The 128,616-nt window shown below is 37.4% G+C and overlaps 2 protein-coding genes and 1 long non-coding RNA gene across 7 annotated transcripts in view; 1 reads left to right on the top strand and 2 right to left on the bottom strand.

Moving 5' to 3' along the window:
• Positions 1–25,663: 25,663 nt before the first annotated feature.
• On the bottom strand, positions 25,664–43,880 carry LOC121367944. Of its 2 annotated transcripts, XR_005957456.1 has the most exons (4): positions 43,726–43,740; positions 32,299–32,317; positions 27,563–27,695; positions 25,664–25,845 (listed from the first exon to the last, which is right to left on the bottom strand). It is a non-coding gene; the product is annotated as an uncharacterized LOC121367944 (long non-coding RNA). The 2 variants fall into 2 exon arrangements; XR_005957455.1 differs by lacking the exon at positions 32,299–32,317 and having other exon boundaries at positions 43,726–43,880.
• On the top strand, positions 43,573–82,823 carry LOC121367942 (histidine ammonia-lyase-like). Of its 3 annotated transcripts, none has more exons than XM_041492408.1 (22): positions 43,573–43,608; positions 61,907–61,973; positions 63,167–63,197; positions 63,410–63,484; positions 64,169–64,241; positions 64,950–65,016; positions 65,678–65,715; positions 66,726–66,851; positions 67,536–67,675; positions 68,403–68,450; positions 68,778–68,829; positions 70,695–70,790; positions 71,263–71,358; positions 72,719–72,777; positions 73,722–73,802; positions 75,324–75,389; positions 76,418–76,496; positions 77,594–77,680; positions 79,384–79,518; positions 80,136–80,244; positions 81,991–82,060; positions 82,500–82,823. In XM_041492408.1, coding segments are annotated over exons 1-22 (1,758 nt in total). In that variant the 5' UTR covers positions 43,573–43,607; the 3' UTR covers positions 82,662–82,823. The 3 variants fall into 3 exon arrangements, with proteins under 3 accessions (XP_041348342.1, XP_041348344.1, XP_041348343.1); XM_041492410.1 differs by lacking the exon at positions 43,573–43,608 and adding an exon at positions 57,117–57,348; XM_041492409.1 differs by lacking the exon at positions 43,573–43,608 and adding an exon at positions 60,547–60,813.
• Positions 82,824–96,202: 13,379 nt separating this feature from the next.
• Positions 96,203–128,616, bottom strand: part of LOC121367941 (leucine-rich repeat serine/threonine-protein kinase 2-like) — a 126,920-nt gene continuing 94,506 nt past the window's right edge. Inside the window, exons 54-68 of one of the 2 annotated variants that reach the window (XM_041492406.1) lie at positions 127,802–127,867; positions 127,024–127,194; positions 125,940–126,038; positions 124,791–124,916; positions 119,904–120,011; positions 117,944–118,048; positions 116,930–117,031; positions 115,031–115,180; positions 113,250–113,422; positions 109,849–109,924; positions 108,380–108,549; positions 104,154–104,297; positions 102,730–102,905; positions 101,328–101,396; positions 96,203–98,579 (exon numbers count right to left, since the gene is read on the bottom strand). In XM_041492406.1, coding sequence (XP_041348340.1) covers positions 98,449–98,579; positions 101,328–101,396; positions 102,730–102,905; positions 104,154–104,297; positions 108,380–108,549; positions 109,849–109,924; positions 113,250–113,422; positions 115,031–115,180; positions 116,930–117,031; positions 117,944–118,048; positions 119,904–120,011; positions 124,791–124,916; positions 125,940–126,038; positions 127,024–127,194; positions 127,802–127,867 — 1,866 coding nt within the window. In that variant the 3' untranslated portion in view covers positions 96,203–98,448. Of the gene's footprint in view, positions 98,580–101,327; positions 101,397–102,729; positions 102,906–104,153; positions 104,298–106,768; positions 107,431–108,379; positions 108,550–109,848; positions 109,925–113,249; positions 113,423–115,030; positions 115,181–116,929; positions 117,032–117,943; positions 118,049–119,903; positions 120,012–124,790; positions 124,917–125,939; positions 126,039–127,023; positions 127,195–127,801; positions 127,868–128,616 lie in introns of those variants that run through there. The other variant, XM_041492407.1, reaches the window with a different exon arrangement.

Genomic DNA, 128,616 nt, shown 5'->3' with positions numbered 1-128,616 from the left:
CAATCATGGTTCTATCTTGCTTAAGTTTTAAAATATTAATTAAAAAGTGTTATTATATGGCGGCCATGTATAAATTTGATATGGCGGACATTTGACCTACTTTTAGATACACCAGTAAATTTACAGATCCTTAAAACATGGGTATAGGCTTTGGAATCATGGTTCTATCTGACTTAGAATGCAAATTTTCAATATGAATGAGGCTGATGGCGGCCATTTTAAATTCAAAATGGCGGCTACCAGAGTGAGATAATTTTTTGAGTCCGGTTTTTAAATTGATCCCACCATGTCATAGAACACCTGTGCCAAGTTTCATACTTTCCTGAAAAAGTGAATGATTCACTCAAATTTTGGGCCTTAGCCGCTGGACTTGGGCCTAGTTTCAGTCCTCGGGCAGTTGTAACGGCCCTACACTGACTATATTGGTCATCTGCTTTGCCTAGGTCCAGTATTGCCGCCGTAGGGTCATTATAACTGTCCTCCAACCTTGTTGGCCAATTTAAAAAAAAAAAAACCTCCAAAGTATTCAGTAATATTATAAATTATATTACCGCGCGACATTCCTTCACGAAATTTGTATTTGGACTGAACGAAAAAACATTTGCTTTAGACTATGACTCAGTTTGATTACACTTCAGTGCACCTGGTGTTAGCAGACGACACTATCAAAATGCAAAACAAAAGTTATCAGTAAAAAAAGAAGCTAATATTTCACTTGTAAAGAAATCAATACAGCACATTCTGGAGAATAAAAAAATAAGAAGACTTGAATCACTTGACACTTGTTGCTTGGTTACTAAATATACAGCTCACGACACGACTGTAAAATGACATGAATAAAACTTAAACTATTTGTTTGGACACTTGAACACATACACATAATTATTTTGTTTGGTTTGAAATAAATTATCGACGCTACCATTGTGTAAGATATTGTTTCAAATGCCCTAAAGCTAATTCATAATTGTTAAGACATAACAATGTCATCATCACGGTGAAAATAGAAGTTGATTGATGGTTTGATATACCAGTCGATTAGCAGCAAGGGATCATTTATATGCATCATCCCACAGACAGGATAGCACATAACACGGCCTTTGATATATCAGTCGTGGTGCACTGGCTGGAGCGAGAAATAGCCGAATGGCCTCACCGATGGGGATCGATCCCAGACAGGCGTCCCGCACCTGTGTCTTGGAAACTCAAGTTAAAATGATTGAATGGAAATAAAATTTGTGGCAAACAAATGTGTGTATTTCTCCTGATGTTAGTCTATAATTATTTGCTATATACAATAATAATTATTTGCCATGTCCGATAACGACTTCCATATACGCCAATATGGTGTCATAAGCACCATCAAAACTACAATTCATTCTTTATATGATTTTGGATATGGTGAATTAAAACTAAAAATCATATTTCAAAGAAGATTGATTACTCATTCTTTAGCAACCACAGTGAAGATTAGTAGATGTCTTTAAAAACCATGGACCTCGGTGACGGATACAAAGTTTACAAACCGTCGGGTTATTTCCTTCCTTATCCTCGTCCATGAAGTGGCGAAAGCGGGTCTCCTCTCTCAATATCTTAGTGGTCCTTAACCATATGTCCGACGCCATATAACGGTAATTAAAATGTGTTGAGTGCGTTTTTATAGGTTTGTGTGTGCTGACTTCAGAACTGTCAGATTATTGCATCCTTGACAACCAAAGTGGCGTCCCTAGCAACAGTAAAAGTATTGCAGATATATTTAATTACAAGGGTTCTATATATATATATATATATATATATATTATATATATATATATATATATACTCTTCAAAAGAAGAAACGCAAAACCACATTGTCGTAACATTTGGAGAATTGATTTAATTATTGAATGGTGAGTCCGATAATTACCAAATGTTGCAGGATTGTTCACAATTCACTCTAGTCCATTGTGAGTAAGTGATAGGACACACCACCAAGGTCAAGGTCATCTGGAGTCAATACCGGGTGTGGCCTCCGCGTGTGTTGACAACTGCCTGGCACCGCCTGCCCATTGAAGCAACCAGAGTACGGATGACGTCCCGGGGGATGGTGGCCCACTCGGCCTGCAAGGCTGCTGCCAGCTCGGGCAGGGTCTGGGGCTGTGGTTGTCGCTGTCGGAGGCGTTGGTCCAACTCGTCCCATAGATGCTCAAAAATCCGGTGATATCGATGGCCAAGGAAGGACATTAATGTTGTTGTTCTGTAGGAAAGTCGTTGTGAGACGTGCTGTGTGAGGCCTGGCGTTGTCATGTTGGAACACTGCGTTGGCGTTGGCCATAACTGGAACATGTGTGGCCGGAGGATCTGGTCAATGTAGCCCTGTGCATTCAGGTTGCCCTGCACGTGGACCAGGTCAGTTCTGCCAGTGTGTGAGATGGCTGCCCACACCATGACACTACCCCCGCCGAATCTGTCCACTTCCTGCACGCAGTTTGCCGCATAACGTTCACCACGACGCCTATACACGCGACATCTTCCATCATGACGTCGGAGCAGAAATCGGGACTCGTCACTGAACCACACCTGTTCCATCGCAGTTGAGGCCATTGTCGATGAATCTGGCACCACTGCAGTCGGAGTCGACGGTGTTGTGGTGTTAAGATGACACCTCGAACTGGACGTCTGGCACGAATTCCTACCTCACGTAGGCGGTTCCGTACGGTCTGGTCGGATATCCTGCGCAAACCTGGTATTGCTGCGGCTGTGGAGGTGGCAGTAGTCAATCGTTCCCGAAGGTGGCGTATGTAGCGGTCCTGCCCGGGGGTAGTGACCCGTGGTCGACCGGATCTAGGGAGGTCACGTGTTGATCCATGTTGCTGGTAACGGTCCCACAGTCTGGAGATGGTGCTTGGGGACACATGGAATGCCCTGGCAACGGGCCGTTCTGGATTCGCCTGCGTCTAGTCGGCCGATGGCATTGTTTCTCTGCGGTTCACTGAGACGTGGCATGTCCTGGATTGTCAACTGTCGGCCAGATACAGAGGCCAGGCAAGCGAACACCCTGCACTTTTATACTGTCGGTGTTCATGTTGCACGTGCAGACAACGCACGTGCAGTGGTGACATGGTTTGCACGTGGCTGCGTTTTTGCGAATATTCACATTTTGGAACTTTATTGTACAGTAGCTGCGTTTTATCGAATGTATCCGTGGGAATGTGTTTGGGACATGCAATGACCTTATATTCACAAAGCTGAACCGGTAGAAACATAAAATCGGAGTTATAACCCATTTGTACCCTTTTGCGTTTTTCTTTTTTTGAAGAGTAATATATATATATATATATATATATATATATATATATATATATATATATATATATATATATATATATATATATAATTAATTATTATATAACATAAATTGTTAATAGTACACTGTAGCTGTCAATATATATGTTTGTAAACCACCTCAGTGTATCACCGTTTGGTGATCTGAGAGAAATAAAGTTATATATATAAAGTAGATGATTCTATTATCCACTAGAATGCTATTATCTATTAAACTACTCCGAATTATGCTGCCTACCTTGATGAGATATTCTCCCTTTCCAAGTTTCACCAACTTCTCCGTTGTCAGGCTGTTGCCATCCAACCACATGTACTGAAAGTTGCAACAAAATACAAATAGAGAGACAGTTTAATCTGGTTAGTATCAACAATGTGTTTGTTCATTTATTTTATTAATAATATGTGTTTGTTTGTTTGTTAGTGTGCTTGCTATCTGCATAGCTTAAGCCTGAATTAACTTTATGAGACAGTTTTGTTTGGTTAGTAGCACAGAATGTTTTGGTCATGTTATTTCGGTTGTAAGATCGTGAAGCAATTAACTGTTCATGAGTGGTATGTGATTGTCCTGTCTGCTTAGCCAACCTGAAAGGTAAACATGTAAACAAGTAATTGTCTTTCTGAGTAGCAGGATTTTGGTCAGCGGGTAGTCGCTTCGGTTGTAAGATCGTGAAGCAATTGGTATATAAAATGTTGTGGTATGTGATGTCCTGTCTGTTGAAAGGTGCATGTAAAAGATATATTGTTGCTAATGGAAAATTGTAGCGGGGTTTCTCTGATGAATATGCGTCCGAATTATTACATTTCTTGGACATTCAATAGACGATGATTAATTAATCAATGTTCTTTAGTGGTGTTGTTAAAAACAAGAACTTGTGTGTGTATTTGTGTTTTACGTGAGTAAAATGTAAGTATGCTGAAAGGCAGTATTGCTTTTGAAGAATATCACGTAAACTTGTTAACCGCATGGTTCGGCTACAAAAATTGGAGACTGTATAATTACAAAATCTGACTATTCGTTTGCATTTTCACATTATCCAAATTAATCAGTAAAGACTATGTATTTAACGAGACCTCAATTCATTTATAAAACTGTGGCTCTTTGATGTTTAATATTGTGTGGTGTTTTTATTTAGAACTTTGTTTCTTACTTGAAACAGTACTAAAGGTGTTTTTGTCTAGAACTTTGTTTCTCACTTGAAACAGTACTAAAGGTGTTTTTGTCTAGAACTTTGTTTCTCACTTGAAACAGTACTAAAGGTGTTTCTGTCTAGAACTTTGTTTCTTACTTGAAACAGTACTAAAGGTATTTCTGTCTAGAACTTTGTTTCTCGCTTCAAATAGTATTAAAGGTGTTTCTGTCTAGAATTGTTTTCTTGATTCAAATAGTACTAAAGGTGTTTTTGTCTAGAACTTTGTTTCTCGCTTGAAATAGTATTAAAGGTGTTTTTGTCTAGAATTGTTTTCTTGATTCAAATAGTATTAAAGGTGTTTTTGTCTAAATCTTTGTTTCTCGCTTCAAATAGTACTAAAGGTGTTTTGTCTCGAACTTTGTTTGTCGCTTGAAATAGTATTAAAGGTGTTTTTGTCTAGAATTGTTTTCTTGATTCAAATAGTACTAAAGGTGTTTCTGTCTAGAACTTTGTTTATCGCTTGAAATAGTATTAAAGGTGTTTTTGTCTAGAATTGTTTTCTTGATTCAAATAGTACTAAAGGTGTTTCTGTCTAGAACTTTGTTTCTCGCTTGAAATAGTATTAAAGGTGTTTTTGTCTAGAATTGTTTTCTTGATTCAAACAGTACTAAAGGTGTTTTTGTCTAGAACTTTGTTTCTTGTTTGAATTAGTACTAAAGATATTTCTGAGCGTATAATCGCCTACGAATTTGACTTGCATTTACAAGCCAAACTGTTCAAATCATCTGTAGATGAGTTTACATCAAAACACTATGTACGGTAATGCAGGTCGTGTTTCCCTAAATAAAAAAGGAAGGACGTAGCCCAGTGGTAAGGTGCTCGGTCTATAATCAAAACTTGATCGGATGGTGCTAATCGATTAAAACCGAAGATCGATGGCGAAATTCCAACTAATACACAATAGTACTAAAACCAGGTCGCATCCGAGACGTTTCGCTCTTAATCCCGCTCACCCGAAGTCGATTCGCCCTCGATCTTGGCTCGTTTCTTTTTAAAACCGGGTCGGTACGTCCTAACGCCGGGTCGTTTCGTTCTAACGCCGCTGGGTCGTTTCGTTCTAAAGCTGGGTCGTTTCGTTCTCATTGTATTTCAGGTGAAATGGTATATCACCTTATCTTCCACAATAGTTTCGTATAAAGTTTCTAAAGACGTCAGACGACTCAAGTAGACACAAATGAATATTGTAAACAGGAAACTGTAAGTTTCAGATAAAGGTAACATACTGGGTCGAATTAGCAAAGACGGGTTTTTTTTATCAGTGTAAAGTATTTTAACATTAAGAACAAGCCTGTTTTGGGCCAAGTTCTGACCAATGCTAGCTCCTCTATCCAAGACGGAAAAGACAGTTCTATGACTTCAGAACATCAGGCGAGCTTTCAACTAGATCCCTGCTTTCATGCTATTATGTACACATCTGCTCACTTATCTATATTTTTTATCTATGTTTTCTTAAATCCTTTTTTCTTTAAAAAACACAACAAAAAAACACAAGATAATCTTGGCCAAATTTGCAAACGTCGGGGGGGGGGGGGGGGGGGGGGGGTCGTACTTGCATGTAACTACACATTTACAATGTTTAAACATCTGCGTTTAAGAAAAACAGTCTTCCTATGGCTATTAGAAGTATCAATGCTAGAGGCCTAGGGCTTTAGCAGGACTCGCGCTGTCGTTCGCCAAAGTCGCCAATTGCGAAAAAAAAAAAAAAAAAAAAAAAAAATTGGTTTGGCGAAAAAATTTGCGAAAGATTTTTTTCCCCCACCTGATTTTTAGAACCAAACATTTCTTCAACCAGTTTTGTTCTGTTCATCCGCCTCATGGTGTAAATAAGCACTAGTTGCATGTCTGTGAGCCAGTCTACTATTCAGTAGTGTACTGCCATCTGCTTGTCGTAAAGTTAGAAAACGCGATTAAATAAAATTAAATACTCTTTAAGTCATGTTGCATTGTTGATACTAAATGTTTGGTTACTAGCGACAACAAGTTTTAAATTTTATTAGTCGTGTTTTGTCGTACCGGTTACGTTGTAAATCTGGGACACGTGGTTGAGTTAATTTCCACGAAGTGGGTACGTTGGTGAGGAAGACAGTCACATTATTTCTCACTTATATGCAATCATTATTAGTTTAACCTTTCTACGTTTACAGATTATATTTCGAACATATTAAATGGCGAAATTATAATTTATATCTCCTATATCTACTGATATAATATAAACGCCAACATGATACATCCCTCCGCCCCTTGCACAGAAATACAAATCTCTCAAAACCGGCGTGAAACTGAATGAGCTTTTTTCCACTTGTGAAACAGTCGCGAGCCAGTGTTTTGATAGCAATAACATATAAAGACGTTTCCTTTGTCTTTATTTTGGGTGACTGGCAATACTCTTGAGTTGGACACCAAAACAATTATGAACAGTATTCAGTAAACTGAGTACTAAATCATACAGGTAAGGTTTTATATATATATATATATATATATATATATATATGCCCCCGTTTTATGCCGCCCTGCCGTGTTTGTCCTGTCTAAGTGAGATATCTTCCACGTGCAATTGCGCATAGACAAGACACCACAATTTTTGATATAGCAGTCATGGAGAACCGGTTGGGATGGGAAATAAACCCAATGGATCCACAGGTGAGCGAGTTATTATTACAAACCTTGGCGTTTTACAACAAGCATTCATGAAGTTTTTCTAATCTTCTTAAAATTTGAACATATCACGTCTGTATAAGTATTCCAGAAGATTTTTCGTTGTAATTAGACGGCAGTGGTGTTGTTAAACAAAACAAACTTTGTTTCGTATAATTCGAAGACGTGCATGTGTTTCTGGACATTTTGTCATTTCTCTCTTAAACTGAGGAAATATAGGACCTTCATCTTTGCCAAAGACATTGTTTTGATCGTTATGCTTTTTCACTACAGTAACTATGACAGATCCCAAATACTACTTTAAACAACTAAATGATTTCAAATAAAGTATCAACGTTTCAATCTAGAGAAAAGATTTTTATTCAATGGACAATTACGTTTTACGTACAACTTGTTTATCAGTAAACTTTATCGAAGCAGGTTTTCTTCCGAGGTCGGTGTACGTGTAAAACTAATTTATACTACTATTTTGACCATTTCATGACTTCATCGGGAAATTATATTGAAATTTGTCAAATTGAATTATAATTTGTAAAGTTATAACAATGTACCAAGTTATCCATATTGACTTTCGAGGGCTGCTGTGTTATTAATTAGGTAAATTCCATATTAGCTTGTAATGCTACATTTACATGATATAATACATGCATATAACATATGAACTGCATTATTTGTGTGTGTATGCATGTGTGTGTGAGTGTGTGTGTGTGTGTGTGTGTGTGTGTGTGTGTGTGTGTGTGTGTGTGTCATTATTTTAGATTTATTGTTAATAATATTGATTTATTTATATATTTATTTTATTTATTTATTTATTTATTGGTTTGCTGGATTGAGGTCATTGGGGTGTAACAGTGACTTTACAGAGTGATAAAAATACAGCATAAAATGCATGTACATCCTAACTGCAATATTAAAATATATGGGATAAATAAATCCTTCGTTCTAGGTATTAAACTTGTAAACTTAGTTGGATGTTTTCCCTTCCCCTCCAATCTTTAGAGTTTACCGTAAAAACAATTCATGTTCTCTGTTTATTTTGATGGTACGAAGAAAAATATATTTCTACAAAATAAGAATACTAAAATAGAACGTGTATGAAAATACTGTCTGCAGTAATTCTAATAAAAGGTTGTGACTGTCTTGGTATAGATATTGGCTGTGGAATAGGCCTAGTACAGCGTGCTATTATTATTTTAAAATAAGGGGTTTTGTGGTTTTATTTTTGTTTCTTTTTAAAATGTAATTTTTTTTTTTTTTTTTTTTTTTTTGGTGTGTGTGTGTGTTGGGGGGGGGGGGGGTCGCTATACTATTTATTTAATCTCGAATATAGCTGCGCTAACCTGTTTTCATCTAAGATATCGTAAACTAATGTGAACAGGACTCACCCCTCAAATTCAAAAGGGAAGAAATATGGATAACAGCCTATCGAAACTCATGATTGATAACTTTAAATACATTTATCAGTTTACAAAATGTACTTGACTCGACAAATATCATTCCTCTTTTCTGCTGTAGTGATAAATTGGTTAAAAACATAAAATAATTAAGCTTTACACGCTTAAACTGAACCCGGAAGAGAAAACTTCGGCAAAGAATTATACGGTAACACGTAACTTTGCGTTTAATTAAATAGTGCTTCTATCCGGAAAGTCTTAAAGTACCTGTCCTAAATATTTATTTTAAATCATTAAAGGGACATTCCTGAGTTTGCTGCAATTTTAAAGATGTTATCGACTAACAGATACTTTATAACAACTGTAATTACATATTAATTTTTTTTTTCTCCATAAAATGTTACTGGTTTTGTATATTAAAACGTGTTTCTGATCGTTCTAATATTTGTACTAGGTTAAATTTCATTTTATTTCCTAAAATATATTTTTTTTCGTACGTACGAAATTATTGGAAGACAAAATCCAGTTTCGGCTTCTTACAAATATTAAGACGACCAGAAACACATTGAATATACATACACTGATATTCTAAATAAGAAAATATGTTTAATATGTAAGTTTAATCGTAGAAATATTTCATTAGTCGGAAACATCTTACAATGCAGCAAACTCAGTAATGTCCCTTTAAGTGTGCCAAAGTCATATTTTGTGATTTGTAATAGTCATTATATTGAAGAACAACACCGAATGTTTGATTGCCTAGCTGTGCTATCCTAGAATGCATTTTATTTCGCCGGGTCCTCATTGCGCATAGACAAGACACCACGATTTTTGATATAGCAGTCGTGGAGAACCGGTTGGGATGGGAAATAAAGCCAATGGATCCACAAGTGAGCGTGCTATTATTACACACCTTGGCGTTTTACAATAAGCATTCATGAAGTCAAATAATCAAATGAATACTGGGTTTTTTCTAATCTTATTAAAATTCGAACATTTTTCGTTTATTAAAATTCGAACATTTTTCGTTTTAATTATTGGTATAATTAGACTCCAGTGGTGTCGTTAAACAAAACAAACTGTTTTTGTATAATTAGAAGACGTACCTGTTTTTCTGGACTTTTTGCCATCTCTCTCTTAAACTGAGCAATTATAGGACTTTATTCTCTGCCAAAGATTGCAATTAATGAAGAAATGTTTTAATATGTCTACTATTTATTCCTAGCCTGCTAACCAATTAATTCCGTTTACGTATTTGAACCTTACACGGCAGAGCTTACTTAAAACCAAGTGATTACAGAATGAGGAAACAGAAAGCAATTTTGATAGCCTTGACACACGCTGGCTGTTTTTGTGCCCTTATTTGGATACAAGGTTAGGACCATACCAAGCTTAAACATGCTAGGGGGAGATATAAAAGAATCAAGCACTGTAAATCTCCGTTCATCCGTTAACACTACCCACCTCAGGTACACATATATATCGCGGGGGGGGGGGGGGGGGGGGACGTAGCCCAGTGGTAGAGCGTCAGCTTGAAGTGCGGTCGGTCTAGGATCAATCCCCGTCGGTGGACCCACTGGGCTATTTCTCGTTCCAGATAGTGCTCCACAACTGGTGTAACAGATGCTGTGGTATGTACTATCCTGTATGTGGGATGGTGCATATAAAAGATCCTTTGCTGCTAATCGAAAAGATTAGCCCACGAAGTGGAGACAGCGGGTTTCTTCTCTCAATATCTGTGTGGTCCTTAACCATATGTCTGACGTCATATAACCGTAAATAATATCTGTTGAGTGCGTCGTTAAATAAAACATTTCCTTTATATATGTCACGGGTTACGAATATCTACTTCCCGGTACTAATTCATTGCACCAATACAATCATCATGTTTGTCTGTGTGTGTAGTTAAAGGGTAACGACGAGCCGACACTGTATCACAGTACACATATTAATACTACGAATTCATGTGGCTGATTGCACGATGGGTATTAATGATAAATACAATAATAATATAAATAACATAATTAGTCCATGAATTCAGACCCCAAATTTGACCAATTTGTACCATTCGAAGGCACCAAACGTAACTATGTTTGTTTTGTCAACATTCAACAGGAATTCCAATTAAACCATTCCCAACCATTGCTACATCATTTTAATCCAAGACGATGACCACTGTAGCAGCTAGAACAAAAAAATCACAATTTATCGCATTTTTCACCTACCAGTAGTTCACAATGCCAACCTTGTTTTTATTATTTCCAGTTTCTGTCTCTATATAACTGATGGACCTAATTGATGTATACTTTATCACTGCATATTGTCGATCAAGATCATTTATGTCGCAAACTGAAACGATTTTTTATAATCATTTGCTTCAAAAACAAAAGCTTTGCCATGGACCCCAGGCTAATCAAATTATTTAAACAGACACTTTTTATTTTAAAAAATGTCTTTTTCAATTTGTCTTTTAATATATTTTGAAGGGCTTTAATACAAATCTAGATTTTGGGGGATTTCCTTTACCTGCAATTCCAAATGTTACCTTTAGGACTGTGTTCACTGTTCGACAATTTTCTAGACTTCAGTAACACTTGTAACAAATGTCTCTAACGTGTCTAGCTGAACATAATAAAAATGACTACTGTCTGAATCAATATATTTTATTTTATATAAAAACGACTTGGCTGTTAATATTCCATGTACAATTCTATACTAAACCCACAAGAAGGATGAGTATTTTAAAACTATGAATGGTAAGTTATAATATTGTTTCTACTTCTGTTAACAAAACATGTAACCCAATTTAGTGTAGTTTATTTGTGAAGTAGGACTGCAGTATTTTTATTAATAATTTATATTTCTTTTGGATCTTTAAAAAACATTCTTAAATTTCAAGGGGAAATTGGATTATTATAAGTAAAAATATTTTATAAGTTTTTATGTTGCGTATAAATGTTTTGATAGCTTTTATTAAAGCGATATACTCGACAACAAAACATTAACATTACATTTGATCTAAAACATGTTAAAGTTCATAACCTGTCCATTTTCATCAAGTCTTGTATAAACCATAATACGTTTTCAATATAATGTTTATATAATATACGTTTGTGATCTTTAATTATATAACTATTAAACTAATTATATTCGTGCTCATAATTTCGTCATTATTTGTTCAATATTGTTTTGTTGAATATTTATCCAACTATGTAATACATTTTTTCCAATTAAGGTTCTTTTTGGGTTTGTTTTTGTGGAGGGTTGTTGTTGTTTTTGTTTTTGTGGGGGGGGGTGGTTGAGGGGAGGAGGGGGTTGGTATCAATAACATAGTCTCCATATTTCAACCTATCTTCGGTCTTTAATCTTGTTACTTCCTGGTTTAAATTTCGAATTTGAAGAAACGTTTTTTTTTAACCATGTCGCTTTTAATATGCAATAACTTGTCATGCCGTTATCTACGTTAGGGTCACCTTTCATAAAGTTTACCTTCGATATTTTACCATCTATATGGTCGAAATACATAATCTGAAGCTGTGAAAGTGTACACAAAACCCCTCTCAATAAGTGGCCTATTATGGAATCGCCCACTAGTTTACCAAATGCTAATTCAACTCTGCATGGATAATGGTTTTGTCATTCAGATTTGGACACGAAATGGCGCGTAACATGTTAGAACACGATCATTTGTCTGGTATAGAGAGATTTGTGTTGTAGCCATACCACGTATATCATTAACTGATACAATGTGTTTTATCTTTACAATAAATATAGTTAAAGTTTGTTTTGGCTTATCTTGACAGCGATGATAGACGGCTTTGTAGAAGCCTTCGTGTCGGTTCGAATTAACAGATTAAAATTAGGTTAATTATTTACGTTACAGGATAGTAACTGTTGTTCGTCTACAATGCTTACCAACAACAGCATTTTCTTTCGTTAAATTTATTCTCAACGTGTCGTTAAATAAACTAAAACAAGAAGAAGAAGTGTCAGGTGTTTAGCTAAAAAAATGGGGGACTCCCACTCTGTTAGAGATAGATCTAAACCTGCCCAAGAAGGGGTTCATTGGAAATTTAAACGGTTGTGTTGACATACCCCCAGGATTGTTCAAACAATGGTAACACCGGCTGCACATGAATGATGAGCATATTATGTCCCACAAGCGCAGTTTAACAATAAGATATTTTTTTATTAGCACTATCCCACAGACAAGTTAGTACATATCATGGCTTTTATTACACCAGGGACTGGGATCGATTCTAAAGTTTCTTTTGTTTAATAACACGACTACAGCACATTCATGTATTAATCATCGGCTATGGGATGTCAAACAGTTGGTAATTTTGATATATAGCCTTAGGAAACCCGTTTAATTTGTCCATTATTAGCAAGGGATATTATATATGCATCATCCCATAAACAGAATATCACATGCAATGACCTTTGATATACTGGTTTATTTCCATTTAAATGCTGAAAATCATCTGTTTCCAAAAATGTTTTTAAGAACAAATTGAAATAGGGTTAAGCGTCAGAAATTGCTTTAGTCAGTGATACATTATGTTGGTAAATAGTTTCTAAATGTGTATCATAAAACGTTTTGAAAGCCTTCAAGAGTATTTACATGTTATAACCCTGAAGAAACAACTGCTGTGCCAAAATGATATGGTGTGTTTGAAATCGGCATATAATGAGCACACAGCCAACTCAGAGATGCTCACTGGCCAACACCGAAAAACACAGAAGAAATTTTTTATGGAGACCAGGAATCCCTCCTTGTCACTGTGAGATTCATCCTGGCAACAAACTTCTCTCTGTGGTATCATTACAAGAAGGAACAAAAAGAAGAAGATGAGCACACAGATACCAAAATCTGCATTGGAAACCGTTTTTGGAAAGCTGAAGTTATTCACTTTGTTATACAGGTACGTTATGAAGCCAGTGTACAGAATCATAGTATGTCTTTCAGAATCATAGTATGTTACCAAATATGCAATCCTAAAACAGTCAGCTTCCTTGTTGACCAAACTTTCATCAAATTTTGTATTTGTTTGATTTTAGAAACAAAATTGCATGTTACTATTTCTTCCAAATTCATTTGTAAAATTAATACCAAGTAACGCAATTTTATTACATTGGTTTGCACCCCATTATAATTTTCAATGTGTATGATGGTAGATTTCTTTACTCTTTTTTTTTATACAAATCAGGGTTTTTGCAAGAGGATAAAATGGGTATGCCACCATACCCATTTTTTCAGATTTATTTCTTTTAAAGTTGACATTTTAACACAGTTCATGACTCTTATCACTCTTATCATTACTGTATAATTTTCTTAACCCTAACCCTAAATCTGACCCATTTTTTTTTTCGTTCTTCATACTTTTAGAGCTTTTGTTCCTTCATTTGTTAGCTTATTAAAATTGTAATTGAAAAATGTCTGCACCATGTTAGTATTTCGTTGTTTACTTGCTACAGAATATAACTTTTGGTAAAAACATTTGCTTTCTGTTTGAATATCTTTTTGGTCTGTTATTACTGTGCCGTTGTTTAATTCTATCCATGTTACGGAAATATTTTGCCTGGCTCGAATGCAATGCCCTTTGTGTTTTTCTCTTCTCAAATCTAATATTTCCTGCTTTTTTCTTCTAATACTTAAAGTTTGTGTTATATTATTATCGTCTAGATCTTTAATATCTTCACATAGTTTAGTTTCTAACTCATTTTCAAAAAGCATTATACGTCGAATAGGATATTGCTTTACCCTTTATTTCCATCAATAGTGTTTAAAAAAAATAGTTTTCCATTTATTACAAGCTGTATTTCGTCTTTTGGAAGAAGCTTGATATTTTTTTAATTATAAACTCAAACTGCATTTTGAAGAGTTACATTATTTAAAATATCCTTAATAATATTTATATGGTCTTTGTCCGTCAACAGTGAATTATTAAAATTCAATAGGCCTTTGTATTTAACTTTAAAAAACAATATTACACCCGAATGGTCCGACCCATAGCTGTTAACGCAATATAATAATTTATTCGCCGTAAACATACAGTTCATAGGCACACACATACATTATTCATAAAATAAATATATATCACATAATTATACATACATATAATACATTATCCATAGTTTATGACATAATTATACATACACATAATACATTATCCATAATCCACCATATAGTTATATATCACATAATAATACATTGCATTACATTGTGGAGAGTGATACGTAGATCTATTATAAATATAAATTATCTTTTTCTCTGAGTTGTTGCTGCTAATAAATATTTACATAATCTTGTTAACTGCTTTACGTTATTAATGGACAGTAATTTTATTAATTTAAATAAAAGATGGTCGGGTATAATAATATGGTTTAATATATCTACATTTTCAACATACAGCATTAAATTATTTGAAATAAGAAAAAATATATAATCTAGAAAGTTTTACTGGGTTCAGTTTCTTTAATGCGTATCTTCTTAGTACAGGGTCTTTCAAATCAAGAGCTTCCTTGTGATCTAACAGTTTTTCTCGTGCTTTAGGATGGTTATTATGTAGAGAGTTTTGTGTGTGTAGATCTTGATTAAGTACTAAATTAAAGTCACCGCATATTATGTATTGATTATTTTGAAACTGTTCTATATCTTGAAACATATTTTAAACGAAACTCGGATTATCTTTGTTTGGTCTGTATATATTTATTAGTGTTATTCATTCTTTGTTTATCGTAATATCCAATATAATAAAATTTCCTGGATTAACAGTTTTCATTTTGTATTAAAATGTATTCTTACACACCCATTGTAAACAATCTTGAAATTCAATATGGCCGCCATTTTAATACATTTATCTTATATCTCAACTCCATGTTAATGGAGAAGCACAATTTTGTTGTCTAGCTGTATATTTCAGTGGTCAATGAATCTAATTCTTTAGATTTATAGTCATCCAATTATGGCAAACATCTTAAACTTCAAAATGGCAGCCATATGGAAATTCAAAATGGCCCACAATGTAATCATTTGGCAAATACCTTTTTTCCTAGTCTACATACAAATGCAACTTTTGTGTTCATTAGTACATGTTTAGGTCAAATAATGATAATAATGCAATACTAATGACAAACTAATGAAATAAAGGAACACACCATCTGTAAATTATAATGCATAATGGCATATTAGGCATCTATTTCATCTGTAATAGTATGCATATTGCAGCAGTCCTCATCAGTTTCACGCTTGTAACGCTCTGTACATTGAAGGTTATGTCGCTTACACTAAATTACAGTACATCTATCTGAACACTTACTGACACTACAGTTGCATCTGATCAGTTTTACCACAGCTTCTGGTGCAGCTTGCACCTCCAACAGCAGTCACAACATTGACTCATAAATATATCAACCTCCTTGACCCAACCAAGTTTACATGGATCAAGAATATCCAGATGTAGCATGAAATCTTGATCTCAGAAATGTGCTTCGAGATGTGCTCCCATACCCCAGAGGTAGGTGACAGTGTTTCCATACTTTGGTTTGGTGATGATCTCTTGAACTTCTTTCATATCAGAGTAGCTGCATCATTTGTAGAAATGACCCTTGTGCTTGGTTCCATGCATTAAAATCTTCACATTTTTACTGACATCTTTGTATGGTTCATCACCGATTCCAACCTGACTGGTGTTATTTATCTGTGGAGCTTTCTTGAATACATTGAATTCTCTTCACTGATGTCCACCATCACCAATTGTCGTGTCATGTCATATTCATGCTGTATCTGGCAATCCGAGTCTATCTCTGGATACAGTTCATTATACAATGTTTGCAGGTTAATTGGTTGTCATTTACATATAATTATTCGTGTAACCTCATGGTGATAAAAACCCAACAGGCTGTGTCTTTGATGTAGAAATCCACCTCAGTTCCTGGCCCGATTACTTCGTATGAGGAACCATGAGCATGTCTGCTTCTGTTTGTGCGCTGACACCTGTGGTAGGATGGTATTTTAGTTCATACTTTGTTGTGTTTGTGACTGTAACTAGCGTTTTACATCAGTAAATAACTTTATATGCCAGATGTATTATCAGATGATCATTTGTATATCTAATTGATGTCATAGCTAGGAGTAGGCTTTCGGATGTGTCACATCATGGCCTGCAATAGGTTTCGATGTCGTAGCGCTCAGATAGCTTCGAAAATCTGTTGGTGGAAATATCTAATGTCATCTTTCATAAATATTATTGTGTTAAAAAATAAATCTTACACCCATGTAACCATCTAATAGTGAACCAAAGCATGCAGGAAATGCTTCTGATCACTGACAACAGATATGGCAGATTAGAAGTGAAATTCTGCACCAGACACAGACAGCTCTTATCCTGAGAAGATCACACACACTGATCCCACTAATTATCGGTACAGAAGTAAGTCACAACCAGATTGTGACGGTACATGCTCTTAATTTTGTTTTCGCCTGTGGCGATATTAATTGTTCTAGAGGACCGTGTACAGTTCCAAATGCACTTAGCCAGATGGGCAACTTGTTACGTAATACTTCTGCGCGACGGTCCTCGAGCTGTACGCCTAATACACACCCAGAGCAGGTGTGGAGGCCATGTGGCTAGTAGTTACGTAATATCTCCGGTAGTGCTGTTTATGGCCAGGGGATTGCTCGCGGAATGGCGACAGCCAGTCTGACGATCAGAGAAAATATACCGACTCTGGTCGTGGTGGAAACTCACATGATAAGATTCGGTGCCGCGATGTTCCCCCAAGCGATATTCGATTTATAATAAATAGCTAGTGTTTTAGAGGTATCAGGAGAAGCAAAAAGGAAGGCTCCAGAGGATCGCTGTCCGTCCACTGAACGATCTATATTAGTTCAGACGGGACTTTGGTAAATATATATTTTCTGCTCTGTGTATAACCTTGATGTGATTGATGTGACTTTAAATATTTTAATACTGTATTATACCAATATTATTTAGACGGTGCTGCCGGTCATCTGACGCAGTATTCTGTAGGCTCACCGTTCTGATATATATATATAAAGCTTAGCCAGTCATCCTAGAGGACCTAGGTAAACTGTAGGTTATTGTCTTTATTGTGATAGGTACCAGTATTAATTCTGTGTTACAAGGTTACTGAATGAGTAGTTAGGGTTAATTAAAAATTAACCAGTTAGGAATAGAGCTGTAATTCCTTTATTAATTAAGTTCCCCTGGAAGCGTTTCTCAATTATCAAACGTGTGGGTGTTGTGTCACGGTGAAGTGATTAGCATATTGTGTAAACTAGACACCTAGAGATTAACTAATTAAGTGATCAGTTCTGGGTTGTTATTATTGTTGTTATTAATTAACTACTGCGGCAGTACATTGGTCTGCGTAGGTTAATACAGATTCCAAAGTGTATTGTGTTTTTGTTGTGTTTTCTAGTGAACTAAACGTGCTATAATAAATATACTTTATATAAGATCGTATCTCTGATCATACCTAGACGAGCCATACTCGGGTAAATACCGCCCGTTACAGAGAGATCTAATAGATATACAGTTAGGAGAGATATTTGGACAATCGTGTTTTATTCAGTTACGGGTATTATAGAATCCCCGTGACACAGATCAACATGCAACTAACTGATGATGAACTGAGTTTAGAAAGAACCTCAACATTACCAGGGTTGCATGTAGTAGCTGGATGTGACACAAATGTTATTGAATGTATTCGGGAAAGCTCCACTGGCTATATCTGAAGCTCTTAGCCAGCTTGGAATTACTGATGAACCATACAAAAGCTCAAGGGTCATTTGTACAACTGATGCAGCTATTCTGAGAGGAAAGACGTTCAAGACACCATTAATAACAGCATGCCCAGCATATATCCAAGCAAATATCCTAGCTTAGGATTCCATGCTACAGCCAGAGATCTAGACCCATGGTTGGATCAGGGAGGAGGATATATTTGTAAATGTGGTTGAAGGTGCAAGCTGCACCAGAGGTGGTGATAGAGTTGATCAGATGCAACTGTGGTGTCAGTAAGTGTTCAGGTAGATGAACCTGTTAGGAATACAACCTGCAATGTACAGAACTCTACAAGTGGTGATGGTTGCTGCAATACACGTGCCATTACAGACGAAGTAGATGCCTAATCAGGGGTCACAATGGAATATAATTATTTTTAGTCAATTTTCAGACATATGTATGTAGGATATTTCTTTAGAAATTATTAAAAAGTGGCTAATTTAAACATTCTATAAGCCCGATGCTAAATGTTGTAGCCACTTTGTATTTAAAAAAAATTAGCAATTGGCTAATTTTACATCAATAGGGTAAGCCCGGCTAATGTGCCATTGTGAATTACAGTTTACAATTGGTATGTTCCTCTATTTTATTAGTTTAAAATCTCGATAATGAAAGTCATTAGTAATGCAATATTTTAATTATTTGACATAAAATGTATGTGGACTAGGAGGAAAAGTATTTGTCAAATGATAAAATTGGTAGCTATTTTTAAAATTTTCATATGGCTGCCATTTTGAATTTTAATGTGGTTCCATGACTGGAGGATGGTTATTAAAATGTCACCCTTTATTTCATTGATCCTAGAAATGTACAGACAAAAATAATTGTGCTTCTGCCTTAACCGGAAGCTAAGATATATGAAAAATGCATTAAAATGGTGGCCATTTTGAATTTCATCATGGTTGCCACGATTGGATGACTATAAAAATGTTGTCAATAAATACATGACTACATAAATGTACATATAGACAAAAAATATTGTGTTTCTATGTTATCCGAGAGTTGAGATATATGGAAAAATATATTAAAATGGTGGCCATTTTGAATTTCAAGATGGATCCTTAGGTCAGACAACAATATATATTTAATTGGCGGCCATTTTGAATTTCATGATGGCTGTCATGCCCAAATGACAAAATAAAAGCGTTATTCGGGAGCATACAAATTCAAAAATATCGAGCGAGACTATTTATGCAATAAGCGAACTTGTTGGTCTATTTCAACATTGAAAAAAAACAGGGGTAAAAGTGCAGTAATAAACTCTAGATTGTATCCTAGTATAAACAGATTTTACGGCTATACCATCACGGGGTTTTTTTTTCGTCTTGAAACGAATTTTATATAACATTTTATTCGTGAGAATTACATCAGTCATGTGCCTGTTAAAAGAAGTTTGCCTTCGTACTAATTTTATTCATGTTATTCGGGAACGTAGAATTGCCAGTGCTAAAAGGGAAAACAGAAGGAAAGAAAAAATAATAATGAAAGAAAGGATGAAAGAAAGAAAGGATGAAAGAAAGAAAGAAAGAAAGGATGAAAGAAAGAAAGAAGAAAGAAATAAAGATACAGAAAGAAAAGTTTTTATTTAACGGCTCACTCAGCATATTTTTTATTGCGTACTTGAATGCGGTTTTTCGGCGGGACGTAGCCCAGTGTTAAAGCGCTCGCTCGAAGCGCGGTCGGTCTAGGATCGATCCCCGTCGGTAGGCTCGTTGGGCTATTTCTTGTTCCAGCCAGTGCACCATGACTGGTATATCAAAGGCCGTGGTATGTGCCATCCTGTCTATGGGGTGGTGCATATAAAAGATCCCTAGCTACAAATGAAAACATGTAGCGGGTTTTCTCTCTAAGACTGTCAAAATTACCAAATGTTTGGAATCCAATAGCCAATGATCAATAAATCAATGAAAGTTAGTGGTGTCGTTAAACAAAACAAACTTTAAAACAAACTTTTGATTGCGATTATGTGGCGTGGTACAAATGGTTAAGGACCACACAGATAAAGAGAGAGGAAACCCGCTTCCGGCATGCCATGGTCTACACTTTTCGTGTAGCAGTAAGGGATTTTTTTAATATGCACTATGCCATAGACAGGTTAATACATATCATGGTTTTTATTACACCAGTTGTGGAACTTGGAGGCGTTTTACATATTTATATACCACAAGGTTTCAAGCATGCCCATCACGAGCTTAGTCTCTGACAACGCCAGTGGGGGGAGGGGGTAAGTTTGAATTGGGCGGAATTTGGAATAAATTTTTTAGAAATTAGTCAGAGACCTAAAGCCAAAATGGGACAGCTGATCCATTCTAATCATGTCTGGCAAAAAGGTTTTAGTCCAAAAAGGTTTTAGTCCAAAAAGGTTTTAAGATGATTTGAGCAGTTTAGACGGGCTATCAAAAGTAAAGTGCTTCGGACTATTTGTAAAAAAAATTAAACATAAAATTTTGAACTACGCCTTAAATTTTTAAGTCCGACTAAGCAGTTACCTGGAGGCGAAAGTTCTAGGAGGTTGGCCTACGGTGAGCTGATGAGCGGAGATCCGGCAAAGTCGGGGATGAAGTGCTTCCATCTCTGGTCGGCGAGGATGGTGATGACACTCCGGTAATCGTTGCCGAAAAGGGCCTTGACGATCATGTGGATGGTGTGGCTATCCATCTCTCTAACCAGGACCGCTTGTCTGTAGACATCTTCTCGGCGCTAAGTAAGTACCAGCCCCGTCCTGCCGGCTGCAGACTTGATGGTGTGTAGCTCGTAAGCACTACCATCTGGCAGCTGTTTCAGCTCAGGTTCACCAATTTCGCCCATAAAAGTCGCAGGATCCCCCTGTATGAATTTCAGGAAGCCGGACCTGATTTTTCCGATCTGTACTTTCCAGACGGCTTCCGAGTATGGTGGGAACGATGCTGGTGAAGGTGGAGTCCTTGTCTTGTCGGGCTGGTCGCTCAGCCGACCGACGGCCTTCCGCTTCGCAACGGCTCCTGCCCGGACCGCCGTCTTCCGAACTGGCAAGACTGGTGACAGTGCCCAGTTACGTGTAGGCGGTGGTGTAGAGGGAGATGGAGATCCGTGTGCGGGCGTCTCGCACATCGGCGCATTGAGATCGTCCCTCGGAGTTGACGGCGGGTTGAGCCGCCAGTTTTGGTTCCCCTCCCCCTGTGCCGCCGCTGGCGCACTTTTCTTCTTCCTCCATCTCTTCCTCTACGTCTTCTTGTCAAGGGTCGAGACGTAGCCCAGTAGTAAAGCGCTCGTTTGATGCGCGGTCGGTCTGGGATCAATCCCCATCGGTGGTTCCATTGGGCTATTTCTCGTTCCAGCCAGTGCACCACGACTGGTATACCAAAAGCCGTGGTACGTGCTATCCTGTCTGTGGGATGGTGCATATGAAAGATCCCTTGCTGTCACTCGAAAAGAGTAGCCATGAAGTGGCAACAGCAGGTTTACTTTTTCAATATCTGTGGTCCTTAACCATATGTCCGACGCCATATAACCGTAAATAAAATGTGTTGAGCGCGTTGTCAAATAAAACATTTCCTTCTTTCCTTCTTCTCGATCGCCGTACACCAAAGTCATAGTTGCCCGTGACCCGGTGTAAGCGACGCGGTACTCGAGTCCGTTCCCATAGCGTTCAATAAGTAAGTCCTCCCAGGTGTGTGAGTGTATGTATGTGTGTGTGGGGGGGGGGGGAGGGGGGGGGGGGGGGGGGGGGGGGGGGGGGGGAGGTAGTGCCAGAGAAACTGACGACACGTGAGTCAAGCTAAGAGTGCCAGTTGTAGAGCACTGGCCCGAACGAAAAATAGTTCAAATGGGATCGATTCTAAAGTTTGTTTTGTTTAACCACACCACTAGAGCACATTGATTTATTAATCATCGGCTGTTGGGTGTCAAACATTTGGTAATTTTTTGACATAGTCTTTAAGAGAAAACACGCTACATCTTCCCATTACTAGCAAGGGATCTTTAAATGCATCATCCCACAGAGTAGCACATACCACGGCTTTTGACAGTTTACATGTATTACGTACAAAACTGTCTAGACTTATAGGCTGCATTTGAACCAAATACATTACCTGGAAGCACAAATGTAGTTTCTCTGATGTTATCAAGTATCTCCAGCTAAAAGGACTAACTTCTACATTGGTGTCAACTTTATATGATGATGCTCCTTTCGTTTCCACTGTTAAGAGGTGGGCAGAAGAGTTCAAAAGGAGAAGAGAACCTTGCAGATGATCCAAGACCAGGCCTGGTGCTTATAAAACTGTTAGTCTAGACTCGAGACTCTAATAGTCTGAGACACTCGTCATGACAACGCCATACAAATTGTATGCGTGTAACGTCATTAGAGATTGGGTCTAGACTCTGAAAGTTTTATAAGCACGGACTCTGGATTATCTTCAACTGCCACAACTAAGAACCATGTTGATAAAATACAAGGATGATCATGACTTTTTAGACCACCAAGAGGAAGCCTTCTATACCAGCGCGATCCAGGCACTCTGGCATCGTTGGCAGCAGTGTTTGGACCTCGAAGAGAATTATGTTGAAAAATAATTATCAACCAACTCCATCAACGCAGTCAATAATATATATAAAAAAATGTAAAAGAACTGCAATGGGCAATGGGGAAACCGCAAAGAAACATGAAAAGGTTTCATCGCATTTGATGACACATGCCCTTTTAGTCTGTGATATAAAGGGCTGCAAAAGCAACAGTTATCAAAATTATGTCTGAAGCATTTAAACCTATTAAACTTGAGGACTTAGATGCTGATATGGATATGTCACCAGGAAGGCTACATTCAGATATCACATATGTTGTTAAGTGAAAAAACCCGAAACTTTAGATCACTTCCACAAATAAAATGATGATGCAATATCTAAGTTAGGGGCCATTCACAATTATCAACATTATCATAAGTGTACAAAGAGTACACTTTTTCATGACCCCCCCCCCCCCCCCCCCCCCCCCCCCCCCCCCCCCCCCCCCCCCCCCCCCCCCCCCCCCCCCCCCCCCCCCCCTGTACATGTACAAAATAAAATGTTGATTTTTTTTGTCCATCTTTTATTGGCAGTTATATTAGAATGTCACTAGCCACTGGAGTGGGCCTATCATAATCTAGAAGCCATGTTCAAGTGATTTTCTTGGGTCTTCCTTTCTTTTGCTTGTGATTGTCCTGGTTTTGATGTTTCAGGAGCTGGTATCTTGTGGGATACTTCTCATTACAAATCGGGCACTTGTGGATCTTTTCATGAGCTTCGATTGCCTTCTCTGTCCTGTCTATCATGTTCAATGCCCGAACTCCGCCATGAATTATTTTGATGTGTCTATCTAACGACAATTAGGGGGAAAATAGATTTCTCGGAAAGTTATAAATCGACATTTATTTGTATTTCTAAAAAGCGTACAGCGGCTGTTAACACCCCCCCCCCCCCCCCCCCAGCGTACGGTTTGTACGCTTATGTTAATGTTGACAATTGTGAATGACCCCTTAGCAAGAGGTCGTTATAAATGGACCACACATATTTAGTTATATGGGAGTCGTAGATCTATGTATGGTTAAGGACCACACATATTTAGTTATATGCGAGTTGTATATTCATGTATGGTTAAGGACCACATATATTTAGTTACATGGGAGTTGTATATTTATGTATGGTTAAGGACCAAACATATTTAGTTAAATGTGAGTTGTATATTTATGTATGGTTAAAGACCACACATATTTAGTTACATGGGGGTTGTATATTTATGTATGGTTAAGGACCACACATATTTAGTTACATGAGAGTTGTATATTTATGTATGGTTAAGGACCACACATATTTAAATGTGAGTTGTATATTTATGTATGGTTAAGGACAACACATTTAGTTAAATGGGAGTTGTATATTTATGTATGGTTAAAGACCACACATATTTAGTTAACATGTTAGTTGTATATTTATGTATGGTTAAGAACCACACATATTTAGTTAAATGGGAGTTGTATATTTATGTATGGTTAAGGACCACACATATTTAGTTACATGGGAGTTGTATATTTATGTATGGTTAAGGACAACACATATTTAGTTAAATGGGAGTTATATATTTATGTATGGTTAAAGACCACACATATTTAGTAACATGTTAGTTGTATATTTATGTATGGTTAAGGACCACACATATTTAGTTAAATGTGAGTTGTATATTTATGTATGGTTAAGGACCACACATATTTAGTTACATGGGAGTTGTATATTTATGTATGGTTAAGGACAACACATATTTAGTAACATGGGTTTCCTTTCTCATTAAATGTGTTGTCCTTAACCATACATAAATGTATGGTTAAGGACAACACATATTTAATGAGAAAGGAAACCTGCTGCTGCCACTTCATGGGTTACCATTTTTTATTAGCTAGTTTATATGCATCATCCCACAGACAGATACGTACCATGGCCTTTCTCACATTAGTTGTTGATCACCAACTTATTTACTATATTGCAAATTATGACGCCATTATAGGTAGCAAAATGTAGAAATGTTTTATTTAACGACACACTCAACACATTTAATTTCCGATTATATGGCGTCAGACATATGGTTAAGGACCACACAGATATTGAAAGAGGAAACCCGCTGTCGCCACTTCATAGGCTACTCTTTTCGATTAACAGCAAGAGTTCTTTTATATGCACCATCCCATAGACAGGATAGCACATACCATGGCCTTTCATGTACCAGTCATGGTGCACTGGCTGGAACGAGAAATAGCCCAATGGGCCCAGCAACGGAGATCGATCTCAGACCGACCATGCATCGAGCGAGCTCTTAGATGTAAATGCACCAATCAGATTTTGGTACCCATGCTTATAATACATTACAAATTCACCACTTTTTGGGTTTTTTTTAGTAGTTTGCAAGTAAAAAAAAAAAGATTTTGCTCTGAAGCTCAAGCAAGGGACTGATTATCATCATTTCATATGTGATTCACACACAACAGAATTCATAAGCGTACAAGACAGGGGGCAAAAATGATAGAGATATTCCGTCAAAATGTGCTAACCCGAGACCTTTTAATCATGTATTTTCATCATTCTACCCTCAAAATTAGTTTCAATCCATGTAAAAATGTGCAATGATTCATTTGCAACTCTATATAGCTGTTTAGTAGTGATGCTAATATGACTAAATGCTGTTATTCAGATTCGGGCATTTTCGTTTAATTTGGGCATCATACAAAAATTGGAAGCCTGTATGTCTATGACATAATTTCACTTCAAGGATAACTACATAACAATAAAGTATTTAAGGATATCATTTATTCCATCATACACATTAATCTATGACAGATAATGTTCACAACAAATATACAAAAACACGAGGACTTGGTCTGTATGTATGTGTACAAAGCAATCTTGAAGACCGATCATCTTGAAGGACATGACTACAGAGCACAAAGTTTCTTCTGAAATGCAGTCAGCTATCTGAAGAAAATAGAAACAAAACATTTCATTAAATATAGCAGAGCTTCTAGATTATGCTCACCTCACTCCCGTGGCTAGTGATATTCAATGTTGGGATAATAAATAATTACTATTACCATGCCAGACGGCTAGTGGAAAAAAGTTATCAAATGCTGCATTTAAGTCTATTTTGTAAATATGAATATCCTGCCCTCACTCTGCAACCCAATCTTAGTGTTTTTAAGCTCTATCTCCCTCTTTAGGTGACATATCTGATTAGGTCTGGTGCTTATAATTTTTTTAGTCTAGACTTGACTCTAATAATATTAGAGTCCGAGATGTGAACGTCACGGCAACGCCATACAAATTGTATGCGCGTGATGTCATTACAGATCGAGTCTGGACTCTTAAAAGTTTTATAAGCACGAGGCCTGGTCTATGGTCTAGTAACTTATAATTTGTAAAAAAAAATGGACCTAAACACAAAAACTTAAATGTTTGAGCTAAATTTACATCACACCATAGTCGTCACCATTGATCAAGTAATACCTATAACTTGCCTAAGTTTGACTCTGTCAAGGCAAGACAAATATAGAACGTTATGAAAGAAGGGTGGAATGTTTTATTTAACACATTTTACATAAGGTAATATTGTGTCTCATATATGGTTAAACTCCACAGAGATAATGAGAGATGAAACCTGCTGTCACCATGCAATAGGCTTTCCAATTAGCAAGGGATCTTTTTTATGCAGCAATCCAACAAACAGGGGGCGGGACATAGCCCAGTGGTAAAGCGCTCGCTTGACGTGCAGTCGGTCTGGGGTCGATCCCCGTCAGTGGGCCCACTGGGCTATTTCTCGCTCCATCCAGTGCACCACGACTGGTACATCAAAGGCCGTGGTATGTGCTATCCTGTCTGTGGGACGGTGCATATAAAAGATCCCTTGCTGCGAATTGAAAAGAGTAGCCCATGAAGTGGTGACAGCGGCTTTCCTCTCTCAATATATGTGTGGTCCTTAACCATATGTCTGATGACATATAATCGTAAATAAAATGTGTTGAGTGCATCGTTAAATAAAACATTTCCTTCCAACAGACAGGATAGTATATATCATGGCCTTTGTTACACCATTTGTGAAGCACTGGCTGGAATGAGAAATAGCTCAATGGGCCCACCGACTGGGATCGTTCCTAGACCAACCGTGAATTATTAGGCGAGCACTTTATCCTGTCCCAGAACATTATGAAAGCAAAAAGTTCAAGTCTGACTTTTAATCATACATGTATTTCTTCAATGGATGTTGTTATTTAATTGAAAAGTATATGTATACAACAATAAACTGACTGTCCTAATTACCACTGGCCTCGGTGGCGTCGTGGTTAGGCCATCGGTCTACAGGCAGGTAGGTACTGGGTTCGAATCCCAGTCGAGGCATGGGATTTTTAATCCAGATACCGACTCCAAACCCTGAGTGGGTAGGTGTAAACCACTTGCACTGACCAGTGATCCATAACTGGTTCAACAAAGGCCATGGTTTGTGCTATCCTGCCTGTGGGAAGCGCAAATAAAAGATCCCTTGCTGCTAATCAGAAAGAGTAGCCCATGTAGTGGCGACAGCGCGTTTCCTCTCAAAAGCTGTGTGGTCCGTAACCATATGTCTGATGCCATATAACCGTAAATAAAATGTGTTGAGTGCGTCGTTAAATAAAACATTTCTTTCTTTTGTCCTAATTACCTGTAAATCTAAGCACAAAGATATACCGGCTATGGGCTATGGACTTGGAACGTCTATTGAGGCATCAAAAGCAGCCATTTCCCTTGCAACATAAACAGCTCCTGCAAACAAGCTAATGCTTTTTACAAGCTGCCTGAAAAATATAATAATATAAAATTAATACAAAAACCAAGTTATTGTAAAAACAATGCTTTTTATAAGCACTTTAAAGGAACGTATCAATATTTGGCTTGTTGTATATGTACTTCACAGATTGTTAGTAATAAAACAGTTGATAATTCTGACACATAACATACGACAGCCGTTGATATATTAGGTAGTCCTGGTGTACTGGTGTGACACGATCTGAACACATCAGGCCCTTATAAGGGCCCCTATGGGCAACCTAGGGAGACATCTCAACTAGGTCCCAGTAACAAGCTACTCTTGGCAAACTAAGTTCCAAAAACCATATATAGCTCCCGCTTTCCAATTCGGCGAATCAGTCAAAATGCGCCAAATTTCCTTCATTCAAATTGCGCACTCCCCCCCCCCCCCCCCCCCCCCCCCGGCATTAATCCTATGGGCCATTCCAAATTCCATAGTATTTACCAGTACCAACCCCTGCCTGTGCAGGCGGTCCCTTCTACCACCCATCCCAACCCTTTCCTGTCCTGTCCTGGACAGAGGAGCCGGCTGAGGCCGGCACCTGTGCCCATGAGAGGTGTGCGCTAAAAAGCTTGCTCTGAATGTCCACGTTAATCCCTATGACCTGACCCGACTGGAGTGACAGGCCTGTGTGATGAATGCGTGAAGGGAATATGTCATGTCTTAGTGACAACCGTTAAGACGATGAGGCAGTTGGAGTTAGTCCACCAGCTTGTTCTACAACATGCTGCCAAAGTATAGCTATTGATTTAATCATTAAAATGATAACAAGCAAAACATGTGCATATAACTTTTGTCTTGTTCGCACCCTACCTCAAGTTGTGAAATTTATATGAACATTATTTCCGGGGAACAGCGTGGTCAAAGTAGTAGATCATGAAGGAAAACGCAAAACAAAATACAGTTGTAACAATTATTATAATATTATATAGGGGTGTAATGAATACACATAGTGACGAATACGATACATATCACGAATATGAGGTGACGAATACGAATATGTATTCACGTCCATCAATACAAAAGTGAGAAGGTTTTGAAGAAAGGAAGAACAGTATTTATCATATTATGTGTGATACATAGCATATTCGCCACCATGTGTATTCGTTAGACAGGTGGCTAGTCAATTTGTACCATGGTCAGTTCGTAACTAATTTGGTCATTTCATAACCTGGTCATATCGTACCCTGGTTATTTCGTACCATTGCAAAAAGTCATTTTGTACCCAAGTCATTTCGTATTATTGCAAAAAGTCATTTTGTACCCTAGTCATTTCGTATCTTGGTCATTTTGCACCATAAAAAAAAATGTGTAATAATAGATGTGATATCACCCCCCACCACCCCCAACCCTGTAGTGTCTTTTACAAAATAACATCACATTTCAAACCTCCATAAGATGCCGACAACACCTGCAAATGACTTTTTTCTTCTTCTTTTTTTGACTTTATAAACCATTCACTTAGTAATTGTGTGAATTAACAAATGTGAAATCTATGTCCTTGGTTTTTGTATGTGAATACTTGCAAACTAACTGTTTTAAAACAAGAAAGAAACAAGTCCAAAAAAAAGTTAAATCACAATTTCCAAAATGTATCTCTGTTAGTTTGTGAAGACTGCCAATAAGAATCATTATACTTAATTTCAGAACTATCCAATCAAATCTTTAGTAGAAGACAGACTTTAAAATGTTCAATGTTAAATTTCTATTTTTTAAAATGTTAAAATTTAATAAAATATCACAAATTCAAAATTTCCTAAATACTGTACTGTATTGACCCACGACAATCGCTACCCCCAACCCCATATTTGGAGATGATTACAACCTCCTTTTTTTTTTTACTTTGTCTCCAGTATTTAAAACCATAAATGATTATGGGGTCATTTCAAATTTCCAACACATCGCACTGTACGAACAAAGTTTGTGGGAGGGAACCGAAGTGGCATGTAATATCAATACTGTTTGGATCGTGATAATAATTGGTTAATTTTATAAAAAGCCATGTCTAAACATACTTATTTCAAAGGAATATTCGCCACTGTAACAACACTGGCTGACAATAAGAATAATTGTAAGCCACTATGCTGTAGAATCGCAGAGGTTATTTTAATTATGGGAATCAGTCAACCGACTTTCGATTACAAAACCAGGGCATAAAATTTGAATTTTTCAGACAACCAATGTGTCGTTCGTGTGATTTAGTGTTTACACAAACGATTTTCTTCGGTAGTTCAGATACAAATGAAAAGGCTAATGGGCAACAATATTCAAACGATAATCTAAGATATAATTTAACAAAACATTATTAAAGGGACATTCCTGAGTTTTCTGCATTCAAAGATGTTTCCGACTAAATAAAATATTTCTACAATTAAACTTACATATTAAATATATTTTCTTGTTTATAATATCAGTGTTTGTGTATTCAATGTGTTTCTGGTCGTCTTAATATTTGTAAGATGCCGAAACTGGATTTTCTCTTCAAATAATTTCGTACATACGAAAAAAAAAACAATTTAGGAAATAAAATGAAATTTAACCTAGTACAAATACATTGTATTAGTTAAAATATTAGAACGATCAGAAACAAGTTTAATATACAGCCACTAATATTTTACTCAGAAAAATATATTTGATAATTACAATTGTTAAAAAGTCTCCGTTAGTCGATAACATCTTTAAAATTGCAGCAAACTCAGGAATGTCCCTTTAACATCAGTTTGGATTCATTGGAAACTAAAAATTCTATGAAATGCTATTTATAGTAACGAGAACACGATTTTCCCGCGACGGTGGGATGAGATCCCGCGCACCGCAGTTCATGTTAGTAATACATGGTACATGCACTTATGACAGACAAAATGGGTTTAAAACTAAATCAATCCGTAGCTGCACAGATACCTTTACGTGAGCTAGATGAGGCTTTGTATTGGCATGCTTTGACAGTCACAAAGTTAATATTAGCGGTCATTTTGTTTTACACTAGGTACAGTCGCTAGAATGACATAGCGTTTGCTTTTTATAGACCTGCATCAGTCTTACTACAAGTGTTAAAACTCCACGGAGAATCCATAATCGGCCGACTTAATCCGATTGGCTTGGAATAGCGGTAAGAGAGATTTTCAAGATAGCCGTCTATAATTTTTTTAACATATTTTGTTTTCATCAGTGTCATTAAATTGCATCGGTATATAATATAATATCCTTAGAAACTACCCATAAAGGTTCTGTGACGTGCTTCAAACACCAAATATCGTGACATCAGGACTGACAATTTCTGCAAACTTTCGTAAATTGTAAATATGTCGATGGTGTGCTAATGCAGGTAGCATTTTATAACGAAAGTAGACAGTGGTCATGAAGGAAATAGCTGGACAGGTTGAACGATGAAGACAAAGCTGGTTAGAACATTACCATCAAGCACATATTATGATGTACATCTAGGTCAGGGATTTCCCACTGCATGCAGTTTTCCAAAACGTTGATGATATTAGCCAACACGCGTTTGTTTGGATTTCTGATAGATGAGTGATTACAGCTTTTGCAATAATGATCCATTTATGTTGATATTCAACTGGTTTTGCATAAGTTACAGACGAATGACAAAATCGTTCATGCCAAATCTTATGCACTGCAATTTATTTTTCTTCCACCCGCTAAACGAAATTTGAAATAATTAAGTCATAGGAAATCCCGAATGTTTTTATGAGTGTAGTCTTTTACATTTAAAACATGTTTAAGATAAGATATTGTTTTAAAAAAATAAAGAAAAAGTAGGATATATGTTTATTTTGTTGGGGGGGGGGGGGGGGGGGGGGGGGGGAGACGCTTGCTGTGTCTAAAACACAGGACAGTCCCTTTAATTTCCTAACAGCATATGATTTTGTGCACGTAGCGAAATGATCAACGGGAACGTGCAACTATGTTACTAAACTTTTTCGAGACTTCTAAACATAGCACTGATTTTGTGATACCAAGTTTTACTGTGGTACCGACTTTGTATCGACTGTGATGCCAATTTCAAACAGATACATTGTATCTTTCTCACACCGGCAAGGTAGGCTTATTTTCTTCCCAAAACAGTGATAATTTTTAAAACATTTTTTGATGAACGATCCATCGTTTATGTTGATATTGGTTTTGCATAACCGACAGACGAACGACAAAATTGTACGTGCCAAATTTTATGCCCTGCAAAACTTGTTTTTATTTCAGAGTGTATTATAAGATGTAAGCAGTTTGAAACTTTAAATTTATAAGAATGACGATACGAATCAACTGGCTAAACAGTAAATAACTAGTACTAGTTACTAGTTACATGTATAGGTCAATATTATGTTACGTTTTATTGAAATTATTGCTTCAGTTCAGATAAATCATACATTAAGGAAAGATAATTAATTGTGTGTGCAATTTACGAATCAACTGGCTAAACAGTAAATAACTAGTACTAAATTCCATAGAATGGGGAAAGAAGCATTCTCTGTGGGACAGACTACAGTGCTGTCCGGTGTATCGGCGCACCTAAGCATTCAAGGACCATTTTCTATGTGAACACTGTGAAATACTTAATAAAATGTGACACTCACCGATGAAGCAGTGCATAATCTGAAATACACTACAAATTGTTTTATGTCTGTAGTAAGTAAACATTTTAAAATGGTGCATAAATATAGTCACCCCATTGTATTCGAAACGATTTGCATGTTCGGTGATTCGGCACAGTAGATGTGGATCGTTGACCCCTCTATTTATAGACCGCCCATAACCTCACTTTGTAGCCCATAAACGCTACACTATTGTCCCAGGATTATTTTATTACTTTTTTGTTTTGTCTTGTTAAAAATATTACTAGTCTATGAAAATGAACGATCACACATGACCCATCTCATGATCAGTTTCCGAATTGTTTTCTTGAGTGGCACAGTACAGCAGATGCATACATGTTCATTTTCATGCATGGCTAAGATGCCTACATGGATTTTTTTTCTTGGGTTGATTGTGCATCTTAGTTAAGGTGTAAAACTTTAGTTTTGTTTGCATTTGTCTGTGTTTTCCTTTTCAGTTTAAATAAAAATAACCGAAACAAATAATTATACCATTTACTATAATTTAAAAAATGAGGAAAAGGTTTTTTCAGACTGGTTTTAACATTGTTAATAGCAATAAGGCTGACCTACTTCGCATTTTAATACACGAAAACAGGTGAATGCTTTATTTTGAAATTATGATATATTTATTGATAATTCTAAAAAAAAAATTATAATTGCACCCGTAACAATAAATATGTTGATACTTGATTACTCATTGAAAAAGGAATTGCACTTTAATTTGTTAAAAACGCCGACAACATGACAACTTCCTAAGCATACTTAAGCAAAATACCAAGTGCGCCGAATCACCGGACGCGCCGATACACCTGACACAGTTGTATATATATTTTTATTTATTTTTTGCAGGCGGTATTGCTTTTCGCCTGCTGTTTAAAAAACGGAAAGTGTACCGCCCGTTCCCCCCATTAGTTATCGATCTAAAGAGGGATTTTTTGATGGGGTATATATAGAAAAGTGGGGCACGGGGCCCTAACCCTAACTCTATCCCTAACCCTAAACTATTATAAATGATGGGGGGAACGGGTGGAGCTCTTGCCATCACATGAACGGAACTGCGTAAAGTTTCTGTCCGCATTTTGACAGATCGTGTAGTCGACTTATCCAATCTTCATTTAGTTCCGCACTTCATCATTACCAGAAAACAATGACTCAATTATCAATAGGCGTGTAGTTATTAAAGTAATCATTATTTGATACCTCTAAATGTGCCGTTATAATGTGCATATAATATTTAAAAATATACTCGCCATCTGAAGGGATCCGACCATAAACTTTTGCCAAAACTAACGGCTATCGAAACAACACTTGCCATGCTTTATTTGTTTGGGAATAGATTCCTCCAAAAAATAATGGAGCTCCTTAGCATTTTTCTTCAAAGAGTAGAGCACTACTAAGGCAGGGCTAGCCCGAGTATTCTGTCTTTTCAGAGCTAGATGGACGTTTGGAAAGTTGTAATCGCTCTCTCATTCAATCGCTCTCTCAGCGATTATAACTGTCCAAATGTCCGTCTGGCTCTCAAAAGGCAGAGTAGCCTACTCGGGCTGAGCAAGGGATGACAAATAGTGACGCAACACACTCTCCGCCGTCAAAGATTCAACTGTGAAAACACGGAATGGCTGTCTACCACCGAATCCGGGTTGTTTCGCCCTAAAACCACTTCGAACACTGCGTTGTTTCGCCCTTAGTGCTATTCACCCAGGGTTGGTTCGCCCTAAATCGCTCTAGTGGTGTCGTTACACAAAACAAACTTTTTGTGTGATTGTCGGGCACTTGTCGTTTTGAGACGGCCCCTGGAAGACGGAATGGCTGAGTGGGCGATCATGTGACGCAACGTCACGATATAGGTCGGCGAACTTAGAATTCTGCTGTCCGGAGTTTGCCGAAGCTTAGCTGAATGTGGGTGTTGTCGGGTTTCTTTCTGTAGTGTGTGTATTAGTGATTAATATCTGAATTTTCTTTAATCAAGTAACTCGAAAATGGTCGATGTAAATGTATTTGACGTCAAACATAGGATTGTTGTGGTATTAGAGCGGAAATCTTTGACAACTTTTTGGTTGTCGGCAATTGCCCAAAAAAATGCATAGCTTGGTCTGACTGTAATGAGAGCGTATTTATGTCCAAATGTCCGTCTAGCTCTCTTACAGTCAGAGTATTTGGGCTAATAAAATGTATTCACAGAAATTTTTTAAAATTGTTCTCGAAATTATATCCACAACTACACAAAGAATCGGTGCTAAGGCCAACTCGATATAAGTCTGCTTTTAAATAACTACACCCATGTCTTAACTTGGTATGCAATACATTTTCTCTTCTATTGCCAAATGAATAATTATGGTGTAACGCATGAGGCATCGGGGTTTTTTCTTTTTTTTAAATGAAATTATGTTTTGACAATTTCGAATTTCAGCTCATAAGTCATTTCGATTTCACAGCATGTAAGGGACTTTGTTCAACCGTTTGTAGGATACTGTGTATCATAAAATCAGGAGCCATACCTTTCATTATTTTAAACATTGTGCACAGCTTTTTGAATTTACGCCTGGAAGTAAGTGTTGCTAATCCAGTTTTGTAGTACAAAGACTTTATGAATGAAAATTTAGGCAAACTCGTGATTAATCTAGCGGCTTCTAATTGTACTTTTCAATAATATCTTCCTCGACTAAAGTACACCCATCCCATACTTCCGATGCATATTCTAATACCGGGCCGATAAAAGTTACATATATTTTCAATAAAGTTTGTCGATCTAATAAATATTTGTATTTCCTTAGTACAAAAATATTTACCGAAGTCGATTACAAATATTATTGATATATAATTAAATTTTCTTTGCGTCTATACACTTTACGGCAATCTGATTGGTCCAGAGGTGCTTTTCTTTTCGTTCATATCTCATAAGAGTGCAATTCTCAAATCGCATAGAGGAAATGCAAGAATCCCATAACAGATCTATAGAAAACTTACAACTTGACAATATCCAAATAAAAAAGGTCAATGAAACGCTAGAAAGAAAACTTGAACAACTTGAAAAGAAAAACAGAGCCCTATCTGCCAGTTTACAAGTACATGCAGTAAATGTGGAGTTAATCCAAACTTCACAGAAATCAACAGTGGAGACTTTGATAGAAATTAAAGAGGGACAGTTTGAGGACAGATCAAATGTACCACGGACGTCGGCCGTTAAAGAAAACTGTTCCATGTCATGCATAAAAGAAACAAACAACCCCATAAACAACACAGATGAGCAATCAAGTACAGAAAATGACAACGAAGAAGAACAATTTATTCAGGTGAAAAAGAAACAGCAAAATGTAAAGACCATTCACAACACCAAACTTAAAACGGAAGGTAAATATGAGAACATTAGGCACCCAGCCCCCCCCCCCCCCCCCCCCCCCCCCCCCCCAACACGCAATACATACATCAGTGATGAAGTAACATCACTTTTCCTAGGTAACTCGATTCTGCGTTTTATCGGTCAACACATTCCAAACCGTACGTCAAAGGTGTTGTTTTACCCAGGACATGGAGTGACCAAACTCATGGAACGAGTCAAGAACTTGCCTCAAAAAACAACTGTGAAGAAAGTCATTGTTCACATTGAAGCAAATGACTGCCATACCCCTCCAGATTACGCTTTTGAAGTAAGAAAGTGAATACAAACAGTTGTTTAATGAATGTAAAAGTAAATTTCCAAATGCAGCCATTTACTTTTCACTCATCTTGCCTTCTTTAACTCGAGGCCAGCTCCACAAAAACATCAACAACGCAAATGATAAGATAAAAAAAATAGCTTCCTCATTAAATGTGGAAGTAATTGACCATTCAACTCTGTTTGTTACAGTGAATTGTGCCCCCAAAAAGAACATGTATCACGACAAAGTCCACCCCAGTAAATATAAATCTCGTATTCTTGCCAATTCATTCCTGGAGTCTGTGGGTCTTACAATTAAACACAACAAAGACAGATCAAGTCGTGATACTGACATCCATCCACAGGTGCATGCCAGGGAGCACAGGTACACCCACCAAGATTTCCCACCATTGCCAAACAGAAGCAACAGGCATCCCCACAGAAAAACCGATCATGCCGAGAGAAACCAGCATCATCACAACGAAAATACTATGGTGCATTCCAGTGAACGGATGAATGGTCAACGGATGACAAACACTTATAACGCCAACATTTTCTCAACTCCAAATGACAGGATAAGCAATCAACAGGCATTAAACAACTATCCATTCTCAACTCACAGTAAGAGACAGCAATGTTCCTTGGGGTTTCCCAGAGAGCGCTGCCAGCAGGATACCATTCACTGATCATCAGAATGCTCAATATATACTGCAGCATCTGAATAATCTGTTCCGATATTCATGTACATAAATGTGTGCAAAACGTGAAGTGTATGTGAGAGAGGTGAAGTAGGGGGGTTATATAGCCAATGGATCAGCATTCCGGAAGGTTGAATTTGATTAATGTTAACATCAAATTCACAATTTAATATTTCATTTTGGAATATACAAGGTATATTCGACTTAAAACGTGATGTTTTAAAAACTTTCATGTTATTGGCCTCTCTGAGACATGGTTAGGAAACAAGAGAGACTTCAATTTTACAGGATATTTTTCAATTTCCAATCCACGTAATCAGTTTGTGCAAGCATCCCGTAGTGGGTTGGCTTATTTAATGTAAAACTGGTTTAAAGCCTTTTGTTTCTTTTGTAACATGTAGTGAATTTACATTATGGATTAGAATTAGTAAAACGTTTTTATCGGTTGACAAAGATATATTTGTCTGCACTACTTATGTATCACCTGAAAATTCACCATATTGGAAAAATTTAACAACAGATCCCTTTACTGTCAAAAGTAATGAAGTTTTAAAATATTCGCAGCATGGATCGATAATAATTGGAGGGGACTTTAACGCTAGAACTGCTACCGAGTGTGGGTGTGTGAATAGTGATGGAGTTAATTTTCTTAAAAACATATATGTACCGTCAGATATTTTTACTACCATAGAGACAAAAAGAAATAACCGAGATAATATAACGAACAAATTTGGACAATTCCTCATATCACTAGCAATTGCATCAAAATTAATTATTTTAAATGGTAGAACAGTTGGAGATCACTTGGGACAGTTTACATGCCACACGTACAATGGTCAGAGTGTTATAGATTATGTTCTTACATCTGAAGAACTCTACAGCCATATTTTAATATTAAACCACTTTCATGGACATCAGATCACTGTCAGCTCTCCCTAAAACTTAATATATCAGTTAGAAACAAAAAGTCACAGGAAAATCAAAAAACATTCAGCCATAAATTCACGAAACGTAAACAAAGAAAATGGCACAATAATAATAGCATGCTACATGTATACTCAGCAGTAATGTCAGATGAAAACAAAGAGGCACTCAATAGGTTAATTTTGACACCACCACCAACGTCGGATGTAGACGCAAGCTGCTATGTCAACGTGTTTGAATCTATAGTAAATGCCATAAATATATATGCTACCAAAAATCAGAATCTAAATAGATCTCTGAAGAAAAATCTTTGGTTTGACATAGAATGCAAAAATGCCAAATTGGCTATGGAATCTAATTTCAAGACATTTAATGCTAATAACACACAAGAAACAAAGCAAAATGCATTTCTGTCCAAAAAGAAATATAAGCGATTAACCCGTCATAAAAAAAGGTCTCATAAAAGTGATCTTGTTTCAAAACTTAGAAGTATACCTAAGAATGACACAAAAGCTTTATTGCATACAGTTAACAGTATCAAGGATAAAAAAAAAAAACGAAATGTTCCCTGATCCTCATGAATTAGTAGACCACTTTGAAAAGATCTACCAAGATCCAACAGTTATCTGTTCTTCTAATGAGATCGATTATACTAATCTGCAGGATAACCAAGTGATTAATTCACCAATATCAGAATTGGAAATTATAGCATGTATTGAAGATATTAAGCTGGAAAAGGCACAGGGTGTAGACAATGTCAGTAATGAGCTTATCAAATGTTTCTTTCCATTAATACTAAACCATGTTGTCAAACTTTTCAATGATATATTGTCAATAGGCTATTTTCCTCCACAGTGGGCCCATTCAATAATTGTCCCTTTGCACAAAAAAGGTGACAAAACAGACCCAAGTAACTATCGTGGAATCGCTCTAAGTAGTTGTATTGGTAAATTGTTTTGCAAAATAATAGATAAACGAATTGTAGACTACCTACAACAAACCAACAAAATTGATATCTGTCAAGCTGGGTTCAGGCAAGGATTTAGAACAGATCACATATTTACACTAAAAACCCTGATTGATAAATATAAATGTAAAAAGAAAAAGGTCTGTGCATGTTTTGTAGATCTCAAACGAGCATTCGATTCTGTGGATAGAAGCAAATTATTTAATAAAATTGCTCTTATCGCTCATTCGCAGATAAATGAACATTTGCAAATAATTTAGTCCTGTGGACCATGTTTGGGCATATTATTTAAAATCTGGGGGGTTTTGTGGTTTTTTGGTCAGTGGTACTATGTCTGAACTGAAGAGAAAGCATCTGGGTGGTTCTGGCTAGGTTTTGTTGACTCTCTATGGGCCTAAGATGTGTGAATACCGCTCAAGTGTTATGTCCATCTTTAACGTGCACAACTATCTGAAAGCACAGAGTATAATTCACTATGAATATATCTTGATTTACCTGTCTGTCTAACAGTGTTTTAAACAAAGTTTCTTTTTTCAACTTCATTGACTTACTGTTTGCAGGGTTTTGTTGTTTTTTTTCTCCAAAATTCATCTGTCCCCAAACCTATCATCAGATACGTTAAATAATGTTATCAGCTCTATATACTGTCCGAAAAACAGTGTACATAAAACATATATATTACAGCTGGTACATACATAGACCATGTGTTGGATGTCTCCGTCATGGCAGTGTGCAGTGTCAATATTCAAAGTAAGATCTAAGGTTACGATACTCATAGTTAAGGGTACGTTTTGATGGCGGTATTAAGATATCAATACACATATGGACAAAACACGTCACCGTTTATGAAAATAGGAGACTATTGGATTACTGTGTATGTAATTTTCACATTTGTCGTCAAATACGTATTCATCAGATACGTTAACCACTTCCAGTACATATGGAATATTGGCACCAAAATTAAAACTTACCACACATGACCAATACAGATGCGAGCTATTCCCGTTTGGAGCACATTTAGAGTTTTTAAAATGTAATTCAAGTAAGAAAATCCGAAAATATCTATCCCTTTTTATTCTGACATTTTGTCTGACTTGCTCACAGTGTATTTTAATGTGTATTACTTCAATGGTTGCCATGAAATAGAATGACATAATCTGTGCACAGAAACAACTCGACAATTTTAAAACAACGGACTATTTGTTTAGTTAACGTATTTGATGACAACTTAACGTATTTGATGTACATTTGCTATTGTGTGGAGAAGTAATAAAACATTTTCTGGCAATTAAAATACCTTTTATTTTACATTCAACCAACATGACGTCGAAAGATATTGAATCATGACCCTAGCTACAGCATAAATTATAATATGACATTTAACGTATCTGACATACTATTTAACGTATCTGACGGGAAATCAGCGAATAATGTAATTTGATTTCACATTAGCCATATATTGTTTGCACTGATAGTAGCAAAGTGTCGACTTTTAGAAAATGGTTGTATTTGATCATTTCCGATGACAACCAACACAACGCAACTGCTGTTGACAGTTTTGAAAAGTTGCTACCTGAATTGAAGGCTACATTTCCTGGCATGCAGTATCTGCACTATTGGACTGATAGTCCATCTTCCCACTATCGGAATCAGCACATTCTCTACACCGTTTACACCACAAAGAGATATTTGATATGGAAGCTCGCTGGGATTATTTTGAAGCGAAAATGGGAAAAGCCCGTGCGATGGACTCGGGGGGGGGGGGGGGGGGGGGTGCAAACGACAAGCATCTGATGCAGTGAAACCAGGTAAACTAAGCATCCAAGAAGCTCACGATTTTTGCGAATGGCTAATAAATCCATCAACTATCGGTTTTATTCCTCCAATAACATTAATGAAACATCACAGCAGCAATCGGCTTCCATTGCAAAGATCATACCAGGCACGATGAAAATTCATGCAATTTTTGCCAAAGACGGTGATCTATTAGAAGAACCTATGCGTGGACTGGCGGCACCATCAAATTACCTCAAGGAAAAAGGCACAGATAGAGACACTGTTCACAACCAGACATGCCCCAAGGCCTGCCTTGATATCTACCATCAATGGATACCTTGAAAATGACTGGTTTATTGGGAAAGTTCTAGAAGTTGATGACACCGAATGCGATGCAAAGGTAACATTTCTGGAGAAGACACACGGCAAAGGCAAGTGTCCAACATATAAGTGGCCATTTCGTCCTGATGAAATTTGCATAACATTTGAAGATATACTTTTTTCAATAGATAAACCGCGCCCAATTGGTAAAACCATGCGCCTATACACAATATCTGACACTAACATCAGCAAAATCGAATGTGCATTCAAATAAAACTTGTCATAAACTTTGACATGATTTTGGCCAAGCAGCAGAGCTGTACGAGTATGTCAGCTGGTAGATGCATCAAACACGTTAAAACATAAAACGTGACACCTTGATTGAAATCCACTAAAGAAAACTTTTTTTAAAAAAGCCTTTGCTTATAAAACCAAGTCTGTAAAGTTCTGAGGCCTGGTGCAACCAATGATAAACACTTGTGTTGTTGTTGTGTTTTTACATCAGATACGTTAATATTTTACTCTTCAACATATATGAATATTTCTGATGCTACTGGTATAGAAACACAATATACTACGAATGTAGTACATTCGATTTTCATTAAGGTATATGAATATATAAAAACATTGTGTAGTACCGATGATAATGTTGTTACTGATTATGAACTTTGGCTATTATTGTTTTGACAGTTTCGTATTATTTACCGTGCACGTTTTGAGAGGAACCAGATGTTGACAAATTGTTTACCTGTGTTGGAATACCACTCAAATAATAGTATATTAGGTTTAATATATTTTTAATAAAAAAAGTTTGAACACCATAAAGTTTTATACGTTTTACTTGATCTTCAAGACAATTTTCACGTTTAACGTATATGACAATCAAAATATAGACTGATGTTATTCTTATCAGCGTATTTGGAATATAAACGCATATCTGGGTCAGCCCATGAATGATTAATGAAGCCAAGATATGTTTCTGTTTGATTTAACACATAAGGGCTTGATCCATAAGGTTCATTTTATACTCAACTCGTATGGGAGATTGCTCACTTATCTAAGAATGTGCGTCATGGGGGTTACAGGTAATGTTTTAAAAATAATCGAATCTTTATATGTTAATGTTACTTATAGTGTTCAGACTGATAAATGCATATCACAACCATTCCAATCAAACATTGGTGTTCGCCAGGGCTGTATTTTATCTCCAACACTATTTACTATGTTCATTAATGACTTCCAAGAATATTTATGTAACATTGGAGGTAAAGTATCACTAGACACAATGCGCTTAAGCCATCTACTTTTTGCAGATGATCTTCTACTTTTATCAGAAACCCCACATGGTCTACAACAGCTCCTTGATCAACTAGATATATATTGTAATGACAACAATCTTACTATTAATTTAAATAAAACAATTTTTTTTATTTTTGGTGGCCAAAATACAACAAATAAGCTTACTTGGCATCTCTCGGGCAATAAAGTCCCAGTTGTAACAAAGTATACATATTTAGGGGTTGACTTTACTCAAAATGGAAATTTTAAAGAATGTTCCCGATCACTTTGAAACAAAGGACTAGGTTGTTTTTACAAGATGCAGAACGAATTATCAAATGTTAACCTACCAGTAGACATTTCATGCCAGTTATTTAATTCTCTTGTTGAGCCTGTCCTTTTACATGCCAGTGAGGTTTGGGGTGCCCAGTTCATATCATTAAAATATTTGGAAACTTTCCTGCCAGAGAGAGTGCTTTTAAAATTCTGCAAATCAACACTACATGTTAATAGTCGTACCCATAATTGGGCCTCTAGAGCTGAGCTAGGTTTTTACCCATTCCTGTTGTCTGTGGTAAAAAGAATGTTACATTTTTACTCCCATATGCAAACTACGGACAACATTATTTTACAACATGGTTTCTCTGAATGCACAAGCCTTGAAAAGAAAAATATTGGTTGGCTTCACAAATTATATTATTACATTGGTGAGTTGAATCAAAAACGAAGCACTGTCAATTATCCCATTCATCTTATAAATATAATTAAAACTAAGTATCACAATATTTTTAAAGAAAACCTTATAGCTCCAGCCAAAAGAGATGGATCCAGTAATAAGATGCGAACGTACAAATTATATAAACACAATATTCAACTAGAGCCATATTTATTACACTGTATACATCCAGAACACCGTAAAGCTTTTACTAAATTACGTCTCAGTGACCATAAATTAAAAATAGAGACTGGGCGCCATACAAAACCCTTCACTCCAGTGGAAGAACGTTTATGTGACCACTGCAATGTAATTGCAGATGAATACCATCATATCACAATATGTAAGAAATATAATAGTCAACGTGTCAAATTATATGCATATCTAACTTTCCATAATTACCTATTTACAAGTATGAGTATGCAAGAAAAATTTATATATATTATGCAAAACCAAAATCCAGCTTGTGCTGGTGCGGTATGCAAATTTGTTCACGATTATACATGTATTGCCCATAATTAGTCCTTATTTAGTCATTTTGTTTGTTTCTTGTTTATGCATATGGTTTGCATCCAGTTCCGTATGTGGAATGTTTATATGCAATAAAGTTTTTATCTTTTATCTTTATCTTTATCTCAATGAACCCAAAAACAATTAAGCCACGCCTACTAACCCCCCCCCCCCCCCCCCCCCCCCCCCCCACCCGACTCGTACTACTTTAGTGCAACAAGACGGATTCACTTCCGGAACACCTATAGTTCCTTATATCTATGTCGATATAATTCATTTTAAGTCATTATCACCACAAATTTCGTTTTGAAAAAAATGTACAAAATAAAAAGAAACATTTGTCTCTTAGTTATGAATAAAATTTTTTTTTTTAAATTACAATCTTTGTTTTATTTTGAACGCGTATAAATAAGGACTGTTTGACGATTGCACTTTGAAAAACTAGACGTTCGAAACGATTGAAGTAAGTTTTGGGGTTTTTCTCAACATTTCATTCACAATTATATACTTCGTGTAGGGGAAACATGTACTGAATTTGCATGACTTTTTTTTATAATAATTGATGCTACAAATGACTTACCTTAATCCTTCAAACAGGGTACGGTTGATGTTCCAGTTGCGGATCACTCATTTAACGGAAGTGATTTATGACGTTTTCGTTATATATGCCGCTAGATGGGGCAAATGAATGCATTTTCAGGGAGGGGCCATCTCAAACACGATAAAAGCATACTTATGTTTTAATTTATTAATTTTACTATTACTAATTGTACTATTATTGTCATTAATATTTTTTACAGTTATGTTTGGGTTGTTTGCATTTCCCCTCAATAAAATAATGTATTTCATGCACACTGACGTAATATATCACTCTTAAAGTTACATGTACAGGTCAATATTATGTCACGTTTTATTGAAATTATTGCTTCAGTTCAGATAAATCATACATTAAGGAAAGATAATTAATTGTGTGTGCAATTTTCGAATCAACTGGCTAAACAGTAAATAACTAGTACTAAATTCCATAGAATGGGGAAAGAAGCATTCTCTGTGGGACAGACTACAGTGCTGTCCGGTGTATCGGCGCACCTAAGCATTCAAGGACCATACTTAAGCAAAATACCAAGTGCGCCGAATCACCGGACGCGCCGATACACCGGACACGGTGTATAGGTAGGGGTGTTGCAACCCCCCCCCCCCCCCCCCCCCCATTTTAAAAAGAAACCAAACGAAATTATTTGTACATGTATTTACTTGAAAAGCAATACTTTATGAATAATTAAGTAAAGTGAAGAAATTTTGAACATATAAATGATATTGTCAATAAATTTAGATCAACATGTCATTAATTTGGGTGCATTCCAGTGAAAACGTAACCGAAATGAAACGTACCAACCAAAACATACCCTAATTTTGGAAGAAATGTATGCTTGTTCATTTAAGAATTGACCGCAATTATTGTTTGGTTCATGCAAGTATGAACCGAAAAAACGATTTGCACACTGAATTGTCCTATTCGTGTTTAGTTTATATTTTATGAAAGTGATCGAAGAGAACGTGTCTAACATTTATGCTGTTGGTGGAACCGTTTAATTTTCGCCAACAGCTGTAGAACATTGCTTACAAGTAAGTTACAGAAGTGAAGTTTCCTACATGATTTCTTTGGCCACCGACCGAGTTTCATACTGATTAGCGAAGAGGTTGGGGAAGAGGTTGCGTATATATCTACATGTCTACTCTGCTATAACATTTTCCATTAATTTATTGTATACATTTTTTGTAGCTTTCACGTGTGTTTTCTTCAAAATATCTAAATATGATTGCCAGAATAATCTGGCTTGTTGTACAAAAGTAGTGCGAGTCAGTGGGGGATGGGGGGGGGGGGGGGAGTAGGCGTGGTTTAAATTTTTTCGGTTCATCGAGATATGAACGAAAGAATCAATCAGGTTGCTGTAAAGTGTATAGATGCAAAGAAAATTTAATTATATATTTTTAACTAATATTATATTAAGCATCATGTGACAGTTCTGCACTAGTAAGGTGGGGTAAAATGCCAAGGCGGGGTAAAAGGCCCACCCCCTCGGTCTCCTATAGATACGTCCTCGTTCACTGATTCTATTGTTGGCCACCGAGAACGGCGACATCTGCTGAAAGATTCTGGAACTAACAGGTTCGCCATTGAAATCTAATTGGCATGTGAGAGGAGAACTTTTCGGTTTTCGGGGCATTTCATGTAAGCATGAGCCATTTTCTTCGACGCGTCAATTGGTGTAGAGTGAGGGGGCCATCACTGTTAGTATTTGTTAAGATTCTATGGCTGTTTACTTTCGAAATGTGCTGATATTCATTCATATGACTGTGTTTCTAATTTCTCGAGCTGCTGACATTTTTGGTCAACATGGCGATCGGGGCAAAAGGCCCATGCTGGTTGTGGGTCAGAACGCCCACAGTGGGCTTTTTGCCCCGTCACTAGGAAAAGGGTTGAATTGGTTGATCATGAGCCTATTGTTTTCATTTCAAATGTTGAAATCATTAGATGATCGCTGCTGAAGCTAATTTTTTGGATATGACTGACGAGTTATTTCGTTTGATTTCAGGCAACTACCACTGTGCTCTGCGCCATGAACGCCGCAGGCACATATGTGCCACCTATGTTTATTTTCGCACGTAAACGCATGGCAGACACCCTGATGACCGGGGCGCCACCTGGAACACTCGGCAGGTGTACTCCCAACGGATGGACTGATTCTAAGCATTTCATTGACTGGCTAAAACATTTCAATGCCCACGTGAAACCATCTGTTGCGGCAAAAACACAATTCTTGATGGGCATCATAGCCATAAAACTCTTGCTGCCATCGACTTTGCCAGAGATCATGGTATAGTCCTCCTAATTTTGCCTCCTCACTGCACCGATAAGATGCAACCCGTAGACGTCTCATTCTTTAAGCCCCTAAAAGTGGCTTATAACCGTGCCGCCGACAATTGGATGTTGTCGAACGCTGGCAAGAGAATCTCTCAATATGACGTGGCGTGCATATTTTCGGATCCCTACAACAGAATCACCACTGGAAAAAGCAGCAAATGGATTCCGCGCTACCGGTTTATGACCCTTCAACAATAACATATTTTCAGGTTGAGGACTTTGTAACCGCGGAACTCACTGACTGAACCGCAACCTGCTCCAGAAAATACGGTCAGTGAGACCTTCGCTCCACCAGACGTCGCTACCAATCAGTCCGCTCCACCAGACGTCGCTGCTAACCAGTCCGCTCCACCAGACGTCGCTACCAACCAGTCCGCTCCACCAGATGTCGCTGCTACCCAGTCTGCTCCACCAGACATCGGTGCTAACCAGTCCGCTCCACCAGACGTCAACAACAATGTTCCAGTGCCTTCCACTTCCAATCAAAGTTCACTATCCAGTCCCAAGCAGATCTTGGCATCACTGTACGCCAAACCAAAATCCATTCAAAAGCGTGCTCGCAAACGGAAAGCTAATAAAGCTGAGATATTGACGGCTTCACCCTATAAAGAGAAACTCCTAGCATCCGTCAAGCGTCCAAAACAAGTCACGAAAAAGACTCCTAAAACGAAGAAACCTAAAGACACCCGAAATGTAAACCCCTTGCCAGATGCTCATGCCGACTCTTCTGACGATGAAAACTGGCCAGACCTAGTTTGCGGAGAGCCGTTCTCCAATAGCTGCCCCGCTGAACAGTAGGTGCAATGTCTAGTGTGCCGCAAATGGTTGCATGCAGATTGCCAAAAAAGCGATGCTCAATAGATTTGTCAGATTTGTCAGTCAGACGACGACTTTTGAATTCAAATGAACCATCGAAAAGTAACGATGGCTAGCCTCCTACAGGAACTATAATCGATCGTTTTATTATGGTTTTGGTGAAGAACGTTCATTTTATATGAAAGTATAAGGTTTTAAGTTCAGTAAATAAATAATTGACTTGTATAGTGGATTCTCGTTTGGGAGGGTCAAAACGCCCACCCCATGGGCCTTATACCCCAGGCACGGGTCAAAACGCCCAGTTGGCTCAGTTTCAAAAATAGGCCAATTGCTCACTAATGGTTTTAACGATATCCCTCATCTCCCGTGTGAAATTACCTTGTATTAATGTCATCCGAATCCATGTGTTACCTGGAGGATTGCACCTTTCAATTCCCGAGTGGGGTAATTTTCCCGTAAGGGGGGGGGGGGGGGGGGCATTTTACCCCACCTTACCCTATGTATCAGGTCTTACCTCCGTTTTTATGAAAGTGAACGTTGTAATGAATTAAATATCACTTAGTACACAGTATATATAATTTTTTTATTTTATATGTGTGTGTATGTATGTATGTATGTAATTAAATTTTCTTTGCATCTATACACTTTACGGCAGTCTGATTGGTCCAGAGGTGCTTACTTTTTTTCGTTCATATCTCGATGAAATTAATCCACGTCTACTATCCCCACCCCCACCCACTGACTCGCACTACTTTTGTGCAACAAGCCGGATTATTCTGGCAATCATATTTAGATATTTTGAAGAAAACACACGTGAAAGCTACAAAAAAAAAAATGTATACGATAAATTAATGGAAAATGCTATAGCAGAGTAGACATATGGATCTATACACATTGATTAAGAAAAAAAAACACAACCAAAAAAAACCTCTTCGCTAACCATAACATGAGACTCGGTCGTTGGCCAAAGAAATCATGTAGGAAACTTTACGCTTGTAACTTACTTGTAAGCCATATTCAACAGCTGTTGGCGAAAATTAAACGGTTCCACCAACAGCATAAATGTTAGACACGTTCCCTTCATTCACTTTCATAAAATATAAACTAAACACGAATAGGACAATTCCTTCCAATATAACTAAATGATCCGTAAAAATGCACAGCAGCTGGAGGAAATGACGTCATTTACAAAACAAATCACCTGATTCAAATAATAGTGAATGAACGTTCGCATTCTTACGGGACATAAGTATCAATGAAGTTTACACAAACAATACTACAGGCATATTTAAAGCTAAACAAAATAAATTCAGTTATGTATTGTTAAAGTATGCATATAAATTTAATTATAAGGTTTTACCGCAATTATGTTTTGGTTCATGCAAGTATGAACCGAAAAAACGATGTGCACACTTTTGATTGACCCTCTACGCGGGATCATACAGTGTGCAAATCGTTTTTTCGGTTCATACTTGCATGAACCAAAAAATAATTGTGGTCAATTCTTAAATGAACATATGAAAATCATAGACCTGTATTGTTCTGGTATATGGTTCTAATTTTTAACAATGGCGCTTTCTTTTGTTTATTTGTTTGTTGTTTTTTAATTTTTTCTGTATCAAATTGTACGTTGCGACTATCATAATAAGCAGTTTTTCAAATAATAAAACTTTGTGATGTTGCAGTGTTTGCATCTTGATTGTCATTACTGGAGTAATCGCAGTCAGTAGCCGCATTAATGGAGACAACAAACGCAAGCACCACACCGCAATCAAACTTTCAAACTTTATTTCGAATCACTCAGGCCGTCAAACGACAGCATATGAGGACATATTTTACAATAGTTATTTACAGTGACAAGATGACAACAGGAGTTCTTCATAGAATATATACAGACATAATTCAAAATAGCTATACACACATTTTAAAAAGAAGACACGTGGTGACAGAACATTTAAATAAAGCAGATAAAAATGTTTATAAGTCAGTACTTTTAAAAGTATAAAATGATATTGAAGATGTTTATCTATGCTTTACTAAATTTACTTGTAATTTCAGAGATTAATTTTGACAATTTACGGAGAGTGCTTATTCTATTACAATTAAACAGTTCTTTGAATTTAAGAGTGCTAGTTTTTTATATAATAATATGGCTTTATAAACCTTTTGCGTGTATTCATGAAATAATTACATTTAAATAAGTAGTGATATTCATCTCCAATATTATTTTCTTCACACAATGTACATAATCTATTTTCGACTGGGATGCTATTCCAGCGTCCTGTTTCTGTGGGTAAATAATGATTACATGTTCTGAATTTCGGAAGGTTGGTCCGCAATTTTTCGGGTAATTTAATAAAGTATTTTTCCAAATTTAAAGTTTGTTTAAAAATAGAATATGTTTTGCCTTTGGATGTAGACTCGATGTTGTTATGCCATGTTTGTAGGTACTGGTCTAGTTGCCTTCGTTTAACATGCTCAATTAGTATTTTTACGGATGGGAAATGTTTCGACATATAAATATCAGTCATGCCTAGGTTATTTAACAGGTGTATTAAATTTTCTAGCCAATTATAACTGTGCCCGTTTGCAATAGAGTCTTTTATCATATAATTAAGAATTAAATTAGTGATTTTTGTAGATTTACCTTTAACTATACGTGCCCAGAATCCTATAATTCTTTGATCTATAACTAGTTTTAGTGGCGTTCTACCAAGTTCCCCATATAACATAAAAATAGGCGTACCCTTTTTTACTGGCAATAATCGTCTAAGAAAATTGATATGAATATGTTCTATTATGTCCACATTTTCGTATCCCCAGATTTCACAGCCATACATAAGTATTGGGAGGACCATTGAATCAAATAATTTAAGCTTGCAATCAATTGGCAAATTGTTATCCTTGGCTTTATATAAAACAAAATATATTGCTTTAGTTGCACGCTGAATTAAACATTGTTTTGTTATTTTAAATCGGACGCACGCGAACCGCATCAGCATTAATGGAAACATAGCTTTAGACTGTCAAAATTATCAAAATGTTTGACATCCAATAGCCGTTGATTAATAAATCAATGTGCTACCGTGGTGTCGTTAAACAAAACAAAATTTTGTTTGACCGTAGACGTATTACCGGAACGAGAAATAGTTCAAGGGACCCACTGACGGGGATTGGTCCTATAGCGACCGCGCATCAGGCGATCTCTTTATCACTGGTCTACGTCCCGCCCTCTAAGGTCAAGATCAAGTGTTTTGAATAACTTGCATATTCAGAATAAGCTGTTATAGCGCACGCCTGTCTTAGGCGCAGATTATGACCACTACAAGCTCCTCCGTCCAAGACAGGACATTTTGTTATATGTCTGTCATTTCATTGTTCATTTCAACTTATTTTCAGGCTTATATCCATTTAAAGTCCAAGCACGCCGTCCTTTGTCAAACACGCCTGAGCTATCTGCGCTGTCTGTCCAGGACAGTGGGTTAGTTAGAGAGAAGTCTTACAACTACCCACTGAGTCGTTAAAACTGTCGTTAAAACCGGGCTGCGAACCCAGTACCTACCACCCTTATGTCCGATGGCTTAACCTTTACACCACTGAGACCGGTAATACGTCTTTCAGATATACACTTATATATTTCCTGAAGAGACAGAGACACCGGCCTCGGTGGCGTCGTGGTTAGGTCATCGGTCTACAGGCTGGTAGGTACTGGGTTTGGATCCCAGTCGAGCAAGGGATCTTTTATTTGCGCTTCCCACAGGCAGGATAGCACAAACCATGGCCTTTGTTGAACCAGTTATGGATCACTGGTCGGTGCAAGTGGTTTACACCTACCCATTGAGCCTTGCGGAGCACTCACTCAGGGTTTGGAGTCGGTATCTGGATTAAAAATCCCATGCCTCGACTGGGACCCGAACCCAATACCTACCAGCCTGTAGACCGATGGCCTAACCACTACGCCACCGAGGCCGGTCACCAAGAAGATAAAGTGATATTAAATCCTCTGTGATCGACGTCTCGCATATTTTAGCATGTTCGCTGTGACCGTTCAACAACCTGGTCATAGCTCACAGCACTGAGAGTTCAAGCACCCCTTCCCCTCGGTTTAATAACGCACACCAGGGGCGTAGCGTAATCTTGGGGGGGGGGGGGGGGGGGGGGGGGGGGGTGTCGAATATGAACCAAGTGGACCTTTTTTCTATTTTGTTTTTGCACCACCAGAAACTCCACATGTATAAACCTGTATGTTTTTTAGTTCTGAAAGCGGAATATTTGCTTCGGGATGATCGGATTCAATGGTTTTGGTCTCACACCACCATTAATTTGTAGGTCGGGGCTTGTGGCCCATTTGTAAAGCGCTCGTCAGATGCGCGACCAATCTATCTCGTCCCAGTTAGTGCTTAACAAATGATGTAAAAAGGCCTTGGTATGTACTATCAGCCTGTGGTATGGTGCATAAAAAAAAAACATCCCTTGCTACTAATCCAAAACCACGGAGTAGCGGTAGGGGTTTCTTCTCATTATTTGTATTGTTCTTAACCATATGTTCGACACCATATTACCATATAAAAATATGTAGAACGTCATTAAATTAAATCTGGTGGGGTCGAATAAGAACCTAGCAGACCCCCCCCCCCCCCCCCCCCCCCCCATTCTCGCCGGTCTATGCCCCTGCATTTCTATCATTCTTTCAAATGGAGTGGGATCTAGATCAGTTAGCAGATGGATCCATTATTTGATTGAGGGTTTTTCCCGTGAAAAACCAGTGCTCCACAACCGGTATGTCAAAGGCCGTGGTATGTGCTGTCCTGTCTGTGGAAAAGTTCATATATAAAATATCGCTTGCTGCTAACTGACTTCCTCTAAGACTACATGTCAGAATTATCAAGCGTTTGACATCCAATAGCTGATGGTTAATAATAAATGTGCTTTAGTGGTGTTATTAAACAAGACACATTTTAAACTTTTCTTTCCATTAATTTATGTTACATTTATCACATACTAGTCCGAGTGTTCTGCCATTATGTTATTGTTTTTTAAAGAACAAATGGATTAGGTATAAGTTATACAATTTACTCTTCTCCATTAACAGAAGAACAGTTAATTATAATCAATATCTACCGTCAGAAATTTCTGCCAAAACAAGCAAACATTTCCCGCTCAAATACAAGAATAACCCTATTTTTGGCATTAAACATTTTTACATCGATCATGTCCGAGTTAGCTAATAACAAATATATCACACATTATATGTAATCGCTAATACACACACTACAGGAAGAAACCCGATAGCACCCGAACATTTTGTTGAAAGGGACTATTTAGGGCCGTCAGAAACAGATATGCAAAAATAAATGTTGTAATAAGTGTGGGTTAAACAAAACATTAACAAACACCCATCCCCCCCCAAACAAAAACAACAACAACAAAAACAACAAAAACACCCAAAACAAAACAAAAACCACACCACACACACCCAGAAACGTACAAGAAAGACCTAGCAATGAATTTGGTTAATTCCGCAAAAATAAAATGCTAATATATATTTCAACTTGTTTGCTTATTATTACCTTCATTTCTTCGTCTTCTTCTTCCTCCATCTCTCTCTCTCTCTCTCTCTCTCTCTCTCTCTCTCTCTCTCTCTCTCTCTCTCTCTCTCTCTCTCTCTCTCTCTCTCTCTCTCTCTCTCTCTCTCTCTCTCTCTCATACACACGCACACATATAAAAAACAAAAACAACAAACTAAAAAAGATACAACATATCTTTTATTATGGTTCTGCAGTAAGTATACACAATAACAGATAACAGACTATTTATTAAAAGCTGATTCCATGCTTTTACGACGTATTAATGAAGGGGAGACAATGAAAAGTTCAAACCGATTACGCCGGGTCGTTTCTTTTCTGAATAAAGCAACCACCGCCCTTCGAATCGGCGTCGCCAGAGTCATGTACACAACAACGCGCAAAAAGCTGTTCGAATTCATCATCGTGGCTCCGGCAAATGACAAATACCGGCCAGTTGAAACATTCTTGAGAATCAGGGAGTACAGCATGTACGGATATGTGCTTACGACGAACATAATCAGGATGATGATGAGTATCTTGGAAAAGTTTACTTGCTGTTTGAAATACGGCAGAAGCTTACTCTGTCCGAAAGCGGTACCGATGACTCGTCGCTTCTTTCGTATTTCTCTCACGATCTGTGCACAGCAGACCAGCATGATGAGGAAATGCAGCAGATGGACGCTGGAGTAGATGTAGATGGAGTAAGGTCCACAGTGCACAAGACACAGCTCGAGCGAAAATCTGTCCGAAGCGAACGTGTAGCATCTGGGGAAGATGAAGCCCAGTCCAGCATTGAGCATGGCGAGACACCAGAACCCAGCTACGTAGAACCCGACCTTCTTCCTGGTCATCACCGATGTGTAGATGTCTGGCTTGGTGACGGCAACCCACCGGTCGAGTGTTACGAGAGTCAGGGAGTAGATGGACATGTACGAAGCCGTCATCGAGATGAAGGCTATCTGCGCCATCACGCTGTCCGAGTACGGGTAGAAGTTGAGGAAGCTGGAAGGAGCGGTGGAGACCAAGACCACGAGGCCAACCAACAGATCCGTGACGGTCATGTTCAGGACGATGAAACCAGCACACGACTGTAGAGTCCTCGTCTTCATCACGGCAGAAATGACAAGACAGTTGCCCATAACGATAGAGAGTCCAAGCAAAGTGTTTATTACTCCAAAGACTATGTTTTCAGTACCCGCAATGTTTTGCACAGATATGCTGTTGTTATTCGTAACGTTGGCTTCCTCTTCTTCGTTTAGATGAAACATAATGGTACTGTTGTTGGCCATGCTTGTATTCATTTAATATTTTCCTTTTGCGGGGTTTTGTGTGTGTGTGTGTGGGGGGGGGGGGGGTGTTTTTGTGTTTTTGAGGTGTGTGTTATTTTCTTCTGTTTATGGATTTGGAATGAAATTCGATAACAGTGATCAAGGTTTCCCACAGTAATAATTATATAATTACAAAGTGACCTTGTATCCGACGAAAGAAAATTCCTCCAGAAAAATTCACCGATGGAATTCACGAGGCTTGATTAGTCAGAAAACATTGTTTTTTGTTTTTTTGTTTTTTTTTAATCAGTACACTGGTAAATAGATCCAAGTTAATATCAATATTGATGAACATGTGATAATCCAAACGTTTAAAGCCACAAATTCATTTAGTTATCCATAAAAAAGAACACGTCAGCTTTTACAAGATCTCCTGGTATCTGTGGACTTCAGAGTCAAGTGAAATCACACATACGTCTAAATATTGTTGTTGTTGTTGTTTTATCAGCATATTCCAACAAGACGCGTACGGATATCACACACGAATTCACGCACAGAATCACTGGAGGGGAAAACCCTACACGAAATATGACATACGATAAGCACTACGATGAATCCACGATCGTCATTAAACAAGACTGTCTAGAAATATGGTTATAACTCCATCCAAAAACACTTTCACGTGTACATTTTCAAATACATTTACTGTTAACATGCCATAACTGACAAAGCATGGAATCAAATGTAGTGTTTGTATCGCTAGTCTCGTGTTTTTGAGAAACAATGATAACAGACGCTACCATGTTGATAACACATTAGCACGTGCCAATTATTATATTGTTATTGTTTAGGCAACACACAACATGCACCTGGTACTGCAAGCAATTAGAAAGGGACGACTGACGGAAATGATTTCTAACTCATTACTATACCCAGTGGTCATATTGCGCGCGACACAGGTGGTAATATTAAAATGTACGCGCGTGACACAAGTGGTAATATTAAAATTAACGCGCGTAACACAAGTGGTAATATTAAAATTATCGCGCATGATACAAGTGGTAATATTAAAATGAACGGCATTATACATGTGGCAATATTAAACTGAAAGCGCATGATACATCTATTAACCAGAACAGATTTTGGAAAATGATATCTGATAATTTGATATTTAAGAGTACAATTTAATCTTCTGTTAATATTATTTTAAATGAGTAGAATAAACCTGTCACGTGCGTATTGGGAGAGGAGGGGTGGAGTGGTTAGGATGATAAGATAAGAAACATATAAAGGATGGTGTTGGAGACCCATGGCTTAATCGACAGCTTTATTGTATTTCCATGTTGTGCCATTGCAGAACACAGTAGCACAAGGAACGCGTTTTAAATTATAATTTGGAGCTATTTGAGTGATTTGGAATCGATCGCCATAGGTCGGCCCATTGGGCTATTTTTCGTTTCAGCCAGTGCACCACGACTGGTATATCAAAGGCCGTGGTATGAGCTATTCTGTCTATGTGACGGTGCATATTAAAGATTTCTTGCTACTAATGGGGGAAAAAAGCTGGTTTCCTCTCTAAAACGATATGTAAAAATTACCAAATGTTTGACATCTGCTAGCCGATGATTAATATATCAATGTGCTCTAGTGGTGTTGTTAAACAAATCAAACTTTAACTTTTAACATTAATGACACATCATGACTCCTCAACAGTGAATTAACATAAATTAACAAGACTCCAATCTGTTAGCAGCTTGATCACTAACAATTGTTGGGTTAATTAGCGAGTTCGCTGGCAGCCACGACACCACTAGAACACATGGCTTAATTAATAATCGACTATTGGAGGTCAACAATTGATAACTGTGATACCTGCTATGAGTAAGCAATGACGTGATTCGGGTTATAAGATATTCCGAATGTAATTTCACTACGGCCGAACATATTAGGTTCTGACTAGCTGTTCTGTTCGAACATTAGGTTTTGGGGGGTTTTTTTATTAGGGTCAGGGTCATGGGGACTGGGTTAGGGTAATATATACCTTCAAAATAAAAGTGTATTTAAACTATGTAAGCATGAGGGGTAGAGTAGGGAAGAAAACACATCCACACATGGTGAATCGTGTCGGCTTGTGACAGGGTAGCGAAAGACATTGCAGCCGCAACCCGGTGGTAATGCGCTCGCTTGATGTGCGGTCGGTCTAGGAGCAATCCCCGTCGGTGGGACCATTGGGCTGTTTCTCGTTCTAGCCAGAGTACCACAACTGATATTTTAAATGCCGTGTTATGTTCTATCCCGTCTGTGAGATGGTGGATATAAAAGATCACTTGCTGCTTTTGGAAAAAAAATGCAGAGGATTTCCTTTCAGACAACGAATAAAACATTACCAACTGTTTAACATCTAATGGTCGATGATTAATAACTCAAAATGTTTTAGTGGTGTAGTTAAACAAAACAAACTTTTAACTTTTAACTTTCTATTATATACCCACCCCCTGAATTTTTTTTTTTTAAAAAATACAATACTGAGTAGTTGGTTGGGTTTTTTGTTGTTGTTGTTGTTGTTGTTGTTGTGGGTTGTTTTTTGGGGTTGTTTTTTTTTTTGGGGGGGGGGGGGTTAATGGACCGTGACACAAAAGAACGTTAGAAAGAAAGAAAGGAACGAAGGAAGAAAGACGTGTTTTAAATCGCACTGAACACATTTCAATTACGGTTATATGGCGTCGGGCATATGGTTAAGGACCACGAACAGACTAGTACAAACCACGGTTTTTGTTACACCAGTTGTTGAACATTAGTTGGAATGAGAAAAAGCCCTAATGGACCCACCGACGGGATCGATCCTAGACCAAAGGCGTATCAGGCGAACGCTTTACCACAAGGCTATAAGAAAGAAGTAAATGCATTAATTTATTAATGCCAATGACATATGCTATCATTTGTCATTAATATCATAATCACATTAATTTCAGTATTCACAACACACGGTCTCCTACCACGCTTATGATCAATTCATAACAGCGCTTGAACCAATGCTTAAAAGGACTCAGAAATCATGAGAATGAAATTTCTATCAAAAAATACTATTGCTCATGTTTTATAATGATAAAGAATCCTTTAATACCAATACCTAATGCCTAACAAACAAAATAAACCGCCATTTGTAAAAATTACATTTTTATCTCTACGACACCTTTATGAACTTTAGATATGTTGATAACACTTATCAAAGCGATAAACAATCATTTGTACAGGAGAGCATTGTTGTGGTGTATTTAAAGATTTGACAGCTGGTACTGTTCCGATTCCTTATCTCAGATGAACACCCCTCATGCGCATTTAAACAATATAGCTATAGTCATCGCGCTATAGCCGTACTACGCCATTCATCAAAATGAAACTCTCCGTTAGAATTCGCGGGGACTGGTTCGCTGTGCCTTGCAAAGGGGCTGAAAAGATAGCCTGGCTGGGAGACGAAACCCTACGGCGTTACTACAAATCGAGGAGCAACGTCGGCCATGCCGAGGAAAAAGTGTACGAAGTGAGAAAAGCGAAAGGCAGTGCCATTCTTGACATCGACGACAGCATCAAAGATGTGCTCGACGACAATGATTTTGCAACTGTTGGTAAGACTACCACAGCATTAAACACTTTAATTCAGGGTTCAAGCTGTCTTTCGTCAAATCGTCAAATGTGAATTTACCAAATCGCCAAATGCGAATTTACCAAATCGCCAAATGCGAATTTACCAAATCGCCAAATGCAAAAGCAAATATTACTTCCCATTCGCCAAAATATAACCCTTTGTTTTTTTCGAAAATTGTCTGCGCTTTGTAGATCCAGTCATTTTATACTTGAATTTGGTTACTGATTTCATCACCAGTTTCGCCAAATCCTAATCCAGATTAAATCCCGAATAATGGAGGTTAGTAGAGTCTTAAAGTCACATGCCTGAGTTTACTGCAATTTTTAAGATGTTATCGACTAACAGAGACATTTTAACGATTGTAATTACATATCAAATATATTTTTCTGCATAAAATATTAGTGGCTGTATTTTAAACGTGTTTATGATCGTTCTATTATTTGTATTAGGTTAAATTTCATTTTATTTCTTAAAATATATTTTTTTGAAAACAAAATCCAGTTTGGCCTTCTTACAAATATTAAGATGATCAGAAACACGTTGAATATACAGACACTGATATTCTAAACAAGAAAATATATTTAATATTTAAGTTTAATCGTAGAAATATTTTATTGGTCGGAAACATCTTACAATCAGCAAACTCAGGAATGTCCCTTATAATTGTCCTTCATGAGTGTTAAACGAAAGCATTAGTCAGATCAAACCGCAGTTTTTACATAGTTTATTTTACTAAAATATGAATGATATTTTGTTTTATGAAAAGGACAGTGAAAGTTTGTTAAAGTTAGTATTTGTTTAACGAGACCACTAGAGCACATTGATTTATTAATCATCGGTTATTGGATATCAAACATTTGGTATTTTTGACATATAGTCTTAGAGAGGAAACCCGCTACATGTTTCCATTAGTAGCAAGAGATAATTTTATATGTACCATCCCACATACAGGATAGCACATACCACGGCCTTTGGTACACCAGTCGTGGTGCACTGGCTGAAACGAGAAATGGGCCTACCGACGGGGATCGATCCTACAATGACCGCGCATCAGCCGAGCGCTTTACCACTGGGTGAAAAGGACAGTGGAGGCATATTTGTGTAACGACACCTTAGCACATTTTAAACTACGACTATTTAGTTCTAAATAAGGGAGATATGAAACCAATTCCGCCGCACAGTCCTACCGAAAAAGCAGCAAGGGTTCTTTTATATGTATTCGCTCATTTCATTTACGCGTTTACCTTAGGTTGACACCCATCAGCCAATATAGTTTTTCGTGTTGGGGTGTCGTTAAAAATTAATTCATTCGTTCATTGATTTACTCTCATGGGCAGTGTAATACATACCACGGCCTTGTGGTGGAACTGGTTGAGACCGTTGGGTGGCTCCAGAGAGGGTCACAGGGGCCTGTGCCCCCACCACCCGTTTAAAGTTCCCTTTTAATGACTTAAAACGATTTTTGTTATCATACACAAAAATACAACATACACGATATACAACATACACAATATACAACATACACAATATATAACATACAAAATATACAACATGCACAACATACACAATATACAACATACACAATATACACATACACAATATACAACATACACAATATACACATACACAATATACAACATACACAATATACACAATATACAACATACACAATATACAACATACACAATATACACATACACAATATACAACATACACAATATACACATACACAATATACACATACACAATATACAACATACAATAAACAATAAAACAGCATTTTTTCAGCATTACTATTATTATCGTAGTATATTAAAGATACATTATATAAACTGGTTGCTTTAATAGGGAGACAAGTGCAGGCAACACAAGTGCATAATGATTTTAAAACACCAAGTTATGTTTTCAAACGCATTTTACTCGAAATTATTTTCCAACTTGAAGAAAATTATCTTTCAGTTATCTTTATTACCAGTGTGTTCATTTGTCCACATATATATATATATATATATATATATATATATATATATATATATATATGATATATATGATATGACATACATAATTCTATAAGGAAACATTCAGTGAAATATCCATTGCGTTATTTTTGGCTCTTTGTATTTTATAAGGAATAAAAACATGCCACAAATTATTTTAAAATCTACATAAGTAAAGTTTGTTTTGCTTAACTACATCACTAGAAGGCCATCTCATATAAAGGTCTCGTTGGTATTTTTGGTCCCGCCCAGGACAATGTATACTGAAAATAATTTCAAAGCTAAATCAATGATTCAAACTTGTGTAATTTAATAATTATTCCTAGGCCCAGTTTGGTATATAGAGAATAATACACGAGTGGCCGTTAGATACCATTTATCTTTCAACAAGTTGCTTTAAAATGTATCTAACGAGCGAAGACGAGTTTGATACGTTTTTAAACAACGAGTTGCATATCGTTAAAAACCAGGTTTTAAGCAAATTTTAACATCTTTTTCGACTAAAAGTTATTTACAGCTCTTGCACTTACGCGTCACAGACAAATGATTGTCAAGTTTGTTTGTTGTTGGGGTTTGTTTGGGGTTTTTTTTTTTGGGGGGGGTTTAATATTTATTTTCCTCAGTCCATTCTGACAATGTCAAGGTTGGGGAGTCTTGAATTCATGGCCTTACATCAAAGTAATATAATTTATATACATGTACATATATCTAATGTGTGGTATAATAATGTTATATAGTCATATATAACAATTTGATACATAAATGCATTTGTAATGTTTCTGTATAAATTAAAGATTGGTAAAAAACAAAACAAATTGCTATGACGCATATAATGGAAAGGACTGGGAAATATAGGAGAAGAAGAAAGAAGATATAATGGTTAAAACACATAATAATAAATTGATAAATAAATAAGCAAACAAACGAACAAAACAAAACAAAACAAATAAATAAATAAACAAATAAAATAAATAAATAAATACATGGGAGGGGGGTGTAAATCTATACTAGCGCGAAACGAAAAAGACCTGGAATTCGAAACAAGCTATTGTTAGGAAATACGTTTCAGTCAAAGAGATTAAGCCATGGTGTCCATTGTTGATTAAAAATTTCGTAATTGCAATTCTTATATAAAATAAATCTTTGTTTTTCAAACTTGTTTCGCAAAATGTTTTTAACTCCATTGATATTTAATATTTTTTCTGTACTTTCATACAGTAGATATAATATTTAATGTTGATAATCAACCAATTTACAAAGTTACTATTTTCGTTATTGATCATACCAAACATAACAATATCTTGACTAAAAATAATGTCAATTCCTGTTTCAGTCAATATCCATTCTCGTATTGATTCCCAAATGTGGTTAACCTTGTTACAGTCAAAGAAAAGATGTTGTAACGTTTCACATGAAGCTTTGCAGAAGTCGCAAGCATTAGAATCCACGTAATGTATCATATACAAAAATGTATTAGTAGTTAAGATTCTGTGTACTATTCTATACTAAAACCATGATAATGTTGTGTCTTTTACACATCGAAAAGGAATAACATAATACTTTTCCCATTTCGTTGTATCATACATGTATCCTTCATTTGCATATTTCAATTGTGCTTTTGGAATGACAGTTTGTGAATTTAACATATCATACATATGTTTACAACCGCTTTTGTCTTTTAATAAATGTTTTATCTTAAACGGGAAAACAGGATTTTTAAGACTTGTGAAAGTGTCATCGTTTATGTTTTCTAATTTGTTTATAAATGATTTAACAGCATTTGTTATTTACGCATATTCCAAGAAATTTGTATTTATATGATATTTTGTTATAAACTGTTCGTATCTTAAAACATCACCTTGTTCGTTTAATAAATCATTAATAAATGTGATACCATTATTGATATAATGTTTGTATATAAATGGTTTGTTACCTATACATATTTTGCTGTTATTCCAGATATTAATACTTAATATATCATCCACACTTTGTGGGTTTTGAACTTTTTGTATATCTATTCAGCTGGACAGTGTTTCTCTCCAAAACCTATTGCGAATATGTTCTATTTTGCGCGTTAGGAAATAATCACCTTGTTTAATCATGTCTGTTAATATGTTTGTAATTGACTTAAACAAAGTGATCCACTTTGAGTTATTTAAAAACATTCTTCGAATCCATGTACATTTCAATGCTGTTATAAAATTATTTATGTTTATTATGATTGTCAGGTTAACTATACGTCACAGTGTAATCGATTTCGATCGTGCTATTTTTTCACTGGATGTATGGCATTAGTGACCTGGTCATCTAGGAGCAGCCAGTCGTCTGTCTTGAAATTGTTAACACATGTACATGTACATGTGTAAACAGGTATGTGTTATCAAAACTAACGAATGGTGTTCTCACCAACGGGTGTGTAAGAAATACATAGCTTTTGGTCTTTAAAATCTTCAGACATTATAAAATTACCTGCAAATAACAGTGTGTTCTGGACATAATAAAATAGTTAATTTATCATTGAATATTAATTTTGTTTTTCAGTGCTGGATAGTGACATGTCAAGTCCCGTCACCGGACCAGCAGAAATTGTATACTTTGAAGAAAAAATGTATCCTTTGGAACACTTAGCTTAGTTGTCAGATATCAAATATGCAATACAAGACACGTTAAATAACAACAACCTGTCTATAAAGAACAGTGCCAAATATACAAATGAATGTATTGTGCCTCTTATTTGTTTAACATTAGCGGTCACTTCGTCTCAAAGCCAGATGCCTTGGGTTGTAAACAGGTTTAATTTGTATCTACTGGGAATATTGCACCAGAGATTTCTATAGGTACATTTAAAACATTCCTTTTATTATCGGGTCGGGAAGTAGCCCAGTGGTAAAGCGCTTGCTTGATGCGCGGTCGGTTTGGGATCGATCCCCGTCGGTGGGCCCATTGGGCTATTTCTCGTTCCAGTGCACCATGACTGGTATATCAAAGGCCGTGATATGTGCTATCTTGTCTGTGGGATGGTGCATATAAAAGATCCCTTGCTACTAATGGAAAAATGTAGCGGGTTTCCTCTCTAAGACTATATCATATAGTCAAATATGTCAAATTTATCAAATGTTTGACATCCAATAGCCGATTAATAAATCAATGAGCTCTAGTGGTGTCGTTAAACAAAACAAACAAACTAACTAATCCTTTTATTATTTAAAGAGTTTAAGGATGGAAGGAGACTGGTTCGTATAACCTGGAGGGGTGGGGTAGTGGATAAAGATCAGAGCATAGCAATATTGAGTTTCCTTAAGGCAAAAAAGGACACCTTTAAATTAAAAGATACCTTTTTGTATTATCTGATAGACAACTGTTTCCTCTTGGTGTTTACCTGACTGTGTCGAATGTGTGTAGAGTGAGGTACCTTTTCCCCCTTTACAGTTGGCTGCTTATTGCGGGTTTTCAAGATGAAAACGGGGCTCTCTTAAGAAAGATGGCCGATTTATTGAAATGGGTCGGTTGAGGTTTTGCGCAATTTTGTCTTTTTATTTCTTTTATTATTTTGCTTCATGTTACAAATAACATCCACGGGATAAAGATATCATCGAGAAATAAAGTCCCCACACTCCCTCCCTCCTCCCCTTCTGTCTGTCTCTCTGTCTGTCTCTCTCTCTCTCTCTCTGTGTGTGTGTCTCTCTCTCTCTCTCTCTCTCTCTCTCTCTCTCTCTCTCTCTCTCTCTCTCTCTCTCTCTCTCTCTCTCTCTCTCTCTCTCAGGCCAAACAGATACAATTATTTCCTTAATTAATATCTAGATCAAATACAAGCATAAAACAAGCTTCTGAGGTAAGATTTTATTATATGTACATATAATTGCACGTGCTAGAATTGCTACATTCATAAAGTAAATATATGGTATAGTCATTCGTGTAATTAGACGTTTTGTGTATTGGTCAAGATGGTCAGTCTATGTGGAATGGGTTGCGTTTTACGTTGAATACCGCTTACGCACGTGTAGGTATGAAATCTCACCGATATAATTTTCTTGCACCTTTCAGTACATATCACTGGACGGGAACAGCCTGTCTACGGATGATTTGGTGAGACTCGGGAAAGGAGAATATCTCATCAAGGTAAGCAGGATAAGGTTGAATAGTTTATTAGTTAGTAGTATTTTAAAAAATAAACTATATGACCACCTTTTAAATTTGTTTTTTAAAAATCCTGCAAACTGAATGAAGAGTAAACATTCCCATTCGCGTCTTTTATACAGCCATCATTTCTTCTTTCATTTTTGTTTAAAGGTGCGTTATCGAAGTTGCAGGTGCCATTCAAATTAATCAATCCTACGTGTAATCTTTGCATGTTTAATTCAAAACTATCAGAATTTTAATGTGCTGACACTCGGCGTAAAATGTGGTTTTCTCAAGAATCCTTAGCAACAAATATAAAGTACATATAAAAAAGTTTTTCACGTAATCCATTAAAATACACCCACCCACCCCCAGTCAGTCCTTTGTCAATATGGAAATGTAATTACAGTTCAAACTGTGACGTCACGCGTAAACCTGTCGACCACTTTTATTGGATTTTGAAGGAATACAAATGTATAAATAGTGGCAAATGAAATTATATATATTTGATTGTAATTGCTTTGTGTAGGTATGTATTTAAAGGTATAATATTTACATCTTAAAAACGAAAAAAATGTTACTGTGTTTTTGTTATTATATTTGTTATTATTGTTTCTAATTTTTACATGCAATGTTTTGCTAAATTAATTTTTAAAGAATGTGATTTGCCATTACATTTAACAGCTTACACCTGATGCAGAACAAAAGGTTCAGGCTGCCAGAAATCTTGTTGATGAAATTTTGGCTAGCAACAAAGGTAACAATAAATAAGCATTTTTCAGGGAAAAATCCTTCCGACCCCCGCCCCACTCCCACCGCAAAAGAAAGAGTAAAACATCACCCTAATACTCATACATGTATGTGTATTATTACATATTATTTGTTGCATCATAGACAAGCCTAAAATTAACAATTTGGTAATAAAAAAATCGTCGCTTTATTTGTTCACGTGATCTGACGTAATGTTTTCGGATCTTGTCGGATTAGCGGAAAATGGCGACATTTTTAAAAACCGACTTTAGTTGGGTTTTTGTTTCTCTATGATTACCATACTTATATGGTAGAGTGTGAGCACGCACATTTCCAGATCGGTATGTGAATAACTAATGTAGCAAACAAAGATTTATTTTTGTGTTTTGACACATCAATGACGCCTAAAAATACGTTTTTAGTCGCTTTAAGTAATTGGTATTTTCATGTTTAATTTTTAAAGGACGTCTTCTTTCTTATACACTTTAACCGTAAAATAAATATTTAAAAATAAGTAGTTGCCTCTCTACAACAACCACTCCCACTACATTATAAAGAATTGAATTTGAAAGATGAGGTTGGAAAATAATAATTAGTTTCTTGGATGATCTAAATGAAAAACTGTTTAAAGTTCATACGTATAATTGCAATTGATTTTTAGAGTCTGTAATTACCATTTGTCTATTACAAAACAAATATATGTGATTTATTCCAGTTGTCTATGGAATCACAACGGGATTTGGCAAGTTTGCAAGGATAACAATTCCCAAAGAAAAGCTAACGTAAGATTTTGTCTCAAACTATAATCTTGTAATTTGAATCTTATGACATAAGGAGCGGGGTATATCTCAGTGGTAGAGCGCTGTCGTGAAGAGTGATAGATCGCAGGATCGATCGCCGTCAATGGACTTGGTGTTTTTTCTGTTCCTGTCAGTGCCCCACGGTAAATACATCAACGGTCGTGGTATGTACTGCCTATGGTAATTATGTACATAAAAGATATCTTGCTGCTTTATCGAGATTAGTAGTTTATGTGGCTTCCTTTCTGTTTTTCTGTTCCACCACCTGTTGAAATAACCATATTTTATACACCACATAACCGTAGTTTTAAGGTAGGTAGGTAACTAGTTTTACGTGCTCATATACCACTGGGGTTTCGAACACGCCCGTAGTTTTTAATATGCTCACGTGTGGGTAAGGTTAGGATACAAGTTATTTGTTATGCAATACAAAATGATGATCCAACTTTATAGCAACACATGGCCATCGAGGTGTGTTTCTGAGGCTATCGCTTTCTTAGTCTCGTGAATATTTGTTTTGGTTTTATTATTGTAGTTATTTACGATAGATCGAGCCTATAAATATGTGTGTGTGCGTGCGCGCGCGCGATTGTGTGTACGTGTTTATTTAAGCATAACTGTATGTTTATTTATTTATTTTCAGTCAACTACAAGAAAATCTCATCAGATCCCATGCAGCAGGTATGTTAATTAACATTGATCAATCAAACTTTACAATGTCCTATGCATTATAAACATTTATTGCATCGATAACTACTAAATTGTAGATTATACTTTCAAAACAAAACTTAAATATTATACAAGCGCAGAAAATCGTTTTCAAATTCTTATTCAGAGATGTACTCTGATCAGTTATCAGCCCATTGGACTATTTCTCGTTCCAGCCAGTGCACCACGACTGGTATATCAAAGGCCGTGGTGTGTGCTATCCTGTCTGTTGAATGGTGCATATAAAAGATCCCTTGCTACTAATGGAAAATTATAATGGGTTTCCTCTTTTAGACTATATGTCAAAATGACCAATGATCAATTTGAGATCTAAGATGGCCGCCGAGAGGTAACACACGTTAAATTCTCTCCTGCTTAAGTTGCATCTATATGTGTGCAGGGATATTAACTTGAATCAGAATTAGTGCTCAAGATTCAACTCAGACCAATAAAAATACGTCCATTTTGATCTATAACCTGCCTAACGTTTTTACGATTTTAGTCCACGTCAGAATTTACTGCAAGCAACTTTTGAAATTTGCAAAACACCTGTCATAAGCAAACACTCAATAACAAAGTACTAAAAATTGCTGTAACAATAGTTAACAAATTATTTGTACATAGCAATAGTAGTAAGAATAGTTGTTGTAGTAATAGTAGTAAGAATAGCTATAGCAATATTAGCTGTAACAATAGTAGTAAGAATAGCAGCAGCAATAGCACTAAGAACAGCAGCAGAAATAGTAATCAGCAATAGTAGTAAGAATAGTTGTAGTAATAGTAGTAAGAATATCTATAGCAATAGTAGTAAAACTAGCAATATTATCTGTGGCAAAAGTAGTAAGAATAGCAGCAGTAATAGTAATCAGAATAGTTCTAAGAATAGCTGTAACAATAGTAATATGAATACCAGAAGGCAATAGCATCGTCATCAAAACCAACAGCAACAAAAGAATATAGTGTATTATTATTTGTCGTTTCAGGAGTAGGTCCAGCATTGTCCCCGGAACGGACAAGGATGTTACTAGCATTGAGGATCAATGTGCTCGCCAAGGGCAACAGCGGTATCTCCATGGAGACGCTGCAGCAGTTGATAGCAGCATTCAATGGTATGGGTCATCACTTGTGTAATGTTGAAACATTGGCGTAGACACTGTGATATATTGGGTGTAAGAGTAATAGAGAGGGGAGCATCCATATATAAAGAGAAAAAAGGCACAGGCTCCCAAACCCGATCTCTGTGGTGTGGAAGGTACGCTATCAGCCTCCAGGCTGGTAGGTACTGGGTTTGCATACCAGTAAAAGCTCCCAACAGGGAGAGGTGTAAGGCCACTAGCCGACTTCTTTCGTACTAATTACAAACAACGAACCAATGATCCATGAGCTGGAGAGACTGCCCAGATATCAGAGTGAGGAGGGGCGAGACGTAGTCCAGTGGTAAAGCGCACGCCTGATGCACGGTCGGTCTAGGATCGATCCCCGTCGGTGGGCCCATTGGGTTATTTCTCGTCCCACCTTGTGCACCACGACTGGTATATCAAAGGCCGTGTTATGTACTGTCCTGTCTGTGAGATGATGCATATAAAAGATCCATTGCTGCTAATCGAAAAAAATATCCCATGAAATGGCGACAGCGGGTTTCCTCTCTCAATATCTGTGTGGTCCTTAACCATATGTCCGACGTCATATAACCGTACATAAAATGTGTTAAGTGCGTCTTTAAATAAAACATTTCCTTCATTCCTTCAGTTACGTTTGTTATTACGTTAGTCCATTAATTAATTTCGTTTTAGCGTGCTGCTTACCTTGGGTGCCAGAAAAAGGATCAGTCGGGGCCAGTGGTGACCTTGCTCCCTTGGCTCACCTGGCGCTAGGCATGATGGGAGAAGGCAAGATGTGGAGTCCACGCAGTGGTTGGGCAGACGCTAAATATGTGAGCTAATTTATTTATCGTATGTTGACATTAAAAATATGGGGTCATCTTAGTAATAAATAAGTAAGTAAGTAAGTAAATGTGTTACTTACTGTTTGGAGTTATTTGAAAACCGATAAAAACCTGCTGATAATTTACTGTTGGAGCTACCTACCGGCCTCAGTGGTGTCGTGGTTAAGCCATCGGACATAAGGGTCAATGGTACAGGGTTCGCAGCCCGGTACCGGCTGTCACCCAGAGCGAGTTTTTAACGTCTCAATGGGTAGGTGTAAGACCACTATATCCTCTTCTCTCTCACAAATCACTAACCACTAATAACTAACCCACTGTCTTGGACAGATAGCCCAGATAGCTGAGGTGTGTGCCCAGGACAGCGTGCTTGAACCTTAATTGGATATAAGCACAAAAATATGTTGAAATGAAATGAATGAAAAGAGATAATACTACATGAGTGGCCGTTATATTATACATACCCATTTGAGGGAACACTGTGATATTTATGATATTACACAGCCATAACCAACATACCGGTATATTGAATACTGATTTAATATAAAGATATTTAACTGCCCCATGGTGATGACCTGGACATTAAAGCAAAACGTTCCACTGAAATTAACACTAACGATACCTACGAATGACTATGTATAAGTCAGTACAAACCATGGTCTGTATATCAGTGACCAGCGTTTCCTTGAACATAATTATTTATATTTATTATTTGTAGGTTCTGGAATCGAAAAATCTCAAGCCTCTGAATCTAAAGCCAAAAGAGGTAAGATTAACACATCGTATAGCGATACTAGTTGTAATGTATAAGCTTTTACTTAAGCGTTTTATTAATTTGTATTATATACGAAAATAATTATCCTGCCAATCTGGAATTAATAATGTTGAATATGTATGTTGAAAATGGCACATCAAATGTGGCCGCCAAAAAGACATTATTTATCAAAATTATACAGCCCGTTGTTTTGTTGCCAGCTTGTACTAAAATACCTTTAAAAACAAATCTTTAAATAATGCAATTTTCCAGTTTCTCATTTGATCTACCTTGCTTAATGATATTGTTTATCTTTTTCTCTTGTTTTCTTTGCTATAGGGACTTTGTCTGATCAACGGAACACAATTAATAACTTCACTTGGAGCAGAAGGTGAGGAGACATTACAATTTTCAGGGGCGGATACATGGTTTTGTTACTGGGAATATTGGTACTAAATATGAGTGAGGCCAATGGCAACAAAGACGACGTTGGTAAATCTGAACGACAAAACCGTTTTTCGCGATCAAAACCGTATTTCTGCACAATGCAGTCCAATGGGCATTTGACAAAATATGGCTGATTTTATCAATCTCTATTTTGTGCCTCGTCTATAAGAGGACAGCCACTCTCGAGATCCTTTACTGGTCAATACATCCTTTATGCATTGTTCAAGAGGACTTCCACTCCCAGACTAGTTTATTAAAATCAAAACTAGTACAGGACAGTGCTCATTAGAAAACATATAGCTGTGATGACAGGCACTCGTGAATAACTGTTAAAATAGGTATAATATTGGGTGTTCGCGAAAGGTGAACATATCCTGCCCCACCGGTGGCACCCGTCATGAGTACTGCCACCACAGGTGTCAAGACCGACACTTCATCTAAAACGATGAAAAAATATGCAAGAGTTTCGCCAAAGAGATGAACAAGTATACAAAAATTCAAAATATGGAATAGCATCGGCCCTTAGTCTTGTCAGTGATGCATCGTATTTAGTAGATATACGTGTAGCCTCGAAATGTCTACCGTAAAACGTTTTGATTACACGCAGAAGTCTTTTGACATCTTAATCTTGATGGAATAACGTCTATGCCAAAATGATATGGCGTTGTTTCAAATCTGCATACAATAAGCATGTCCTAAGGTATCTTAGTTGTGATATGTAGACGCCAAAGGCTGGAGCAGACGGTATATTGCTCGACATAAAGGAAAATCCGACTGTTGACTTTTTTACTAAATGCAGTTCATATGTATTGCAAATGTTTTTCTTGAAGGGACATTCCTGAATTTGCTGCAATTATTAAGCTGTTATCGACTAACAAAGACTTTTTAATGATTGTAATTACATATCAAATATGTTTTTCTGAAAAAATTATTAGTGGCTGTACATTAAACATGTTTATGATTGTTCTAATATTTGTATTTGGTTAAATTTCATTTTATTTCCTAAAATATTTGTTTTCGTACGTACGAAATTATTTGAATACAAAATCCAGTTTGGGTTTCTTAGAAATATTAAGACGACCAGAAACACATTGAATATACAGACACTGATATTCTAAGCAAGAAAATATATTTAATATGTAAGTTTAATCGTAGACATATTTTATTAGTCGGAAACATCTTACAATGCAGCAAACTCAGGAATGTCCCTTTAATGTCTATAAAAGGCAACAAATGATCTTTATAAAGCACATGTCAGTACAATCAAATGATGTGTGAGATCATAAATAACGCATGGTGTTTTTATCAACAAGTTTAGGATGTGTAATAAACATTAAACCACATGCGAGTGTATTTCTTGCCGGAAATTCCTGTCTGCGGTGTCGTAGTTTCTGGGTTGGATGACCCTCGAAGAATACAGAAACCAGAAACACACACGTATGCGGTTTTGTCTAAATGATGATGAAGGTGGTGATGATGATGATGATTGATGGTGGTGATGATGGTGATGATGATGGTGGTGGTGGTGGTGATGATGATGATGATGATGATGGTGGTGGTGGTGGTGGTGGTGATGATGATGGTGATGATAATAATGATGGTGATGGTGGTGGTGATGATAATAATAATGGTGGTGGTGATGATGATGATGATAATAATGATGATGGTGGTGATAATAATGGTGATGGTGGTGGTGATGATGATGATGATGGTGGTGATAATGCTGATGATAATGATGATGCTGATGATAATAATGATGGTGATGATGATGTATTATAATCACATGCATTGTCTTATTACTACACTTAGCGGTGGAGCGTGCTGATTTGATATATCGCCAAGCAAACGTCGTAGCGGCCATGACACTGGAGGTACTGAAGGGATCAACGAGAGCATTTGACAGCAGTGAGTGAACTCCCTTCCCTTAGAAAACGGACATTTAAAACAAATCAGTGACTCGCCTTCCTCCCCCATCATGTTGGTTTTGCGGTTTGTATTTAAACAGTAATATGTATATTGTAGTAAAAACAAAATGGAAAGAAGAAATTGTGTTTAAAAAGAAACTTTTATGAGTCGATCGTGTTACAATAATTTACAATTCAATTGTGGGTTTTGGGGGTTTTTTCTTCTAGAGACGTGGTCTTAAAATACAGGAAACATGGAATAAAATATAACAAAAATATAACAATAACAAAAAGAAAAACAGAAAAAAACCCACAACCAATCCCACAATAACAAAAAAAACGAAAAACACCAACGACAATAAAAAGCAAAGAAATTAAATTAAATTGAACTGAATTGAACTGAATTAAAGTGAATTGAACTGAATTAAACTGAATTAATAGTAATAGTAAATTGTTCTCTAATTTTCCAACAGATATCCAAGCAGTCAGACCACACAAGGGACAAGTCCAGGTGGCTAAATATCTGAGGTCTCTCCTCCACTCTGAGACACACCCGTCTCAGATAGCAGGTAAATAAAAAACATATTTACTGGACGTATGAAAAGTGGGTCTGAACATTATATATATACCAGTGACGTGTCCACGAGGTTGATAGCGCCCGCGAGAAATTGAACTGGTACCATTGTCTTCTATTTGAAATAAGGTACTGCAAGTTTATTTTAATTGCAAAAGCTAGAACACCAGGCCTGGTGCTTATAAAAATTTTAGAGTCTAGACTCATGATTCTAATAGAGTCTGAGACAGTAATGTCATGGCAACGCCATACAAAATATATGCGTGTGACTCTAAAAGTTTTATAAGAACAGTCCCAGGTGCTACTATTTTGGTAGAATTAGGACTAATACCGATTTTGTGTGTTATATTATGTAAACAAAGAATTCTGTTGTATTTGATTACAAATCGTTGATAACCAAACATCTGATGTGTATAAAATGTACATATCTTTAAGATTTAAAATGGCATGTGTTAGAAATTGTAAGAACGTGGCTGCATATGTGAAATGTAATCTTTATGAACTTTGTTTTATAGAAGCCTGAGATATTGAGGATGTATCACATTTATCAAACAATGCCTCAGAGATCAATACTTACAAAATACGTCAGCGAGGTTATCTACACTCTCACGTCTATCAATGTACTGTCATTATAAACAAGATTATATTTTTTGAAAAGTACATGGATTGAAGTTTAGTATTTCGCTGCTTAATTTTAGATGGGAAATGGGAGATCTGATCTGTCCAGTGTGTAATATGAATACTATAGAGAATGAGTATCACTTTTTCTTGTCCATATTACAGAGATCTTAGAACTAAGTATTTAAAGAAATATTATTGAACATCGCCTTCGATTAACAATCTTGATATCATTAAAATTCAAATATGAGACACTACAGTTAGCTAAATTTATTTATTTATTGTGCAAAATCATCAGATTTTAACATCATAATCCGTGTTTCTCCTCTGTTTTATCATATACAAATAGTATACTGTTTGTGCTATTTCTTGCCAAATGTATATATTATGCTTCAGCCAAAGGCTGATTACAGCTATGGCAAATAAAGTGATTGATGATTGGTATTTATGGGTTTTGTTCTAGATTGTTGATCCATGAAACTAAACTGTTTGTTTTTGAAATGGTATTTCCTGTAGTTTAATCAGAATGAACGAAGAATTAAGCCAGCATTGGAAGATCCTGGGCCCAATTTCACAAAACATCGTAATCCTAGTTTTGCACATAAATGTAAATCTACGAGTAAACCATGTCAAATACATGTAAACGTATGACAGGTGTAACTGCTACTCGCAGACGTAAACTTACGATGTTTTGTGAAATTGGCTCCTGATCACTGATACTTGTTTTCTTGTTGCAGAAAGCCACAGGTTTTGTGATAGAGTGCAAGACGCATATACTCTTCGATGCTGTCCACAGGTGAGATTATTTTTCAAATATAGTCTCTTGAACTCAGTCTTGTATACAGTTATACATTTTAGAGTTTTTCTTTACTGGAACGATATTAAGGACGTTCATAAGTTGGCGGTTTGAATTTCGTGTTCACGGTCATGAAACTTTTCATGAGAATTGACTTTTAAATACTTCTGTTTTGGTGATTCTCTGTCTATAAATATTAAAAGAAAGTTTGATTTGTTTAACGACACCACTAGAGCACATTGGTGTATTAACCATCGGCTATTGGATGTCAAACATTTGGTAATTTTGATATAAGGAAAGATATCCGTTACATTTTTCCATTAGTAGCAAGGGGTCTTTTATAGACAGGATAGCACATACCACAGCTTTGATATACCAGTCGTGGTGCACTGGTTAGAGCGAGAAATAGCTCAATGGGCCCACCGACGGGGATCGATTCCAGACCGACCGCGCATCAAGCGAACGCTTTACCACTGGGTTACGTCCCGTCCCATGTAAATATTAGTTTCAAGGTCACGTTTGGCTTATTGACAAATGAATTTAAAGACATAGAAAGATGGAAGTATCATATTTCAATAACAGTGAAGTGAAATCAGCAATGGGTCGAGGATAGTTTCAAAATTGACGATGTGGGCTAGGGGAACCCAGGATGAAAACCAAACTTTAATACGCCTTCCACAAAATCTCTATTAACATACGTCCGCAGTTTACACACTCTTTCTTAGTTAAAACTAATAAATAAATCAGATCTGGAACGGCACCAAAGTAAATGGGCAGTTTTTTGTATATTTTTAAATCGTGTGGGTATGGAGGGGGCGGCAACTTTTCGTCTTACTCCCTGCTAATTACGGCGCTGTCTTGCACATTAATTTTGAATAATTACTTACGCCCGAACTCTACCCTTTTCCCTTTTATTCGTTAATTTTCGTTATTTCTATTTCCAGGTGCACGGGATAGTCAGCGACACAATTGAGTTCGTTAAAGGTGTTCTCCTCACTGAGATCAACAGCGCCACGGATAATCCAGTATCCAATCTAAAACCTTAGTTTAAAAGGGGAGAGTCACCTGGCTTTGAAATTTTGAAACTTTATTACGATACACCCAGGCTGTCAGGCGACGGCATTTGAGGAATTTATTGTATTATGAACATTTACAACACTGACCTTCTAAATGAGCCAACAAAAGATTGCCTACAATATAATTAATTTAATTTCTCAAGACAAGTACTTTAGCTGCATAATACAATCTTCATATTTCTCTTGTTATTTTGGTACATAACTAAAATATGACTATATAGTTATAAATAGAGGGGGGATTTCGTTTGTTTTAAATCATGCCAGCCATTTAAAAATGTTTGCAAAAGTATCTGTAGTTACTAGTATCGGCTAGAGAAGAATGTACACTATAGAATTTGTGTGACCTTGACTGACATATTATATAATTAACACTTAACGGAGAAGTCCGGTTTGAAATCCTCACCTGTTTGTGGTTTCAGTCGACTTGCAAAACAATTTTAAAAACCGGAAGCGAAAAGCGATAAGAGCATCGCCGAAAAAACAAACAAAAACAACAACAACAATAAACATACAAACGAACGAACAAACAAACAAACAAAAAACGTTTCCTCCAAGAAAACTAACCCCACAACAAATCAAAACAAACAACAACAAAAAACCGAACAAAACAAGAAAAAACAAACAAAAACACCCCCCCCCCCCCCAAAAACAAAAAAAAAAAAAACAATCCCCAACAAAGACAACACTCAACAAACCCTTAACAACAAATAAGCAACAAAAATAAGCAAACAAATAAAACAACAAAGAACCCCAACAATACTACCCATAAATAAATAAATAAATAAATAAAATAATAAAAGTCAAAACGTTAAAAGAGAAAACAAAAAATACGATTCCCTTTAGTAGAAACTAAATCACTAAATCTATCAGTCCACGTTAATTGTAATTAACTTACCTCGTAATAATGAAACACCGAAGAGTTCTTTTATATTTGAGAATTATGCTTGCAGTCTAAAAGCCTAATTCGTTGCATTGAAAAAGAAGATTTTTTGTTTATAAACTGTAAGTGTGCCCATCTGTGTTTACCTTTACTATAACAGGTGTTTGTTTTATTGGGGGGGGGGGGGGGTTTATAAACTGTAAGTGTGCCAATCTGTGTGTATACCTTAACTATAACAGGTGTTTTTTGTTTATGAACTGTAAGTCTGCCCGTAAGTGTGTATCTTAACTATGACAGATGTTTTTTTGCTTATAAACTGTAAGTCTGCCAATCTGTGTGTACCTTAACTATAACAGGTGTTTTTTGTTTATGAACTGTAAGTCTGCCCATCTGTGTGTACCTTAACTATGACAGGTGTTTGTTGTTTATCAACTGTAAGTCTGCCCATAAGTGTGTATCTTAACTATGACAGATGTTTTTTTTGTTTATAAACTGTAAGTCTGCCAATCTGTGTGTACCTTAACTATAACAGGTGTTTTTTGTTTATGAACTGTAAGTCTGCCCATAAGTGTGTACCTTAACTATAACAGATGGTGTTTGCTGAAACTGGAGAAATCATGTCTGGTGGAAATTTTCACGGAGAATATCCGGCGAAGGTAAGCCATTTTAATAATATATATCTATCTCTGTATATGAAATAAATATTGAAGTTTGAATCCTATGGAATTAAAAAGCAAAATTACTTCTTGACAAAACTGCACTTTTAAAAAATAGCATTAAAAATGGACAGAAAACAGGACTAGTGACGATCTTAGTGAAGAGGCGTAATTAATATTTAATAACACAAAGTGTCAGTTAGCAGGAGTCGAACCTACTGCACAGATTCTCAAGACATTTAACTGCCCGCGAATTTAAGCGCTCGGCCATCACAACAGCCACAAAAAAACATGAAAACCCACTTAACTGTAGTTAATTATGTGTGCCGTCTGTGATATTTGTATTTTTGTACAGTTCTTTACACTGTTTTTATTTAAATCTTGAATTTTTATATTGATGTTGATCATCACCTTATTTGTTTGCATTACCATAGTTTCACACCCAATAGCCGATGTATTTTTCGTGCTGGGGTGTCGTTAAACATTCATTCATTCATTCATTCATTCAAACGTTCGATGCAAACCTTATGTAACAGTGTGGTATTAATATATTGCAATTTTTAAATTGCAACTGCGCTAATGGCGTATTCGGGGACTACTAATACACCAGCAGAAACGTACCGTCAGTTATATTCAAATTTAATTTTTTTCATTCCCATTACCCAATATATGGGGCGTATCGTGGTCTGGATCTGTGTGTGTGTGTGGGGGGGGGGGGGGGGGGATGGAGGGGGTCGAATATGAACCTAGCGGACTCTTTTGTTTACATTTTCCCTGGAAATAGCTTACTATTGCACTGTAAACATGCATTTGTTAGTTCGAAATCCCCAGCTCACATAATGACATTTTATTAACATACATTTTGAATTCAAACATAACGTATTCCAACGCCCCTTCTTCTATAAGAATTACGTAATTGCTGAAAGGCCCCAATAATTATTATGTGTCTGGTGTGGCAATTACGTTCTCCGTGTGATTTTTTTCTGAAAAGTATTTCTGACTGGTTTCTATTTTAAAAACGATTTTAGGTCCTCGATTATTTAGCCATCGGGATCCACGAGCTGTCCAATATGAGCGAGCGGCGGATCGAAAGACTCGTAAACCCAGGTGAGAGTAGCGAACAATAACACCAACCATCACTGACCCAACAGAATAGTTCAGTTATATTCATTATTACATATGCTTACACACCCGTTGGTTAGAACATCAGTCGTCATGTTTTATAACACATGCAATTTCAAGACATACAACTGGCTGCTCCTACGTGATGACTAAGTCTTCAATGCCATACCGTGGTTAGGCCATCGGTCTACAGGCTGGTAGGTTCTGGGTTCGGATCTCAGTCGAGGCGTGGGATTTTTAATCCAGATACCGACTCCAAACCCTGAGTGAGTGCTCCGCAAGGCTCAATGGGTAGGTGTAAACCACTTGCACCGACCATTGATCCATAACTGGTTCAACAAAGGCCATGGTTTGTGCTATCCTGCCTGTGGGAAGCGCAAATAAAAGATCCCTTGCTGCTAATCGGAAAGAGTAGCCCATGTAGTGGCGACAGCGGGTTTCCTCTCAAACTCTGTGTGGTCCTTAACCATATGTCTGGCGCCATATAACCGTAAATAAAAATGTGTTGAGTGCGTCGTTAAATAAAACATTTCTTTCTTTCTTTCTTTCAATGCTATACATCCTTCATCTTCATCAGATGAAAAGCTGTAAAACTCATATTCCTGGAGTACGACTGACGCCCTCATTTCATTCATTCATTCATTCATTTCAACTTATTTTCGTGCTTATATCCAATTTTGGTTCAAACACGCTTTCCTAGGCACACACCTCAGCTATCTGGGATGTCTGCTCAGGACAGTGAGTTAGTGGTTAGTGAAAGAGAAGAGGGTGTAGTGGTATTACACCTACCCATTGAGTCGACAAAACTCGCTCTGGGTAGGAGCCGGTACCGAGCTGTAAACCCTGTACCTACCAACCTTATGCCCGATGGCTTAACCACGACATTACCGAGGCCGGTTGACGCCCTCATTCACAACCCAGGTTATACCTCCACCACTGGTACTCCCTTCCTGACAACCCTCTTTCTGCCCTTACTCCCCACTTCCTTTACACATCTTCCCTAATACGCATACATCCCATCCCTTTCAACCAATGAACAAAGGTAGTGCATGACCACTGACCAATCAAATCTCTGTTTGCAGCACTCAGCGAGTTGCCTGCGTTTCTCACACCAGATGGCGGTCTCAACTCCGGCTTCATGATCGCGCACTGTACGGCAGCCTCATTGGGTAAGATATAATCCGGGTATGCTGTGACGTGACAGTCAAATTCGGAACTCCTCGGTCGATTCTACGAATTGTATGTCGGACATTCGACAGTCTACGACACGCAGATCAATCTAGTATACACCTTGTGTGGTCCCGCACCAATAACAAAATTATTGCTAAAAAATACTCCTTTTTCAACTACATCATCGTAATATATATCCTCTATATAATATATATCAGCAATAGCAATGACCAATATTTTAAAGGGACTGTCCTGAGTTTGTAGCCATTGTAAGATGTTTGCGATAACAGAGCCTTGTTGGCGACTACTATTTCATACTAAATACTTTTTTTTCTTCAGAATACCAGTGTCTGTATATCGAATGTGTTTGCTGTGGTATAGTAATGTTTGTAGCACTCGGATTAAAATCCGGTTTCAACTACTACAAGAATTAGGACAACAACAAACACTTTGTAAATACAGACACTGATATTTTAAATAAGAACATGTATTTAATTTGTATGTTACGTCATCAAAAAGGCTCTATTGGTTGGAAACATTTTACAATGGTTGTAAACCCAGGACTGTCCCTTTAAGCGGCTTCTCATGATGCGATTAGTCGCGCCATTTACGATTACGTCATAAGATTTGATGATGTCCAACAAAGCTCGTCAGTTTAAAAATATTTTGCGGGAAATGTAAGTGCCTACAAATTTCCACTGAAATAAAGAAAACATGAATGTAGACAATTTACTGATGGCATTATGTAACAAAACAATTATTAACTACATCTGGACAACAATCGGTTTTATGGACCCATGAAATCCGGACATTTTGACATGTTTATAAGCAAGTGAAAAAACACGGAAGTGACAAAACTAAACGGTTGTACTTTAATGTGATTTGATTGGCTGAGAGCTTACGATTTGTCGTGAAAAATAGAACATGTTCTAATCGGTACGATTAAGATACGATTTATCGTATAAGATTAAAGTCGTTCCAATGTAGGTGTTCTCACAGTACGATTCCATCGCATGCGACAAGTCGGTACGACTAATCGCATCATGAGAACGCCCCTATAAACACAGCTCACTTGATGTCCTTCGATATCGATAGTGGTCGTCTGCTATTTTATTGGTTTGTGTTACAAAATATATATTAAAAAGACACGACGACTGATTTGTGGGTTGCCGATAGTAAATAAAACATTTCCTTCCTTCCTAACTGGACGCGAGCGACGCTAGCAATGCGAGCGATTATTTTAGAATTCGTTGATTTCAATCGCCGTATCCTAACCGCACGCGTACGGCGCTACAGATAAATATGTGCGGTTAGGATGCGGCATTTGAAATCAATGATTTCTGAAACAATCGCTCGCGTGCGATTAGGATACAGCTTAATCCTCGACAACGATTATACATTAGTTTATTATCTCTGTATTTTGCATTAGTAAATAACCGTATATTGCCGTCTATTAGCCCACTCCTTGTATAATCGACCTCTTAGTTTGACCCTAAATATCAAGTACAAAATCATCGGCCTCGTGTATAAGCTGGTCATCTTTTTCCCAGTTGTACATTGTACTGATTTCAATAAAACCGTCTTTTTTTTCATTATATTTTTCCACTTTAATTGTTACAGAGACTAATCGTTATCGTATAAATGGTTAGTTTGTAACCTATCGTTAACTACATGTACATTACGCCATTTTGTTTCTTGACAGTGTCTGAAAACAAGGTGTTGTGCCACCCGTCGTCCATCGACTCCCTGACGACGAGCGCCGGCACCGAGGACCACGTGTCCATGGGTGGCTTCGCGGCAAGGAAGGCGCTGAGAGTCGTCGAACACGTGGAGCAAGGTAACGCATTACCGTAAAATATCTGATCACTGCCCGGGTACACAATTACCGTGAATACTTCAATAATGCTAGGTTAAATTTAAAGTTGTTTTGTTTAACGACACCACTAGAGCACACTGAGTTATTAATCATCGGCTACTGGATGTCAAACGTGGTGATTTGGACATATAGTCTTAGAGAGGAAACCCGCTACATTTTTCATTAGTAGCAAGGGATATTTTATATGCACCATCCCAGACAGGATAGCACATACCACGGCCTTTGATATATCAGTCGTGATGCACTGGCTGCTAGGATAAATGCACAACTGCCACAGTTCTGACTAGTAGCTGGACGAATCATGCAGAACGAAAAAAAAGGCAAAAGCCAACCTGGGATCTTAAACACAACTCATTTGAACAGTGTATTTGAAGCTCCTGGATCTCATTGTACATCAGTATATACATATTGTTGTTTTCAGTATTACACAAGCACGACCCAATTAACGGAAGCTGAATTTCAAATAGTAGCCATGTCTTGAATAATAATCGAGTTGACCCTCAATTTAAAGAATCAGAAGCATCCAGTTTGTATTCAAGCGTTTACGGTATTCATGTCTGACGTTTTCTTTGACGTAGTGTTGGCCATTGAGCTGCTAGCAGCGTGCCAGGCAATGGAGTTCCTCCGGCCCCTGAAGACCACAGCGCCACTGGAAGAAGTCTACAAACTCGTCAGACAAGTTGCTGGGTATGTCATCAATCTAATTGGGTGTGCCTTATCTGTCTACATGGGTGGTGTCATCAGTCTACTTGGGTGTGCTTTATCAGTCTACATGGGTTGTGTCATCAGTCTACTTGGGTGTGCTTTATCAGTCTACATGGGTGGTGTCATCAGTCTACTCGGGTGTGCCTTATCGATCTACATGGTGGTGTCATTAGTCTACTTGGGTGTGCCTTATCAGTCTACATGGGTGGTGTCATCAGTCTACTTGGGTGTGCCTTATCAGTCTACATGGGTGGTGTCATCAGTCTACTTGGGTGTGCTTTATCAGTCTACATGGGTGGTGTCATCAGTCTACTTGGGTGTGCTTTATCAGTCTACATGGGTGGTGTCATCAGTCTACTTGGGTCTGTTATCATTATCAATCTACATGGGTGGTGTGATATCAGTCTGTATGGGTGTGTGATATCAGTCTACTTGGGTATGTGTAATAATTATCAGTCTACTTGGGTATGTTTTACTATTGTTAGTCTACTTGGGTGAGGGTTATCAGTTTACTTGGGTCTGTATAATTATTATCAGTCTACTTGGGTGTGTGTGTTATCAGTCTACTTGGGTATGTCGTTATCCATTTATTTGTGTCTGTGTAATTATCAGTCTACTTGGATGTTTGTTATCAGTCTCTACTTGTGTCTGTGTAATCATTATCAGTCTACTTGGGTGTTTGTCATCAGTCTACATGTGTCTGTGTAATCATTATCAATAACTTGGGTGTTTGATATCAGTCTGCTTGTATCTGTGTAATCATTATCAGTCTACATGGGTGTTTGTTACCAGTCTACTTGTGTCTGTGTAATTATCAATCTACTTGGGTGTTTGTTATCAGTCTCCTTGGGTGTTGTTATCAGTCTACTTGGGTGTTTGTTATCTGTTTACTTTTGTCTGTGTAATCATTATCAGTCTACATGGGAGTTTGTTATCAGTCTACTTGGGTATGTCATTATCCATTTATTTGTGTCTGTCTAATCATTATAAGTCTACTTGGGTGTGTGTCATCAGTCTACTTGGGTATATTTTATTAGTCTACATGGATGTGTTTTATTAGTCTGGTAATGTGGTGTCATTACTAGTCTACATGGGTATGTACTTGGGTGTCATCATTATCAGTCTACTTGGATGTGTGTTGTCAGTCTACTTCGTACCTTGAGAGTGGGCAGGACGTAGCCCAGTGGTAAAGTGTTCGCTCGATGCGCGGTCAGTGTGGTATCGATCCCCATCGGTGGACCCATTCGGCTATTTCTCGCTCCAGCCAGTGCACCACAACTGGTATATCAAAAGCCGTGGTATGTGTTATCCTGTCTGTGGAATGGTGCATATAAAAGATCCCTTGCTGCTAATCGAAAAAGAGCCCATGAAGTGGCGACAGCGGGTTTCCTCTTCAATATCTGTGTGGTCCATAACCATATGTCAGACACCATATAACCATAAATAAAATATGTTTAGTGTGTCGTTAAATAAAACATTTCCTTCCTTCCTTCCTTCGTGCCTTGGGTGTGTTATCAGTCTACTTGAATATGTTTTATCACTATACTTAGGTGTGTGTTATCATTCCACTTTTGGGAATGTGATATTAGCCTGCTAAATATGCATTTTACTTCAGTTGACGCATTCAGAAAAATACTAATAGGGCTAGGGCTAGGTCTGGGTCATGTCAAAATGCCCATTGGGTTTTCGAATTGTACTGAGATACGATTTTTACCATTTTGATTTCAGCCCTTGGAAGGTTGATCGGTACATGGCACCGGACATTGATGGTGTCACTAAGCTTCTGCAGGATGGCAAGGTAATAACGGATGTTATTAGTCTCCTATGGGTCTGTCTGTCTATTTGTCCATCCGTCCTCCTGTCCAACATATAATTTTCTGGACGTTTTGGGGTTTTGTTTGCACCATGCTATATAGCTTTATCAAGTACTGTTACAAATCATGTTTGACTTTAATGTCGATATACCCATTTTTGGAAGAGTTATGGCCCTTGAACTCAGGAGATACGGTAAGGTGCATGTATTGCTTTAGCTGTACTCTCAAAATGCTGACTGTTAGTATTTCTGGTAATATAAAATATTCACTTCGAATTATTATTATCATTTGCAGAATCTGTGCCTTTAAATGTTCAGTTTATATTCATGACTTCAGATGTTATTATAAAAGTATTGGGGTAATATAAAGTTGGAATTTTTAAAACCGAATATGTGCCTTTAAGTGTTATTTTTGTGACTTCAGATTTGGAGAGTCGTGAAGCCAATGATGGATCATTACCACTCCACGCAGAGTGTTGAAACCAGAGTGTTCTCCCCTACCACGACCTCTCGTGTCGATAACAGCTCCAATGGTCCCGTCACTAAGAAGCGGAGGGTGTCGAAGGTTTCACTGGTGCAGAACTAGAACAACGACGACGACAACATGATTACGACCCATGACAGTTTATTACCGAGTTTATTAAAGCGTCCAATATCTGAACTTGCATCTCAAACTTGAGATCATTACGGAAACATTCTACACATAATGCGGTGTTTGATAACAAATATATGAAGTTGTTTGATGCAAGGCCAAATGCCATCCTTACATTTGGTCTTCCCATTAAAGGCATACTGTCACGGATTTAAGGACCTTATTTCTCAAAAAATTGATAATAAATAAAAATTACATTAATTGTTGGAAACCAGATCTAGCTATCGCATCACCTTAACTGAATCATGATGGAGTGAAATCCATGTCATCCCTCTCGGCAATTTTAGTTTTTGAATTATGGACTATTGCCATAATTCAATTATTTTCACAGAATGTCATTAATAAATGGAGTATGGTGGTTATGAAGATGGTTGGATAAAGTACATTTAGGGACAAATCAAATTATTTTTGTTCAGGTAATACTTTGTTAGACCATTAAATAGGTCAGTGGTCTGTGACAGTATGCCTTTAAGTCGGGTTTGTTGGTGGGGGGATTTTATTGGTGGGTTTTGCGGGGGGGGGGGGGGGGTGGGGGGGAGGTTTTGATCGATTTCCAACATTGAGTTAACTAACACTTTGGAAACTCCTTCATGTTTTGTTTTACCACCTTGGTGTATTACACGACCTAAAATTTCGACAACCAATAGCCGGTGTATTTTTCGTGCTGGGGTGTCGTTAAACATTCATCCATTCACTCAAACTTGAGAATGTGCCAGAAATAGTCACGCGGGCCATAATTATGGGGTGGGGGTGTTGATGTGTTGGTCATAGGCATACCTGGCTGACCACATCTTCATAAATCAAGGCTAATATTCGTTTCTCGTATTCAGCCTTGATACATGTCGTCAAGAAATCGTGCTACAAAATGCTTAAATTTCATTGGATGCGATGAGATCTGATTGCAACGAATCTCAACGCTCCTTATAGATTCCCTTGTTATTGTAAACAAAGATGGTAGCGTCAGCGTCCGGCGCTTAATTTTTGATATTGCTTTCAAGATTGTCACATGTTACCGATGCTGCGATTGGTCAGCGATGTCATCGTGTAAGGGACATAATCGGTGTTACAAATTTTCTTCCAATAGAGGGCGCTAGTAGTGGATATCAGTAATCTTGACTACATGTATCAAGGCTGAATACGAGGAACCAATATTAGCCTCGATTTATGAAGATGGGCCAAGTATCATTCATATCTATTTATCTATCTAATCGATCGATGTGCACGTCTGTCTGTTTATCTATCTATCAAATCTTATCTAATCCATCTATCGATGTATAGGTCTGTATGTCTGTCTCCCTGCCTGCCTGTCTGTCTGTCTATCTATCTACCTACCTATATCTATCTATTTACCTATATGTATCTATCTATCTATCTATCCATCCATCCAAATATATATATATATATACAGTCAAACTTAGGTATCTCGATGTTGAAGGGACCGAACCACCAAGTTCGAGATATCCGTGGCTCGAGATAAACATAATAGTCGATGATATAAATTGTCAAACATATGTTTGTAAACTTAACAACAGTCAAAGATAAAGTCAGGGGCGATTCGAATACGAATTGATTTGTCGATATTTTCTTTGGACATTTTTGTGAATAGCCTGATATTGCATTGTTCGTTCGAACCACCACCCTCCCTCCCCATTATGGGAAAGAAAGGAATGGAGGATTAGGGAGAAATAAAAAGATGGACAGATGGACGGAGGAACGAACTGACCGACAGACAGACAGATAGATAGATAGATAGATAGATAGATAGATAGATAGACAGACAGACATAGATCGACAGATGGACGGATGGATGGGTTGATGAATTGCAATCTAATTAAAATTAGCTCCACTATTACATGTGGATCTAACACCAGCCAGTTGGAGCTCATGTCCACCAATCAAAACCTTACTTGCAGAATCCTGCCAGTGATTTAAAAATAATTTGAAAACATTCCGAATTATCCTGAGGGTATACGGCATGTTTCGTGTGAATTACGAATGCCTTAAAACATGTTTTATTTTATAAAATAAATAATTTGTAATGTAAAACTGAAGACTGATTTAGTTTTTTTTTTAATAAATAAATAATTAATTTTTAATGTAAAATTGAAGACTGATAACCCACCCCGTACGTATTGGTATGGTTCGCTGTACTGCGGCCACTAAAATAGACTCGTCCGATATTTTTAGAATTTGTATGCTCCCAAATAACGTTATAAAAGGCGAAGTGTGATTGGTCAATATTTAAATTATTATTTACAGACGAAATGTTACCTGGACATTGGGGACTACGCAGTGTTGTTAGTTTTAAATCACTGGCAGGATTCTGCAAGTAAGGTTTTGATTGGTGGACATGAGCTCCAACTGGCTGGTGTTAGATCCACATGTAATAGTGGAGCTAATTTTAATTAGATTGGATGAATTGATAGATAGATCCTACCGGTATTGTACAACAAAGAATATTGTAAATTAAAATTCGCTTTCATATGCCAGTCGTAAAGCACTGGTTGACCAAAGAAAGGGAGAGGGGGAAGGGAGAAATAAAAAGAGAGAAAGAAGAAGAAAAAACCTCTTCGTCGTCAGCACATCAAACATGAGTCTTTACGTCGAGTGTTGCGACATAGCCCATTTTCTTTCAACATCACCCGATCAATTGGTGGGGGTGCGGTCCACAAACAGTCCTGGGTGAACATTAAACAATACCATGTGGCTGCCTGGCCCAGAATGCCAGGTATTTCAATGCATGCATATCCGACGAACCTGGAACAAAATACGACCATACGGACTAAAAACACACGAAGTCTTTATTTTCTTAATACCCCTGGCTTGCTCGGGTGTGGGTATAAAGTATAAATGACAGGTACAAGATAACGAAGTAAGTTGTGTCGTATCACCAACATACACCGGGGTTTCAGTATCGTAATATGATCGTTTTGTGTACATATAAAAAAACTGTCAGAATGACCATATGTTTGAAGTCCAATAGCCGATGATAAGATAACAAATCAATGTGCTCTATAATGGCGTCGTTAAATAAAACGAAATTTACTTTTTTTTAAATCGAGTTTGAGTGTACTGTGTTACAGTATACTAGTATGGGAAATGTTATCAGTACGCTCGATGTGGTGGAATATAAAGGCCATGCTGACGTTATATTGATGTACAATGATCCATGCTGACGTTGAAAGTTAATCCTGCAGCAAATGAAGAGTGATTCAGCAGCAAATGAAATGTAATTCAACAGCAAATAAAAATGACTTCGCAGATATGCTAATCCACTTAGCAAATGCAAAACTGCTTCAAGCTGACATTCAAAACTGTCCCAGCAATGAATTTGTTAAATTCCGTAAAAATAAAATGCTAATATTTATATCAATTGTTTGCTTATTATTACCAGGTCGGTCTGGGATCGATCCCTGTCGGTTGGCCCATTGGACTATTTCTCGTCACAGCCAGTGCACCACGACTGGTATATCAAAGGCCGTGGTATGTGCTATCCTGTCTGGGATGGTGCATATAAAAGATCCCTTGCTGATAATAGGAAAGAGTAGCCCATGAAGTGGCGACAGCGGGTTTCCTCTCAATATCTGTGTGGTCCTTAACCATATGTCTGACGCCATATAACCGTAATTAAAATGTGTTGAGTGCGTCGTTAAATAAAACATTTCTTTCTTCTTTTTTTTCTTATTATCTGCAACAGTCCCCCAAAGTTCCCTTGGCATTCCACCTCATTGATCTGCCACTGATTACCTTCATTTCTTCACACACACACACACACACACACACACACACACACACACACACACACAGCTACAGTGGCGTATGAAGGTGCCAACAAGTTGGGGGGGGGGGGTGACAAAGTTTTATATTTACACACTTTTACACTATTATAATGCAAATATAAACCAAAATATCTTTAAAGTATACCCTCACCCGCGCTTCCTACGCCAGTGCAGCTATATAGGATTGCAAAGGAATCACTTAGAGAATACCCAACTCACTACTCGGCAATACCGTTTATCTTACACTCGTGAACTGGTGTTGTCCTTCCCTCGCCTTGCCCATTTTGAATATTTATCATTTTTTGGAAGATTTTCCAACGATATTATTACTGTTGTTGAAAATAAGTTTTGAACAAGAGGCAGCGTTGCGTCATAGCTGTGACGAACGTATCGCTGATGACGTAAGTTAGTTGTTGACATGCCTTCCACCATGGAAACTATTCTTACATACAATGAACCGCCTATAGTGAAGCACTGTTTATGACGTAAGTTAGTTGTTGACATGTCTTCCACCATGGAAACTATTCTTACACACAATGAACCACCTATAGTGAAGCACTGTTTATGACGTCAAAACGTATGTAGGGGAAGAAATGTTTTTGTTTTGTTTGTTTTTTTCCCCACTTCTCTCTGTCCATATGGGTAATAATACGTATTTTTACATGGATTACAACTAATTTTGCGGGTAGAATGATGGAAATGCAAGGTAAAAAGACCTTAGACTAGCTCATTTTGCACGAATCTCTCTATCGTTTTTTCCCGGGGTTTTTTTAGGATTTGCTCCAGCAGATGACCCCTCCCCCTGCCACCACCCCACCCGTATTGTGCACTTTTGCTGTGAAGCACGCTAAACTTCATCTCAAGCCAGAATAAATATACTTATCGCCAAAAGAATCAGGGTTATGGTTAGTCTGTAATTAGAATGGACTCACTTGGTTTTAAATGCTCAGGTCTCACTACACAGATGACTTCCGGGTGAGAGTTCATTAATCACGGTCCGTTCCTAATTGGGACACATGTTATGGTTCACATATTCACTTCTAGGAAATGGTGGAGAATCAAAACAATATGTATGTTTAATGGTAAGCCTTCTGGCTGTATTTTGCCCATGTTATTTTGTAATATTGTGCATCGACCTTTTGGGACATGGGTATATAGCGCAAGTGACAGCCGGAGTGAATCGGTTAATGAACCACCTGTTCGGACCGGTACTACAGCCAGATACGGTCATATAGCAAAAAACTGAGACGGAAATGTTCTCAATTTTGGAGTGAAAATAAATGCTTATATAATGTATGTTTTCAATGGTGTATGTTGTTAGTGCCAACGAGAACCCGTTCTATGGGCAATCTTCGCTTGATGTTGGGCAGTTTAACATGGGTTTCAATGGCAGATGACATCTGTGTAGTGAGACCTCAGTAGACTACTTTCACATTCCTATTGCACATGCGTGCGAAGAGTAACGTCCCTTGACGAAATAGTCTCCATCACAACTAATAACAAATGGGGGGGGGGGGGGCGTGACAGACAGGTTTTTGGTAGCAGCGAAGTAAATCATAACACACTGTCCACTATATTAACATAAATTAAAAAAAATAGAAAAAGCGAATTTTCCCAGGTGAATCACACATGTAGTGATGATGGCCAGTCCTTGTTTTGTGCAGCAAGTATGTCTGAACTGGGTGATGTCAACCTAAATCTGGAAATAATCTCTTATTTTTGGAGGCACCCCCCATTTTGCCATTTCACGGCTGCTAGGAAGTCTCTCAACCCCGACCATGTATTCATACTCGGTATGTACAAATCACTCATGGAAAGTGAGATCTCATTCAACACAACTGTGCACCATAAATGTAGGTGCAATTCCTGTCAGAGATCCAATTTCTTACCTATTTTCAAACTCATAAATTATTTTATTCAAATAGGGGGTGTATTTTAAAAGCACACGACGCTCATTGGTCAATTGGCAACACGACGCTCATTGGTCAATTTACTTCTCTGCACCCTTTTATGGGCGATTTCAGTAGCTTCGCAGGAGATGTTAAACTGTGGCAACAATTGGATGCTATAATGGCCGAGAAAAACGGTCCACAGATCACCTTCAAATGCTTTAAAAAAATAATAAAAAATAAAAAATAAATATATATATATATAATTATATATATATACTCTTCAAAAAAAGAAACGCAAAAGGGTACAAATGGGTTATAACTCCGATTTTATGTTTCCTACCGGTTCATGCTTTGTGAATATAAGGTCATTGCATGTCCCAAACACATTCCCACGGTTACATTCGATAAAACGCAGCTACTGTGCAATAAAGTTCCAAAATGTGAATATTCGCAAAAACGCAGCCACGTGCAAACCATGTCACCACTGCACGTGCGTTGTCTGCACGTGCAACATGAACACCGACAGTATAAAAGTGCAGGGTGTTCGCTTGCCTGGCCTCTGTATCTGGCCGACAGTTGACAATCCAGGACATGCCACGTCTCAGTGAACCGCAGAGAAACAATGCCATCGGCCGACTAGACGCAGGCGAATCCAGAACGGCCGTTGTCAGGGCATTCCATGTGTCCCCAAGCACCATCTCCAGACTGTGGGACCGTTACCAGCAACATGGATCAACACGTGACCTCCCTAGATCCGGTCGACCACGGGTCACTACCCCCGGGCAGGACCGCTACATCCGGGTACGCCACCTTCGGGAACGATTGACTACTGCCACCTCCACAGCCGCAGTAATACCAGGTTTGCGCAGGATATCCGACCAGACCGTACGGAACCGCCTACGTGAGGTAGGAATTCGTGCCAGATGTCCAGTTCGAGGTGTCATCTTAACACCACAACACCGTCGACTCCGACTGCAGTGGTGCCAGATTCATCGACAATGGCCTCAACTGCGATGGAGACAGGTGTGGTTCAGTGACGAGTCCCGATTTCTGCTCCGACGTCATGATGGAAGATGTCGCGTGTATAGGCGTCGTGGTGAACGTTATGCGGCAAACTGCGTGCAGGAAGTGGACAGATTCGGCGGGGGTAGTGTCATGGTGTGGGCAGCCATCTCACACACTGGCAGAACTGACCTGGTCCACGTGCAGGGCAACCTGAATGCACAGGGCTACATTGACCAGATCCTCCGGCCACACATCGTTCCAGTTATGGCCAACGCCAACGCAGTGTTCCAACATGACAACGCCAGGCCTCACACAGCACGTCTCACAACGGCTTTCCTACAGAACAACAACATTAATGTCCTTCCTTGGCCATCGATATCACCGGATTTGAACCCAACTGAGCATCTATGGGACGAGTTGGACCGACGCCTCCGACAGCGACAACCACAGCCCCAGACCCTGCCCGAGCTGGCAGCAGCCTTGCAGGCCGAGTGGGCCACCATCCCCCGGGACGTCATCCGTACTCTGGTTGCTTCAATGGGCAGGCGGTGCCAGGCAGTTGTCAACACACGCGGAGGCCACACCCGGTATTGACTCCAGATGACCTTGACCTTGGTGATGTGTCCTATCACTTACTCACAATGGACTAGAGTGAATTGTGAACAATCCTGCAACATTTGGTAATTATCGGACTCACCATTCAATAATTAAATCAATTCTCCAAATGTTACGACAATGTGGTTTTGCGTTTCTTCTTTTGAAGAGTATATATCAGTATAAATAATCGTAAATGTGTGTGTGTGGGGGGGGGGGGGGGGGTCGAGTCATGATCTACATAATCCAAAATGTATTTTAAAAATGTATGTTTAGTATTCCAGAATAAGTTGATGGAACCGTTTCAGTTTTTAAATATGTTCGTGTTAGCTAGTTTGTCAACTTTTTCTTTAGTCCGACTGTTACTATTCTAGGATTGAACAATATTGTGTTTCATCACAAGACAATTTAACACTATGTGTGTGTGCGTGTGTGTGCGTGTGTGTGTGCATGTGTGTATGTGTGTGAGAGAAAAAGAGGGGAGAGAGAAGGAAGAGGGGAGAGAGAGAAAGAAGAAGGGGAGAACAGTAGAAGTATATTTGAAAACAAAGAGGTTAACAATACAGACAGTGGTTTGAGGAAACCACTGTACACGAACAGAAGATGTTGGTGTAAAGTCAAAGGGATTAATGCCCCTTTGCTGATTCTGTTCACCAGTTGGCCGGACGAAGTGAGTGGACGCATCAGAGACACCACTTGCAACAACTGGGGATGCTTGAGACCTCTGGTCCAGCCTGTCCTCTTCACGAACAGTTCCTCAGCTAGTCGAAAGTGTGAGAAAAACAGCTGGTCCGTGCTTCCTTTGAGACAGACAGCCGCTGGAGGTGTCCATGTCATTAAGGTTATGTTCACTGAAGTCTTGAGAAGGTTTAACTCGAAAATGTACGGCTACTCCAACGGAGACATTCTGTTTGAAGAGAACTTTCTGAAAACACTGTTGGCTGTCGAAGAGACGTTTGGTGGCCAACAAAATCCACTACTACTTGTAGGCATCAGAACAAACGTGGTAAATGTCACTTCACTGGAAGCATCAAGCTTCAGAAATCTTCACTCGGCGTCTAAGAGGAGTGGGCTGTTTGAACATAACTCCCAGGATTATTTCCTCACCAACAAGGCCTTTTCGTGGTCGGACATCCCTGGAATGGTTGTAAGTAGACTGGCCTATGAGAACTGGCTTGTGTTAAATTCCATCCACAACAACCACACAGTCATAGACGCTACAGAAACCATTCTTGCAGTTCATCAGACGACACGCAAGGGCATTTACGAAGGACATTCACGACCTTATCCAGATTACAATACACAACTCCTTGCTCGATATTACAAGACCATTGACTATTTGGCAGGATCTACATGCTGTGCTGCAATAATAACGAATTATTCGGTGAATAGTGAAATTGTTGCTTTGAAAAGAAACAGTATAGCCTACCAGACTTTTATGAATATAAAATGTATATTCTGCGGGAAATGGAATTGTTTTCAATTGTTATTCATTTGAAATAATAATAGTCTTCTTTTTGCAATAAAAGTATTGTGCAGTACACTATTTGGTTTCGTTTTGTCCTATTATTGTCAATGATATGGTAGATACGACACATGGTTTGGTTACTGTGGACATAACCCGCAATTCATAAAATTATAGTAATTTCTTCAAATACAGCTTACAACAAAACACCACAGAGAAGTAAGAAGAGTACTGATTTACAATTATTTAGTTCCTTTTTATTATTCTTTAGCAAGATTGAAGGATCACCTGAATTATTACCCCTCCCCCCCCCCCCCCCCCCCCCCCCCCCCCCCCCCCCCCCGCTCCCCAAACAAAAACAAAAACAAAAAATCTGTCAATTCACAATTATTTAAAATCAGCTGACAACTGATTATTGAGTCATGGCTGTCCAACAGCTTGTGCTGTGACCTGGACTTTTCTCACGTAATTTTAATATTGAACAAGACAGAATATTTATTTTTACATTTACTAGTAATTATTTGCATATTTGCTTGTATTGTGTAATGTCTGGAACTATGCCATGTATTTATAGTTATTGTTTAATGAAATTCTTAGTAGTGCTGTTTGTTGTCTGACGCACTATAGACAAAAATTGCATTATTAATGATCGTTTGGATGCACAATGCGAGCTACATTTAGTTGTATTTCATAATAATATGTTTATAGTGTATGAAACCATGTTTGTAAATAGTTGCCGTAATTTATTTATGGGATATTAGTATATTACGATCGTTAAATGTGTTGATTTAATGCTTGAAGTTAAGTCCGTGTTTTGGCCTTGCGATTTTCGACTTTATTTAATTCCCAGATTCCTGTGCATATAAAAGCTATGACACAACGTTGACATTAATATCATTGATGTAATAACTGTAAAACTGATTACTGTAATATTAGTGTTTTTAGTAACTATATCCTTGTACGCTGAGAACCTGTTTACACATACTGGTTGCTAAGGTCAGATATATCAGTAACACAATGTTTGTAAACAACAGTATTAAGTCCGTTGACTTAACCACGACACCACCCACACTACTTTTATTAATGCTTACATCCAGGAAGTAACTTCCAGAGAAATTACACCCAATAATATGTACTTGATTGGTTAATGAAATAAAGAAGCTTGTAAAGAGCTTGCTAATAGCCTGGCAGAGTGGCTGGAACCATGATATAGATGGATGAATGAATGAAATTACACCCAATATGTACTTGATTGGTTAATGAAATAAAGAAGCTTGTAAAGAGCTTACTAATAGCCTGGCAGAGTGGCTGGAACCATGATATAGATGGATGAATGAATGAAATTACACCCAATAATATGTACTTGATTGGTTAATGAAATAAAGAAGCTTGTAAAGAGCTTGCTAATAGCCTGGCAGAGTGGCTGGAACCATGATATAGATGGATGAATGAATGAAATTACACCCAATATGTACTTGATTGGTTAATGAAATAAAGAAGCTTGTAAAGAGCTTACTAATAGCCTGGCAGAGTGGCTGGAACCATGATATAGATGGATGAATGAATGAAATTACACCCAATATGTACTTGATTGGTTAATGAAATAAAGAAGCTTGTAAAGAGCTTACTAACAGCCTGGCAGAGTGGCTGGAACCATGATATAGATGGATGAATGAATGAAATTACACCCAATATGTACTTGATTGGTTAATGAAATAAAGAAGCTTGTAAAGAGCTTGCTAATAGCCTGGCAGAGTGGCTGGAACCATGATATAGATGGATGAATGAATGAAATTACACCCAATATGTACTTGATTGGTTAATGAAATAAAGAAGCTTGTAAAGAGCTTGCTAATAGCCTGGCAGAGTGGCTGGAACCATGATATAGATGGATGAATGAATGAAATTACACCCAATATGTACTTGATTGGTTAATGAAATAAAGAAGCTTGTAAAGAGCTTACTAATAGCCTTGCAGAGTGGCTGGAACCATGATATAGATGGATGAATGAATGAAATTACACCCAATATGTACTTGATTGGTTAATGAAATAAAGAAGCTTGTAAAGAGCTTGCTAATAGCCTGGCAGAGTGGCTGGAACCATGATATAGATGGATGAATGAATGAAATTACACCCAATAATATGTACTTGATTGGTTAATGAAATAAAGAAGCTTGTAAAGAGCTTACTAATAGCCTGGCAGAGTGGCTGGAACCATGATATAGATGGATGAATGAATGAAATTACACCCAATATGTACTTGATTGGTTAATGAAATAAAGAAGCTTGTAAAGAGCTTACTAATAGCCTGGCAGAGTGGCTGGAACCATGATATAGATGGATGAATGAATGAAATTACACCCAATATGTACTTGATTGGTTAATGAAATAAAGAAGCTTGTAAAGAGCTTACTAATAGCCTGGCAGAGTGGCTGGAACCATGATATAGATGGATGAATGAATGAAATTACACCCAATATGTACTTGATTGGTTAATGAAATAAAGAAGCTTGTAAAGAGCTTGCTAATAGCCTGGCAGAGTGGCTGGAACCATGATATAGATGGATGAATGAATGAAATTACACCCAATATGTACTTGATTGGTTAATGAAATAAAGAAGCTTGTAAAGAGCTTACTAATAGCCTGGCAGAGTGGCTGGAACCATGATATAGATGGATGAATGAATGAAATTACACCCAATATGTACTTGATTGGTTAATGAAATAAAGAAGCTTGTAAAGAGCTTGCTAATAGCCTGGCAGAGTGGCTGGAACCATGATATAGATGGATGAATGAATGAAATTACACCCAATATGTACTTGATTGGTTAATGAAATAAAGCACGCAACAAAAATTACAACCTGGACCCAGTATAATTTCCTTTGTAACAATAAAAACATGCACAAATGCATATGAACTTGAAATATTTTATTACTTTTTTTCATTATATCCTTCAATATCATAATAATTAAGGTATTAAAAACAAAAAATGCTTTTCACAGTCTAATTTTATGGCACAGAAACCTGCTTAACAGCAGTAAAAAAAATATATCACAGGCATTTGCAAACTTACATATTTGAACAAAATTGGTATTAAAATGTATAACAAAAATTTTCTATTTTTACAACTTTTTAAAAACTTTGTTTTGTTTAATGGCTTCACTAGATTGATTGATTTATTAATCATTTACTGGATTTAAAATATTTGTGAATTAATTGTGACATATAGTCTTCAAAGGAAACCTGCTATATTTTCCCCATTAGTAAGGGATCATTTGTATGCAATTTTCCCCCACAGACAGGACAGCACATACCATAGCCTTTGATATACCAATTGTGGGGTACTGGTTAGGACAGGAAAAAATCCAATCAAAGAATTGGTCCACCACGGAGGTTCAATCTTACAAGCTAACCACATCAGGTGAGTGCTCTGCAGACAGCTAAATCTCCAGTCCCTATTGGATGCAGAGATTGATACTAACGTTAGTTTGTTTTCTTTAATGACACCACTAGAGCACACTGATTTATTAATCATTGGCTATTGGATGTCACACATTTGGTAATTTTGACATGTAGTCTTACACAGGTAACCCACAACATTTTTCCATTAGCAGTAAGGGATCTTTTTATATGCACTATCCCACAAACAGGACAGCTCATACCACAACTTTTGATATACCAGTCATGGTACATTGGCTGGAACGTGAAACAGCCCAATGGGGCCCACCGACTGGGATCGATCCTAGACAGACTGTGCATTAGGAGAGTTCTTTACCACTGCGGTATGTCCCGCCCACACTGATACTAACGTCCGACTATATCCACAGATTTAGCTCCCACTCACCGCTTTGTCATACATGTTGTATTTCAGTTTGTAACATTATGTGTGGGAACATCTTCAGTTCTTAACATTAAATTTGGGGTATCATTTGTTAACAACTGCGGCCTCGGTGGCGTAGTGGTTAAGCCATCGGTCTACAGGCTGGTAGGTACTGGGTTCGGATCCCAGTCGAGGCATGGGATTTTTAATCCAGATACCGACTCCAAACCCTGAGTGAGTGCTCCGCAAGGCTCAATGGGTAGGTGTAAACCACTTGCACCGACCAGTGATCCATAACTGGTTCAACAAAGGCCATGGTTTGTGCTATCCTGCTTGTGGGAAGCACAAATAAAAGATCCCTTGCCGCTAATCGTAAAGAGTAGCCCATGAAGTGGCGACAGCGGGTTTCCTCTCAAAATCTGTGTGGTCCTTGACCATATGTCTGACGCCATATAACCGTAAATAAAATGTGTTGAGTGCGTCGTTAAATAAAACATTTCTTTCTTTGTTAACTGACCACTGCATGTGATGTGACTGGTTTCCACTGAATAAAAACAAATAATTGTAAAGTCACCGAGATTTGCTTTAGGTTAAATGTAAATTTACTATTAAAAATAAAATTTGTTTTTGATGTCTGTTATTTCACAAATAATTTTTCTCCAAACAATAACAATAAATATGATGATCATGTACCTGTATAACAATACACAATATGTAAATAAAGATTATAAGCAAGATGTGTGACAACCCATATTAGTATTTATGATATGTAACAAAACATCATAACCAATATCAATATTTATTACACACCCGTGTAAGATATTGCTCATGTCATAACAATCACTAAATATCTAACTAGTGTAATATTAGTGTGACGTAGATCACTTGCTGACCCAATTCGTAGAAAAATAATGTGTAGTAGGTCTCGACATCTGCTTACTTTGTTGTTGTGGCTTGTTTGCAGTTGGTTTGTAATAAATAAAATATTAAACTAGCTTGCCTGTCATACCATTTTTATGAAACACGTGAACAGTGTTGGTATTGATTTTGCTTGTCAAATACCAACACTTCGCTCATTTCATAAAAATGGCATGACAGGCAAGATCGTTTAGTATTCTATATATATGATATGTAACAAAAACATCATAATGAGTGTTAGTATGCATGATAAGTAAATAAATATTATAACCCATATTGGTATACACATTACTATATAAGAAAACATTTATAACCCATAAATATGATATGTACCCAGAGATTGTGACCTATGTCAGTATATATCATATGCATGAAAATATGGTTATCTGTATCAGTATACCTGGTGTACTAAACACAATTAACAGAATACATGATAGTATTTAACTACATAATGACAGATAGCTGAGATACATGCATGTGCAGTTAAACATGATCCATAGAAACACACATGATTATATGTAATTAAGCACGATCCATAACAGTATACATCATGATGTAAAAATATATTGCATAATGATACACAATTGTAATCCATAGCACTATACATGAAAATCCATAGCACTATACATGAAAATCCATAGCACTATCCATGAAAATCCATAGAACTATACACAAAAATCCATAGCACTATACACGGAAATCCATAGCACTATATATGAAAATCCATAGCACTATACATGAAAATCCATAGCACTATATATGAAAATCCATAGCACTATACACAAAAATCCATAGCACTATACATGAAAATCCATAGCACTCTACATTAAAATTCACAGCACTATACACGAAAATCCATAGCAGTATGCATGGTGATCCACAGTAGTATGCATCATAATCCATTGTAGTATACCATAGAACGATACTTCAAAATTCGTAGCACTATATTTGATTATAAATAATTGTTACATCAGTTATGGAGCAATGGCTGGTATGAGAAATAGCCTAATGGGTCCACAAATATAACAGTATTATATAAATAAACAATAAAAGGATTGTTTTATTCTACACCTTTACCCTTTTCATAGAGTAGTACCCAGTAGGTATATACAGTGTGTATATATATATATGTATATGCTTATTGACTATCTTGTGACATATAACCTTGTTACCTAGAATATCTATACACCAAAATAAAATAGTTCTTATTCAAATAATATATTTTCTAGTATTAAATAAAGTTATTGATTAGTTTGTTATTATTAAAGTTATTCATTATTTTGCTGTAATATTAAAGTTATTCATTATTTTTATATTTTAACATTGGATTGTTATGTTGTAGGTTCAAATTTCAACCTTCCTTTGCCGATTACACGTACAATAACTAGGATAAAAGTACATCTAGATATGTCTCTTGCTAATATATAGAGTGACTGCAGATTAAATTAAAATACACAGCACCTACTTGATTATCCATAGCAGGATATTTGATTATCCATAGCAGTATACTTGATTATCCATAGCACCATACTTGATTTTTCATAGCAGGATACTCAATTATCTGTAACAGTATACTTAATTATCCATAGCAGTATACTCAATTATCCATAGCAGGATACTTAATTATCCATAGCTGGATACTCAATTATCCACAGCAGTATACTTGATTATTCATAGCAGTACTGGTATATCATGTATTTTTTTTTTTTTTTTTTTAAGTGATTCATAGAACAAAATACACATTTATTTAACAATGAATGATCAATAATAAAATGAACATGATGACATTCATAACACCAGACTGCTCCATAACAAACATGACGACGTACAGCAAAAACATAATGTCGATAACATGTCATGTAGTTTATTTTACGAGGGAATAAACATGATATGTAATGGTAGTGAGTATTATTAATTACCCATTAATTTGATTAAATAACAGTGCATGTACATGTAAAGAACATCTCATGGATGTCAAACATATACATGTGTGTATATATAGACACACATACACACACACACAAAATAAATGGATTTGTATTATCCATTTCATTCACATTGTGATCCAGTGTCAGGGAACATTTTGTTCAGTATCGCGTTGTGATTTACAACACAATGTTAAAACATTACACAGTAGTTACTAATCAATTTTCAGTTGACTAGAAATATTGCTAATCAAGATTTTTAAAACAAAATGTTCCCCGAGTGTGTGGTTTTAACAAGTGTGTTCATTTTAAGAACAAGATTATGGAACACTATTTGCCAATTCCTGTCGTTTTTTGACATCTTCTTTGAAACTCTTTACTAGCTGTGGAAAATCTGCATCCCACACTGCAACACATCCGTATTGTGAACCTGGACGGACAAATATACAATCTGAAAGGAAAAGAATGTTTGTTTAATGATACTGTAGGATACTGTAACACTGGCAAAAAAATGTGTATATATATATATATATATATATATATATATATATATATATATATATATATATATATATATATATATATATAAATAATTGTGTCATTCAGGTTTAAACTCAAGTTGCAAAATTTATAAGCACTCATTATTCTCATTACAGATAACCAATAGTTGTCAGCATACTTTACTTGTTGCAAATATGTGCTGAAGTAAATATTTGTGGGGGACAAAACATGTCACAATATTATTTCAATATACAATATGTTTAATTTATAGGTTTTTGTGTTTAATGAATGAATGAATGAATGTTTAATGACACGCCAGCACAAAAGAAAGAAATGTTTTATTTAACGACGTACTCAACACATTTTATTTACGGTTATATGGCGTCAGACATATGGTTAAGGACCACACAGATACTGAAGGAGGAAACCTGCTGTCGCCACTTCATGGGCTACTCTTTTCGATTGGCAGCAAGGGATCTTTTATATGCACCATCCCATAGACAGAATAGCACATACCACAGCCTTTGATGTACCAGTCGTGGTGCACTGGCTGGAGCCAGAAATAGCCTAATGGGCCCACTGACGGGGATCGATCCCAAACCGACCGCACATCAAGTGAGCGCTGTACCACTGGGCTACGCCTCGCCCCCCCCACCCCCCACCCCCCACCCCAGCACAAAAATACACATCGGCTATTGGGTGTCACAAATGGTAAGTATTTTTTATACAGTAACTTTGACAACTGGTCTGGCGAGAGCAGAAACTCATTGCTACAAATGCTACTAGTATACTCTCATCAGTTGGCAGCAAAAGCTCTTTTATAATGTATAATTTATTTTCCAACAATACAGCGCTCGCTTGATGCGCGGTTGGTCTGGGATCGATCCCCGTTGGTGGGCCCATTGGGCTATTTCTCATTCCAGCCTGTGCACCACGACTGATATATTAAAGGCTGTGGTATGTGCTATCTTGTCTGTGGGATGGTGCATATAAAAGATCCCTTGCTGCTAATTGAAAAGAGTAGCCCATGAAGTGGCGACAGTGGGTTTCCTCCCTCAATATCTGTGTGGTCCTTAACCATATGTCTGTAAATAAAATGTGTTGAGTGCGTCGTTAAATAAAAACATTTCCTTCCTTCTTTCAAACAAAGGTTAGTGCATTTTTGTATACCAGCTGTGGAGTAAAACTGAAAGGTCTCAAATGAGTGGGATTGTAGATGTGTGTGCAGGGTGTGGGTGTTGGAGGTCTAAACCCCACCCCACCCCCTACTCAAGCAAATTTTCTTTTCTTTTTAATACACTTTCTGTGGAACTTTGCTCACCACAGTCTAGACCCCTTCTGCTCAAATTCCTGCATTTGCACCTGGATCTATCCTAAACCAGGGTAGGGGTGAACCAAAGTAATAACCAGTTTTAAAAATGGCTAAATTAAAGGTTCTATCACAAAGTTAGATATTGGCGGCTTCCTGCCAAAAAGGTTTAACTCTTGCTTTGAAATATAAACATTAAAATTTTATATTACCTTCAACTATATGCCCACAATACCAGATAATTTAACTTAATGGTAGAAAATAAAATGTTAAATCATTGGAGAACGACCGACAAAAATATGCACAATCAGTTGAGGCAACCATTTTGTAATTCTATACCAGGTGAATTCTGCCAAAATGTTTCCTGTTTTTGTGCACCTTCTCTTTCTATGGTAGACCTTATTTAGTTTGTTTGTTTGTTTGTTTTGTTTAACGACACCACTAGAGCACATAGATTTATTAATCATCGGCTATTGGATGTCAAACATTTGGTAATGTTGACATAGCTTTGGTTCCCATGGCCTGTGCTATACCAGTTGTAGCACACTGGTTAGAATGGGGGGAAAAAATGGGTCTGCTAAGAGAGTTCAATCCTACGACCCAAGCATCTCAGGTGATCTCTCTACTGAATGAGCTCGTTTCCACTCCCTGGTTGCCCTGTAAGGTTAAAAGATAGAAAGTATGTGTCAAGTGGATAAGCTGCTGGACAATCAACCTGACGACAGTGGTTCAAATCCTGTCAAAACTGGCTCACACATTCATTCATCTTTCTCATCTATCACCCTCTGCCTATCATTCTCATTATCTTAACATAAAAAACTTTCCAATTTCACCCATGATTTCAATCTGTTTCGACCCTTTCTGTCAGTTTCCTCCATCTCCTGAGATGTCCACACCATCACCTACCTGTCTCAACTTCCTCCACGGGTGCAGTCTCTGTATTTCCCTGCACCCACCTGGCATTCTCGTCCTCTGTCACTAATAAAGCTGATCTGACCCACGGCACTAACAACCACAGGTAGTAGGGATGTATAGTAAGTGGTTACAAGTGCCTCTTAACAATGCTAGAAGTAACTACTGAACACTCCCCGAAGTGGTCAGACTAAGCCCACAGCTAAAAGCTCATGGGGAATGGCAGGTGTGTGGCACTGATAGCCACAAGAGACAAACGCCTGTCACAGTTGGAGAGACAAGGACTGGGATGTGGAGGTGGACAGCGAAAAAACTTGAAAGATAGGGGGAGTTGCCAGATCAGGAAGAAATGATATGGAATTCAAAGGAGAGAAAGGAAAGGGGGCAGTGGGATATAAAAAAAAAGGGAAAAAAAATGTATGGGCCGAATTCATGAAGCCTGTTTGTCTTAAAAATGCAGGTGTAAGAGCATTTTACCTTTCGTTTCATCATGTCCATTTTTGAATCCTAGACCACAGCTAAGAACAACAGAGGTAGCGGTACGACCTTTGAAGAAAAAACAAGAAGTTTTATAATATCTATCTATCAGTATTACCGTAACACTCTTTATCAAAATTACAAATTTGTTTGCTAGGTCTTTAAAGCAAAATTCTCTGGATCTGGAAACACGACCCTACCTAAATAAAATGTCAACCATAACTTTTTTCAATGTAATTTGTTTTGGGGGGGTATAATATTAATATGTAGGTAAAAAAACACACCATTTCAGCACTTTTCCAGAAACACATTTTATTTTGACCCTATTACAACTGACTCTAAACATACATGTGTACATGCATTCAGTGCTGTTCTAGACTGATTTTTGGGTGCTTAATTGTAGTCAAGTTTGCAACTTACTGTTCACATAAATATAATTTACATAACTGAACAATCAGTTACCTAGGTAAATAATACATGAACAACTTCTGGGGTTTTAAATATTCACGGGCAGTTCTAAAAATAAAACATTATAGGGTCGTCAAAATAAATTATTTTTGTGCTACTTGTGTTGTTTTTATTAATTAACACAGTTCAATGAACATGGCTCACTTTAACCATTTGATCAATTAACTGATTTCAGGTTTTGTGATAAAACAAATAGTCCAAATAAGAGTTACCTTACTTTACTTCTGTGATCATTGGAAGGAAGGAAATGTTTTATTTAACGATGCATTCAACACATTTTATTTACAGTTATATGGCATCAGACATATGGTTAAAAACCACACAGATATAGAGAGAGGAAACCTGCTGTCGCCACTTCATGGGCTACTCTTTTCAATTAGCAGCAAGGGATCTTTTATATGCACTATCCCACAGACAGGATAGTACATACCACAGCTTTTGTTACACCAGTTGTGAAGCACTGGCTGAAACGAGAAATTCTGTGATCACTGATACAGTTATGAAATTGTGTTGAAGGGAATGGGTTCCTAAACATTTTGAAGATGCAAAAACGTGTTTGTGAATTAGTTCCCAGTCTCATATCCCACACTACTTCAATTAGTGGTGTGACGAGAACGGGTATAGTTAAATTAAATTTTATTTTACCTTTGCTCTCTATTAACTTCAAATTTTGACACATTATTTAACAAGTATTTACATGAGAAAAACTAAACACAATAACTATATAAATCTTTCAATTATTTTGTCTCCCCTCTTTCCCTCGTTCTTATGGGCCCGGGGCCCGTTCCATGAAACAATCTTAGCCCTAACATCGTTGTATGTGCATAACTACCGTATGCCCTTAAGATGATCTTAGCGCTAAGATCGCTTCATGGAACAGGGCCCTGAACAAGAATCAAGTATGCAACAACCATTGTCAAATAAACATCCTTACATGATGGTATGATACACATTAAACCACGAACACTTGAGGTGTGACGAGACGTAACAATCACAGGAGCAAGAGTCGCAGATTCCAGGATAACCACGTGACCACCGCCGGTTCCTACCCATAATGCTCGGCTTTCATGTAGCAAAATAGCTGTGATTCTTGCTTGATTCTTGTCAATGCTACAAAAAAAAGGGCAAAATGTCCCCAAAAATATATGTTCAAGATGATTAGCTTGAGGGCTAAACGTTTTAAAACATTGAAACCTGCCTCCTGTGGCTTATCTGTTGCTGCGGGTTATACGATCTTTGTTTTTACTCAATAACCATTTATTGTCAAAAGCGGCTTATCCGGTGTTGAGACAAAATAAAAAACCCAAAAGCATGGTATGTCAAAACTTAATTGAACTGTTTATATTGACCAACACGTAAACTGCACCGGATAATACAGGTTTGTTTTTTCACCACTGTCTTACACACTTTTCATCCACTTCAAAAACATGTCCATCCTCTCTATTTCCATGGTCTTCGGCATAATTAACAACTTTAAGTTTAAAATCTGCTGTATAACGTTTTCCTTTCTTTCCACTCACTGGACTTGATGGAAAGGTTGTAGGTAATGCGGGTTATGTGTCGGAGCGGGTTATCTGATTATCTTTTTTACTCAATAACCCTTTATTACCTAATGCTGCTTATCCGGTGCAGTGGGCTATACGCGTGGAATTACGGTAAATGAAAATTAGTTGATAATTTATTTTTATATTTCTCACTTAAAAGATCATGCAATGGGCTACTCTTTTCGAGTAGCAATATGGGATCTTTTATATGTGCAACATCTCTCAGACAGGATAGTAAACACCAAAGCCTTTATGACACCAGTTGAGGAGCACTGGTTGGAGCAAGAAATGTCCCAATGGGCCCATTGATGGGGATCAATCCAAGACCGACGGCACATCAGGGGAGCGCTTCATCACTGGGCTACCTCCTGCCCCAGAATTTCATGGAATTTAGTTGAAAACAACAACAAAATGTGTGAGCCATGTAGGTGCATTATGGGAAATCTGAAATTATTTATTTTTCACTGACCAGGGCTTCTAGATCATGGTAGCCCCACTCCCATGGCTAGTGATATTCAACATTAGGCTAGTAAATAACTACTATGGCCATGCCCGATGGCTAGTGGAATTTTTTTTCAAATGTTGCAGTTAAGTCTATTTTGTAAATATTAATATCCTGTCCCCACCCCAACCCACCAATGTTAGTGTTTTAAAGCTCTATCTCTCTCTTTAGGTGACATGTCTCATTATTACTATTATTTAGTAAAATTGTATTAACTTAAAGAAAAGTAGGGCTAGTGAATTTTTAATGGTGGCTAGTACATTTTTAAAATCACTGATCCTGACTGACCATGACCTCTGTCTGCATACTCACTTGAACAGCTGTGCAATGTTGCACTCGTCGTGTTTGCGCTGTTTGTAGATGTCCCACACTTGCAGCGTGGGTGATCGTATGTGAGACAAGAATATGTGACGTCCTGCTGCCATCGTGCAGATTGGTACAGCCATCTGTATATCACTGGTTAATACAAAACAAGGGGTTAAACAATTATATAGAGAGTAGATACAATAACTCACTACTATTGACCAGATTGGTACAGCCATCTGTTTATCACTGGTTAATACAAAACAAGGGGTTAAACAATTATATAGAGAGTAGATACAATAACTCACTACTATTGACCAGACTGGTACAGCCATCTGTATATCACTGGTTAATACAAAATAAGGGGTTAAACAATTATATAGAGAGTAGATACAATAACTCACTACTATTGACCAGACTGGTACAGCCATCTGTATATCACTGGTTAATACAAAACAAGGGGTTAAACAATTATATAGAGAGTAGATACAATAACTCACTACTATTGACCAGATTGGTACAGCCATCTGTATATCACTGGTTAATACAAAATAAGTGGTTAAACAATTATACAGAGAGTAGATTGTGTAAATGAAATACAATGACCCACTACTATTGACCAGATTGGTACAGCCATCTGTATATCACTGGTTAATACAAAACAAGGGGTTAAACAATTATATAGAGAGTAGATACAATAACTCACTACTATTGACCAGACTGGTACAGCCATCTGTATATCACTGGTTAATACAAAATAAGGGGTTAAACAATTATATAGAGAGTAGATACAATAACTCACTACTATTGACCAGACTGGTACAGCCATCTGTATATCACTGGTTAATACAAAACAAGGGGTTAAACAATTATATAGAGAGTAGATACAATAACTCACTACTATTGACCAGATTGGTACAGCCATCTGTATATCACTGGTTAATACAAAATAAGTGGTTAAACAATTATACAGAGAGTAGATTGTGTAAATGAAATACAATGACTCACTACTATTGACCAGATTGGTACAGCCATCTGTATATCACTGGTTAATACAAAACAAGGGGTTAAACAATTATATAGAGAGTAGATACAATAACTCACTACTATTGACCAGATTGGTACAGCCATCTGTTTATCACTGGTTAATACAAAACAAGGGGTTAAACAATTATATAGAGAGTAGATACAATAACTCACTACTATTGACCAGACTGGTACAGCCATCTGTATATCACTGGTTAATACAAAATAAGGGGTTAAACAATTATATAGAGAGTAGATACAATAACTCACTACTATTGACCAGACTGGTACAGCCATCTGTATATCACTGGTTAATACAAAACAAGGGGTTAAACAATTATATAGAGAGTAGATACAATAACTCACTACTATTGACCAGATTGGTACAGCCATCTGTATATCACTGGTTAATACAAATAAGTGGTTAAACAATTATACAGAGAGTAGATTGTGTAAATGAAATACAATGACCCACTACTATTGACCAGATTGGTACAGCCATCTGTATATCACTGGTTAATACAAAACAAGGGGTTAAACAATTATATAGAGAGTAGATACAATAACTCACTACTATTGACCAGATTGGTACAGCCATCTGTATATCACTGGTTAATACAAAACAAGGGGTTAAACAATTATATAGAGAGTAGATACAATAACTCACTACTATTGACCAGACTGGTACAGCCATCTGTATATCACTGGTTAATACAAAACAAGGGGTTAAACAATTATATAGAGAGTAGATACAATAACTCACTACTATTGACCAGACTGGTACAGCCATCTGTATATCACTGGTTAATACAAAATAAGGGGTTAAACAATTATATAGAGAGTAGATACAATAACTCACTACTATTGACCAGACTGGTACAGCCATCTGTATATCACTGGTTAATACAAAACAAGGGGTTAAACAATTATATAGAGAGTAGATACAATAACTCACTACTATTGACCAGATTGGTACAGCCATCTGTATATCACTGGTTAATACAAAACAAGGGGTTAAACAATTATATAGAGAGTAGATACAATAACTCACTACTATTGACCAGACTGGTACAGCCATCTGTATATCACTGGTTAATACAAAACAAGGGGTTAAACAATTATATAGAGAGTAGATACAATAACTCACTACTATTGACCAGACTGGTACAGCCATCTGTATATCACTGGTTAATACAAAATAAGGGGTTAAACAATTATATAGAGAGTAGATACAATAACTCACTACTATTGACCAGACTGGTACAGCCATCTGTATATCACTGGTTAATACAAAACAAGGGGTTAAACAATTATATAGAGAGTAGATACAATAACTCACTACTATTGACCAGACTGGTACAGCCATCTGTATATCACTGGTTAATACAAAATAAGGGGTTAAACAATTATATAGAGAGTAGATACAATAACTCACTACTATTGACCAGACTGGTACAGCCATCTGTATATCACTGGTTAATACAAAACAAGGGGTTAAACAATTATATAGAGAGTAGATACAATAACTCACTACTATTGACCAGACTGGTACAGCCATCTGTATATCACTGGTTAATACAAAACAAGTGGTCAAAAACATTACCGTATTTTCCCATGTATTATGCACACTTTTTTTCCAAAACATACAGGTTAAAAATATCCATCATGGGTGTTAAATAATATGAGAGTGAAACTACATTTATCAGTTATCCCACATTAGTGGATTATTAATGTTTTAAAGACCTTTATTCTTTGTCAGCGATCTTTATTAAAATCAAATTTGTACTTTGATTAGTTCACCAAAACAAATCCCCGAGATTGACTGAATATTGTAAGAGACTGACATTATCTCAATATATCTATATTTTTGTCTGGTTCAACTACATAAAGAGCAACGTCCTGAGTGTGCTGCTGTGTGCAGCGGAATCATGGAAGGTCACTAAAGGCATTTGCCAGATGCTGGAAGTTTTCCAGAACAAATGCCTCAGGAGGATTCTGCGCATCTATTGGCAAAACAAAATCACCAACAAGGAACTCCATGAAAGGACAGGCATGCAGCCCATCTCTCTCGAAGTTAAACGCCGCAGATGGAAATGGATTGGACACGTCTGCAGAATGCCACTGACATCCATCCCAAGAGTGGCCATGCGCTGGACCCCTGGTGGTAAGAGAGGGACAGGAAGACCCAAAGAGACCTGGAGAAGATCGGTGGAGTGGGAGATGAAGGCTCTTGGGTGGAGTTGGGGCCAGGTGATGAAGCCTGCAATGGACAGACAACATTGGCATTCTTTGGTGTCGGCCTTATGTGTGACTGCACATGAAGAGGATTAAATAAGTAAGTAAGTAACTACATTACAGTTGAGTCGGCTTGTACATCATACCAACCTTTTTGTACGAGATATTGAGGGGAAAATAAGAGTACCAGTGAGGTACATGACGCATGTGTCAGGAGTGTGATGGAGCACACAACTTACTGAAGGTGTGATGTGAACTGATATGGACAATATGACCTGGACAAGGATTTCCTTTAATGTGCAGTAATACATGAAATAGGTCACAGTGACCTAGTTATGGTAAGCAACACACTGCCATCTCAAGAGGTACATGCATTCATGGTTTGATGATTCTACATGTATATGAATTGATAAGGAAGATATGGCCCAGACAAAGATTTCCTTTAATTTGCAGTAATGCATAAAAAGTAGGTCAAAGTGACCTAGTTTGTGCCAAACAACACACCACCATCCCAAGATGTACTTGCATACAAGGTTTGATAATGCTATATATTACAAATGAACAGACGCATACACCTTTGATAGAGTAACTTTTATACTATTTCTAAACATGCACCATCCAGAATATGAAACATACTCTCAAATGCTATATTGACATTAAAACAAAAAGAGATTTGATTTTCTCACCAACAGTTGAAAACAATAACAACTTTGATAGAGTAACGTTTATACTATTCTGAATATGCACCATCCACAATATGGAACATATACTTCCAAACGCTATCTTTACATTTAAAAAAAAGGTTTTGAATTTGTTACCAACATTTAAAAACAATTACAACTTTGATAGAGTCACTTTTATACCATTTCTATAGATGCACCATTCAGAATATAAAACATGCTTTCAAATGCTATATTTACATGAAAAAAAACTCAGTCTGGATTTTTTTTTTACCAACATTTAAAAACAATTACCCATTGTCAACTGTGTCACAGATGTTCTCAATAGCAAGGCCGTGTTTGGTGTTGAGGATGAAGATGCGAGTGCCGCATGATGCAAGGACTTTGTTCTTCATTTGTACCATACACCTGATGGGCTCGTGCTTGCTCCCCAGGTTCAAACACAGGGGGTAATGAACTGGTTTCTGCAATTCAAATTAATTTAAACAAATGTTTGTTTAAAGGGACATACCCTAGTTTTTAAACACTAAGGCACATTTTTTACTATTATAGCCGTTTTTGATAACTAAAATTATACTTTACTTATATTTTATTGTTTAGATTATCCATTTCAATACATTCGAAGTGTTTTTGGTCATCCTGGTGTTTTTAATATCACAAAATGCATTTTTTATATTTTTTAAAAACGCATGTGCGTCTGAGAAGTAACAGTTATGAAATTAAGTTTTAGTCTATTTTTAGAGGGTATTTCACCACTTCAAAGTCAGAGACTCATGTTTCACTCAATTTTAAATTTATCCAAATGTGTTACAGCTTTGTAGATTAACTAAACTTAGGGTGCATTTTCATGGGCTGAAACTAGGGTCTGTCCCTTTAACAACATATATGAGCACATCTTAAACTACAGCTATTTTGGTGTCTAAAAATGTGGTTATATATTCCAACACTCAGGAAGAAAACATGTCCCTGTCATGGATAGAACTCTCTGGGAAAGTCAGAGGTTGTGCCCATGACAGGCGTGCTTGAACAGTTCTCTGATGGAAGCATGTAAAAAATTACCCACACCCACACCCACAGAATACACGATAGCTGTATATTCCTGAAGTCTAACATATGGTTATATTTCAACACTTATGTAGAATACATGATAGCTGTATATTCCTAAGTCTAACATATGGTTATATTTTAACACTTAGGTAGAATACACGATAGCTGTATATTCCTGAAGTCTAACATATGGTTATATTTTAACACTTAGGTAGAATACATGATAGCTGTATATTCCTGAAGTCTAACATATGGTTATATTTCAACACTTTTAAGGTAGAATACATGATTCCTGAAGTGATGTTACAGAAGGACAAATTGTGTGGTCTCATCAGACTTAAATGCATACTGGTGGAAAATTCCATGCAAGCACTCTACCAATGGCCTATATTCTGCCCCTACAAACAAATGACTTGATAAACGTCCTCAGATATTTTCATTCAGTTTGAATCAGTCTGGACTGTATATACAGGAGAATCTTTTTTCTTGGGATTTTCTTCTTCTTTTTTTTTGGGGGGGGGGGAAGAGCTTTTTTTGTTTTGTTTTTTGTTTCTTGTTGTTTGTTGATGATGTGGGGTCTAATTTTCCTTTTGTTGGGGTGAAGGTGGGGGTATATACTATCAAGACCTCCCACTTTAATGACCTGCAGTACTGGTGACTTGTCTATCATCTTCACAATAAATATCTCATCTACTTGCAGCGTGTAATTAACATACCTGCAGAAGTTCTGACAGTGGATAAAACACCAGGACTCCATTTGCTAGGCCTCCTAGGACCATAGGATCATCTTGTCTGGAAACGATATGTGCATTATCAGACCATGAATGTACATAAAAACTTGAAAAACAGACTCTGTGAAAACTCTAGTAGGTACTCTTATTTAGTTCAAAAAGTTAAAGTCTGTTTTGTTTAACATCAATAGAGTACATTGATTTATTAATCAATGGCTATTCGCAGTCAAACATTTGGTATTTTGATATTAAGTCTTAGAGAGGAAACCCACTACTTTTTGAGTTAAAAGGGATCTTTTATATGCATCAACCCACAGACAGGATAGCACATACCACACCCTTTGATATACCAGTCATGGTGCACTGGCTGGAACGAGAAATAGTCCAGTGGGCCTACCGATAGGATCGATCCTAGACCGAATGCACATCAGGCCAGCCCTTTACCATTGGGTTATATCCAGCCCCCTTAATTATATCAAGTCATAGAGATACAATGTTACAGAGCTGCATGTGAGATGACACAGATGTAGAGAAATGACCCCTGCATGATGATGTTTAATTAACACACCTAACATACCTGGGACACAGATGTAGAGAAATGACCTCTGCATGATGATGTTTAATTAACACACCTAACATACCTGGGACACAGATGTAGAGAAATGACCCCTGCATGATGATGTTTAATTCACACACAACATACCTGGGACACAGATGTAGAGAAATGACCCCTGCATGATGATGTTTAATTAACACACCTAACATACCTGGGACACAGATGTAGAGAAATGACCTCTGGATGATGATGTTTAATTAACACACCTAACATACCTGGGACACAGATGTAGAGAAATGACCCCTGCATGATGATGTTTAATTAACACACCTAACATACCTGGGACACAGATGTAGAGAAATGACCCCTGCATGATGATGTTTAATTAACACACCTAACATACCTGGGACACAGATGTAGAGAAATGACCCCTGCATGATGATGTTTAATTAACACACCTAACATACCTGGGACACAGATGTAGAGAAATGACCCCTGCATGATGATGTTTAATTAACACACCTAACATACCTGGGACACAGATGTAGAGAAATGACCCCTGCATGATGATGTTTAATTAACACACCTAACATACCTGGGACACAGATGTAGAGAAATGACCTCTGCATGATGATGTTTAATTAACACACCTAACATACCTGGGACACAGATGTAGAGAAATGACCTCTGCATGCTGATGTATAATTAACACACCTGGGACATATATGTAGAGAAATGACCTCTGCATGATGATGTAACATTAACACACCTGGGACATAGATGTAGAGAAATGACCTCTGCATGATGATGTATCATTAATACACCTGGGACATAGATGTAGAGAAATGACCCCTGCATGATGATGTATCATTAACACACCTGGGACACAGATGTAGAGAAATGACCTCTGCATGCTGATGTATAATTAACACACCTGGGACATAGATGCAGAAAAATGACCACTGCATGCTGATGTATAATTAACACACCTGGGAAGTAGATGCAGAGAAATGACACCTGCATGCTGATGTATAATTAACACACCTGGGACATATATGTAGAGAAATGACCCCTGCATGCAGATGTATAATTAACACACCTGGGACATAGATGTAGAGAAATGACCTCTGCATGATGATGTATCATTAACACACCTGGGACATAGATGTAGAGAAATGACCCCTGCATGATGATGTATCATTAACACACCTGGGACACAGATGTAGAGAAATGACCTCTGCATGCTGATGTATCATTAACACACCTGGGACACAGATGTAGAGAAATGACCTCTGCATGCTGATGTATAATTAACACACCTGGGACATAGATACAGAGAAATGACCACTGCATGCTGATGTATAATTAACACACCTGGGAAGTAGATGCAGAGAAATGACACCTGCATGCTGATGTATAATTAACACACCTGGGACATAGATGTAGAGAAATGACCTCTGCATGATGATGTATCATTAACACACCTGGGACATAGATGTAGAGAAATGACCCCTGCATGATGATGTATCATTAACACACCTGGGACATAGATGTAGAGAAATGACCTCTGTATGCTGATGTATAATTAACACACCTGGGACATAGATACAGAGAAATGACCACTGCATGCTGATGTATAATTAACACACCTGGGAAGCAGATGCAGAGAAATGACACCTGCATGCTGATGTATAAATAGCACACCTGGGACATAGATGTAGAGAAATGACCCCTGCATAATGATGTCTAATTAACACACCTCGGAAATAGATGTAGAGAAATGACCCCTGCATGCAGATGTATAATTAACACACCTGGGACATATATGTAGAGAAATGACCCTTGCATGCAGATGTATAATTAACACATCTGGGACATATATGTAGAGAAATGACCCCTGCATGATGATGTATCATTAACACACCTGGGACATATATGTAGAGAAATGACCCCTGCATGCAGATGTATAATTAACACACCTAAGACATAGATGTAGAGAAATGACCTCTGCATAATGATATATATAAACAGTGTAACTAACACACCTGGGACATAGATGTAGAGAAATGACCCCTGCAAGCAGATGGATAATTAACACGGGTCTGGGACATAGATGTAGAGAAATGACCCCTGCATGATGATGTATCATTAACACACCTGGGACATATATGTAGAGAAACGACCCCTGCATGCAGATGTATAATTAACACACCTAAGACATAGATGTAGAGAAATGACCTCTGCATAATGATATATATAAACAGTGTAACTAACACACCTGGGACATAGATGTAGAGAAATGACCCCTGCAAGCAGATGGATAATTAACACGGGTCTGGGACATAGATGTAGAGAAATGACCCCTGCACGATGATGTATAATTAACAAACCTGGGACATAGATGAAGAGAAATGACCCCTGCACGATGATGTATAATTAACACACCTGGGACATAGATGTAGAGAAATGACCCCTGCACGATGATGTATAATTAACACACCTGGGACATAGATGTAGAGAAATGACCCCTGCACGATGATGTATAATTAACAAACCTGGGACATAGATGTAGAGAAATGACCCCTGCATGATGATGTATAATTAACACACCTGGGACATAGATGTAGAGAAATGACCCCTGCACGATGATGTATAATTAACACACCTGGGACATAGATGTAGAGAAATGACCCCTGCACGATGATGTATAATTAACAAACCTGGGACATAGATGTAGAGAAATGACCCCTGCATGATGATGTATAATTAACACACCTGGGACATAGATGTAGAGAAATGACCCCTGCATGATGATATATAACTAACACACCTGGGACATAGATGTAGAGAAATGACTGAGTCGCCCAGCTGTATCGTCGAGTGAATGACCTCGAACTTGGCCGTGTCGAACACGGAGATTTTCCCCATCTGTGTACCGAGCAGAACGTGCTCACTGTCCACAGACAAAATACTCAGAATGCGACCTTCACCTAGAGAACGACCCTACAAGACAAAATGTTCATAGGGTATCAGTTAGAATAATAAAGCGATTTTAAGTATATTGTCATAATTCCTGATGTTGCAAACTAATTTATTAAAAATATTTAATACAAAATACTGAGAATGCCACCTTCACCTAGAGAATGACCCTACAAGACAACATATTCAAAGCATATTAGTTACAACAAGCATTCTGAGAGTACTGCTAAAGCAATACAAGTCCCCTACTGGGCCCAACAATTTAGGGTCATAACTCTGTTAAAAATGGGTAAATTAATCTTAATCTGCAACAGTACATTATACAGCTATTAACAAAATTTCACCTCAATATCTGCAAGCATTACAAAACAAGTCAAAAAACAAAATCATATTTCTGTAAAAAAAAGGGTAAATTGTCATGAAAGTCAAACTTGATCTGTAACAGAACAGAATAAAGCTATACACACAATTTCAGCTCAGTATTTTGAGGCATTGCAATAAAAAGTTTGAAAAACAAATTTTCATATCTCTTAAGTTCAAAGGACATAACTATCAAAAATGGGTAAATCAACATGAAAATCACACTTGATCTGTAACGGTACATGATAAAGCTATATACAAAATTCACCTAGAGAATAAAGATGGGGGGAAATGTTGATAGCATATCAGAATCATAAATGGATTTTTTAAAACTATAATTCACCAAAAATATATTTATGTTGAAAAACAAATTAATATGTATTATTTACTTTTGTCCCACTAAAGCAGGCTAATCTTAATAGGGCCTACAATTCCTTTACGCATGCAGTTGTTGAGTTTGTATCCATTGGTATTATGTATAGTCAATGCATTTCTGGTCATCTGATATTTAGTATAAAGTATTTATAGGATATTAAAATTAATGAGCTTTCATTTCATATCATGTTTATGTCCCTTGTGAAATAATTTTCAATTGTCACGAGCTTTAGCATAAACATAAACATGATACGAAATGATAACAAGTTTAATATCCTATTTATTACCATTAATCGATCTTAATTTATATCACTCATCTCGTTTCGTTCACGTTCCTGTAAGGTTGTAGTACGCCAATCGATGACGTCATCATGTGATGTCAAAAGTGTTATGTCCCACTTGGCATTCTAGTGGGACGTATCACTTTGATATGTACCAAGATATTTTTAACCATATAGGTAATAAAATTTTGTATGTATCAATTTACTTTTTCTTCTAAGAGCCAATTGCAGCGGTTGTTTTACTACCCAGGAGCCAATTTCACAAAACATTGTAAGTTTACATATGTGACTAGTAGTTATACTAGTCATATATTTACATGTGTTCGGCATCTATTTCACGAAGAAAATTACATCATTATCGAAGATGGAGCATTTTAAGGACAAAAGAAAATTAAATATGTGTACTTCAAACTATATTTATTGTACTAAGAATTGTGGTTAAGAAGTAGATTTATGTTTACATGCAAAACTAGACTTACAATGTTTTGTGAAATTAGGTCATATGATGTATTACATGTGACTGTATGTGAGTGAATTAATCTACTTTTCATTTTAATGGGTACAAACTCTTCTGGATATTGCCTTTAAATGTTCTAGTGATCCAAGCTATACTCACAACTGGACTGGCGGACGTCTTCCAGGCTGCCTGCAGTTTGTGTTGTAGGTCCACACAGCCACAGTGAGTCTGGAGATTTAACCGACTCAACTCCATGTGTTCGTTATTCCCACTGGCAACCCACACTTTTGTCAAGTCGTTCTCACACATCTGAAAGATAATGTTCACAAATAAACAAAGGAAAGGAATGTGTGTTTAACACTCACACCTCCAAGATAATGTTCACAAATAAACAAAGGAAAGGAATGTGTTTAACACTCACACTGCCGAGAGATAATGTTCACAAATAAACAAAGGAAAGGAATGTGTGTTTAACACTCACACCTCCAAGAGATAATGATCACAAATAAACAAAGGAAAGGAATGTGTGTTTAACACTCACACCTCCGAGAGATAATGATAACAAATAAACAAAGGAAAGGAATGTGTGTTTAACACTCACACCGCCGAGAGATAATGTTCACAAATAAACAAAGGAAAGGAATGTGTGTTTAACGCTCACACCGCCGAGAGATAATGTTCACAAATAAACAAAGGAAAGGAATGTGTGTTTAACACTCACACCGCCGAGAGATAATGTTCACAAATAAACAAAGGAAAGGAATGTGTTTAACACTCACACCTCCGAGAGATAATGATCACAAATAAACAAAGGAAAGGAATGTGTGTTTAACACTCACACCGCCGAGAGATAATGATCACAAATAAACAAAGGAAAGGAATATGTGTTTAACACTCACACCGCCGAGAGATAATGTTCACAAATAAACAAAGGAAAGGAATGTGTGTTTAACACTCACACCGCCGAGAGATAATGTTCACAAATAAACAAAGGAAAGGAATGTGTGTTTAACACTCACACCTCCGAGAGATAATGTTCACAAATAAACAAAGGAAAGGAATGTGTGTTTAATGAATATAGATTAATCAATTAAAATGCTAAAAATTAAAGCTTGTTTTTTCAATGACACCACTAGAGCACACTGATTTATTAATCATCGGCTATTGGATGTCAAACATTTGGTAATTTTGACATAATAGTCGTACTAAGTTAGAGAGGAAACCAGCTGCATTTTTACATTAGTAGCAAAGGTTCTTTTATATGCACCATGTCGCATACAGGACAGCACATACCACAGCCTTGGCTAGAGCGAGAAATAGCCCCCGACATGAATCGATCCTATGTCCCGCCTAGTCTTCAGAGGAAACCCAGCTACTGATATATGTTTTTTATTATACTTTCCCACAGACAGGACAGTACATACTATGGCCTTTGATATACCAGTCATGAGACACTGGTTGGGAGAGAGAGAAAAAATAATTCAAAGACTGGGTTCACCAATGGTGGTTTGATTTTATTACTAATAAGCGCCTCAGATGAACAGTCTACTGAGTGTATTAGATTCTGACCCGATCTTAGATGACAACACAGTATGTTTTTGTTCATATATTCAAAAGTTAAAAGTTAAACTTTGTTTTGTTTAACAACACCACTAGAGCACATATACTGATTTATAATCGGCTATTGGATGTCAAACATTTGGTAGACAGCAAACCTGCTGCATTTTTTCATTAGTAGCAAGGGATCTTTTATATGCACCATCCCACGGACAGGATAACACATGGGCACATCCTGCCCCTTCATATATTTATGTAATAGTAGATATATATGTCTTTAAATACAAAGTACATATCTGGTACATTTGCTCTTTTTTTGTCTTTTTAGATAAAACCAGACGTACTGTGTATATCTGTGTGTAATATTCAGTGAAACCTCTCTAAACTGGACACCCCCAAAACCAAGTAAAAAATTGTGTTTTAAGAGGTATCCAGTTCTATAACGACATTTGCATCAGAATCTTGACATTCTCAATAAATATATACCGTACTAAACACTACCTGGTATGTCATGCACTCAACGGTTGTCCCGACTGAAATGGGGTACCACTGTTTCAAACTAAACAGTTCAGCTGATCGCAGTCGCTGCACAATCTCATCAGTCTACAAGAACAGAAAAAAGAATATATAATATATGTTTAACAACACAGCACATTTTCAACTACGGCTATTTAGTGTTTAAACATTTGGTTACATCACTGAATTAACTAACCTCAGTCTACAGCCTGTCACTTATTAGGTCAGGTCAGGTCAGGTCAGTGTTTAACGTGCACATTCAGAACAAGCTGTTTTAGTGCACGCCTGTCCTGGGCACAGGTGTCGACCTCAGCCAGCTCCAGGACAGGAAAGGGGTGGGGTGGGATGGAGGGAGGACTGCATGCACTGGCAGGTGCAAGGGAGCACCAGCAGTCCGACTGAGGTCGGTAACAGGTGGAAGGTGGTATGGTGCTATGGAATTTTGAGTCCCAGAGGATTAAGCCAAAGAGAAATGGTGCGCATTTTTGAGAAGGAAATTAGGCGCAATTTTGAACGGTCCGCCAAAAAATAAAGGAGGGAGCTACATATAGTTTTGGAAGATTAGTAAGCCAAGAATAGCTTGTTAAGGAGACCTAGATGGCGTTGAATTGTCTCCCTAGGTTGCCCATGGGGGCCCTTAAAAGGGCCTGAACTGTCACTTATTAACTAACATAAGCCTCTTGCAGTATTCACAATTTACATGTACTGAATTAACTAACCAAGGTCTATATAGTTTGTCACTTGCACTATTCACAATGTACATCACTGAATTAACTAATACAGGTCTATACACTGTCAATTTCAATATTCACAATTTAAATAACTGAATTAACTTATCCAGGGCCCTGTTCCATGAAGCAATCTTAATACTAAGATCACCTTAAGGGCATACAATAGTTATGCACTTAAGGTGATCTTAGCACTAAGATCGCTTTGCAGAAAGTGACCCAGGTCTATAAACTGTCACTATCCACAATTCACATCACTGAATTCACTAACCTTGGGTCTATCATCTGGTATTTGATGCAAACACTGCCTCACCAAATCATGCATGTCTGGCCATGGAGGTTTTCCACGTTGAGTGATCAGTTGAATTGGAGAATTCTGAAATTGTAAAGCAAATTTACATTCAGTGAAGATATTTTATGCTTAAAGGGACATTCCTGAGTTTGTTGCGTTGTAAGATTTTTCCGACTAATAAAATACTTCTACGATTAAACTTACATATTAAATATATTTTCTTGTTTAGAATATCAGTGTCTGTATATTCAATGTATTTCTGGTCGTCTTAATATTTGTAAGAAGCCCAAACTTAATTTCGTATGTACGAAAAAATTCATTTTAGGAAATAAAATGAAATTTAACCTAGTACAAATATTAGAACGATCAGAAACATGTTTAATATTTTATGCAGAAAAATATATTTGATATGTAATTACAATCGTTGAAAAGTCTCTGTTAGTCAATAACATCTTAAAAAGTGCAGCAAACTAAGGAATGTCCCTTTAATGACACCATAGTATGAAAAATATATCAGCTATTAGGTGCATAAGCGTACGAGACAGGGGGTGGAGGGGGGCAACTGTTCCCTTCCCCCAGTCCTGGAGAAAATTCACAAATTAAGGCAAAAATTACCTGGCCTGAACATTTTTCATCATGTATTTTCATTATTCTACCCACAATAGTAGTTGTAATCTATGTAAATATGTGTGGCAATTCGTTTACAACCCTATATAGCTGTTTGGCAGTAATGCTAGTATGAATAAACATTGAAATCCAGATCATAAATAAGAAAGATTCTATATAAAATTGGGTATCCAGTTGTGAAACGATACATTCATGAAGGACCAGATCATGTACACACTAACAAAAAACAAAAAATCTAATTCGCACTTTTCACTCTGTATATATACAGAACCTCACATGTTGTTTTCACTTCATATTTATTGCACGTTTATTTTGTGTAAGAATATATACCACGAGACTGTGTAGCGGTCTCATGGTATGTTCTAGTGCAATAAATAGGAAGCGAAAACAACGTATGTGAGGTTCTGTATTTATTACATACATGTATCTTCTTTTATTTTTTTTTATCAAAAAGTGTTTGTAATTTAATATCATAACTAGACTTTCTTAAATCATGGATTTACTTGACATTAAGAATCATACTCTGCGGCAATCTTGTATGTTTTAAACACGGTGTGATGTAATTTGTAAATCATATATGATGTCAGCAACAAAAAGGCGCTAACTCCAGTAAAAATAAAAAGGGTATTAATTCCCCATTTACAAGTTCTGTTACAGATCGCACATATGTGTGATACAAGATACATTTATCACACAGTTTGAAACTGTCTCTATCACTATAGTAAGATTGAATAGGTATGTAATAAAGCCTAAAGACTAAACAACAGGTAACAGTGTGAATACAACAGGTAACAGTGTGGGTACAACAGGTAACAGTGTCGGTACAACAGGTAACAGTGCGAGTACAACAGGTAACAGTGCGAGTACAACAGGTAAAAGTGCGAGTACAACAGGTAACAGTGCGAGTACAACAGGTAACAGTGCCAGTACAACAGGTAACAGTGCCAGTACAACAGGTAACAGTGCCAGTACAACAGGTAACAGTATGAGTACAACAGGTAACAGTACAAGTACAACAGGTAACAGTGTCAGTACAACAGTTAACAGTGTCAGTACAACAGGTAACAGTGCGAGTACAACAGGTAACAGTGCGAGTACAACAGGTAACAGTGCGAGTACAACAGGTAACAGTGTCAGTACAACAGGTAACAGTGCGAGTACAACAGGTAACAGTGCGAGTACAACAGGTAACAGTGTCAGTACAACAGGTAACAGTGCGAGTACAACAGGTAACAGTGCGAGTACAACAAGTAACAGTGCGAGTACAACAGGCAACAGTATGAGTACAACAGGTAACAGTGTGAGTACGTACATCAGCAAATGCCCGATCCATGTCACTTCTTGACTTGAGTTCCTCGTGAGGGTGACAGCCTCCCGTGAGTAAGATGTACAGCAGAATCCCAAACGCAAACACATCGGCCTGAATATAAGAATAACAAGAATAACACAGATTATTACCCACATGGTTCAACATAACCAGAGTTAATCAAAACCATACAAAGCACACGTGTAATAACTAACAAGTGCAGTGTGCGATTTTGAGGAGAGTCTGGGAGCCCGAGGCTCGCAAAAAGCATGTAGTACTCTCTAGCTTGGCTAGCATACAAGTCAGCATGGCTCGTAAAAATTATTTGTACAAATTACATTGATTCTTCGAAATGACACAGTCAACATATATCTCAAAATCATGGGAAACCACAGTCTTGAATAGCAATCTTTTCCATGGTTTCATGCATAACATTTAGTGTATCTTCTATTCTACTGGAGATGCGTGGTAGGGCTCGCTGAGTTGGTGGTGGGCTCTAAAGATTTGTAAATAGGGCGTCCTTGTGACAGTTAAATTTTTTAAACCAAAATCGCACACTGACGTGTAATGATGTATTTTGGGAAGCAACGTCGTAACACGACATTGCTTCCCCAGTCCTAGCCCAGACTGTGCATGTGAAATATGACGTCATTACATCATCACCTTCTAGTTGAAACATTTGGAGATGGACCTTGTTATTAATTTAAAAAATTGGCCTCTGTGGCGTGGTGGTTAGACCATCGGTCTACAGGCTGGCAGGCTGCACCGACCAGTGATCCATAACTGGTTCAACAAAGGTCATGGTTTGTGCTATCCTGCCTGTGGCAAGTGCAAATAAAAGATCCCTTGCTGCTAATCGGAAAGAGTAGCCCATGTAGTAGCGACAGCGGGTTTCCTCTCAAAATCTGTGTGGTCTTTAACCATATGTCTGATGCCATATAACCGTATATAAAATGTGTTGAGTGCGTCGTTAAATAAAACATTTCTTTCTTTCTTTCTTTTAATTAAAAAAAACAAAAACAATAATAATATGGATAATAAAGAAATTATTACACTCATGTGTGAGTCGTACTGATTTTACGAAACTCGTGTCAGGATTCATGTATTACCCTCACTCTCTCTCGGGCAATACAAAAATCTTGACACTTGTTTCGTAAAATCAGTACGACACACAAGCTCATGTAATAATTTCTATTTATTACCCACATGATTTACAATAAATGATTACACAATTATCATATTATCTCATGCTATTTATGTTAAGGCACTTAGTGGCAGAGTACTTGTTGAAGGTGTGTGGGTTATCTCATGCTATTTATGTCAAGGCACTTAGTGGCAGAGTACTTGTTGAAGGTGTGTGGGTTATCTCATGCTATTTATGTCAAGGCACTTAGTGGCACTTAGTGGCAGAGTACTTGTTGAAGGTGTATGGGTTATCTCATGCTATTTATGTCAAGGCACTTAGTGGCAGAGCACTTGTTGAAGGTGTGTGGGTTATCTCATGCTATTTATGTCAAGGCACTTAGTGGCAGAGCACTTGTTGAAGGTGTGTGGGTTATCTCATGCTATTTATGTCAAGGCACTTAGTGGCAGAGCACTTGTTGAAGGTGTGTGGGTTATCTCATGCTATTTATGTCAAGGCACTTAGTGGCAGAGCACTTGTTGAAGGTGTGTGGGTTATCTCATGCCATTTATGTCAAGGCACTTAGTGGCAGAGCACTTGTTGAAGGTGTGTGGGTTATCTCATGCCATTTATGTCAAGGCACTTAGTGGCAGAGTACTTGTTGAAGGTGTGTGGGTTATCTCATGCCATTTATGTCAAGGCACTTAGTGGCAGAGTACTTGTTGAAGGTGTGTGGGTTATCTCATGCTATTTATGTCACGGCACTTAGTGGCAGAGTACTTGTTGAAGGTGTGTGGGTTACCTCATGCTATTTATGTCAAGGCACTTAGTGGCAGAGTACATGTTGAAGGTGTGTGGGTTATCTCATGCTATTTATGTCAAGGCACTTAGTGGCAGAGTACTTGTTGAAGGTGTGTGGGTTATCTCATGCTATTTATGTCAAGGCACTTAGTGGCAGAGTACTTGTTGAAGGTGTGTGGGTTATCTCATGCTATTTATGTCAAGGCACTTAGTGGCAGAGTACTTGTTGAAGGTGTGTGGGTTATCTCATGCTATTTATGTCAAGGCACTTAGTGGCAGAGTACTTGTTGAAGGTGTGTGGGTTATCTCATGCTATTTATGTCAAGGCACTTAGTGGCAGAGTACTTGTTGAAGGTGTGTGGGTTATCTCATGCTATTTATGTCAAGGCACTTAGTGGCAGAGTACTTGTTGAAGGTGTGTGGGTTATCTCATGCTATTTATGTCAAGGCACTTAGTGGCAGAGTACTTGTTGAAGGTGTGTGGGTTATCTCATGCTATTTATGTCAAGGCACTTAGTGGCAGAGTACTTGTTGAAGGTGTGTGGGTTATCTCATGCTATTTATGTCAAGGCACTTAGTGGCAGAGTACTTGTTGAAGGTGTGTGGGTTATCTCATGCTATTTATGTCACGGCACTTAGTGGCAGAGTACTTGTTGAAGGTGTGTGGGTTATCTCATGCTATTTATGTCACGGCACTTAGTGGCAGAGTACTTGTTGAAGGTGTGTGGGTTATCTCATGCTATTTATGTCAAGGCACTTAGTGGCAGAGTACTTGTTGAAGGTGTGTGGGTTATCTCATGCTATTTATGTCAAGGCACTTAGTGGCAGAGTACTTGTTGAAGGTGTGTGGGTTATCTCATGCTATTTATGTCAAGGCAGTTAGTGGCAGAGTACTTGTTGAAGGTGTGTGGGTTATCTCATGCTATTTATGTCAAGGCACTTAGTGGCAGAGTACTTGTTGAAGGTGTGTGGGTTATCTCATGCTATTTATGTCAAGGCACTTAGTGGCAGAGTACTTGTTGAAGGTGTGTGGGTTATCTCATGCTATTTATGTCAAGGCACTTAGTGGCAGAGTACTTGTTGAAGGTGTGTGGGTTATCTCATGCTATTTATGTCAAGGCACTTAGTGGCAGAGTACTTGTTGAAGGTGTGTGGGTTATCTCATGCTATTTATGTCAAGGCACTTAGTGGCAGAGTACTTGTTGAAGGTGTGTGGGTTATCTCATGCTATTTATGTCAAGGCACTTAGTGGCAGAGTACTTGTTGAAGGTGTGTGGGTTATCTCATGCTATTTATGTCAAGGCACTTAGTGGCAGAGTACTTGTTGAAGGTGTGTGGGTTATCTCATGCTATTTATGTCAAGGCACTTAGTGGCAGAGCACTTGTTGAAGGTGTGTGGGTTATCTCATGCTATTTATGTCAAGGCACTTAGTGGCAGAGCACTTGTTGAAGGTGTGTGGGTTATCTCATGCTATTTATGTCAAGGCACTTAGTGGCAGAGCACTTGTTGAAGGTGTGTGGGTTATCTCATGCTATTTATGTCAAGGCACTTAGTGGCAGAGCACTTGTTGAAGGTGTGTGGGTTATCTCATGCTATTTATGTCAAGGCACTTAGTGGCAGAGCACTTGTTGAAGGTGTTTGGGTTATCTCATGCTATTTATGTCAAGGCACTTAGTGGCAGAGCACTTGTTGAAGGTGTGTGGGTTATCTCATGCTATTTATGTCAAGGCACTTAGTGGCAGAGTACTTGTTGAAGGTGTGTGGGTTATCTCATGCTATTTATGTCAAGGCACTTAGTGGCAGAGCACTTGTTGAAGGTGTGTGGGTTATCTCATGCTATTTATGTCAAGGCACTTAGTGGCAGAGTACTTGTTGAAGGTGTGTGGGTTATCTCATGCTATTTATGTCAAGGCACTTAGTGGCAGAGTACTTGTTGAAGGTGTGTGGGTTATCTCATGCTATTTATGTCAAGGCACTTAGTGGCAGAGTACTTGTTGAAGGTGTATGGGTTATCTCATGCTATTTATGTCAAGGCACTTAGTGGCAGAGTACTTGTTGAAGGTGTATGGGTTATCTCATGCTATTTATGTCAAGGCACTTAGTGGCAGAGTACTTGTTGAAGGTGTGTGGGTTATCCTTCTTGGTGGAAACAAAACTGAATATTTAAGCCATCCATTAAAGGATTCACGTGATTAAATATAAGCAATCAGGGTAACTGTAACCAGACTGTAAATTACTTGTTATAAATGACCTTGATCTTGCATGGGGTCACATTTTATAGGGCTAAGACTATATACTAAGACTTTGTAAACATGAAAACAAGTAGAAATGAAGTCAAGGTACATGATGAACTTTAACCAAACTTTAACCTGATCATAACCAAATTTAATCTGGGCCCCAAGTTGATTGGGAATCACTTTTTCAAAAACCCTACCAGTACTTTTTGGAACAAGTAATTGATTTTGCATTTGTGTAAGGTAACGAGTCTTGTTTATCAGTGCAACTGAAACAACATTACATTTTTTTTTTATATGGGTCCCAGATAATCATTTTACTCCTGACCAGGTTGGTGTTGGATGTAGGTCAGTGTTAGAGTGCTCGCCTGAGGTGTGATTGATCAGTCTTGATGAGATCAGATTTTTTGTTCACATTCAACACACAATGGGAGTTAATCAATCAGGGATGGGAATTGGTGAACTGTAAAAAAGAGGAAATCTAGAGGGGTCCTGGAAATTCTTGAAATCCTAGGTTAAAATCTGTGCCATCTGACACATTTTGGAGGAAAGGACGATTAAAATGCGAGGAAACGCAATGTTCCATGAGAGGTAAACGGCTAATCTGAGGAGAATTCCCACCCCTGATCAATAGAATGACAATTATTTCAGTCTGTCCATATGTCTGTCTGACCACAAACAACATCCCATCTGATTAACACAGAACTTGGCCACTGAGTGCAACATAGCAGTACCTGAAAAGAATAGGTTTCTCGGCGAATAACTTCAGGTGCCCTGTACGCTGGCGTTCCCTCTTGAGCCGTCAGACCATACAGTGTGGTGAACTGTGAGATTCCATAGTCCGATATCTTGGCATTGATCTGAAATCAAATTTTAAAAAACAAGGGTTGGTTTTTTTAATGACAAAACACACTGATTAATTAATTATTGGCTACTGAATGTTACACCAGGCCCAAAAACTTAGTTTTTTTGGTCCTATACTACATAAATAAAGATGAACATGGTGGATTGTGCCCCCCCCCCCCCCCACGACCCCACCCACCCCCCGGATGTCCCTCCCGGGTGTCCCCCCCCCACTCCAGATATCATTCCTACAGCCTGTAGAAATTTAATAATTCTGAAATAGTCTTCCAAGAAAAGCCACTATATCAGATCAAATAATAATAGGAATACTACAAACTTAAGTAATGTTTAAAAATGGCAAGGTCGGGAATTTCCATTTCTAATCACAGAATACAACTAAATAAATTTCATTTCATTTGCAATTAAGTATATCTTTGCAAACTCCACACACACATTAAAAAAAAATAATGAACAAATTTAATTTATTTAAGCATTACTGATAAAGGATCTTATAAATACAGAAGAAAGAAACAAACATATACTATAGACATTACATGTAGGAGCAGATGAATGTATACCGGGTTTTTTATACCCAGACAACTTTACAACAAATATTGTACTGGAAACAAATAAATAAATGATATTTAAAGAAAAGAAAGGAATGTTTGCCTAACAACCTCAGCACAGGAAAACATCAACATATAACCTATATGAGACCTGACCAATCATTCAAGACTTTCTTTAACTTTAAGGACTGGGAAAAAATTTAATGACAAATAAGTACATTTTAAACTACAACCATTTTGCATTTAACATATAATTATTTCAACACACCATGAGGCCGTGGTATGTGCTGTCCTATCTGTGGGATGATGCATATATACCAATGTTGGTGCACTGGCTGAAACAAAAATAGCCCACCAACGGGAATCGATCCCAGACCAACCACACATCAAGCAAGCGCGTTACCACTGGGCTACGTATATCCTGCTCTTGTATGGAAGGAATGGAACATTTTGAAACAGACAGTAATTACTAACCAGATCACTGGGTGACAAGCTGAACATGAGGATGTTGTCTGGTTTGAGGTCACGGAAAACAATCATCAGAGCGTGAAGATATTCCAGTCCCTCGGCAATCTGCAACATCAACAAGTTGTTTATGTACATTCTTATATGTTTGCAGGGTTCAACAAATACACTAGCCCTTGGACCCAGCTAGTAAATTCTTGGTCTGGGCTAGTGGAAATTATCAGCTGTGTTACCATATTACAAAGGGCACTAGCAAAAGCTTCTGTGAGAGCTAGTGACGGTCTCAAACATTTGTCAAACACTGACTTGATTTGAAACTTTAAAATGTCTGGCCTCATACTAGGGTCTCCACGAGTACTCAGGCATGGGTCGAGTCTAGCAAAGACTTGAGTCCGTCCACAGGACTATAGTACCTGTACAAGGTAGAAAATAATGATCAGCTATAATACAATGGACAATGTAGGACAATACTTTCAGCAGTAAATAATCAACTATATAAGTTACATAATAATTATATGATCATGTGCTATTTTTTTAATCTGGCCGTCCGTCTGTCACAATATTGAACGTATCAATCCGGTTTGTAAATGGAATACAATGACATGATTTGGCATCAATGTTCAGCGCTGGAATTAAGATGCATAATGCTGTTTTACTTTATGCCTTAATCTTATTATCATCTAGAGTAAGTCACTGCCCCCCCCCCCTCCTAGATCCACCTCTGACTGCTGTTGAGAAAGTAAAACCTATATACCTCATGTTTTCACAATGCAAAGGCAAGACCGTTAAAAAGAATACAACCTCTATATAAGACATTTTTAAACTTCCAATTTTTACTATTTTTGGCTAGTATATAAAACTTGTAAAAGGCTATTTAGTTATTTTAAAGAAAACTAAATATAGAATTATTGTCAATAAATTTTCAATACAAAAGGCAAGAGCTTTAATACAAGAGATTTTTAAAATTAATGCCACTTGAATTCATGCAGTGTGTTCAGGTTCTGCCAAAGTTTTATTCAATAATGTTTTATCTTGTCAACATCTTCTGTCGAAATAAACACTGATGACAGTGTAAAAGACAATCGAGTAATACCTGTAGTGCTATTCTGTGTTGCAGTACCTTGCTCAGATTTTTCTCTGATTTCAAAATCTGAGTCAAAGTTCCGAGAGAAGCGAATTCGAGTACGACAATTCTGCAAGGTCGCAGGCCGACGGCAAGAAGTGAGATAACACTCGGGTGTTGGAGGCGACGCAGCACTGTGGCCTGAAAGAAAGGTTGATGATAATTTGTTAAATTCACTGTCGCTATGTTCCTAAGTATATGGACAATTTTTTGTTTCACATAAATTGAATTTTCAGGCCCATACCCAGGATTTTGAGGGGGGGGGGGGGGGGGGGTAGTTTAGGTTTATGGTGAGGCACAAAGTTTGGGGGGGTCCATGGGGGGCATACTGAAAAAAAAGCCACTGGTAGGAGGGGGTCAACCGACCCTTCATTGGCTACGGGCCTGATTTTGAAATGCTACAAACACCAGATTGACTAGAAACACATCGAATTAGCTAAATTTGATAATGTAAGCAAAATGTAAGTACTAATGCAAGTTAAATAGTAAAAAAAAAAAAGCTGTATTAACCAAACATATTTTACACTGTTTAATAACTAGGGTTAGTGGCTTTAATTAAGAAACATTTTTATTTACACTGTAATATTTTAAACTGTTATATAGTTTGGTGTGGGTTTAAAACTTAGTGTGTTTTTATACGAGTTCTGTTACTATTCATTTTAGTTGTATGCCAATTCCATCAGTCTTCAGTGGTTACTTGTTCAAGTGGCAGGTTAACACAGGTTGCATGGTATACTGGCACACGTACCTCCTGCCGTAGCAGTTTGTGGGGGTGGACATCGCCAAGTGGGTTGAACACCTTTGCTGCAACAACCTGAAACATATCACTCCACATGAAAACAAAAAGGAAAGGAATGTCTTTTAAAGACACATCAGATCAGATCATACTTTTTATCTGTGGCTATTTGGTGTCTAACATACAACCAGTATGTGGCTAGGACTGTGTGCTTCAAGTATGAATGGTTATAATTACAAATGTAATAGAAGCAAAAACAGTAAAAGCCAAATTAAAAATTGAAAACCAGAGATAGTATAGGGCCTAACATGGAATTAACGATGACCCATTATATAATTATAGCAAACACCTGAATCATCATTGTTACGACAGTGATTCATGAATGCATGTTATCACATCTGTATACTTATTATGACATACAGTTTCAGAGAGGAAACCTGCTACATTTTTCCATTAGTAGCAGGGAATCTTTTATATGCACCATCCCACAGACAGAATAGCACATACCACGACCTTTGCTATACCAGTCGTGGCGCACTGGCTGGAACAAGAATATTCATTAAAAGCATGGTTAGCAGGGGGCATGTTTAAATGTCTGTAAAGCCAGGAATGCCCCTTTAAGAGCCATGGATGTAATTTCTTAATGAATTATGATGATGAAGAAAGCACTTCACAATATATATCTAGGTATGGTATAACGTGTTCATTAAAATTATACTGATGAAAAGTATGAAATTTTATATCCACCCAACACTAAAATATAATTTCCATCCGACACCAAAACATAGAACGGGCTATCAGAGAAGTAAGTTTGTCAATCTAGATTT

Source organism: Gigantopelta aegis, chromosome 3 (genome assembly GCF_016097555.1).
Source record: "Gigantopelta aegis isolate Gae_Host chromosome 3, Gae_host_genome, whole genome shotgun sequence".
In the NCBI taxonomy this organism is placed as follows: Eukaryota; Metazoa; Mollusca; class Gastropoda; order Neomphalida; family Peltospiridae; genus Gigantopelta; species Gigantopelta aegis.
The sequence above is the reverse complement of the archived record's forward strand: the minus strand, read 5'-3'. Positions and strand labels throughout refer to the sequence as shown.

What these genes read in the sequence shown, in the direction of transcription:
- LOC121367942 (XM_041492410.1), top strand. Translation starts at nt 57,117, where the DNA reads ATGAAACTCTCCGTTAGAATTCGCGGGGACTGGTTCGCTGTGCCTTGC. An exon ending in AATTTTGGCTAGCAACAAAG is followed by an intron (nt 64,242 to 64,949) that starts GTAACAATAAAT and finishes GATTTATTCCAG; the next exon opens with TTGTCTATGGAATCACAACG. An exon ending in CTGTACGGCAGCCTCATTGG is followed by an intron (nt 77,681 to 79,383) that starts GTAAGATATAAT and finishes GTTTCTTGACAG; the next exon opens with TGTCTGAAAACAAGGTGTTG.